Below are 142,976 nucleotides of genomic sequence, written 5' to 3'. Positions count from 1 at the left end.
TATTGGTAACTGTACACTGTGGGAGTCGATGAGTCTTGATGCTTCCATTGCAAAAGTTTGTTGGTTTTTATTCTATTCTGTCACTTAGCAAGACGGAAGTCAAAACCATCCTGCTAAAGGGAGGAAACTGTTTTGGTTTTGAAGAGATATTTCTACTTAAATTTGTATATCCTATACACAAATTAATTACCTGTATGTGGATATTGGTTGACGCCTCGTGGGTATTGGCGGATGAAAAGCTCAACAGGACCCAGCAATGTGGACTCACAGCTCAGAAAGCCAACTGTGAGCTGGGCTGCATCAAAAGAACTGTGGCCAGCAGTTTGAGGGAGGTCATTCTACTCTGCTCTTGCAGAGCACTGGAGTACTCATCCAGCTCTGGATAAGCTGAACATAGGAAGGACACAGGCCTTTTGGAGCAAGGCCAGAGAAGGGTTGTGAAGATCATCAGAGGGCTGGAACAGCTTTCCTCTGAAGACAGACTTGAGAGAATTGTGGCTGTTCAGCCTGGAGAAGAGGAGACTCATGGGAGATACTGTGAAGAGATTCTTCACTGTGAAGGTGGTGAGGCACTCGAACAGTTTTTCCAGAAAAGCTGTGGATGCCCCATCCCTGGCTGGAAGTGTTCATGGCCACACTGGGTGGGGCTCTGAGCAACCTTGTATGCAAAGTGCTCCTGCCCTTGGCAAGGGTTTTGGAACTAGATGATTTTTAAGAGTCCATTCCAACACAAACCATTCTATGATTCTATTATATGAATGCTTTAAAGCTTTTTCTTAAAAAAAAAAAGTTAAGTGAAATCAGTATCGGAAGTGGCGTAGGATTTTATTCCTTATCTCCCATGTTTACATTTCCCTCAGCACTACAGCACTTCCTAAGGTGTCTGTTTCCCTTTGCAAGTCTGTGTGACTTGTGGAGAACAAGTGGTTCTGAAATATTGGAGGAGAAAGGGGTCTGTGCTGCCATTATTTGTGCCTGTAGCTGGTATTTGCACAAAAAGGAAACAGAGACAGATGGCTGGAAGGACCGTGCTGCCTGTGAGAGCATGTTTCTCACAGGCAAGGAGATGCTCAGTTTTTTTAATCTTAAGCTTTGTAGCTTTGGCATAAAGCCACGTTTTGAGGAAATCTGTCTGGATACAGTTCACAAAATGCAGTGGTTACGATCCAAGAGCACAGTTGCCTCAATATCTGCAGAGTCAGCCATACATTGCCAGGGCTGTGCTGTGTGCTCTATGTGCCAAGAGCAGTGGAGGGATGGTGCTCCAATCGCCATTCAGGGGGAAGCCCTTGGAGTGGGGACAGCTGCAGGACAGGGAACCAGTCTGATTGTAATGGATGGGAGAGGCTCAGGCTGGAAACAAAAGCTCTCCAGTGAGGAGAGCCAAGTGAAATGCAAAAGCTTCCTCTTCCAAGCATGAGATGTCGCTCCTGATGAGGGGCAGAGGCATGTTGCCATAGTGGGCTGTTCTGATTAGCCAAGAGGCTTGCTCTCAAGGGTATTAATTGACTGCCCATGAGGTATGTTGCAATTCCCTGGGACTGGGAAATGCTGTGAGATGGGTATGGGAGTGTTCCATGGAAGGCTGCAGCATATTGAAAAAACCGAGGCGGAACAGTTCCGCTGGTTTTAGGTTTTTATTGGAATCTCTTTTTCTGCTGGACTCTCAGAACTGATGGACAGCGTATACAGGTCTAGATCCAGCTGAGTTCTGGTGGGTGTTATTTATGTGCTTATTGCAACTTGCAGTTTGCAAAGGAGTATTCTTGGCCAGCCTAGGTTTTCAGACTCCTATCAACTGCCCTACAGCCTTGACATCAGGAAACTGAGCCAGTCTGGTGGGTGAAAACTTGGGCTGTGCATTGCGAGAGCAGAACTTGCCCCAGTAAAGCAGGAGCAACAGAAGGAGAGGTACTGGCTTTCTCCATAGCATGTGAGTCTGTAGCAGAGGACTTGATCTTGGTCACCTGTCCTGTATATTTTGGTAACACTAAGCTGCTGCTTGTGACTACTACCTGCAGTTGTGATGCTGGCGGAAGCTCCTTTATTTTAACATTTTCTTTCCAGTATGCCACCTGTTTGAATGGGTAAAAAATTTCCCCATTTGGCTAGCACTCTCACTAGCCAAAACCAAGATTTTATATGAGGAGATTAAACTTTAAGTTTCTTCCAGCTTCCCTGTCCCTTGCTGAATACACCCTTGCTGCCTGCAGATCTCTCATCTCCTTCCTCTGCAGCGCTATCTGGTTGTTGGTTTTTTTTTGGTGGGGGGGGGGATGATTTTTTTTTCCTGTCTGTTTTTCTTGCCATTTCTTGCTTGTGGCTTTACTTGGTTTTCTTCCCATCAGAACAGAGGATATAACACCATCCCCCTCTCTCACCACTTCACTGCCTTTTGCTGTCTTGGATTTGTGCACCTTTACTCCTCATCTGCCCACTCAGCTCATTTCCTGAGATGGAGCCCCTGCTGTTAACATGCTCTGCTTTCACTGTGATTTCTTCCTTTCCACTCTGTATTCAGAAAACCTGCAAACACTTATTTTCTCTGCCTTTCTTCCTCTTCCTGCCCTCATCTTCTCAGATTTTGCTCAGAGATGGCTGTGCCATAGGCCTGAAAAGGGGAAAACAGCGTTTAGTATGTCTGGTTCACAGCAATACCAGCATGGATCAGGGGGTGTAAAGCAGCATGGTGAGTAGCCAGCCAGTCCTCCTCCTGAGGGCTGGCTGCTGCCATTTGTCTCTCCAGGATATCTGAGAGATTATCTCAGGTGTTTTTCTGATACCATGTACTAATGCAGACCATGTTGCCGAGACTCAGCATGAAGATTACCACATGGGGTGCTGTGGAACTATTTGGGATCTTTAATAATTGTGCGTAAGGTTTTGCATCATCCTACAATAAAGCTACTGAGGGCATGCACAAAAACACATTTTTCCTAATGTTCTGTCGCTTAATGCTGCACTGGAGGATATAAGTGGAGGAAAAAGTCTTCTGTGCCTCTGTCCATGTGTGAGTCAAGGTCTCAACCATTTTACAGGTCTGCTCTTGGCTTTCAGAGAGTTACTACTGGATATTGTTGCCATGTCACTTTTACACACAAGTGCCTCTTTCTTTCTCTATAGATTGTCTGGCAGGAGACAGGATGTGGTCGCTTTCAACATATGTGTGGCTTTGGAGCAGTAAGCCCCAAACCCTGTAGGGACTCAACAAATGTTACTACTCACCCCAACTAAATATAACCAAAGCCATGTATTATGTGGCATCTCTGGTTGCCTAGAGTATTCTTGGGGCAGAGGTTATTTCATCAGTCATCAATTATTACATTTATGTTCAGTTTGAGTACCTGTGTGGGCAGTTGGCCGCACCTGAAATCTGTGTAGTATTTCTTGAAGTGAAATTGTTTCTACTAGCATTTCCTGCACAACTTTTTCTCTGTGCGTATGTGAGGCAACAGAGGCAAGTTAGAACACTGGAAACTCTGACTAAATATAAAGGAAAAGCTTTTGCCATGAGGATGGGCAGTGACTGGACCAGAGATCTTGAGAGACTGAGTTATCTTTCTCCTTGGAGATACTAAAAACTTGACTGGACAAGGTCTGGAGCAACTACTTTAATGGGGTTTAGTTTAAACAGTCAGGCCCTCAGAGTCTAGAGGTCCTTCCCAACCTACCTCATTCTGTGGGGTTTTTCAGCTGAGCTAAGGTGTGCCAGATGTGATTAGACTCTGGATGAATTATTGTCTTTCTCCATGTTGTTTTCTTCAATGCAGGCAGAGATCCCAGATGGACAGAGGAGTAAGGCGCTTAGAGCCGTGGAAGATCGCAGTCATTGTTGTGTCAGTGATAGTAGGCTTAGCCCTCATCATTGGCTTGATTGCATTTCTTCTGTGCCATGGTAAGTGCCCCACTATTCTGTTGTTACAAGCTTTCAGGAATCTGTTGTGTTTCACTTGCTACTGTGGTCCTGCCTGATGATTTAGGCATGCAATTTTCCCCTGGTATAAAACTCGCATGAGAACTTTCAAAATGCTATTTGAGAGCTAGATTGATCTGAAAACCTGTAAGAATGCTTGAAATATGCTTTACTTGAAGCAGGGAGTTCAGTTTTAACCCTCCTTTTGTTTCTTGCCCTGGTATTTCCACTGGTAAAAGGATAAGTCTTTTGTATAAGCCAGAGGTGTGTCTAGTACTTAAGATGCATAGTAAGCTTAGTCTTGAATGGGTTTTTTGCAGAAACTCAACTTGGCCCCTCTAGTTGAGAATATTCCAGAAAAAGACAGGGCAGAGCTTTAGGCTTTTCAGAGCTCAGAACTCAGTTCTGGCTGCCAAGAGCCCAGTTTCAGTAGCAGATCATAGAATCAATAAAGTTGGAAAAGATTTTTAAGATCACCAAGTCCAACCATCTTGGCTTATGACTTGAAGACAATTAATTCCATTCCCAGTCACTTGCCTCATGAATGAAGTTGAGTCATTCCATTCCCAGTCTCTGAGATAGCTGTGTGAGTTTTTTGAAATGCTTTCCTGCTGGAATGGAATGAATCATGTGGCCATCTCAGCTCACTGAGAGTCACTGAGGCTGTGGCTTGCACTAGGTCACCAGAAGGAGCAGTGGCAGAGCTACAGCTCAGCATTGCTTTTTGCCAGCTCTGTGTTGCAGGGCCCCTCTCTGCCATACACTCCAGAAAACAGATTTTAAAATTAAGTCAACCACTGAACAGATGCAAACAGCTCTGTCCCACATGCCTCTCAGAGGGGCAGGAATGTCACAGAGTGCAGCTGGGGAGGAGTGGATGTGGCTGAGTTGGAAGGGCTCCTTTCTCTTGTGCTGTGCTCATCTCAGGCCAACAAGAAGATGGACCCCAGGGCAATGTTGTAGTGGGTGTAATTTGGAGCTCCTTGGGATGGTCCTCAAATAAGAAATGAGCCCCTAGATGGTCCATGGGGCAACAGGATGGTCCAGAACCCCCTTTTACCAAGTGCTGCTAAAGCTGTAATTTCACAGTTGACAGGATCATGGCCAGGGACCCTTGCTTGTGCCATGTTCTGTGAGATATTGTGCATCTTTGAATAGCACTAAAGATGATCAGCTACCTTTCCTTCTTTTTCTCCTCTGTAGATCAAGACAGATATTACAATGCATCTTTCCTAATCACCAATGTCGACTATAGTCCTCAGTATGAAAGGCAAACTACAGAGGAGTTCAGGAACCTAAGTGAAGATATTGAAACCATGGTAAGATAAAAGCTTTTCTGCTTACACCTGACCTATGCTGAAGAGTTCTGCAAATGTGTAATTGGAAATAGAGTCAGAGGTGATTGTGCCTCATCCCTACATGGCTGGCCTTACCTTACACACCTTGCTGTTGTGGGTTAAAGATGCATAGCTGACTTTGCACATGCAGATGGTAAGCACAGGTGCTGTCTGCTCCAGAAGCCCTGTGGTGGAACTGGCAAGCACAGAGCAGAATGGATAGTGAAATCAGCCAGCTCAGTGTTTGTTTTGGATCTGCATTCTCTGATGGAAATTTAGTGGTAGCTTTGGTGTGGAGGTGGAGATCTGCAAGCATTTTCATGTGTTTCAGAGGCTCATGAGACCATTATATTCAAAAAGCATGTACCTATTTCAGGTGTATTTTAACACACTCTTTTCTTTTAACAGATATCTGAAGTATTCAGGGGGTCCTTTCTAAGTAAAAGATATATCAAGAACCACGTGGTCAGTCTAAGGTAAGGGATGTGAAGGCCAGGAATAAGCAGGGATGTGCTAATACCTTTTTTTCCTACCTGTTGACCACATGGAGCATTCCTCGTGGCTTGGGTTACACCATCAGAGTGACTAAGCCTTTGTTTGGTTGTTGCTGTCCTCTAGTGCTCACAACACTGAGGACTCAGTTACCCTTAGAGGTCAGCAAGGAAGAGAAGTTTGACTTTATACTTCTGCAGATTGATTACCCTTTCCCTAATTGTTCCCAGAAAATTCCCTCTGATCCCTGTCATAGCAAGAAGCTTTTGCTCCCTGCTGACATGTCATCATCTTCCTTTACTTGAGCACAGACACACGATTTGTTCTGGACATCTGTGCAGACCAGACCTGTTCTCACATAAAGAAGGCAGGCAGTACAATGCAGAACCAGGAGCCTTAGTAGGCAAAGAGAACGACACCATTTGTTTTTGTTGGTTTGTAGCCCAGATCCTCTTGGAGTGCTTGCATCTGTTGTTCTGGTATTTAAATTTCCCTCTGCTGACAGTGAAGCAACGACCTGGGGTCAAGTCAACCGTGTGTTACTCAGAAGGCTGAAAGCAACCTCGACCTTCCTGAATGTTGACCAGTCTACCATTAGACTCACAGGCAAGTGCCTTGGGTTTGTGTTTTCAGCTTGGAATTTGCTCCTCACACTTTGTTCTCAGCGTAATGAGTTTCACCTTAGTATGCAAATGTGGACTATTCTTGTTTTCTTTTTTTGCCCTCTCAAAATTGTCTGTGAGGCTGACAGCATGGGAAGTTGGAAGACGGAACATGGAAAGAACTAAAACATATTGACATTGATTTATGATTGTGAGCTCTTCTCCATGCATCAGAGGTTTTCTCTGTGTGACCAGGTTGTGTTGACTGAGATAGTCCCCCTCAATTCATCAAAAAAGGTCCAACTTTGTGACCATGGGTTCACAAACAACTTTAAGACATATAGTAAATTGAATAAGAACCTTTATAACCGCGCACTGAAATGCAGAGTCCTCAAGCTATTAAAAATGCAGGGCTGAGGTGGTTCCCTTCTCTGTCCTCTGCCATTTCCTTTGTAATCTGACAGATTTCTGTAGCAAGTGTCCATAACAAGATACTGAGGATCACTGGGCAGTAATCCTTTCCCATGAATCTGTTGTGGATTGCTATCAGACTCTGACAGAGGGGCTTTGTGGGAAAGAAATTAGAAATGTTGCAGTTTACCTTCAGACAATCCCAGCACTGAGGACTTGTGAAGAGTCATCTGACCACCTTGCCACACTAAACCTGAAAAAAGGCCTGCAGGCATTTGCTGTTGCACATTGTACATGCAGATGTAACTTGGACCCACTTGCAGTCATCTGCTGTTTTTGTTAGCTCTGAGCTAAGGCAAGAAATGTGCATCCTGTGGCCTTTCAGTGAGCAACAGAGGCTTAACTAAACTTCTTCAACAGAGCAAATTACTACTTCTTGTGCTGTCACTCCAGGCAGCAATGTAAGCCATTTAATTTTTGTTTCCTGGGTACGGGGAGAGAGTCTGGGCTGGATCACATAGCATATGAGATAAACTTACTGTGGTCTTTGCTTTTCATTCCAGAGTTGAACAAGGAAAAGGGAGATAACCTTTTAAACAACTGTAAGTACAAATGCTTTATAGTAAAGGTCCAGGGACACAGTGCTGGAAGTTCTTTGCTTAGAAAATCCTTACACTTTCATGATACAAGCTGAAAATAGAATTTGTTGCAGATATTAGAACAGCAGACAGTGCATGAGCCAGGGGAGACTTCAGCTTATTTCCTTGCAGTCTTGCTGGCTCTATACATTTCTAGAAACAAGCATTCTGGCTTGGTGGTGGGAAGCACTTGCTTTAATGTTGGCTGTTGGAAGTAGGGGCATGTATTGAGCTGCTGTTAGCAAGTTTGCAGAAGGACTACAGTTTTGCTGCGGGCCATGATTCTAGCTGTGGGCCATGATTCTTGCTGGGATCCTTCAAAAAACATTTTCTCTCTGCCCTGCCCCCTTCCTCCCTGAAGAAAGGTTTGGCAGTAGATGTCTGTCAGATTTGACCTAAACTTTAAGGAAAGACCAGAGGGTGGGAGAGGGAGGAGAGCTGTCTGCACTCAGAGCAAGGCAGTGGCACTGCCCCGGAGAGTGGTGAGTTCTCTGTCCTCCTGTTGTGCTCCCCCTTGAGGTCTCACAGCTCCTCAGGAAACTGGGAGACAGCGTAAGTACCCTCCCAGGCAGTCCATCAGTCCGCTGCATGCTCTTGAAGACTTTGCATATTAGATTTCCATCTTCAAGGGGCCTCTGAGAATGAACTGGTTTGAATCTAACCTTTTTCAGCTGGGTAATACCTGATTGTTGGCACAGTGGTTGTGAGTAAATTGTTGGAAAGAGGACACTGTTTTTTTGTTGCTGCTGCCAAGGCTAATCTGTAGGTGACCTGAAAAAATCCGTTTTTTTCCAGTTTCTCAGATACACAGCCTTCAGGTCCCATGGGAATTCATATGGGCTTGTGTGTCTGAAAACTGGCTGAATGGAAAAGTACTGACTCCTCTCCCAAACTTCTTTGTTTACCCTGCATGTATCCTGAGACACTTGTGACCATGGCACTTGGTTTCCCTGCTTTAGGTGAAGGCTGTCTCTTGATGGAGACTCCTGCCCTGTTACACCTGTGCCTGCAGCCATGAGGGCCTTCAATCAGCTAAAGCAGAGCTGCCTTTTCTCTGACAGGCTGTGGAATACGAAGACAGGCATTTACATCCTTCACAGGAGTGGAAAGAATAACTGGTGGGCAGGGTGCACGGGAGGGAGAATGGCCCTGGCAGGCGAGCATTCAGCTCGATGGGACCCATCGCTGTGGGGCGTCAATCATCAGTAACACCTGGCTGGTGACTGCAGCCCACTGCTTTAAAGAGTAAGTCATCAGCACCTCTCTGATCCTACAGGCCTTATGACTCTTGGGTGCTCCAACCTTTTGTGACCCTCTAATATTTGTATCTGCTGAAAGATAATGAAGTTTTACTCTTCCCCTTCGGCAAACTTGGTCACATTGCTTTTTGATGCTTAAATGGAGACCTAAGCTCCCTTAGGTATGTTGTTTTGCGTGGCTATGACATAAACTCAAACATCTTACAGAGTAAAAGATCCTCGGAGGTGGACTGCCAGCTTTGGAATTCTGCTGAGACCTCCAAAACAGAGAAAATTTGTCCGGAGAATTATTGTTCATGAGAGATACAGTGACCTTCCCCTTGATCATGACAATGACGTGGCTGTTATGGAACTTGCCTCTCCTATTGAGTTCACAAGTGAGGTGCACAGTGTCTGCCTTCCTGAAGCATCTCATGTTTTCCCAGACAACGCTTCCTGTTTTGTCACTGGCTGGGGAGCTTTGGAGAATGATGGTGAGTGTCTCTTGCCTCCCTGTGCCCTGTCACACAGGTACGTGAGAAGACTGATGTTAGTTTTATGGGGTTTTTTGTTCATTTTGAGTTCCTTAGACTTGGTGTTTAATAGGTGCATGTCCCAGTGAGGTACCTTTGGACTTAGTTGGCTGCTTTTTTTTCTGGCTTGGTCAGTGGATCAGAAATGGGGGGAAGATCCTGAAGGTTAGTCTTCTGGGATTTAAGAGCAGATTTTCTTAGTTTCTGTACACACAGCACTGGTTGAACACATTTGGTTCTCCAGTCCCTCTGGGTTTAGCTCTGACCGTGAGTTGTTTTGCTATTCAGATTTTTTGCAGACGCACCATGACAATTTTCATCAGTTTTTCTCTCTTTGGTCATAAGTGAGGCCTCATCCAGTGATTTGAGTGAGTTTCTTTCAAATTAGTGTGTCACTGAGGTTAGAGAGCACAGGACTATAAATCTGCTTGTGAGAGCCACTGACCTGTACAGGTTGTGTTTCATGGGAGACCCCTGGGATGTGCAGTGATTGCCCAAAGCTATGGTGCAGTTACCCAAATGGGTCTTTTCAGGGATAGCAAGGGCCTACCCTGTAGCCTACAGTTGAATGCAGCACTGAAATATGTACGAAAAAATCCATTTGTCCATTAGGCTAAAAAGCATCTGGTGATGATGAAAGATGGATAGGAGTTATGTTTGGGAACAAGTGAAGGACTTTGGCAGTGGAGGGTAGTAACTTTCCTATTCCTGAGACATTTTCTGGGTAGCTCCCTTAATTGCCTGTGATGGCAGGAAAAATTGGCTACTCCTAATCACTGAGTTCTTTGTGTTGCTTACCTTGTCTGCAAATTCTAATGCCACTTCTTCTAGGCTACAGTGTTAATCAGCTTCGACAAGCAGAAGTGAGAATTATAAGTACTGAGGTTTGTAATAGGAGACAAGTGTACGGTGGAGCGATAACAGCTGGAATGTTGTGTGCTGGATACTTGGATGGGCAGGTGGATGCTTGCCAGGTAAGTCTCTTTATTGGTAGTAGTTAAAAGGAAATAGGTGGGGTGGAAGGTGATGTTTACTAGAAATAAAACGTACTTTGGGCAATGTTTTCTAGAAATAAGATGTACTTTGGTACTTAAGTTTATGAGTTTCAATATCTTGATAGATACAAATTAAGAGTTTCAAGGCTCACGCACTGGAGTCTGCACTTCAGTTTGCATGAAGTTTATATGCGAAGCAGAATTGAGAGAATGCAGATGTGAGGGTGTGAATTAGACATAGGCTGTGATCCTCTGTCTTGTCAGTAAACTGTGTGGAACTTGAATTATAGCTGAGATCTACAGAAAAATACCCACCAATTGTACCAGAAGAATTTGAGAATTTGAGTTCATGGCTGTTTACTTTTTCTCTGTCTGTTGACATTTTTCTCCTTAGGGTGACTCTGGTGGGCCGCTGGTGCATGCGAATTCCAGAGGAATCTGGTATCTTGTGGGAATAGTGAGCTGGGGAGATGATTGTGGCAAGCCAAATAAACCAGGAGTATACACACGAGTGACTTACTATCGAAACTGGATCCACTCCAAAACGGGCATCTGAAACCTGGAGCAGGTTAAGTTCTGTGGGCTGTGTACAGCTATTCCTCTGACTCATCCTGCTCTGTGGTCACCCTCTAAGCAGCTGCTGGCTTAGCTTGTGGTCGTGTATAAAGTACCTGTAAGCTTGGAGCAGTCTGGGACTTGAAATTGATTTGGCCAACAGCCAGACAGGAATGGACTTGATCCATGTGACATTTGTTTGTTCAGGAAGTAGTCTGTCAGAGGGACAACTGCCTTCACCTATATGCAATATATTGACCCTTTTTTTTCTACACGGCCACACATCTTGGCCCCAGCTTTTATACCCAAGCAAAGTGTTTGAGCCCAAACAATCATCTACCAGCATCCAAGACAAGCTATAACTGAAACCTGGCCCATCCCTTTGCTGTGTGTTTACAAGGCCCTATCTATCCATAGAAAAGCTACAATCCAGGCCCTGACTGCAAGGCTTCTGTACTTCTGAGTTCTTGAGCTTTCTCCTGCATCATTCTTGGAAGTGCACTATAATGAAGAACGGAAGATGGCTTAGAGAAGTCCTGACTCCTAATATCACGTGGGACTGTTAATTAAGTGAATAGAGAATTTTCCTTGCCTGAGAAAGAAATTAGTGGGAAACACCAGCTTGTGTCCACCTTCTTTGAACAAGGGAACACATGCCTGTTCATTGTTTTATATAAGCAGTCTCTGCCACAGCATTTGCCAGGGGAGTGATTGCTGGACTTAAGACCAAAAACCACCTTATGTTCATACCACTTTGTTGCCGTAGCACAATATTTGGCTGAATTAATTTCCAGTTTTGTCTTTCCAGACTGTATTTTTCTGAATAAAAGTCCTTTGCCTTTTGTGCAGGATGGATGATTGAAACAATCTTAGTATGGCCTTCGTCAAAAAAACTTCTCAAACTTCCTATTCTTGTGAATGCTGTTCTCAAGTCTTTATAGTTTTATATGTGCATCTTTAGCTATATCCTATTTAAAAAAAAAAAGCTTTTGCAGTACAGTGGAAATATCCCTGTCCTTCAAAGCAGGACAGAACTTCTGACAGACCCAGAAATCTTATGTACAGAGCTCTCTCTTCTCACAGGAAGTAAGAATTGCCTGAGTTGCATTGCCAGACTGTAGCTGACTCATTTGATCTTGGCCACACAAACCTCATATTCTGTCTGGCTTCATGTTTTCAGGAGCCCATGTTTCTGTCAGCCAGGTAGATCCAATGCTTTCTTACAACCCAGCAGCAGAACACACCTGTTCTTGGTGGGGATGCTCTCCTTGGTGTGTCTGAAAGCTTTCCAACTTCATGTGGATCCTGATCCTAACAACAGCAAATGCTGTGGACTTAATTGCTGGATAATGAGCCACAACTGATCTTTTCTCCTACTGTGGTCAGAAGGGAAAGAAGTCAGGAGAGGAGATACCAGCCACACTGCCAAGATTCAGAGCTGGTCCAGCATGGCAAGCAGGAAAGAACCTTCTGCCAGGCTAGAAAAGGCAAACAGCAGGCTTTCAATATGCTCTTAGTTAGAAGGGCTGGGGGAAACAGGCCCTCAGTGGTTATGGTCTTGGGATCAGAGTGTTGTTCAAGGTGAGCACCAGTCAGCTGGCAAAGTCAATGGCAGCTCAGGGATCCCCTCTGGACTGTGCAGCTCACTGCCAGTGCTGCCCAAATAGAGCAGTGATCCCTCCAGAGCAGTGATAACAGAAGTATTTTAATTGCATGTCCTGTGATCTGTTTGTCAGTCCAGAGAACAGTTTTTCTAGAGCCTCACTGGAGGTACTGGAATAGTTCTAAGCCCACAGAAGATCTGCAGCTGTTCTGTGTTCTATACTTGTGTATACCTGGCACTTCATTTTTTTTTTTTTTACCTCCAGGAACTTTTCTTGTGGAATGCAGTGAGCTTCAGAAACACACTTGGTGGTTTAATTTCTACATAGGGAATAAACACTGGTTCCATAGGCCTCAGCCCAACAAATTTCATTTCAGCCTCTTTAGCCGAACATGTCTTTGACAGACATTTCTTGTTAGAGGAAGCTTAAAACTGATATACGACAAATATATATAAAATTTTTTTTCTTGGTTGTAGCACTTGTCTTGCCAGGACGGTGAATGAAATTTTATACTTCATAACAATCATTACAAAATACTATGGATTTTCAGTTTTGAAACCACTTTAGGCTCGGGTTTTCAAAGGACATAATGGTTTTTCCATCTGCTGTATTTCATTGTAACTTGCACGCTTCACATTTTTAGGATTGCAAATACCAACTTTCTCACTGATTTCCCAAAATAGATAAGTAGATGTCCAAAAAATTCATTTCAAATCCGTGAACTTCCCAATTTGCTTCTTTTGGGTACTACATCAGAAAGCCTTAAGCATTTAGCTCAGTCTCAAGGGCTGGAGTAAATCTCATTCTCCAAAGTGGTGGAAACAAAACTTAAAAACTCGACTTGCCATTTGTTGAAGGAACTGCCATTTCTGAGGGTCTACTTGTAGAGATACAGTACCTGATCTCCCTTACTGCTGAGTGCCAGCACAGTGCAACCAGGAGGAGCAGGGATGAAGAGAATCTGGCATCTACTTGGTGTATGTTTTGGAAGGCTTTATTTTGGACTACCTTGTGGAGATTCTCCTTATAGCACCTGGAAATTTTGGTTCCAGTTTCTTCTGGGAGCAATGTAGTTCACATGCTCTGAGGCCTCTTGGTGATGCAAAGCAGTACAAATGGTGACAATCAAGAAAAGCATCTGAAAGAACAGACTTCATCCAAGGTAATATTGATGTGGTCGGACATGATGGGCCTGAATCCCTTACTTGTGGCAAAAGTACACTGATGTCAACCTTGTCTGGCTCCTCATGAGGGAAATTAAGGAAACCTGAAGCCAAAACTTTTTATTTGGTTTAGGTGGTCTAGCAGACTTGCATTTCTTTGAAGCTGCATTTTCACCAATTTGTGAAGCTACAAGCTGCAGTTTCTCTCAACTGTGTTTTTAGAGGAATTAACATCTTCACTTAAGGCAGAATGGGATATATTTAACAATACAATCATTCATGACACACAGGAATGTATTTTATATGTAAATATAATAAAAGCTGTTAAATTTACCTTCTGTTTCATTACTAATTTCCTGTATCACACCAACTGGAAGTTGGAGACTCCTCTGTTTTAGAACCTTACACTGATTCTATATCATGGATTTATGCGCTGGCTTTTATGTTCTCTTAATCATCTTGCTTTTCTGATTGTTAGAAGCTGTTAGATGAGCAAAATGTCATCCAGACTAGGACAGAATTTACTCACCTGGCCAGTGGTTACCCAAATTTATGTGCAGGTAAAGAGGTCCTGTGTCATCCACTAGAGGGTGAATCGTATTGTCCAAGAGCCTTACAACCCTGGCACCTGGTGGTGCTCTGCTTCAACTCACTAGAGAGGAGCTGGAGGACAAGGCACTGTGCCCCTGCTGCCTTGAAGATGCAGAGGTGCTACACAGTTTGCTTGCAAAATCTGGGGAGGCTCCAGCTGCTTAAAGCTGGAGGCTTTAAGCACAGGCATCTGCAGCACTGCGTGAGTTTCAGGCCTCTCCCATTGGTAAGATTGGTGTCCCTCTCTCCCCTCTAAGTGTGTTAAATACTCCCATCTAAGTGTGTTAAATAAGTTCCTCAAAGCTTTTTCTCTTTCTTAATTGAAACAATTTTTTTGCACCTGAGAAAAAGCCACAAACAATGAACGACAAAGTGTTCTTCAAGGGAAGTATGATTTAAGAAAGCGTTCCATTAGATATAAAATTGAAGATAAAGCAGATTAACTGCCATTTGCTCTCTTTGTTTCTGAAGTCTTCTAACCAGATGAGTTTTGAAAAGTTTTCTTTGCAGCAATATCAGCAAGCTGAAATACTGACAGCTTTGTTTTATAGAAGGATGCTGTACAGTAGGCTGTGGCTGTGAGAGCAAGGGCTGAGCAGGTTTTGTCTGCTTATCTGCAGCAACGAAGCCAGAGCTTTGTCCTGGGGAAGAGTAGATTGGGAAGGCACACGCTCAGGTAATTCTGGCATTGTGGGTCAGTTTTCTGAGCTTATCAGCCTTCTTGCAAACAAGATAGCAGAGCAGCAGTAATTTTGAGAGCTTGATAGGATAAAGATAGCGAGGTTTGCAGTGGCATGCTTTGGTCTCCCATATTGACAATTCCCGATGGTTCTTGTAGATTGAAGGCACTGATCAGATTTCTTCTTGTCCATTTCCTGTCATAATGGGAAACTTGGTACAAATTGTACTGTGTTCTGAGCTGGAAGGGAACTGCCTGCTGGAGTTCATCAGTCCTGGTCTATAATACCTAACAGCCAGCAGGATTAACTTGGAAATTGAGGTGATTTAAGACGATAAAAAGGAGTTTTAAAGCAACAGCTTTATTGCAGTGCTAGAGGACATACCATGTTGGCTATAGATGGGAAGGTGGCTATTTGTTTGAAAGAAGAGTAGTCCTTTTGTCACATTTTACTGGGTTTACAGTGCAAGAAAGGGACTATTAGAGACAGACTTCTTAAAGGACATAATTTTAACAAGTATTTTTTATGGCTTAGAAAACAGCTTTGTGCTGATTTTCTGACAGAGCCTGTGTTATGTATGTAATATATAAAGCATCTATGAGCATTGAGTTATGTTGGTAACCGTGACATGACCCAAAGATATGCTCAGCTGGTGTGGTTGTATTTGGCTATGTGGGGGCAGTTTCTGTCAAAGGGTTTGAAGTAAAGAAAGAACTGAAGAGAAGAATAATTCTTATGAACTTTTGTATGCATGGCTAAACAGCATCCTTCTATAAAACAAAGCTGTCAGTATTTCAGCTTGCTGAGTGTCTGATCTATTATTGCTGCAAAGAAAACTTTTCAAAACTCGTCTGGTTAGAAGACTTCAGAAACAAATAGAGCAAATGGCAGTTAATCTGCTTTATCTTTCATTTTATATCTAATGGATCCCTTTCTTAAATCACACTTCCCTTGAAGAGCACTTTGTTTGTCATTCATTGTTTGTGGTTTTTTCTCAGGTGCAAAAAAGTTGTTTCAATTAAGAAAGAGAAAAAGCTTTGAGGAACTTATCACCCAAAAAATGCAGCTTTATCTTTTATATAAGCATGCATAGGTCTGAGAAATACATGGCATATCTCCAATTCACTTGATTAGCTAATGAATTCCTTCCTCCCTGCGGTGAACCAGAGTTGTGCTTGCTGTGTGATGTTTGTCCCTTCTGTGCCTGTGCTTTCCACCTTCCAGTTGTGTCACTAGGCTGGTCCCTTACTTGAGGAAGGACTTGCCATCAACCTGGCATCCAGAGCCTTTTTCAACCACAGATTGTTATTTGCAAATCAATACAAACAAGCAGCAATTGTCACACATCTCTGACCTTCACCAGGCTCTGGGGATCACCTGCAGCCTTTGGAGCTGTGACTCAGACTGTCTGGCACTGTTCTCCAGGCCAGCAGATGACCTGCATACCAAAGGGGGCTGCTGATGGCAACATTCCTTCTCCAGTGGACAGACCAGATGGAGGGACTGTGCTAGGAAGTGATGTCCCCTATGCTAGAGCATGATGGAAATGTAAGAAAAAACTTATTTACTGTGAGAGTACTTGAACTTTGAACCAGATTGTCAGGAGAAGTTATGGAGTCTCCATCCTTGGAGATACTCAAAACACAATTGGACACAAGCCGCAGCACCCTCATCCAGCTGTGCTTGTTTTGAGCAGTGGTTTTGGGCTAGATGATCTCCAGAGTTCCCTTTCTGCCTCAGCTGCTCTGGGATTCTGTTCTCTCCAAGTGCCTTAGCAGCTTCAGGGAAAGGCCCGTGGCCGTGGCTGAGGGGCAGGTGTTCTCTCTGGTGAACTGCCTGTCCCCCTCAGCTGTGTCTGTGACAGCCAAGTGCTCTGCTAGCCAGCCTAAAGAAGCCTAAAGCACCAGGTCCTTTTCATGCTTGACCCTTAGATGCCATAACAGTGCTCTTGTCCCAGACAGTGCCTGGCACTGTTGCCTTTGAATAATCAATGGAAACTGCAGGGCATGGAAAGGAAAACAATCCATTCTGTGCCACCTAAGTAGGAAGCGAGTTACCCGAGAGAGAACTCAGACAGAAGGTCTCACAGGGAGGCAGCAAACCAAGTGAGATCTTCCTTTGGTACTCTGCATGTTTCTATCAGAGGGACTGGTCTCCTGAAATGTGGCTGAAAGTATAGCTAGAGTCAAAACAGCTGCAGCATGGAGGTCTTGGACGAGATTTTCATTATGTCAAATTTAGTCTATGAAGCCTTGAAGGCTAATGCAGTATATGATGAATCAGGAGCCCACTGACAAGAACGCCATGTAGGATCTTGCATGCTGCTGCAGAGTAAACTGAAACAGGTAATATCTGTGGCAGAAAGCATCTCAGACTCTCTTTGGCTTCTACCAGGCAACTCGGCTGCTGACGAATAATATGAGATCAAATTCAAGCAATATATTTTCTGGGGATGTAGAGATGTAGGAAAAGCCTTGTTTTGTGTGTACTGCCATCTGCAGAGGTCTAAGTGCTCCCAGTAAGTCCCTCTAGCACTTCAGATGTGTGAAACAATGCTGCTCTTCCTTTCTTCAATTGGAGCTGTGTCTATAAAAGATTTATTTGTATTTTAAAGTGCTCTGTTTCTTTATAGGCCTAGTCTAAGTCATGTGAAGACCTCCTGTCTCTTTGGAGATGCTGTGTGCCTTAACAGGGAGTGAAGGATTCATGCACTGGATGTAGAGAGGGGCTTGTTAGCCTGACAGAAGAAAATGCAGGTGCCCTGTGCAGAGGGCAGGCACACCTGTGCCACCTTTTTGCCTCAAACAGGGTGATGGGCTATGAGGGTTTTTTTTAATGACTCTGGTACTGGGGGACTTCTGTTGTTGAAGGGCGTTGCTGGTATTCTGGGCTGGCCTCCCTGGCTGCAACTCAGACGGGTGTAGCAGTTTCTGTTACAGGGGCCTGGAAAGAGGGACTGTTTGGAAAGCAGCCAGAGCAGGATCTAGCCTGCTTCAGAGCTTGAGGCCATTGCTGCAGCATCCCAGAGTCTCCATGCGTTCAGTATCTCAAAGCTGCATGGGCATGTAATAAAATCTTGCCCCAAGGGACTGTTCAAGGCTCAAGATAAAGGCCCCCAGCCCCCACATTGGCGCTGGAGAATAATGGATTTTCTGCTTTTGTTTTTCTACTTATCAGTTATTAACTGCCATCAGTTATTAAAAGCCATGGCTGCAATTTCATGAAGCACAGGAAAGCACAGGATAATAAACTGGTGACCTTTTTTGGTCAAAAGAGTAAAGTTGTGCAGCATGTCCACAGCTGAAATGAAAAAGTATAATGAAATGCAGCTCATTTAGGGCTTCTACTGATTTTTGTGGGCCAAATGCAAGATATTTTTTGTGCTTTTCAGGAGGGGGAGGCCGGAAGCCATAACTGAGCTGTCCAGGTGTGCTGATGGAAAAAGGAGTGGGCTTGTCCAAGGGAAGGATTTCCTTGCAGTGTACCAGTTTGGTCTTGTCAGAGGCTCACAGAGAATCAGAGTAATTTAGACTGGGAGGGATGTACAGAGGTCATCTTCTCTAACCCCCTGCTCAGAGCAGCTCTAAAAAATTCAGGTTGTTTAACATTCAGGCTGTTCAACAGAGCTTCTGTCAGTTCTGTTAAGCATCACTGGCAGGAGCACCCACTTCTCAGTTTAAAAGTAATGATTAATTGCTGTCTTTGGTCTGAAATTCACGGCCTGGCTTGAGGAACTGGCAGACAGTTATGCAAAACATCTTTGCTTGTAAATTCCAGGGAAGTTATTGCTCCAGGACTGGCCAGTGGTCCTCTCTAAAGGTGTTCTTTGTCTCTGGGGCCCACGAGGCTGTGTGAGTGTGCAAACACAAGCCCGGGCAGTCTGTCATTACCCTTCTTAGGCAAGCAGTCTGTCTGACCGGCTGGGCTGACTTTGCAGGGTTAAACAGAGAGAATGGTCATTACATCTTTTTACACTTTCATTCACAAAATCCTGTGCACCCACATTCTTGGATTTCCACCCCACGCCTTGACAGCTGGTTTCCGTACTGCTTCCCTGGTATTAACCAAAAAAGGTTACTAATTGCCTAGCTTACTGAATGACACCCTAATACCAGGCACTTTGCAACTTGATAATTTATTGTGAGGAAAATTATTTGTTAATGATTGTCTTTTCTTGGTCTGTCTGTGCCATTGTTCCTGGGGCACAGGTATGTGTAAATTGATTTTGCATCATCTGAAAGAAGCAAGTGTATTTCCTTATTTCACACTGTTTTGCAGGGCAGTTCATTTTGATGTGTAATTAATTTGCAAACAAAGGCAACCTACTTAAAGTTTTATTAGGCAGGTTGCAAAATATTCTTGATTGTAAGAAAATTAAATTTTTTTAGGAATATCTTTGTTATTCATACTGTGGAATAACAATAGGAATAGTCTGTCCTAGAGTGATCTGAAAGCTACCAGAAATTCATTCATCTGTTGTCCGATTCCTTTTCCCTGGCACTTCCTCCTGAGAACCTTTGCAATTCTAATGAATGTTTTTCATCCCTGTTTCAGGGCTCAAGATTTCAGATAAATGATGTCTCAAAATCTAGCTGTTTGCTAAAACCTACTTCTCCTGTAATACATTTTTTACCTGATCCAGGTGGTCAGAGTTTGCCACTGAACTTCTGCACACATCAGGGAGAATTCTCTGCATCTCACAGGGTAAGCGCTTCGAGGGCCACTTTTTCCCAGCATAAAAAAGAAAAAAGAAAAAAGAAAACCTACAAACAAACAAATGGGAAAAAAAAAGGAGGAAAAAGACCCCGAACAAGGAATTCTAAGGTATTTTCTTGACTTGTGTATTGAAGGAGGAATCAATCAATCTCCCTCACTCCATCAAGTGCTTGAGTTCCGGTGGGGATGTGTGTGTTTCTGGGTGGAGCAGGGAATGCTTTGTGCACAATCTTTTTAGAGTTTTACTAACTTTGAACAGGAAAATAACAGGGTGGGTGGTAGGGAACGGAAGGGACAGCCCAGGGAGGATATTAGTGCTTGACAGGTGCCTGTGCACTCAGTCAGTAAAGCCTCAGGTAAGCAGGCAGCTGCGACAATGCCCTTTCCACAGGGAGCTCGGAGAAGCCAAAAAACCCAACTGATGTGACCAAAGCAAATGAAGAAATCAATGTTGCAGAAACAGCAGATGCTGTTCAGCAGTGATCAGCTTTTCCCACTGTCCTCACAAGGGTCTGCCCAGATGCTCCTACAACTGCTCTGAAATGCCTGTGAATGGATAACTTTGGGGAAAGCTGGAAAACGACTTGGTATGTTTTGGTAAAATTTCCCTCAAATTTTCCTCCTGTCTTTTTTCTTTCCTCCCCTCCCCTTATGCTGAGGCTGTTTCTGGAAGAGAGCGAATGTTCCAACAAAAATAACTGAAATCTTGAGACTTCATGGGAAGACCAAATGCTTCAAGCTTTTTGGCACAAATGCAAGTGCATCAAACAGCAGAAAACAGATTTGCTTTCTTGTAATTTTACTTTTTGGTTTGTGATTTTCGATTTTCGATGTAAATGCACATTTTCTCACGAGTGAATCTCCATTTTTTCCCCTTTCCAGATGGCTCTGAAGAATCACGTTTGTGCTGGGAGAAGGGAATTCCAAGGAGATTGGTGGCCCTTTTCACGGAGTAAGCATTTTCCACAGGCGGGGTTATGCCAACCATTAAATGACTAACATGTAATTAGGAGGCTGGATACTTATAGTTGTCTTGTCCCTGATGCCAAGGGAGTCCAGGACAGCTGTGGATGAGTGAGCACCGAGGTAGATCAGGCTTGGCTGACCAAGCTATTTATGTCCATATTTGTTTTTGTGTCGGCTCTCTCAGAAGACGAGCGACTTAGCGCCGCGGACAGCGCGGTGCCTTCCCGCTGCGGGTTTGACAGTGAGCATGTGGTAGAAGGTGCAGCCACTCAGGGCAAGGCCTGCAGTAGGGATAAAGGCTGGACAGAAAGGGAGTGCTGGAAAAGGGAAATCTCACACACTTCCTGTTTGGCTGTAGCGAAGAACAAGTCTTCTTGCTTGGGCCGGTTTATCTGCTCACTCCATCTCTGCCTGGGGAGCTCTTTGATGCGGAGCTGATCGGAAGGTTGCAGTCTCCTTATCAACTCCATGCTTGCCTCTGTTTGTTTTTATTCTGAAGTTCGTTCCCTCATTTTGCAATAACCCACAGGGTGCTGGGTGTTGCGCCAACCGTGCCTCAATGAAGGATCTTCATTCAACAGCTCTCCCTTCCCGTCACACCAGTCAATGCGACTCCTGCGTCTTCCAGCACCATCCTCTGCGCAGCCCAGACTTTAGCCAAGCCTTCATTGGTGGGCAGAAAGGCTACCAGGCCTACAGGGACCTACCATGGGATCTTCAAAAGTAGGTGGCATGTTTGAACCTGGCAGCTTTAATTTGGAGGCGTAATGGTGGTAAAGGGTACTGTCTGTGGGAAGGCTTTAGGCTTCAAGGACATAGATCCAGAGGAGAAATCTGCTTTTTCTCTTACCTTTGCTGCTCAATGCTCTAGCATGCCTCTTTCATCATTTTAGACCTGGGGTACATCCTGGATCTGTTTGAAATATGCAGCCTGAAAAGGGATGATAAACAGAGGGAAAGCTGAAGAGGAAATTGCAGGATGAAAGGGTGGTTTTGGAGGTTGTGGTCTGGGTGAAAACAGTAACATGGCTGGAGTGAGAAATGCAGAAGGAAACCCTTCTCTAGCATGGTCAGGAGTACAATGATTTGCTGTCTGTTTAGAAAGATGATGTCAGGTTGACACTTATCTTTTCTTCCTTCTGATCATCTTAATCTGCCTGCAGCTGGCTTTTATTGCAGCAGTGCAGAAACCAAGAAGCTCTTTTGTGGTAATAAAGTGCTAGTAACGTGATTTTTGAAAAACATGGGGTTTGGTCAGGTGTAGTTGTAATATTATTTCCCCCAAATCCTGCAGAAAATCCTGGTTGAATAAGTGATGGCAGCACAACTACGTAAGGGGAACACTGTAGATGTTCATCATTCTGGTTTTAACCCTTGTATTTTAACGAAGAAGCCATGATTTTCAGGGAGGAATGAGTAGGTGGTTTGCATCAGAAAGTATTTCAGGCAGTCAGAGGTGCTGGATATCCTTAGTTTTGTTTTACCATAACAGTATTTCAGACAGCACTGGAAAGTTCAGAGTATTTTTACAGAAATAAGTCCTCCAGGTGCAACACTCTACTATTGTTTCTTGGGTTAGAAGAGAGATTGGGTTCTAGATGTACAGGAAACATCTTGGAATTTGTAAATTCTGTTTAACTCACTGGATTCTGGATTCCTATGGCAACTGGGGAAAGCTCAGTCTCCCATGAGTGTGTTTTTGTTGGTGTCTCAGCAGTTGATGAAGCTTAAAAGTATGACCTCAGGGACAAAATTCAAAATAAATTGACTTATTTTTTAACATCCAAATGATTTGGCAGGATGGTTGAATTTTTGTGTGTGATTGTTACAGACTACAACATTAATCTTCTCTCTGTGTTGCTTTGGGCAAATGGCCGTGGACGATTGCAAGATACTACTTATTTTTTCCATCGTCGGTATTTTTAAAATTTTTAAAATAATTTCAGGGCATGCTGAAATAGAAACATTGTTTCTGGATGGACAAAACTTATTCTTTGTGCCCACTGAAGTGTTGTTCTCATTTTGTGGAAACAATATCACTTTAGTCAATAGTCCTGACTTTGCCAGGAGAGGATGAAGTTCATCTTTGGGCTCTGTGCTGCTTAGTAGTACCCTGCTCAATACCCAGAGATTTTCTGTCCCATTTAATATCCATAACATAAAATATATGCTACTCTGTCAGGTAAAGAAGAAATCCCCATCAGTTGTGATTGTGTTTGTTACATAAGCAGGGAAAACTAAAAGAGAATTCTCTACCTAACAGAATTGAAAAACCTTTTTTTTTTTTTCTAGTTAGATGTAAATCTACTTGCCTTGTCCTTGTTATATCAGCAGTGGTGTAAATAATTTTAATGACAGTTTGCTAGAGGGCAGTTAAATAACCTCTGAGTACAGTTTGGTTGCTTCCTATTTAGGAAAGGGTTTAATTGTTTAAATGCTTGTTTAAATTATTATAAAATCTAAAGTACATTGGGGAAAATCTGAGTTGAGTATTTACATGTTTGGGAAGGGATGAAAACTGCCTAGTCTTAATCAAAGCCCCAGTGTAACCAGAGTTCTTTGCTGGGCAGGATGTGGATCTGAGTGTGGGGCTGTAAACTTCACTGTTTGAGCTTGTCCCCCTCCACCTTAGTCCCTTGTAAGAGTAGAGTTTCACTATTAGCCTTATCCAGCTCCAGGATGCCTCTTTTCAAAACATTTCAAGCTAAGCTGGAAGGTGTGCTCTGTAAAATCCCTCAGGAAGCAAACCTGCTGAAGAAAACTGGGTGGAGCAGACAGCCTGGCTGGTCTTGTCCCGCTGCTGTGCTGTGTCCTGCACTCTGGGGAGCAGGAGCAGTGTCCTCTCTGCAGCTTCCTTGGGAAGCTCTCGTGCCCTGGCAGGCCATGGGGCAGAGCAGCTGGTGTTGTATATGGCAGGCTAAAAGTGAATATGCAGGTGGAAATGCAGCGCCACTTGCACCAATTTGTCATGCAGTAGGTGGGCAAAATGAATGCAAATTACAGGCTGCTGAGGTGTAGCAGGAAATAGATGCCAGCCCTGGTGCAAGGACACTCATGTGCCACTGGCATTAGTGGGAGTTTACCTCGATTATTGCAGGAGGTAGATGGGGTTCCTGCACGGTGCCAAAGAGAAACCCATCCTGCTCAGTTTGTCCCAGAGCAGATCCTGAATTCAGGAAACCCTAAAAGAAATACTTTTGCTTCTGGTACACACCACAGCTGATTTGACTCATATGGAATTGGAACCATTGATGTTTCCTTGCTGATTTCCCTCAGTTTCTGTCCAATTTAGACAGGAAAACTAGAATGAGACAGGACCGCCTCCAGAGCCTTAAAATCTTGTCATCTTCATTCCCTGAGCAAGCCCCAGTGTAATCCCAGCAGCTTTTCTGGCCTCTGCTGTTCCTTTTAGAGGGGGTTTCAGAAGTGTTTCCCTTTATTGTTTTTTCCCCATGCAGATTTATGATTGGGCACTTTGGGTCAACATAAGCTTTGCAAATCAAGGCATTCTGCTTCCACCACATACTCCTTCCATGTTTGTGGGTTTTTTTATTAAATACAGACCCCCCTTTTGAATGAAGCCAAGCTAACACAAAGCCTGGGATGCCTAATTTGACATGCTTCTGATACTAGACAATCTGAAAGCTTCATGTAGTCTGTGGACAGATTTGGTGATAACAGGGAGACAGATTTTATACAGAATTGAACACAGAAATTATCCAATTTCTCTGCCACTGGAGAGTTGCCTGGGGTTTCAAATCAGCTGAACCACCTGTCTAGGGAGCTTTCTCTAATTTCAGCAGCATTTTTCCCATGAGGAAATTTGTCCATCTCTATTCAGTGAAAATACATTGCTAGATCACAGCATTTCACTGTTTATCTAACCAGCCTAGCAACTGTTTATTATATATTGGGGTTTAACCTCAAACACCAGCTAAGTGCCATGCAGCCACTCACACCCCACACATACCACCCTCATCCCAGTGGGATGGGGAGGATATTTAGGGAAAAAAAGGTAAAAACCAATAGGTTGAGATAAGAGCAGTCTATTTGTTGAAGCTATTATTATTAATAATAGAGAGGGAACAAAAAAAAAAAGATCCCAAGAAAGACAACTGATGTACAATACAATTGCTCACCCACTGACCAATGCCCAGCCCATGCTTCAGCAGGGAGTGGCCCCTTCCAGCCAACCTTCCCCCCATTCATATTCTGAGCATGATGCTCTGTGTGTGGTATGGAATATCCCTGTGGTATGGAATATCCCTGTGGTATGGAATATCCCTGTGGCCAGTTCAGGTCAGCTGTCCTGGCCATGCTCCATCTCAGCTCCTTTCACATCTGCTCGCTGCCAGAGTGTGGGAAACTGAAAAGTCCTCGACTGACAGTGAGCACTACTGAGCCACAACCAAATCATCACTGTGCTACCCACATTATTCCCACACTAAGCCTAAAACATGGCTCTGTACCAGCTACTAAGAAGAAAATTATCCCAGTCAAAACCAGGACATAAAGTATAAAGTGCAGAAACAGGTACTATTATCCAGAAATAAGAGCATTTAAACTCCAGAGGAAGGTGGAGGCTTTGGGTCAGATTCTGAGCCCACAGAAGCTGTCACAGATGCACACCAGCAGAAGAGCTGTATCAGACTTGCAGAGCTCCTGGGAAGCGATGGTAAGTATGTACCAAAACAGAGATTTATTTCAGTAAACAAACTGAAGCACATCACTGTGTATTTGTTATACCACATTACATTGTACTGTAATATTGCAACTACTGCTATAGTGCTTTTTATATATTTTTTTTTTCCTCAAAGCACATTAAGAGACAGGTACTATATGTGTCCTAAAGCAGTGGTGAAGTTTTGTCAATCTAAGCATGCCTCTCTTATAGGAAGGACTAAAAGCAGAGGATGTGTAATAGGCCAGAGGAGATCATCTCTAGGTGACTGTTTTGGGTTTGGCTTTTCATCAGCCTGTCCTGTCAGCACCTTTCCTGAGCAGCCACTGCCAGTGGGTGGGTGCCAGAGCACAGCCTGTGCTCTCTTTCCTGGTGCATGCTGACTTAGCTGGACACTGCCTCTGGCACAAAGCTCACTGTAGGAATAGAGTCCTCCACTGGTGTCCCAGAGTGCTTCCAGCCCTGGTGAGGAAAACCTTGGAGGCTATTCCTCTGAAGCAGGCAGTTTGACTCCTAGATAGCAGTTTTAATTCTGCTTCTTTGTAAGAAGTCAATCTGAATTTCAGTAGGTAGAAGATACTAATTTCTTCTATAAACTAAGAGTTTCAGGCTGCAGTGAGGCAAGTGCATTTATGATTTATTTAATGCAATGCTTATCATTTGTTAATTAAACACCCTTAAAAACCCAAGTTAGGATATTAAGCAATATTTTTAATTTTCCTTTGAGACTAACATTTTTCTTTTGATACTCTACTGTTACTAAAAGTCAGACATAATTAACTGTGCCTTCTTATGCCTGCTATAATGCAAACAGGAGGGATCTCTCTGGCTCTGCATTCATTGGTGTTGAGGAAAATGTTCCTGAAAGGCTTTTTTGTGTATGATGTGAAGGAACCCAAGTATGGAATGCAGGGCTCCAAACCACATACCACTGTTCAGGAAAGGTCTCAGTGGGTATTTCTGGGAAAATATCAGCTGAATTTCAGTTGAAAAAGCTGAGACAGTGTTGGGAATTACTAGGGAAACAAGAGAGGACAAAGAAGTAAAATCATTATGTCAGCGTAAACAATTCTATGGCAACTTTTGTTGTTTCTCTTTGTCAGCAAGTATTTCACTCCTCTTCCTCATTGGAAAAATCTTAATCTGAGACATAGCAGTCTTCTGCCAAGAGATGAAATCCAGTCCTTGTTTGCAGTGCATTTAAGACTACTGCACAGGCATGGTTTCCTGGGAAAGAGCAGAGTTCCTGGGGAAGAGGGACAGGCCCCTTGAGCTGCAAGTCAGAAAGCCCTCTGAGGTCAGTGGGAGCTTTCATCTTCAGGGATTTGTTCAGGCATAAAATTTCCACTTCTGCTCTGGAAGGCTTCAGTGACTTTCCCAGATGGAGTGTTTTTCACCTTAGTGTGCATATCAGTCCCTGTTGCTTTGAGCACATAGCTCCCATGGACTAAGCAAAGACTGCTTGACTCTTGGTCTGAGAAAAACAAATTCACAGTGTTGAACTTTTATCAGCTCTCTCCAGAGTGCTCAAGCCCTGACAGGTCATCACATGGATCTCACTTGTTTCAGTCCTGGCATAGTTCTTTCTCTTGTGTGTACTGAATCCCTGTAAGTGCTGTTCAAGTTTACACAGTGGGACATGTCAGATAGAATAATTAATTTTCGAGGAATGAACCTTAGAAGGTACAGCAAAGCAGTAATAAAGTTCAAAGTTAATGGGAATAAAAATTATCAGTTCAATAATCTTTGTGGGTTTGTCTCACAGATATCTTTGAGAACCTGGATTAAAAATCCCCTTAGTCTGCAGCATGTCTATTCAAAATGTTTATCCAGATGGTGCAGCCTAACCAAGGATATTTTGCTCAAAAATACCTTTTGTTTTTAAAAATTATTTTCATTTGTAAAAGAAATTAGGAGGGGGGGATAAAATTTAACAGCTGCTTCTTGTTTATATATAAAAGGAAGGAGGAAAGATTAAATAAAAATCAAGAAAAAAGGCATCCAAGTCCCAAATAGCACCTCCTCCTCCCTTTAAATGGCTTTCTAAGATGAATTTGTCAAACAGCTTCTTGTTTGAAGAAATTCAGTTTAGAAGTTGGTGCTGAAACCCCTCTGCACCTATTTGAAATGATGTTCACAAACAGGTTTAGTGAATTAGGTGAAAGTCGTGTGTGAGTAGAATTACATGTGTGAGTAACTGTTGTGGACTGGGGCTTCTGTTTGTTAAAGATAACATGGAACTTGAAATAGAAGAAATAAAGAATAAGAGTTAGAAAAGGTTTTACACTATATACCAGGGTATGCTGAAAAGGTTTCAAATTTATAGTACTCTATTTAACTGTGTCCCAGCCATGTTACTTCTGGTCTGAAACTGCTGTTTCACTGATATGATAGGCAGTAATTTCTTCAGGCTCACCTATTGTGGTGCAGAGGTGGCATTCAGCCTTTCAAATGAGCTTCTCCAACCCAGCATTTTGGTTTGAGGTTATGCCAGGATCATTATAGCTGAAAGACCTTCCAAGTGTTTTCCTTCTGTGCAGCCTAATCAAAACAACTGCTTTATAAATGAGAGTATCTACAAGAAGACAAGAATGGGTTGTCTTAAGTGAAATGCATTTTTGTGTTTGTTTTGTTGGCTTTTCTTGTAACTCAGTCTCATTTCAAACATAATAGATACATTTGCAAAGCACAGAAGCCATAAAAAAGACTTTTACCTGGAGTGAGGGAAAAAACCCCAACAAACCATAAAACAACAAATGCATGTTGAACTCACCACTGACTTTATGATTTCACCTAAGAGCTACAACTTAGAAATATTCTTGTTAGTGAGGTAGAGTCCTGACTATTTATACTTCCATATTTTTTATTTCTCCAGTTGAAGTTTTAAGGCAAGTTTCAGACAGTAGTCTCAGAAATAATTTTGAAGGTGTTCATCTCTGAACTGTTAACAGGACTATTCAATTTCAGTCTTTGTTTTTTGGGGGTCTTCTTGGTTGGTTGGTTGTTGTTTTTGTTTGTTTGGCATTTTGGGGGTGGTTTTTTTTTGGTATGGAGTCACCAATGAGTTTTGATGCAAACTTGATGAGAGGTTAATGGCTGTTGTACAGGATAGCAGGAGGGAAGGAATCACTAAATAGGACGTGCAGAACAAGTCAGAACAGATCCAAGTGACAAATTATTACTCCCATTTTCATTCAATCACGTATCATGATATTTGGCCTGAGTCAGTTGTTTTCCAAGCCAAAGTAATAAGATTGTAATTGTAAGGCATCACACTGGAATTAGAATGAAATATCAGGATCTGCTTTGCTATTTCTGAGCCATGCACAGTTGCTTGCTGTCCTTTTCCTGCCCCAGCTGCAGGGGTCACTTGCAATTATTTCAACTTATTTGAATGTATTTAAACTTCTGGCTGATGGGGTGTGTGCTCTGGGAGTGAGCTGTGTGTACTTTGTATATGGAAACTCACTGAGGTGCCTCACACCCTGCAGCCTGCTTTCCTGGGGTGGGCTAGAGTAATGGATCTTAACCTGCAGGTCTGCATGTCTGCATGAGTGAGGTGTCTGAAACAAAATGAAGGACTCTACAAAAAATAGTGACTTCTTGTTCTGTGTTTTGTAATGGCTGATAACAGAAAAAATGGCTTTAAGGTTCTTAAGGGGCCTTTGAGTTTATAGACAAAGACAGAATTTGCTGTAACTAACTTTTTTTTCAGGGAGTTTTTAAAATAATACTGACTGTCTATTGGCTTTCCATGAGTTAATTTGGATTAGTACCCACATAATTAAGAGCACAGCAGAAAGAAGCATCTGGTGAGGTTCCTACTCACCTGTCTTTGCCCATCCCTGTCATTCTATCACTGTAGCAAATACTGCTTAAAGCAGTACTTGCCTTTGTGTTTAGATTCAGTCTGAACAGGAAAGGAAACACAGGCTCTGAAATCTCTTTCTCTTTTTTGTTCAGCTCTGTTTTGAAGGCTGAAGTGGACTGAGCAGCTGGAATAATGTATAGATATGTACTATACAAAGTATGGGGTGCTTTCCCCCAATTTTAGTGCAGAAAGCAGGTTTGGGAGCAAAGGTGCCAGTGTGTCTGATAACTGATTTGCTTAACCAATTGAAAGCTGTGTACATTGTTGTGTGAAAGTTCACCTAGCTGAAAAATAAGTTTTGGTCTTGCAAATTTCTTGTTGGGAGTCACATGAGAATCTTAGTAAGATTCCTGTTTGATTTGGCCCTAATAATACCTAAAACTGTCAAACCTGTCTGTGTTCTTTGACTTTTAGCAAATCCCAACACCTATTTCAAAATAGTCTTGTGTCATGGTTTCATTTTCAAGGGTGTTGGGTGAGAAGTCAATTAGTATTGCTGGGAAGAATCAACTGATGCTGAGGGAGAAAATTTTAGCTTAATTTTTTGGGGGGGAGATAAGGGCCTTAAATAAAAAGGACCTCTTAATAATCTCCCTTTGTTCTTATTTTTCCCCAGGATTCATCAGTCACCTATCAAAATAAGACATCTTGAGCCCTGGAAAATTGCTGTGATTGTTATTGGAACAGCAGTGGCAGCAGCTATCACCATTGGTCTCCTAGTTTATTTTCTGGCCTATGGTAAGTTTTGCATAACATATCACTATTTCTGTGCTTAGTGAATTTTCTCTGTGCCTGTTGTGCCAGATGACACTGTGAGCTTTCACCAGTCTGTCTAAAGCTTATTTGAGGGAAAAAACACTGTCTTCTCTAGAGCTCTCTTTCCTTCCTCATTTAGCATCTTTGCAGATCTCCTAGGAACACTTCCTGCTCTGCAGGGTGATTTAGGGCTGTGGTTTCTGTTGGTTTTCATTTACTTTCACTCATTTCACATTTTTCTCATGATCTACTTCTGGGATGAAGTCAACACACAAGTGTCTGGTCTCCCTTACATGAGTGGCAAACAGAGCTTTCTGCATGTCTCTCTGGGGTGTTTCTCTCTCCCCTTTCTCTGATCACTAGCAGCTTCCTGACAGGGCTTGGTGTTGAGTGGACAGGCCAGGAAGGAAGGCAACTAAGCAGCAAGGTGCAGCTTGTGATTCTGTGTGAGCCCCAAGTGCTGTTGGTTAGCCAGAAATGTCACTGCTGGGAAAACTTGGATTAGATCCCCTAAATGAATCAAGTGATTGCTCCTAGCTTTTGGAAGCTGTATTTGAATGGGTTGGATACAGAAGAAGGCTCAACCACTCCCTAGATGTCAGGATATCAGTCAGTGCCAGGTGTTTCTCTAAAGTTCATTCATCTTGGTACTTTGAGTACTGCCTGTTCCTCTTCTTTCCCTTACAGATCAGAAGCTGTTCTATTACAGTGCCAATGTAAAAATCACCAACATCCGGTACAAGAACGAATTTTCCAGACAATCCTCAGGGAGGTTTAGAGACCTGAGCGAGAGGGTTGAGAGACTGGTAAGTTTGGACCATTGTGCCTTTCCATTAAGGACTGTGTGATAATACAAGAGTCATTAATGTGAACAGCACACCCAGAGACCACAGGGTCTGGTGTACCCTCAGTCCAGTGCCCTGGTGGGCAGACCTGGGCCATGGACAGCAGGAGAGGCATGATCATACCTGGCACACCAGGCACTTGCCACTCGGCATCTTGTAGCCTGTCCCTCTCTCTGTCTCTGCAGTGGTGAAGCTGATATTCAAAATAATCCCAGCTTCCTCCTGTGTCACTGATCATGGGATCACAGAATACTCTCAGCTGAAAGGGTCTCACAAGGACCGTGAACTCCAGCCCTTAAGGGAGATGTCCATACAGTGACTGAACCCACAACCCTGGTGTTTTTAGCAAGAGGCTCTAATCAGCTGAGCTAATCTCATCATTTGTGCGTATTCTATTTCCATGCCCCCAGCCTGGCTTTGTGATTTATGTCTCATTGTCTCTAAGGAAAGCATTCTTTTACACCCTCTCCTTTACAGGGTGGAGAACTCTACCTGTTGGGCTGTTACTGTGTGTTGAGAAAACAACACACGAGCCCTTTTCCTGTGCCTTTGGTATGTTTTGTTGGGAAACCCTCCTACAAATAGCAGAGGTTGCTGAGAGGCTCTCAGTCATACAGTAGCTATGGAAATAAATAGACACATTGCAATTTCCTTTCTTGTTTTCTCTTTGGGACTCTACCCCAGAGATGCTAATTACAGAGTTCATCTCTATACAGCAATAAGCACGTGACTGTGCTTGTATCTTTTTGTGTTTCGTTCATCAGAATCCGATGCATATCTCTTACCTCCTGTTTGGCAACCATGCACAGACACCCAGTTAATAGGACAATGCTTTGCCCCCCACTATCATTTAATTTAGGGCAGTGTCACTCGTCCACAACAAAATGTGAGCTGTGCTGGACATTGCTCTGGAGAAGTAGGGTGCTGTGTAGGGACTTGACATTTCTTCACAGCTCTACTGCTGAGGTGAACTTAGTTAAGTTTTCCTCTTCTCTGTACGTGTCTGTTCTCTTTCTGCACTCTTTATCTACTGGGATTTCCCAGGATGTACTTCTGGTGCATATCTGTATGCATAGAGTCTTACACGAGCTGTGTTTGCTTAGGTGGTACCACTTTACAGCTACTGCCGAATAATTGCAATAATTTTCACCTTGTGATGTAGGACCTCGGAGAGGGAATGTTCTCCCTGACCAAGAAGACACTGTGTATTGCTGAGGGGGAATGAAGGCAAGAACTGAGAAGGAGTCTGAGGAATAACACTTCACTGAGTACAGTTGTATCCCTTCCTCCCACTCCATTCCTTCTTCATTTTCTTTAAAAAACATGTGCCTCCTTTGGCAAAGAAACACTCATTTTAGCTAAGGAGTTCTTTCAGACAGTGTCCAATGCAATCAGATTTCCTCTGAACATGGCTATCAATTTAGATGCTTGAATGGAAGCCAATGCTTTAGAAACCCCATCTCCTCTCTGGGTGTTGAGCAGTTCTGACAGTAGTGACAGTAAATACCAGTGCAGGTTGAGCAGTGAGAACCATTATATCAGGGCATGTTAATTGTACCTGATAAGTAACACCATAACAAACATACACAGAACTGTGCTGTCTTTCCTTCATTCCTGTAATTTTTCTTAAGAGCTGTCCTTAATTCAGCCATTAAATTCTATGTTTCTCTCTCAAATTTTATTAATTCTTTGCTTGTATAAATGGTCCCTGCCATAAGTTTGACTTTTTGTGGTTTTAGTTCCAGGTGTTCCACTTAACAAGGATGTATGAGATGGAGAATTGTCTGTAACTTATTGAAAGCAACTCCTTACAGTAATGAAACAATGTGTTCCTTGTAAGTCTGATTTTATAACAGCAAAACTCATCTTGTGGTGATAAAAATCAAAGCAATCTTTCCAGACACACGTATCCTCTTGATATCTTGACAGCTGTCTCAAAACATTTGCATTTTTATTCTCAGCATCTTCGCAGCAACTCTATGATAGAGGAGGAGAGACTTGAGTTCTTTATCACATTTCCTAATTTGTCTGGGTTTACCAAAACCCTTTGCAGTCTTTCCCTGGCTGGTTTTGGATGTCCAAGCCTTCCCATTGTCATAGTAGTAACGATACCTTAAGCTCACATTGTGAAACAGTGAGTCAATGCAGATAAATGCAATGTCTTTCTCAATACTTGGTGCAAAGTGAACAGAAGTGAATCATCTCTGATAATCAGAAGCATTCAAATTACCTGAGCTAGTGCAACTCCCTGCCAAGTGTTCCCTTCTCTGACTCCTTCCTGATGAAGCCCTCCTTCATTTGTCTCCAGAAAGACCCAGAAAAGAGCTCATTTCAGAGCTGGTGCTTCACCAGGAAAAATGTTTTTGATCCATATGGAAGCCATATCATGACTTCCTTGGGACCTGCAGCAAATGCCCGATGTTTGCTTTGGTTTCCAGATTTGAATAGTAACACCCATTGTGTGAACAACATTCCTGACTCTTATCTCATTGAAGGTGGGAGGGAATGCAGCCAGATCATGCCAGAGAGCTGATGAAGCTGGTGCACCAGTCAACATCTCAGGGCTGACTGGAAAGTCTGGAAAATGTCTTCTGGGGTGGAGCTGGGGGGACTGAGGAACAGATGATGAAAGGTCTTTGCTCCTTGACTGGCTTCCTGTAAGTGTCTGTGAGTGTTTCCTTTGTGCTCTCTTGAAAATCAGACTTGAATGAATGCCACTAGGGAAAGAGAGATTCCAGCTCACCAGAGCCTCCTCGCTTTTCGAGTTGGACCAGTCCCTCTTCCCTTGCCAAGCTAAAATGCTCTGTGCCAGACTGTCTCCTCTTACACTGGATAAAAAGGGCACAGTCACAGCCTTATGGCTCCTTCTCCAAGGAGCTTCTATTTTATAGTGGGTTTACTTATTTTGTGGCTCATCTGCACAACTTTTACACATTGTTTTTCTCCAACTACTTCACCAGACTTGGATTTCTTTTTCTTCTCCCACAAAATGTATTAATTCTTTTGAATTTCCCAAGAATGCCTTGGAGACATAACTACCCTCTTACTAACAGTATCCTGGGGGAGATTTCCAAGGCCCTGCTTTAAGCTTTGCTTCTTCAGCCTCTCTGGCATGCCAAAGAGGGGAGGGAGCTGTGACAATCAGATAGACCTGGGTGTCTGGGATATCCCAGTTGCCTACTCTGGGCAGCTGCAATAACTGCCCTGTGTGCAGGAAAAAGGGTGGAGGGGTGTTGTGTCTTGTGTAGAAAGTCATCTTTGACCCCAAGGGAAGGGGATGTGCAGTCAGGAGAACTTGAAATGAATACATCAATCTCAGTGGAATTGTCTCAGCTGAAGGCTGGCAAGTTTCTAGCTGCAAGATATCAAGCAGCCACAAGAGGTGATCCCTTGTACATGGCTGGTTGCTCAAGAGAAACAGACATCAGCCTTTATCAGGGGTTTGTAAATGCACCTGTTGGCTCTATTTTGCCACTATGATAAATTTCTGATACTTCCTCCTAGAAGTGGTGGGCTTTCCCCTCTTTGAGGAGAGCCTATGCAACTCTTCTCCTTTCTCAGGCACCTTGTTATCTCCCTGTCTCCTTCTCTGGCCTGAGCTGTTCCCAGCTCTTTGTGGCTGCTTCTCCCTGTCTGAGTCCATGTGTCTCTGTGGAACCTTGTGCTGGACACTGTACCCTTCCCAGCTTCTGGGTCTTTGTCCTGTCATTCCCTACTCACTCCTGCTCCCCTGTGCTGGTAAGCCTGGCTGTGAGCTGGGTGGATGGATGTTCCTCTGGCATGAGTGTAGCATGGCTCCCTCCTTAGTTGGTTGGGCGGCTGAGGGAGAGTTGGGGTGTTTGTTTTCCCTCCTGGAGTATCTTGAGCCATGGAATGGACTGACATGGGTTTTCCCTTTTGTCTCATAATCCAGAAGGTACCTGGACTACCCTCTTGTCCTTCCACCATCTGAAACCAGCACAGAACTAAGCAGGTGGATCTGGGCAGAGGGGTTGGGGACTATATTAAAACAATACCTGGACACGTCACCTGGGAAACTACTGCCTATCCAAATATTTCTATTGAATTAATGGAATTTCATGAAGTAATTTTCACCCCAGAACTCAGCACTGTGTGCCAGAACATCTTTAGAAACAGATGCCTTGCTTCAGCTACTTCAAGTGACTAGAGAATCTTCTATGTCCTTAGGTACAGTTGTTGGGGGAAAGTTTTTAATTAACACAGCTCTTGAAGTTTGTCCTATCTGATAGACCTGAATTAGTGTGGGTTTAATTTAATGTCTCTACCAGGTATTGCAGAGGCATTTGAGATTCCACTGGAAACGCTGCACAGCAGTTCTGATAATGGTGCCTGTTCTCAGCAGGTTGAAGGGCTCACTGCTGAGTCCCTCTACTGGAACTGGTGAGGAAGGAGGCAGTTTTCCCCCTTGGCAGATGATGATTTTAGAGGCTATTAAGACACATCTCTCACTATGAATTGGGTGGAGAAGAAACAGAGGAGCAAGCAGGTGTCGTGCACCTCCTTCCCTCCCCCAGCCCCGACACCTGATAACCCTGTTTGGTGGAAGGGTTAGCCTTCAACAGGATGCTTGGAGCTGAAAGGCTCTCTGCTCTGTACCCAGGGATAAGCTTGCACCATCCCAATATTGGGAAGTATCTTGAATCCTGTAAGTTGTGAACAGATACCAGTCACATCTGCAGGGCCAAAGGGTCAGTCAAAGTTCTGATTACGGTTTCCATCTGAGCTGAGCTATCTGAAAACACCAAGAACACTGGTGAGTGAGCAGATGAGGCTGCTGTTTTACAGCACTTGGCCTGTTAGGGTCACACGTGACTCAAGTCTTCCTGGGGAGCAGAAGTGTGCGTATTTGGGAGAGAGAGGGTGGTGAAATACACATCCCTTCAGAGCACATAGCTGCAAAGCCAGGTGAAACTGTGCATGAGGTGTGTTTGTCACACCTTCCGTGTGGGTGTTCAGATAAAGCTCTAAAGTCTGGGGCTTGCTCCATCAGTGCCTCATGGTCCTTGGGTCGGGAGGTTGATTCAGTACGAGCAGATCCCCAAGGCAGCAGGTTTTTGAAAGACTCCTAAAGAATATTTGTTCTGTGAGACCAGACTGTGAGGATCATTTTAGAGATGATAAGTAAACATGCCCCGAGAAAAGGGAGTATGCTGAAGTTCAAGGCAGTCCAACATGACTCTCATTTTTAAAGCAAATGGAAAAGTGCAGGTATCTACAAGTATCAGGCAGCTTCATTTGCTGTGTGTGCAAAGCCCCCACTTATTTTCCCCTCTTAGCCCCTAAAACAAAAGAAAATTTAATATAAATTAGCCAAACAAGAAATTATGGTATCTGCAGCAGCCAGATCTTTCCAAGGACTTCTCAGAGTTTTTCAGCACCCAGAACAGAGTGAGTAAGAATGTTCTCTATGTAATACATTTCAAAAGAGATTTGGTAGTGTTTACGGATAAAGATCCCAAAATCTAAAACCTAAGTCTCTATTTCAACTCAAGCATTCCTAGGCCTTATATGTGTTCCCTCAAGTAACTACATAGTACCAATATGAGGTGAAAAGAGTAGAACTTTTCTTGAAATATTTTCTTGTTAATCACTAAAGGTTATGTTATTTACAAATGCATCTATAGTACAAAAGCCAGAATAATTAAACTTTTTATATTCAGCTTTTGAGAGACTTTTAAAATAATAGTCTCCTTTTTTTACTTCTGAAAAAACAATATTGTAAAATCAGGAAAGAAATATTTTATCCATGTAAAATATGTTATTTAAGGAACATTTTGAGAAGAAAAGTATAAAAATAAATTTAGGGGATTTGACAATTTCTGCTTTATAAGCTTGGTTTCAAGGGAATGACTCTCACAAATAGGAAGCATTGTCCTTGGACTAGCGTCGTACAATCGGGGTGCCCTCTATGGGTGGCTGGGGCAGGAAACAAAGCAGAAAGGATTTTCCACGGTAATTCAGCCAAGAGGGAAACAGCAGTGGATCAGTGGACAAGATGACAGCCTGGCAACATGTTTGTTTAGCTCTAGAATTAGAGGTTGACAGCACACTTGACTGTCAGTATGTATATATACAGGTGTGGCCCTAAAGAGATGGGTGAAATGCTGTACTCTGAGAGCAGAAAAAACTCACAGCAAACACCTTCATCTCACTTGTGATGCTGTTTTTAGAAGTTCCTACTGAAATTAAAAGAAGAAAAAGACCATTGGTGTAGGTATATACAGCATAGATTTAAAAACCGGCGTGCTTTCTTGCTTTTTAATTTTGTTTCCAGTTTTTCCTGTTTACATAGGTCGCATGGAAACAGGAAAAACTAGCACAGGAAACTAAATATTGAAGAAAATATAAAGCACTTTTAAATGCTGGTGTGAGTTGAAGCAGTGTAGCACATGGGCCTACAGCTTAGTGCTTTTCATCACCTCTAAGAGCTCAAACTTTCAGTGAGCTGTACCTAAATTTAATTAATTTTCAAGATTAATCATTAGTAATCAAAAATATGTCTAATATCCAACTTTTTTCCCACGTAAATTCAGTGATCCTTCACCTTCTTTCATTCTTTGACTTACTAATGCAATACAATTTTCTCAAGTAAAAGGCATGAAAGTTGATTTTTCTTTTTCATTTTTTTTTCTTGGTTCATCAAAGCAGAAGTTGAAATATGCATGTACAAATCCAGAAAAATCATAAGACACTTCACCCCCAATAAACAAGTAACTTTAGTACTGATCCAGGGTGCATGATGAAAAGCTCTAAAATGCGCACAAAGAGAATGGATGTGGAAAAAGGAATTCAAAATGAAGCAAAGCACAGCTATCGATAGTGTGTGTGATTAAGGGTAGAACCTTATCTTAATTATAGACTCACAATCCAGAATTACTGCATTGTTTGCAAGTAATTATATCAATGAAGTGATTCAAGATGCAAACCAGTGATCAAAATCTGGCTGGTCAAGAGAGTGGCTGCTTAGATCCTGGTGCTGTCCAAAGGGAGACTCTAAATTCAATACTGAAGATGTGTGGCTGGTGGTATTTGGGCACTTGTGAGCTGAATACATAACCAACGATTTTCCTTAGATTTCACAAACCTGTTATTTTCCTAAGAGGTATTTGCTCTTGTATTTCAGCTCCTTACCTCTAAGTATTGTTTAAAAAAACCCAGAATGCACATAATAATTTTCCTGGGGAAAGTGTGTTCTGTTGGGAAGAAGAAAATCCCCAACCACGAAGGCCTTCTCTGGATATTGCTACAGATGCCTTTCTTACCAAACCTGATTTTCTCTCCCAAAGTTGGAAATCGCCCCCCTAAGTGGACAAAATTTTAATAGCAGCGTGAAAGTTTTAGGAAGCTAATTATGGATAATTGAAAGCAGGGAGTAGGAATGAGAATACTTAGGTGACCTTAATTCCAGCTGTCACTAAGACACATAGCTATAATGAAACACTCATGTCATTACATGCCTTTGAAATTGGTTGCACCAAGCATAAGCATGGTACTTTAAATCCTGACGTTATCCCATGTATTAGTCCTCTTAATTTCTTTTATCCGAAAGACCAATCTTTTTAGGAACTACAATTGTACAAGGATAATTATTCCTCTTTTGCAGATGTGGCCTCTGGGAGCCATCCAGCTGAGCTCCTTATTTCAGTGCAGTCAGGCAGTGCTTACTCACCCCTCAGCTTTAGCAGCCCTGTTCACTTCAATCCCGTGAGGAGTCTGTGATGCCGTTGGCTGATGTTTGGGATCACACAGCTCTTGTCCACTGGGAGACCTGCTGTCTCTGTGTGTGTGGTTTCTGGTGGGCATGTTTCTGATCCTCTGGTTTGCTGGAGGCAAGGGGACCACTGCACTTGCTCTCCTTCAGGTCTGTTTTGTTCACCTCAGGCAAGGACTGTGGCTGTAGGGTTATGGTAGTAATTGGAATGTCTGTTTCCAAGGAGAGTATGATGTCCACATCCTGGTTTGGAACAGTGCCACCTCTTTTTTTGCTGTCCCTGTCAGTCTTTCTCCCTGTGTCCTCTCTCAACCCCTTAGCTGAAATCAGGGTACTAAAAATGTCAGGTTCTCAAAGGAGCAGCTGCTGGATTTGTATTATGGTCAGCTCTAGGGGTCTCAGCATGTTGAGCTGTAAACTGGGGAGAGTCACTGAATCAAGTGGTATGTCACAATTTCTATTTATGGTCAAAAAAGCTTTAAATATCACTAATAATAGGCTTTACATCCTAAGTAGCTGCTGAGGTAAGAGGAAGAATGTGGTATGAGGATAGCTGTTGAAGGACTAAACTGGCAGCAGGAAAAAAGCAATACTATTGAGCAACAAGAGGCTTTGTGCTCCCATGCCCACTGAATGCTTTGGAACATCCCATGCAAATAACTCACTGCATTCAGCAAATATTCCTGAGGAAAGTTCTGTGAAACTAGATTTAAGATAACTTTTAGATAAACCTTGTGACCCAGTGTGCAGTGGCAGAGCAGTGTGTGGTGGGAGAAAGCGAGGGCTTGACACGGCCAGCCTTGCTGGGTCACCTCCAGACACAGCCACACATCTGGGCAAGGCCAGCTCATGTCAGTTCCTACTACCCTAGAGCAATGGGATCCCTGTCGTGATCTATTTCCAGAGCTTGGGTATTTTTTGGGTCCCAGGGAGGAAGGACATATTGTGTGACTCTGAATAACAAAGATTTTTACAAAAAGAAACACAAAGATTTCAGTAGATTGCTCATGGGCCTTAGGAGGTTGAGCATGGTTTGACACCAGAAAAAGAGTATGATGATGAGATCTGGAGTTTTTTGAAACAGAATAGGAAAATAAGTCCTTTTCATCAAAGTATAAAATAACTTCTGGCTACAAGGAACAAAGAAGAATTTCCTTTTTGTCTGGGTTTGTACATGTGGGAATGTTTTGCCCTCTTACTGCATCTTCAGTGCTAGCCACTACTTGTTACTGTATTGGATAGACCAGCACTCAGGAACAAAGTCCAGTTTGTCTAAGAAAATTGTTCTGCACGGAGAGAAGTGTAGTAAAAAGTCTGGAGAATATGAAATTAAACTGAGGAAATTAGAAATGTCATTTTCTAAATAAAGACTGTCAGGAAAATGCTTCTCACTTGAAAGGAGCAGGACTTGGCACTTGGTTTGGAATGCTCATGGACCTTGCCTGCAGCAACAGCCGTTGCAGTTGAGCTGTTGCTAGACAAGGGCCAGGAAAAACAGTGAGATGCAGTTAAACAGTGGTGAATTTAAGGGATCTGCTCACGACAGTGTCACTTTTGAGGGGGTGTAATCAAAGCAAAACATTTAAAATTAGTTTAAATGCTTCTCGCAAACAGGACCAGGCCACACCTGTCACTGGACAAAGTCCTAGTTGCTCTTGCTCCAAAGGTTGTGACTCAAGCTGAAAAGAAAGCTGTTGGCAGGCTGGAGAGAAATGTTTTCTGTTTGGTGTGTGAAAGGCTTCACCAAAAAAAGAACTGTAAAAATATAAGGCAGAACCTTAATCTCTGAAAGTTTTTATCTGACAGCATCTTCCTACATACTTTCCTCTTATATAAACTCTGTATGAATATAAAAAGAACTTTTAATAATTCAGGTTACCAAAATCATAGTTGAAGGAAAGGAGAGATTTGGGTCATATTTGCCAGATGAATTCATCAGCAGGTGAGCAGTAGGCCACAGTGCAGAGATTTGGCTAGGGCTTCTTTCATGATAAGACACAGTAGACTGCAAAAGTAAAAAATGTTAGCTCACATTTGAAGGTGTTAAAGGCCCTGCAAATTTCACTGAAAACAAAGCCACCCTTCAGTTATTTTTTTGTCTGTGAATGATGAAGTGCTAAGGCAACTCTTAAGGGTGGGAAAGTTAGTGACAGTGTGTAATGGAAAAAGTGTCTACTTTCTCATTCAGATATGAAAGTGTGAAAGAGGATGGAAGTAACACAGATTTGGTATGATTTTAAATCATATGCTTCCTGTTCTCCCCATGAAAATAACTAACACACCTTCTGGGTTGAATGTTCCAAAAAACAGTGTCTGTTGCTGATAGTTTAGTTGTGTTTGGACTCCACAGATTCTCTTTGTTAAAAGCACTGTGTATAGTTGTGTTTTGTGAGCCACCACTGGAAGTCTTTGTCTCTGCTGCAGCACATGGGGTTCCTAATCAGACTGAATGGAACAACTAGGAAGCAGCCCAGGCTGAGGAGAAAAGGACAAAGCTGAACATGTCTGGAGTACAAAAACCACAATCACACAAGCTGCTTAGGCTGTAACACAAGAGAATGGGTGATAGAAGGAAGGATCCCTGTATCTGCTGCAGAAGTGCAGGTGGAAAGTGTAGCAAAACCATTTAACATCTGAGACAGATATCTTGAAAATCCAGCTGTCAGGAGGAGATAAAGGATTTGGGAATATCAAATGGACACAACAATTCACAATCTCTGAATTGTGAATTCCTGCCCTCTTCACTCCCAAGCTGAAAGTCACTCTGCTTTCACTGTGCTTGTTAGCAATGCAGCAGCTTGAGGTGTATCTCAGCCCAGCTCAAGGCTCTCTTTTGATTGCAAAGCACTCCTCAAAGAAGTCCCTGTCCCAAAGATCTCAAAAGCTCTCAAAGACAAGGCAGCTGAAGGTAGCACATGCCACTGCATGCCACAAAGCTGGCAGTGCTGCTCAGCCACATGCTTCTGCTTACACAATCACTGGTGCAGCAGTTAACGCTGCAACAGAAGTGATAAGCAAATGTTATCATTAAAGAAAAACAAAGCAAAAAAGCCCCTCTTGTCTAAGGGCAAATGCTTCCAATAACCAGGGGAGGATGTGGAGTTATAGGAAATAAAACTCTTTTTAACTGGATGCATCATAAAATGCCATGATAGCAGCTGGCAATCTGCAAAGTGAGAGGATTAAATGCGTTCTGCGTATCTACAGCAGCTTGTTGCAGTTGACATGTCTTTTTCCATAGAATTTTGTTTGTTTCAAATGCCAAACTAATTGCAGATAACTCCCAGTAAGAGCAAGGTAAAACACCAGCTAAATGCATGACCATTAAAAATGTTTCTTTTTTTCCTTACTAATATATGCTTAAAATAATCATTGTGCAGTTTTCATCTTATTTTTATTCTGCTTTAATATCCCTGTGTAATGCCACAAAACTTCATCTTGGGACAGCCAAGGCTGGAAAATAGGGGTTTTGTGTTCCTTGGGAGGAATCACCCCCAGATTTCATGCTTACATGCTTGTTTCTGTATCTGACATATTTTAACATATTAATAGTTTGAGAACCATTATTTTTTCCTTTCCTTTGGGAAACAGAACATCTTGAGACTTGGCTAAAATAGACTGCCTTTAAGGGCTAAAAACTAAAAAAAAAGACAGCTTACATGTTGTTGTAAAGCATTTCTGTGCAGTTTTCCCTGTAATGCATTTGATGTTTACAGGATATGTTCAATTTACTGGGTCTTGATGGTAGGAGGAGTTGCTGCATAACTCACCAGTGACTCTACTATTTCTCAATCCTCCAGTGATCCCGAGCCATTCCTGGCAGAATTTCATGCCATGTTATATCACAGTGAGCTGTGTCAGACCAATCCTGCAATCTTGAGATGACATCCTGACAGGATGTAGTTGAGCAGGAGCTGGTAAAGATGTTATTTGGGGATCGATTCCTTAGGAGTCCTGGATTTCCAGTTTCCAATGAGAATTGCTTGATGATAGTCCAAGCATGTGGGAAATCACAAGGGTGATAGGGGAACATGATAATCGAATAATCATTTGAAATTATTAGTGCCTTTGCTATAGATTTCTATAAGACCAAGGGTAAATGCTGTGTCAGAAAGGACCCCTACAAGAGAGCTGGGTGCACCGCAGAGCACAGCATGCTGCATCCGTTCTCAGGGCAGTCTTTAGGAAGCTGTGCTTTGCAAGAGTGCAGCAGTGTGTTCCAAGGATGTTTATGTGTTTCTCATTACGCCTGGGAGTGGATGAGACAGCACTGCAGTGGCACACTGATGTAGCCATAGGAAATTTAGAAAAATGAGCTAGTTTTTTTATTATATGCCTTAGTTCGAAGGGGAAATTGTTAGAAAAGAGGCTGGGCTGCATTATGTTTCTTGGCTCTGTAAGCTGTGAGTTTGTAACTGAATGCTGTTTTCTGAATGCTCCTTCCAGCTGTATGTCTGCTTCCCTCCTTTTTTGGTGTTATCTTATATTTTTCTTTTTTCAACAGATCGACAAGACATTTTACAATTCCATTTTAAGGAAAAAATACATCCGTTCACGCTTAATCAGAGTGAGGTATGTGAGATTATAATAAATGCACACAGCTGAGATAAAATTAAATGTACACCAAGCCCAGCTAGATCTGATTCAGTAAAGTGTATTGTGTGTAAAACCAGAGCAAAATCCCTAACTGAGCATAATCTGGTTCTGAACCTTGCTCTCCTTTGGATCTTAATGCAGAAGATACCCTTCAGTCAGTCAGTCCAAATTCCAACAAGTTTGTCTTCAGATCCTGAGCAAGCTTTAGTTATTAAAGCAGAGATAACTAAAGCTATCTAAAACCAAAAGGGATTTTCAAACCTATTTCTTACACTGTAATGTAAGATGTCATTTCTAGCATTGCTATTGCACTGGGCTTGTCAAGTAAAACCAGGCTGTGCTGGCTCAGAAAGTCCCACTTATCATTGTGGCTCTAAGAATGGGCATAAGTAGGTGCCCAGGAAACAGTAGCAGCACAACAGACCTGTGATAACTGCTCCCTGGTATGCTCCCTGCCTCCAGGTATTTACCACTTGGGAGTTCTTGAAGTGGTTGTGGTTTGTTTAGCAGCCCTCGGTGGCGTTATTTCCCAAGGACTTGTCTGTTTTCTCCTGGGCTCTTGAAATCCGTGCACCTCGGTCCTTTAGGAAGGAGATACCCGTGAAGAACCACCTTCTTCAGATCATTCAATGACCCCTAGCTCTTGTGCTGAAAGAGACGATAAAGAGTTGATCACTGCCCCTCCTCTCCATGCAATTACTGATACTGGATGCTCCCATCATACCCCTTTTCTCTCTTGTATTCAATAAGATCCACTCTTTTTTAATTTTTCTTTTTTCAGTTGGAAATCCCAGTCTACTCAGCATCCTTTGCATTTCAAACTGTTTCTTATCATCCCGTTTTATACATCTCTCAGGTCTGCTGCTCCTGCTTTTTTGAGATGAAGGGGTCAGACCCATAGTTGAGATTATCATTGAGCAATGTGGAGCTTTTTTCCCTCTTTTACTCTCTGTTCAACTGCCAATAATACATAATGTTTAATTTGATTTTTTAAACCGCTGTTAAGTGCTGAAAATGATCTTTTTATGTAACAGTCTATTGTAGTACTAAGATCCTGTTCCTGAGCGACAGTGTTCAACATTTTGCAAATAAATCTTGAATGCCTTCATAATCATAGACTAAAGCTGCAAGACCAAGATCTAAAGTGCTGAATGTGCTCCTCTTTGTTCTTACATGGTTTGTGACATCCTGCCTCTTCCTCTACCTTAGCTTAATCCCCAGTTACACACAAGCTTTAAGGATATTTTTCATACTGACTAGAGTGCTGCAAGCATAGGCAGGGTGATTTAAGGATCTGAGAGGCCAATATGTAGGGCTAAGTGGTATTTTTCATTATTTCTTTTTCCCAAGGACAGACTGAGGTACTTGTGATGTTTGCTGCGTTGGATGCAAGATTTGCATGCGCCAAAGCTTGTTTGCTTTTTCAGATATACACTCTTTATGCCTCTTCAGGGGCTCAGACTGCATGTTCTTTTGAGCAGGGTCATGGTTGGGAATTTACTTGGGAAGGACTGCGCATATCTTTTGGCTCAGCATAAGCAATGCATTAATAATAATGCCCACTGCTCCCTGAGAAAGACAATACTAATCTTGACGAGGTGTCCTTGGCTCTGTATCTCTGCTATATAATAAGTGAATCAGGGTGGGCAGTACTTACCTGAGGGTTTCGAGAGGTGTGGTTTGCTTGCAAGAGTTGATATGGTAATTCCAGTGTGGCATAGCACAGGAAGAGGAGTGGGGGGGAGAAGTGAGGGAACACCTCAGAAATGCGGAGCAACACCCACAGTTGGATCAGATAATATCTGGAAAATAAACCAAGTGGCAATCACACTGAAGTCAGAACAAATGGAAAAAACAGTCTGTTGAAAAGTTCACATATGACTTCTCTGTCTCAATTATGAGATCCTTGAGGCAAGGAGTGTGTCTTTCTGCTCACCTACAAACCACTTGGCATGCCTTGGTGTGCATAAAGCATATGGCCTTTTCTTTCCCTTCACTGGCGATATCAGGAATGTCTATTTCAATTTGGCACATGTTCCTTTCAAAGATTAAAGCCTGATTGCATGAGTTCTGTATAAGCTGTCTGTCTTCTGTTTTTCCTTTATGTAATTACAAATTTCCAAGTCAGTGAGATATAACTAGGAGATCTTCTCTTTTCCTTTCCTATCCAAAGAAAGAGCAACCTGCTTTTAGTTCTTCCCCTGTATGAAGTAACTGTGATTTCATCTGTTGTGGCTTGTGTCTCATTGCTTCTTGGTTCAGGTGGGAGGAGGCACAGGAGAGAAGGTTCCTGGTGCAAGCTCTTACCTTCCCTTTGTGATGACCAGGGATAAGATATCTGCAAGTACAGAGCAAGATTCACTATGCCAGATTAGTCAGTTTGATGTTTGTAGTCTATCATTCCATCTCTTGCAGTATCTGATGCTTTAAGGAAAATGAAATACAACTACCAGGTGAATTCAAGCTGTTACAAGACTTTTGTCCCTTTTCTTTCCTCTGATCTTACATGAAAACTGTGGAATTGTGTCTCAATGTGTGTGCTGCTTGCACTTTTCAATGAGGTGCTAAAGGCCCCTTTTGTGATGCATCTCTTTGACTTCCATAAATATACTGTGGGTATGCTGCCAAGTTTCGTTTATTGTTGCACAACATGAGGTTATTAGGAACATTCTCCAAGAGGTTGCTGCTGTGGAATTAGGTTGTGTGGTCTCTCCCCATCTCCCAAAAAGGTCCAAGTAACTTTTTGATGATGATTATAAATTTTTATTCCGCGTATGTACAGGGCCTTTGAAAGGTCTGTGTAGATACTGTTAATCACCTGAATCATGTTTCTAAGTGCTGCTTATCCAGCTTTTCATTGCAATCAAATTAATTCCTTCCTCTCTTCTGTCTCAGGCGCGTAGTCAGCGACTGCTTTTCAGACTCTATTATAAAATTGGTCTGGCCATTTGTTCACAGAAAGAACCATGCCACCTTCTAGCCTATGATGCATTTGACCATGCAGTGTTCTTGGATTTCTTTTGGTAATTCCTTGTCACAAATGTTTGAAAATGTATCGAATCTTTTATGTTACATTGCCATTGCTAGAGGAGCTAAGATAAAAGCTAAGAAATGCAGAAGTGGGCTGGAGGTAATGAGACTCTTTCATTGGTTTGCAGCCCAGATACTGAAGGTGTGATGGCAGAGGCTTTGCTCACATTCTGGTTCTCCGCTACGGACTCTAGAGAAGCACTGCGGGAAAGAGTTGGGAAGATCTTACGGAGGGGCCTGAAAAAATACACAGGGCCTCTGCGGATAAATGTCCGATCTTCTTCCATCTCAAGTAAGTATATTATATTTCTTTTAAAAGTAATTCTTTCCATTTTCTGATGGATGGAACTTGGTTTTTTCTGTTTTGAAGGTAGCTTTTGATGTTACTGTGTCTGAATGACAGTCTTGCATGCTCCTTAAGTTAGACCAAAATCAGCATAATCTTTCAAAAATATCTTAATTATGGATATCTGGGAGCAGTTCCTTGGTTGTTTTGCCACCAAGTACAGCCTCAGCCTTCCTCCAAACTGCAGTACCAACTTTATGTTACTGTCATGGAGCCTGAAAGTGCAGGAGGTATGCTTGGATGACAAGGGGAAAGAACCAATGCACTGAAAAAATAATATTTGGTGTGAAGATCAAAATCCTTGCAAATTGCCCAGAGGAAAGGGAAAGAAAGGCATAATGTTCTTATCCTCAAGACTTCTCAGCTAGGGATTCTATCCCCTTCTTCACAAAGCAGACACAAATTTGCAGGATATGACCATTAACTGCACTACCTTCCACACTTTGGTTCTGCTACAGAATTTTTGCGCCGGCTTAGAATTTTGTCTCTGTCTTGGCTTCAGTTATATATAGTCAGCAATTTTTCTGTGTGTCAAACTTTTCAAGGATGAGTTGCTGGTTGACAGCTAGGGACAGACACTTGCTCCATTTGTTTTGGCAGAATGACTTGCTCCATGTGCAAGGGTGACAGTACAGTAAGAGAGTGGGTGCTTGCTGCTTGCTGTTCCACACTAGACCACTTGAACCAGCAGAAAGCTGCAGAGGTTGGACAGCTGTATTTAGAGAACAAGATACCTGGGCCAGATTCCATACTGGATGGATCCAGACTTCCTCCCACTCAGAAATGAGCAGAAGCAACTTGTTCCTCCTCTTGGTGCTTGACCTGGGCACATATTTGCATTGTGGTAATGCAATGAAACTCAAATATGAGCTGTCACACTCCCATTGTTTCTTGATGGGCCAACCTGCCTTCCCCTTTGGAATGGCTCAGGATGATAGGTGACATCCCTCTGGGCAAGTAATCACCATTTCTCTGCCATGTTGTTTATATGCCAGTAGTTCCTGTTCAACAAAGTGCACATGTAAATTCTCCCAGATAAAAATACTGTGTGGGTATCAGAGAGATTTGAAGAGATTTGTTTTTGTTTACACAGTTGGATGATGAGTTAGTGAATTTTGAATCTTCAGCTTAATTTGATGCTTTACATAAAGGATAAAACTGGAAAGAGTGCAAAAATTATTGTTAAAAAACGTCTGTGATCTTATCAAGTCAAGCTGCTTTTATTCAGTCTGGTAATTGTGGGAAGAGAATCAAAACTGTTTTAGTTGACCTTGAACTGCACCAGGAATGTTACAGTAATGCAATAATAGCTAATTAAAAAATTGGCTAATGCAATTGAATTGCAATGTTTTCATTAAATAGTCTCACTAAGAGATGGCATCTGTATTACTTTATCAAAGTTGTGTGACAAACTTTGCATTGCTTTTCTTGGCTCTCCCAGCCTAACCATAAAACACTGCACAGGTCAGCTACTCATTAGAGGACTAGCATTGTGCAAGTGCTAGGAGTGACACAAAAGAACATAAACAATACCTTGGCATTTCTAAGAGACAACAATAAAAGGCTGTCCAAAAAATTTTTTTGAACTTTCTTTGCTAATAGGATTTCAGCAATGGTATGAAGCTTAGGCCAGATCCTAAATGGTGTTGCCATTTCAAGTGGACTCAGGAGAAGAGTATAGAATGGAGAGCTCCTGTGCTGTTAGTGGAGGTGCTGGTCTCAATTTATAAAACCCATTCCTCACACTTGGGAGAAATGACAATTTTCAACAGATCCTGGAGGTCCAGAGAAGAATCTAGGTTTTGCATTTTCTACTTTTCTCTCCCCTCCTGAAATATCTTGTCAACTATTAGTATTTAAGCCATGGAATCTAAGAAGCCCTAGATTTTTTCCATGCTCTGAAGGCACCTTTCTGAATATTGCTTCATTGTACCTTTTTGCCAACTGAAATCCTTATTTATCCTAAGGCATTTTCAGAATGACATTATCATAATGGCTTGTAAAAAATCATTAACCTGTTCTTTGTAACCACCTTATCAAAATATTCTAATTTAGGGGCCATGATATAGCTCACTTTAGCTAAGCATGGCTCACTAGTTGAACAAATCCAGGTCAGGCACTTATTTATATCACATGCTAGGGGGAGTCTGATAAAGGGAACCTCCTTAAGTCTTCCTCCCCTGAAATAATCACCTTGTTGTTCAACACCATGTCTCAACCTGCACTTCACTCACAAGAATTTGCATTGAGAATCAGCTCCAACAAACTCCTCCAAACTGGGTGCTACACTTGGGACCTTCAAGCTGCAGTTAAGGGCAGCACTACAACATTAAGCAGTCTGCCAGTCCAGGGGTAGAACTTGCTTTGCCTCTGCATTCCTGAGGATTGGAAATAAAGAGGGGACAATATTTTCTTAGTTTTTTGGGTTTTTTACTAAGAGAGAAGCTTGATCATACACATATGAGAAAATAGAAAATGTGCAGAACTTCAAGGAAAACAACATAATACTGTCTCTGGTTATTCTGTCACAAAACAGTAGATGTTCTTTACACAGGACTGCAAAAATACATTTTTGTCAGTATACCTTCAAATGTATTATTACTGAAGTTCCTGCTTTCTTATTTAGCTGGACATCAGAGTCCCCTGATCAAGGATTTTACCTCGACACATTCCCTCTGATTTGGATAGAAAATAAGAACTGATAGAATTCTTTGCACTTGTGTACAAACCCTACTAGAAGCCAAATTTTCAGTGAGGAACTAAGCAAACCTTCCCTGAAGAGCAGTGCAAGGGCAATCAAAGTGAGATATCAAAGTGTCAGATGGCTTGGAAACACCCATGTTAGGACTTGCTCTTCCACTGGCACTAAAAGAAGATGTTGCAGTTTGACTTCTGTATAGTTCTGGCAACAAAGAGTTCTTCTACAAGGCTGATTTATTTTCCTGAGGGTTTCTTGGTTAGAAGTAAAGTCACCTGACAGTCTGGATCCGTATTAAGTAAAGTGTAGAGCAGCTTGCCAGACTATTTCCCTTTGTCAGGTAGGTTGGAAGTATCCCAAAATGTATTTTTGGGAATGTACTTCTGATGTCAGAAAGAAGCTGGTTGCAAGATCACTGGCACTGCTCGAAGTGAGTAGGAAGGATTCCCATCTGTTGCACAGCCAGAGGTTTTGACCATGAATAATGAGTCATGAATTGGTTTTGATCAACAAGCCAACTGTTATTGTTTCTGTTCACCTGGAATCTGGGGCTTGCTAAAGCTCCTAACAACTACAAAGTACAGAACCTGGCAGACAGATTCTTACTTCTTTATCGAGTCTTCTGTGGGAGTCATGCAGATGAGTGGCTGACAGGGTTGATGAGGAATGTTCCATGTCAAATAACGTGTGGAGCAGTCTGGATATTTGCCCTTTATCAGCCACAACAGCATCTCTGGGGAGTGGAACTGAACGTGCATCTGTACATTGGGAAACAGTGGAGATCTGATATTTCTCCACTTTGAGGTCACTAGTTTGGCACAAGGTGGTACATTTCAGTAAGAGTCTAGAGAGAATGATTGAAATGGGAGGGACTGAAATGTATTTTAAAATTAGTATTTTGCAAGGATATGCTTGTGATAAAGGCATTAAGCAGAAAGTCATCTTGACCTCTCTTCTCATGACCCAGATACATTAATTTAATTGATTTTCTCACTCAAACCTTGGTTTTTCCCAAGAGGTTGAGAGCAATTTGGGCTGCCTTTATTGTAGCAAGACATTGATTGCAGCTCAGGCACGAGTGTAGGTCAGGAAGAAAAGTAATGCTAAAAATTGTATCTGTTTTGATGCCTGCTACAGAACTGGTACATAGTAGATTCCTCCTCAGGCTGCAGGACAACCAGACGGAGCTGTGAGGTACGGACCTATGTCTGCCTCATGGACAGAAATAAGATGCTGATGAAGCAGTGGAGGGAATCACAGATGTGAGGACAGGTGCAGTGAGCATCAGCAGGGAGGGACCGGCTGGCTGACAGGGACAATTAGAGGCACAAAGCAGTTGTCGTGTCTCTATCAGGTTACTCTACTCCCTTGAAGGAATGAGAATTGCATCACCTGTATCTAAGCCATGTTTTGCTACTTCTACAAAGGTGCAAATCTGGAGAGGTAATTCCTGTTGCAAGCAGTGAGAATATCGGAAGGTTAGTGGAGAGATATTTTAGGATGTATATGAACTATGTAACCACAGAAGAATGCACATTTCCTGCTAAACCCAAAGCTCATGTTTTGCCATCTTTCAGGAAACTCCTGCAGTTCCTTTAAGGTACAGTTTTTGGAGCACAACTGAATCTGTTGCTCAGTGCTCTTATTCCCATTTCCCTCAGTACTTCAGACCTTTGTGATCTTCACCATCATTGAAGAGCATAGGGCACAGCTATTATCCCCACCTCTGTCTGCACTGCAGGACAGGCACTCTGTGACATTCCTCTCAGCTGCCCAGTTTGGTGACCTACTAAAACTCACCAGTGATCCAGTTTTTGTCTGCATGTGCAGTTGTTACCCTGCATAACTCTGGGTGAGGCCCCTGTTTCTGATGTAGCTGAGAATTTTTTAATTTTCACTCCTTTCAAGAAAGTTGTTATTAAAATGTGGTGAGGGACAGTGGGGAAAATGCTTTCCCTGCTCCCTGCTGCATTTCCCAAACTTTTGCTTCAAATGGATTTCCAGGAATGTGTTATAAGTACGAAAGCACATACTCTTTAATTTCCTGCATTTATATCTCTTTTAAGGTAATCACTACCTTACCTTCTCTGTTTGAAAAAACATCTAAGATGCAGGAACTTGATACAGTAGAGGATGGAACATGCAGTTTGCTTTTGAGACTAGAAGTTACGCTTTCACATCTAGAAAATCTGTAAGTGTAGAAACCTATAAAGAAAATCAAGTTTCTTTTAAGAATCAGCACCTGTGAAAACTTATGTAATTTGGTCAAACTTCATCAGATTTTTAAAGCATGTGTTATCTTTAATTTTGCAGCCATCTCTGGCCCTTTCTATGCTGAAAATGCATAATATCCCCTAATAATTCATTTGGTTGCCTTGCTTGCACTATGTCAGTATAATGTCTGATACTCTTACATCATAGAGTTCTGTCTGATCTTTCCCCTTTAACATAAACACTGAGCTCTGTGGATAAAATGAAATGAGGCAGTGGGCACATGACTGATTCCTCTGATGCAGTGACACTGACAGTATTTAGAGATGGAGCACATTTTTCCATAGAAACCTCTGAACCCCTCACAGATAAGATGGCCCATTCACTCTGCAGTTAACTATGAGCATTTCCTTCCAAGTGTGCTCAAACACATATGTTGAGGAGTAAAAAAGTTCTTTACTGATAATTTATTAGCCTTAAACAGTAAGTGCAAGTTAATCAGAAATTAAGAATTTAGGTGTGTTTTAGAGTTATTTTGTTTAATAAATATATAAAATAACTATATTAACAAAATTGCTTGTCCAGTTGGAGAACAGAGCCCTCTTCTGAGAGATGGAATCCCTAAGCTGCATTTCAATAGCTTGCTGCCATTTTAATTTAAACATTTGTTTTATCATTAAAGTTAAGCAAGCTAGAATTCATTAGCAAGCTCCATTTTACAGGTAATTAATGCAGGTTCAAGTCAAACTTGTTTACAGTAGAATCTTGAACACTATTTTCCTAAATGTGGCACAAACAACTACTTTTGCAGCCATGTGTGGTTGGGACAAGATATGACACTTCAATTGTTACTAATTGATGCTTTTTCTTGGTGGTGCAAACAACTAGGGCAACTAGTAAATAAACAGGGCAGCGAAATTTTCTCTCGTGCCTCACAAGTGACTGCTTCAAGGCAGGGCTTGCAACACGTTGGCTGGCACAATCTGAACAGGTAACAAATGAAGGCAAGCCCCTAGCAAGGTAAACCAGTAAGCAACTTTATTTTCAGTGGTATCATGTAACCCAAAGTGCTCCCTGCTTTTGATCTTCTGTGAGCTCAGCTTATCTGAAAATAGCGTCAGTCACTTCAGTTTTCCAAACATGTGCATGTGCTCTGCTCTGTTTGGGACCCTACCCTAGTGAATACAGCACTGAATTTGCTAACAGTAATTAAAACAGGGTATCCACTGGCCTTTTTCCTTCAGCAGTGGATGGGTAGGAGAGTACAGCAGTTGTAAAGTCGTGATATATTATAAAACATGCCGACATCCAGAGCCGTAGGGTGTGTGTGGAAGGCTTGTTTCTCCAATTACACAGAAGTTGATCCAACTGGAAGCAATGGGTAAAATTTTGCCCATGTGAGGTTTGCACTTTTTTCTAGGTGCCTCATAAAAAGGCAAACAGAGATTCATACAGGTGCCTTGCAGAGCACCTGTGACTCACAGCAAAATTCGATGCAGTGGGAACATGCCAGCTGAATTGCTTCCGGCACTGCACTTGAACAAGCTGGTTGCTCCTTTTGTCTTCTCAATGAGCTTTGCAACATAATGTAAGTGATAATAATTGGCTGCAGGCTTTATAATTATGAATTATGAGGTAAATGTCTCTCCACCCAGAGAAAAGCTAAAAAACATCATTGTCAGTATTGCACTTAAAGGCAAAAGGTTCTCTTTCATTGTGAATTACATTTGTTGGTTTCTTACCAGTTTCCAGATATAAAGTATTGGTGTGACTCAAATGATGAACTAGTTCTGAAGGTTGTATGAATTTCTAGGAAAACACTGGATGTTCATCATAGTTGAAAGAAACAAGTAGGGCCAGATTTTTCAAAGCACTTCTAGCCAATATAAATGTACAGGGGAAGTGGCCAAAGCCTTAGTACAGTTTAGCAAACAGTAATGTTTACACCACTGCTGAATCCCTCTGCTGACCAAGCTTTTGCTCTGTGGTGTAATTCCATTTTGATATAAGGGTTCTAGGAGACAACCAACCATATTATCCAGGGAAATTCACAGAATACAACTAGTGCTACTGAAATGCAAAAGTACATGTATTTTCAGTGTTTTCTTCCTTTTTTCATATGAATTGAGAAAATACAAATGAGCATTTTTATTTGATAGAGGACCTTGGAAGTTGTGTCTTGCCCACCAGTGAAATGTAATTATCTTCATCATGTGAACAGTTCCTGTTCATAATGAATAAGACTTCAGTTCCTTCTATAGTGATTAGACTGTATTGCTATATAAATGTTCAATTTTAACTCATATCCCATCCTTATAAAAGAAAGAAGTGGTTGCACACACACATGGCACCCCTAGCACTGCCTTTGGTCTGTAACATTCCCTGCAGACAAGCTGTACATGTGCTGGAGTTCTGCTTGTTTCCTTTTTTCTATCACAATCTGCATACTGTCATATTAAGAAATGAGTGAGCACCTGTCTGGTACTGGTGGATTGCAAACAGACAATTCACCCAGCATACCTGAGGGAGTGTCAAGCCTGCATGCAAAACACAGGTGATACAAACCCAACAGGTGACAAGTGTGAGCCAGAGCCCTTTGCATTCAAAAGAGAGTCCTCCTGACTTGGTGTGGGTTTGGTAAAAACTAGGATATTATTCTGTGTAGCAGCAAGGAGAAATGAAGGAATTGGATAAGGATAGGGATTTGCTGAGAAAGCCTATCCAGACTCAAAATATGAAGTTGCTGACACCAGTATAGAATCACTATATAATTAAAAAACTATCTTGAAATTATTATTTTTTTAGAATTAGTATTATTTTTTAAATTGTTTTGAATGCTGGAAACTACAGTGGTAGCTCTAGTGAAAAACAGCATTCTGGAAGAAAATTGATAGATTTAAACCTTGAGCCAGTGCTTGCTATTGTCAGCATGGGCATGCCATATTTTCAGTGAACATACAACATGCATGTTAAAGGAGGGAATGTATTGCTAGAACCTGCTGTGCCATGCAATAAATTGCTATGAACTATCTATGAACTATCTATTTTAGTATTATTAGTGTACCAATAAGATAGGAGAAAGGAGAGTGAGCCACTGCTATTGTAAGCTCCCATTGCTGCAGTGAAGCTGTGCCTTCTGATCTTGAAGAGGGCACAGAGTACCAGCTCTTCTCCAACCCTCTGACCCTCTCTTGGATGTAATATGTAAACTGTTGATTTTTTTCTTTTTTTGTAAAAAGAAGAGCTTCAAAAATTTCCACCATAAAAACTTCTTCCCAGCAAAATTGTAGATTTTGAGTAATACAAGACTTGTTTTGTCCGTACTCCCCTCCAGAAACACCGGGGGCCAGCAGGATGGGCAGGATGAGTGCCTGGTTCTCAGACAACACCGACTGCAGAGGAGGCCAACAGCCAGCACATGAACATGGACACATATGAGCTACACTGCTTTCTCTAGCAGCCCCCTCAGCCATGCCTCCTGTGTGCCCTGTGCTCAAATAGCTGTTGGGGGGATGACCATGAGGATGGGGAACCTTGTCTGTGCTGGCCTGGCCTTACCCTGATTGTTTCTCTGTTTCAGATGTGGAGCCAGTAAGAGCAGAAGCCATCTTCAATGACAGTAAGTAAGGCTTTTTTTAAACATCAGAAATCTCATCTCCAACTGTTTAAATTAACGTTAAGAGTCCCTGAGCACTTTTACTGGCCCTTAAGAGCCTTTTCTCATCCTTCCGTCTAATGAATGTGACCTTGTACTCTCAGAAATTGGGAGTTGGTAATTTTCTTTAGCACCCATTGAAAGGAGAGAGGCACCACAAGGAAATGTATAGAAGTTACATCAGCCTATGATTATAATCAAAATGTTCTGGAATTTGGAATGGCTGACAGCACAAAATTGTTCCTCATGGAAATATATGGAAATGTGACTGGTCTTCTCATTGCATTGCTGTAGGGGTTAGATAGAGATATCTTGTTTTAGAGATGTTTTTTAAGTTTTCAGAGAAAGAAGTCAGCTTACTTGGAGATAAAACAGTCATAAAAGCTATCTTTGCTTACAAGTTGTGTTTCTTTTAACTCTGAGAAGGTTTGCTCAGTTCCTTAGCAATAAGCTGTCAAACAATGGAAGATTAAATTACATCACTTTTTGGGGTTGATGTAGGTGCTGGTGTTCTGGGGCACTGATAGAACTGAGTTTATTCCCTGTGTTTTGAACATTGACTGCTCAGGTGGTTGTTGATAGGATTGTGCAGTTTTAGGACCAGTTACTGAGGATTACAAAGAGCTTTCAGGAGGGAAAAACGTTTGTTCAGACAGTCTTATGAACTATGGTATATTCGGAAGTTTGTCTTTTACACAAAACTTTTGGGCAGGTAGATTAAGGTTTCACAGATCTCCTTCATTTTGGTTTTAAATATCAGAAGAGGGCAGATTCTACACTGAGCTCATGAACTCCTCAATGTGGTGTAACTTTTTTTCTTCTAAATTTATGAACAGCTTTCAGTCTGCTGTGGTATTCCTGCCGCTTTTGATCATGAAGTACTGTTAACATAATGTTGTGCAGATCCTAGCAGGAAAGGGATGAGATAACACTCTCTGTGGCTCCAGCTTTTCACTTCTAAGGACTTCAAGGGCCCTGGGGCTGGCAGCTCCTCAGTGATGAATTACCAAGTTCTGTTTTGGCCCCCTCCCAGGTCACTGTCTGGGAGAGGAGCTGTGCAGCAATGGTTTGGACTGTGTGGTCACTATGCAAATAATTCTCATCTCTGTCTCTTTTTCAATTAATTGGGATAGTCCTATGTGTCAACTTTCCTAATGTCTAGCTGAAATTGGGACCTGGATGAAAACTAGTGGGTCTTGGTCCAGGTAGGACAGATTTGATGCTGTTTGGATGGGAGAAGACATCTGAAGTAGGTCTGTTCATCAAGGAATTTTCTAAAGCTATGCAGGAGCTTCAGCTGCTCCTGAATATCCTGAGTTTAATAGCTGAAACTATGGATATTTCAATTTCTCTCTGGGTTTGTGTCATGGATGCACACCATGCTGGAGGTATCCATGCCTTTTGTCATCTCTGGTTGGAGTAGTGTGATGCTCTTTGCTTGAAGTGCCTTTCCAGGTCTACTTGCAGACTGCAGTGATCAGTTGCTTGTCTCCAGGTGACATCTTGCTGATGTAATCTGCATGCATGCATGGTAAAATCCCACAACCTGGATCATTCCCATTCTAGATTTTGCCTTTTTCGTATTTTATCCTAATGAAAAATTATCTGAGACACTAAAGTTGGCAATGTCTTTATTTGGGAATTGTCTTGGGTGTGTGGTGAATATTTTGATTCCTGAGTCAGGCTGCTCACACAGCTAAGCCTGAATGCTTGACCATCATGGCTTTCCATGATAGTCAGCTGTGCATGGGTTGTGCATGAGGAGCTCGGATTTGGGGGCGCTGGTGGAAGATATGTTTTCTTGCTGATGTCAATACATTTTTACAGAACACAGGTGGTGTGGAATTTTACATATGTTCTCCACAGCCATTCGCAGGATTTACTAAACAGAAGAATAGCTAATACTGACTTTGTCCTTTCTGACAGTCTGTGGGTTACGGCAGAATAGATCAGTCAAGTCCATGGCAAAATCCTCATCGCTGCGAATCGTTGGCGGATTGTCCTCTGCAGAGACCGGGGACTGGCCGTGGCAGGCCAGTCTGCAGTACAATAACATCCATCGCTGTGGTGCAACCCTCATCAGCAACACATGGCTGGTGTCTGCAGCTCACTGCTTCAGAGAGTAAGTGCCCACCTTAGAATCTGCAGCAGAATGTGCCCCTTCTGTATCAAGTTGTGTGGCTTTCCATGTTTGCACCACACCTCTGACTCTTTCCCAGACAAACAATTTTGGAAGAGAAAAGTCAGAGAAGCAATTTTGGAAGAGAAAAGTCAGAGTTAAGTAGGCCCATCATCTGGATGTTTCAATTAGAAACTAAAGACTGGCCCTCAGGAGCAGAACTGGCAATTTGATGAGTGAAAATCAATAGTCACTTGACGTACTGACCAAAAAAGTGCAGAAAAGCTAAGGTGAGCAAAATGGTGGAGTATTTGTTTCCTGTTATATTTTACATTTCTTAAACGTATGCCTTCGTGTTACAATGGGGTTGCTGCCACTGCAGACTGCAATCAGCAGATACCATCCCATGTTCCTGCCCCTCTGCTCAGCCATGCACTCCCAGCATTTTTTGTTTAAAGCATGGCAATTGCGAAGCTGCAAGGTACTTTAAGATGGAACAGTTGATTGAACAGACTACCAATGTGCCAAAAGAGTGAGGGAAATGAAGAGCTGACAGCAGAAGAGCTTTTGGATTTGATGACACCCTATGGCCACACAGTGGTTAGATCAGGGACAAGGAGCAGGGAAGGGGTACAAGACCATGGCTGAGGAGGGAATGCAAGAATGCCCCCTTCTAGCAGCAGCCCACAGTTCTGTTATGGAAAGTGATGGATACCACAGCTGTCTAGTAGGGAGCTAGCTTGAAGGAGTTTTACAGTAAAGATACTCTGCAAATTTAAAGTCCAGCAAAATACTTACAGCACTCTTATCTTTTTCAGCATGACTCACCCTCAGAAGTGGACTGCTACTTTTGGAGCTCTTTTGAAGCCCCCAAGCTTGAAGCGATCAGTCAAGACAATTATTATCCATGAGAAGTACCTCTACCCAGAACACGACTATGACATTGCGCTTGTGCAGCTCTCCAAACGAGTGGAGTTCACGAGCAGCATACACCGGGTCTGTCTGCCAGAGCCATCTCAGACCTTTCCCTACAATATTTACGCTGTCATCACAGGCTGGGGAGCTCTCACCAATGATGGTGAGTCCTGAGTCTGCCAGGTAACCTGCATGGTCCATAAACAGCAGCTCTGAGTGAACTGATATGACTTATATAGCTACACGTGATATGACAGCAAGCCTAATGTTTGCAATAGGTTTGTTTAGTTGTAGGCATCAGTTTCTTTTTCTAAAACTTGAATGGATAAAGACAGAACTACAGTCCACTGGAGCAAAAAAAAAAAGAAGACTCTTCTGTTTTCCCAGCCTTTCCATTTCATAATGTAAATTCTTAAGAGAGGTAGTCCAGCCATGCAGGTGTTTAGAACCTAAAAATCTACTTTGCCAGCACTAGTCAGGAGCTACTGATAACTGTGAGCTATCAGGTAAAATGTGCAGAGTGAGCTGTGAATTACCCAAGCTCACACTCTTGCCAGGCCACACTAAGAGTACATTAGCAATGGAATCAAGATGCCTTCATTTTGTATCATTTCCTCAAACTGCTAGGGAATTTGTGTTCCATGGACCATGGAATTTGTGCTATGGAACATGTGTAAAATATACGGCTTTACACTTAAGGTACTGTGTACCATGTGATCATTACTTCAGTCTTAATGGTACAGTTCCTAAGTGATCTGTGATTCTATGTACATTCTCCTTAAGCGCCTGGCCTAGGCAGACCAACAAGAAAAACCTCCATATTAAACCAAGTCTAGCTGGTCCTCCAGAAGAGAACATTAAACACTCCTCCTGTATATTAACTACTGCAAAGTAATTATGTTGATAAATACCCAAATTGTATTTTCTCTCAGGTCCAGCCCCAAATGCTCTTCAGGAGGCAACGGTGAAACTTATTGACTCAGACACTTGCAACAGAGAAGAAGTGTATGATGGGGACATAACACCCAGGATGTTGTGTGCGGGATACTTGGAAGGAGGAGTAGATGCTTGTCAGGTAATTGTAGCTGAAAATTAGAAAGGAAAACTATTTTAATGCTGACTGCAGTATCTGGTTGACCACATCTTAATGGACAGTGTATTAGTCCTTTAAATAGGCTCCATTCAAACAGGAATTTAGATGTAAAGTGAAATAGCATTTAGTACACATCATTTAGCACTAAATACTGTTATACTAATTATGAGCTAAAAATTAAATGTCTTAAGTAGCTAACACTAGACATCGGTAGAGATGAGAAGGAAGAAGGTTAAGAATGTTAAGTGACCAGAGAAAAAATGCACTGTCACTCATTGAAATTAAATTCTGGACTGGATAATATCACAACAGATCTGTTACAATGTGATCTTTGGTAACAGACTTGGCTCAGTGAAATGAAAACTGTCTGAAACAAAGATAACTATAATGAAGGTAGGTGAAAAAGAATGGGAAGGAAACATGCATGCTGCAGGTTTGCAAATATTGCAAGGAAATGCTTATGTTCAAACAAAAATATTTCCACAGTGATAACTTTTAAAAACATAATTTCTATTTATGTTATTTTTAAAGATTTTACTCTTAAAGTGTTGATTTAATACAGACTCTTCCCTCAATCCCAGTCCTACAGATTTTTGTCCAAAGACAAACTCCCTGCAGAATAAGCCTGGGAAGCTCATTCCTCTGTTCCTGGCTCAGCACAGAAAAGACCTAAGCAGAAGGGTGCAACTGCTGTTTAGTTCAGTAAATAACTTTGGTGAAAGTTGGGGAATTTGGTCTGTTGTGTGAGGATTGCCTCTCAGTCTGTAAGATGTCCAGTATAATTATTATTACCATGTCATGCTATTAACAGTATCAAATTGAGCCTCGGAAAGTGGATAATACCTTAAGGAGATATCTAACTAGATGACCAAGTTCTTGATGAAAGCTCCCAGCAAAAAGGAGCTCTAAGCTAATTTTTAAATATTATTGCTGAAAGTGACTTGCTGCCTATACCAGTATTTCCATAGTCTGTACAAGGAAGAAGACAAGGCAGGTGGGAAGCAGTGCATCACAAAACAGAACAGAAGCTTTTTGTTAGGTTTTTTACCAAAAAAGAGGTCAGAAGGTCCCCTGGGAAACAGGAAAATGCCACAAACTTCTGACTCAATTTTCAGAAACAGCCTGCATTCTGCACAAATGGCTGCTCTTGAAATACTGCTTGTTAACTTCTCTTATAGGATAGACCCTCCTGTGTACGGAGAGAATTGTATTTTCTCTTCTGATCAATTAAATATTTTTTCCCCCTCCTCTTTTTCTAGGGGGACTCTGGGGGACCCCTGGTTACTCCAGACTCTAGACTGATGTGGTACCTCGTGGGAATAGTGAGCTGGGGAGATGAATGTGCCAAGCCAAATAAACCTGGAGTTTACACACGAGTGACTTATTTCCGTGACTGGATTACCACAAAAACAGGCATCTAATGCCAAAGTAAAAAATGGATTTAACTACATAGACTACATGTAACTCATATTTGTCTGTAATTCTGAAAGGTTATTTTTTTAGTAGATATATTCCTATGTAATTCTGGTTGAAGCAACCTTAGTCCACAGCAAGCGCTATCTTTGCTGTCAGAGACACTAGCTCCTTCTGAATTCATGCTAAATGTATGAAATTCTCTGCCTCATCTTTGAGCTGTGAAACTTTCTCCCTTACCAGAAATTATGAACTGACATTATTAAAATTATGTTTAAAAGCTACCAATTTACCTGCTTTATAAATGCAAACATTTTCCAGTGGGAAAAAAAAAGAAAAAAGGAAATTTTTCTTCAGCCATGGGCAAGGCCTGCAGCTGAATCTTCCTCCTCCAATGAAGCAAATGCTGTCACAGCTGTGTTTCTAGCAAGGTGGATCCTTGATGATTATTCTTGTTAGAGACTGTTATCTGCACTGACTCCAGCAGAGAACCTGGATGCTCACCTTGCTCCGTGACCTTGGTAACTAAAAGTGGATCAGCAGGACTGAGGTTAGCTCCCAGCTAAGGAAAAGTAGGATTTTTGTGCTTGCAGTAGGTTAGAAGGGGAAAGAGAAAAGCTTGATGTTCTTATTGCAAAGCACATTTTAAACAGGAATGTTTTTGTGGATTCTGTGAAGTTCAAGTTGCTTGAAGTTGCTATTGTGGAAGTGCTTCATCACAACATTGGGCTGCTACCTCTGTACCTGTTGTCTTCTAGATCTACTCTGTTCAACACACAGTATGCTTAAGATGCAGAAACACAAGCTCTACCCAAACTGGTTTTTTTTAAGTGTGCCCCCATGAACAATCTCACTACAAATAAATATGGCATTTAAATTTGTTCTAAAGGAAAAAAAAAGCCCCAAATGAACTGGGAACTACCTTTTTTGATCAAGAAACAGCACACTTTTCCAAGGGCATGCCAGCCAGCAGAAACCATCTCACTGCAAAGCAAGTGATTACTAATACTTCACTGATGGATTCATCTCTGCCATGAATGAATAGGATCCTGAATATGACTGTCTTATGAGGATGAAGAGTATTTTCATATTAAAGAACAGTCCCAATAAGAACTTCAGAGTAAATGTAATCCTTACACATTGGTCAAGCACTTTTCCTACTTCTGTGCACAACCTCTCATGGAGTGTTGGTGGAAGGGGGTCCTTTAGAGCCAAGGCCTTCAATGTGGGGATCTGAAATGTCACCTGTAGTCTTCAAATGGCCACTGGACTGCTTAGGCTCTGAATGCAGGACTCACAGGAGTCTGTACGAGACATGAATGAAACTGCAAGTCCCACAGCTGCACCTGCTACAGCTGAAAATTCTGCTGAAGAATCCTCCCCCACTGCTCAGGACTGGATCTCTCCTCAGCCTTCCTACTGTACAAGCTCTCCAATAATTAGCATCCCTGGGAATGAGATGTTTGTCCTTTACTTGAAAACTCACACCCTGAATTACAAGTCTACATATGAATGGAAAAACCTATGTTTAAGGCTTGGTGGTGTAGGAGGGGTTGTCTTGTTATTGGGCTACTTCCAGTCATTCTATATATCTTTTGAATTTTGGTAAAAGATAAGTTGCCCTATCTCAGAAAGAAATCTACTGAAGATTTTAGATTAGTTTTAGTTTCAACATAGTAGTACCTTTATTCTGATTTTCCATGTCATTGTAAAAAGAAAAGGATCTTGGGACAGTTTGGAGGATAGTTAGATGCAGCAAATCCATGTCCTTAATTTATTGATGAAGTTTGTAATTTATGCACTTTTGAGTTGCTGCTATTTTTCAATTAAGAATTTACTCCAGGCAGGGTTCAGTTACAAAACAGAAACTTCATGGAGCTTTGAATTAGATAACCTGAACACACGGTTTTCTTCTAGTGCTTAAGTCCCCTTTTTTCAAAGGCATCCTTTGGGGGGGAGAAAAAAAGTTCCATCTAGTTTTTTGTGCCTCTTATTGGTTTGAGGGTGAAAATCATGAGAAGTGTCCTTTACAATCAGGTGATGAATTATGATTGAAAATAAACAGTAGTTCAGTTTCATAGACAGCTAAAGCTTAGTTTTGCACTTAAAACTCTTTTTGCATAGCAAATGGAGGGGCAACAATAAGGAGGTGAGGCCCAGATACAGTCCCTAGGAACTGGTTCCTACCTCACACAGCAAGTGACATGTAAATGCAATACCTTTAAAATGAGAAAGGCAGCCTTTATTTCAGATTTTCTCGTGAGTGGCTAAATAGCCAAGAGGTGTGTGGGAGAATGTCTACCTTACTCAGGGAGTCCTGAGCCAGCCAGGTGCACTTTTCATAAACTTTTTAGCAAACTGTCTGGCCTGGGTTTGTCTTATATTCCATGTCAGTGTTTTATTTATGATGACTCTGTTTGTTTTCTGCCTTAGAGTAAAACAATGAGGCTACTGTGTGATTAAAGAAAAGGTTTTTAAAAGCCTTTTATTATTGTTGATGTTAAGATTTAGCACGGATTTAAACAAAATAAAGGCAATATGTTTCATAACATTAAATGTATTTAAAAACAATTGATCTTTTTCTGTCCTTTTTCTTTGCATAATAATAAGCTAAAGTTTGAACATGATGCAAAAATAGACTAATCTTCCTTATTTTATATAAAACTATTCTAAAACTACAGTTTGCTGCCCATTCCTTGTACTAGGAATCATTTTGTTATTAACAGTGGTTGAACTTTACAGGTGTTTCAGCGAAGACAAGGTAAGACATTTGCTTTTCTAAAATACTCAGAGGTGAATTTCAGTTAAGATAGTACTATGCAAATTTGAGAATGGATCTGAAGCTTCATTCAAGGATTCACCACCTTGCTTCTGCCCTTGGGAAAAACAGGTGTGCAATGTTCCATCCCTGCAAACTGGCTATAGGGAGCTCTGTGTAGCTGGTACCAGTTTTCCTCTGGCTTCCCAGGTAGATTTATAGCATCAAGAAATGTGCTCCAAACCTTTGGTTATTCCAATTGAATTGTCTGGGGCTTTCTCAATGCTAATTTTCAGCTTGGAGCTAAAGTAGGAAAGAAAGAAGAGGCTGATTGCACAAGGCCCAGTCACGTGAGGAGGTCTGGTTGAATGACATCAATCTGTCATCAGGATTTCTTATGTAAGTAAAGCCTGTAGAAAATCCCATTCTGTATTTGCTACTCCTGTTAACAAATTAGATGAACTGAGAGCCAAAAGTCATTATTAAACCCAATGAATGTTTATCTGGCAACTTGCAGCCTGTGCTGCAGATTCACAGGCATGGAAAAGCTGGCTCTTCCGTTGGAAATGCATTCATACACATCTCAGTGTGAAATCAGCTTAGGTAATTGGTGCCCTTTTTTATCTGGAATTATCAACATTATTAACATGGTTTCTAGGAAGGTGTCACTTGCTAGAGCAGCTCTAAGTGGCAAGATCCTTCAGCCCATCCTGCTGGGAAGCTGGAGTCCTTTTAAATATGCCATCAAAACACTCCTACACAGCATGGGTTGCCAAAAAGAGGAGACAAAGCTTTTCCAGTCAGCACCTTGCTCCTGCAAGAGCTGAGGACAAGCCATAGACTATGAAAGGACATTTGGAAACCCACTGAAAGATGTTGATGTAAATCTATGGTAACTTCTGGACTGGCCTGTGTGCTAAACTGAACTGTGTTTGCCTTAGTATTTTCAAATAACATATTTTTAGGGAAAAAACTGCACGAGTTTTGACTGCTAATTTGCTTATTAACTAAATCAATCAGGGAAACAAATGTATGTCCCCAAATCTCCACTACGAAGTCCTCACTAAGAATGTGAAATTGCACCTGTAAACCAGGAAATGGACTAAAAATACCCAAGTGGCTTGGATTTTCCTAGCAGACAGAAAGGAGATTTACAGCTACTTCAGCTTCAGCTCCATTTGAAAATACTGGCTCTAAAGAGATGTATTTAGTACCTGGATTCAGAATGAATCTACAGTGGTGCACATAAACTGAAGTTGGAGAGATCTGGGACAGGAATAGGCTCAAATATGGAGGTGGTGATGTTCTCCTGGCCACAGTCTCATCCCACTTACTGCTTCAGCAAGTCTGTAAACTGACAGCTCTGTTTCCTACCTCAAAGCTATAGCTGACTTTAACATGATGCAAATAAGGAGCTGGGATTTCCTTTAAAATTAATTTATTTAACCAAATTTACTAAGGTTTTAATGTCATATGTAGTTTTTAAGAAGAATACTATGGGGAAAAAAGTAAAATTACTCCAGGTGTTTCAAATTTTGCAGTCTTAGAAAGGTAAGGGAAAACCTATATGTTTTTTGATTTGGTACCATCAGCCTAGACAGTTCCTGAGTACACCTGCTAATTGATGCATTTGGGAAATTGTTTCTTTGGCTTCTGAGGTAAAGAGAATCTGTATATTTATTTGTGGCATTTTATCTTAGAAGGCCCACATTCATGGTTTCACCAATTGTTAGTGTTTGCCTCCTTACTGTTAAAGGGTTTTGTGAGAATTAACTGGATGTTGCTGTTCCTCCACTTAGGCAAAAGGCTTGTCAGTATTTGCTGTGACTATGCAAAGTCTATCTCATGTGAGATGACTGCATCAAAGTGGACTGGTCTTGAAAAATGACCTGGACACAAAGACGGTAGGTAGCAGATTCTTTTAATTATTATTATTTTTCATAACAGTTTTGATGGGTAAGCGCTTGAAACTAAAAATGGTTAGGTTAACCTTGGAAAAAAAAAGGTAAATTTTTAAGGAAAGAAATCATAAATAAGCCACAAATATAATGGTAAAAATCACCAACAAGACAAAAATGTATGCAAGTGACAAAATTGAAGCAGACTTTTTTTGGTGTCTTTAAACTCTTCTTCATTCCCCCGTCCCCCCTCCCTTTTTGTCACTGGGACCGCAGTTAATTCCATTCATTAGATACATGCACTGTTCATTGAAATTACTGTGTTGAAATAATGAAAGTAATTCTTCCATGTTCTGATTTTTATGTATCATGTGAAAAAGCTACAAAACAAATACCAGCCTTAGCATCAATTCCTTTACAGGTAAGGATCGCAGTCGACATCCAGAGCGGCTTTCTCCGATTAGTCCGTCTCTGAGTTCGGCATTCCAGACTTCCAGTGGCCTCTAGTGGCTCTCCGAAGTTTGCCCACATCTTCTCCAATTATTTCTGCGCGTGTAAACAGCGGTGTAGCAGGCAAGATCCTTCACCCTGATCCTGCCGAAGCACAGCCCACGTTTGAACGAGCGCAGTGTTGTCCAGCTGCTCTAAATCTTTGTTAATTAAGTACAAAGGCTGTGTGCTCTCTTGGATTGAGGTGTAACTCTTGAGGGTTGCGGGTTGCTAGAATTCAATTAAAAGAAATGCCGAAATAAAGCACTGGATGCTCACAAAGAGTACAAAACTTGGGTCTTCTTGCCCTTAGAAGTTCCCCTTAGTTGGTTGGTCTATTTGTTGGGTTTTTTTTTTAATTATAAATATTTTAAAATACAAGGGGACTATTCTATATTCACTGTATGCAAAGACACTTTTGAGTGCTTGAATCCCTCCTATTCTAGATAAGGTGTGCTAACGGTATCAAGAATGATTTAACCTCGTCTTGCCTACTCCAGTGATCGGGGTAACAAAACAGAAGGCAGGGTTCAAGGCGAAGGGAGATTAAGCTGGATTGATGGGAAGGTGGGCTGTGCTAGGACCTTAATCAAGAGTCTGGGAAATGGGAGAGAAAATATTGATAGACGGAGATGTTGTGTCTACGGGGGTGGTGTGGAGTTGGTGCAGGCAGCGCAGTGGCTGCCTCGCTCCTGTTTGGCTTGCTCTCTCCTGCTTGGCTTGCTCTCTCCTGCTTAATCACCAGCAAAACAAGAGGAGAGGTTTCCACAAGCCTATATACCACCCCGGCATGGGCCGTGCTTTGGTTTTGGTAACTTTCCGCCAAATCTCCTCTGCGGCCTTGGCTACCATCTCGTATTTCGCAGTTGGCTCCCTAGATCCTTTCCGTGAAGTTCCGCCTGTTTGCGCGGTGGGTGGCATCTGCTGGTGCTCTCCTGCGAGATACACAGGCAGGTATCGCAGGAGCAGGGCCCGGGAGCGCCCTTCATCGTCTAAACTGGTCATTGCTTGAACCTGAGGAGGATTTATTGATTTTATTATTTTCAACAGCACGGTATGTTCCCTTCCGGACAGAAAATGGCGAAGATTTCAATGGCATAAGCGGCTCCGGCCGGTCAGTGGGTGCGCAGCCCCTTCCGCTGCCGAGTAGCGGCGGTCCCGCCTCCTCAGGGCGGCACCGGCCCGGCCCGGCCCGGCCCCTCATGTCGGCGCAGGCGGGGAAGCGCCGCGGCACCGGCGCTGCCGCTTCCCACCCCTTTCCTGCCTCTTCCCCCGCTGCCGCCGGCTGCGCTCGGGCCTGGATCAACACGCCAAGGCCGCCGCGGGGTGAGGAGAGCGGGTGGCGGCGGGGCCGGGGCCGCGGAGGCGGGCGGGGCACGGCGAGCCGGGGTGGCCGGGGCAGGCGGGCGGCGGTGCCCAGCGCCCCGGGAGCGGCGAGTGCGAGCTGCCGCCGTCAGGCTCTGCTGCGGTCGGGGTGGTTGTGAGGCAGCCCATGGGCTCTGTCGGGGCTCCCCGCTGCAGATCCGAGGTGTCGGTGTTCCCGCATTAGTCCGGCTGGGCAGGAACGGGGTTTGAGCCTCCTCTCTCTCTCCCGCCGACTGAACAGGGAGCCTGCATCGGCTGGGATCAGCCGCTGGAAGCTCCGGGTAGGTGGGATGAGTCCAGGCCTCCGTGCCATCCCGGCGTGCTGAACAGCGAGTAGTTAACACTGCTTCAGCCTGCGCTGACTCGGAGGTGAGAACACTGTGAAACCAGCACACCGCTGCAGCTCCCGTGCCTTTGCTGCTCTTCAGAGCATCTCAGTCCGTCCTGGTAACATTAGTTTCTCGGTTTGTCCCTGGGTTATGTCGTGCAAGCAGCTGAGGCTTTAAAAAATGAAGAACATTACTTAAACAGTCAAATACAAGGCTGACATTAAAACCGATAGTGTTGGCTTTTAAAAGGAAACAGACAAGTGTGTAAATGTTGCGCCTCTGGTAAGAACTAGGACATAATGTTAGAATGACTTTTTGACGTGCATTTCTTTGAAACAGATTCAATACCGGTGGAACAGAAGGGAGAAATAACTGGAATGCAGAAATACATTAACCAAGTTTGTGCTATGGTTGCTTGATCATAGTGTCATTAAATCCTCTTTGTGGAAGGAGTTATTTTGCTCTACCTGATGGGTGCACTGGCAGCATCTCAGTGCTGTAACTATGACTGCAGGAGGAGAATGGGGAAATGAAAAGTATGTTGAAAGAGCCACTGTCAAATGAGTCTGTGTGAAACAGGTGGCTGAGTTTCTCTTGCCAGTTGATCACACATCCTCATTGTTTACAAAAGGCTGTTTGGGAGGGCATAGAGATTGAGGTGGCTGTCACCGACCACAGCAGTGGAAGCTGAGCATTTTTATCCAGGAGCGGATCACCTTCCCCATCTCAGTACCGCAGTCCTTTTATGTTGTGTAGTCCCAGAGCACCAGTGCTGTTTGTGAAGGGTGATTGTGGAGGAGCAGAACAGCTCTGGTCTGAGATGGCTTGCTTTGAAGGGGACCTCCAGTCTTGTGTCTCAGGCAGTGGCTGAAATAAAGGCCCTTATTTAAGCAGGGACTGAAGCCTTTGACTGTAACAGGTGGTGTGTTGCACTCTGGCCTAGGATCTGGCTTTAGTAAAATGGTCATTGCTTGTCTTCAGCCCATATGGTGTCAGGGGCATGGGAGCTGCTTTGAAGTGGCTGGTGGTGTGGACTGTGGTGGAGCTGCCTCATGCTGACTGCCTTGAGTGCTCACTGAAGTGCAGGAGTTAATATCCACATGGTGGGCAGAGCTTTGTGGGTGAGATTTGTGGCCTGTGTCCAATGTAACTCTGTCCATTGCTGTGCTATTTCAGTGCTTTCTAAAAACCAAAGGGATGAATTTTGGGTCAGAATGTTGCAGTCTCCACATTGTGATAGACTGCAGGTACCATACTCAGAAATGTTAAAATGTTTGCCAAAGTCACCTGAACAGTGAATAGGAATTATATTTTGGGCAGGTTTGGAAGCTGTTTTAGGGTATATCTGTGCTCTTCAAAAAAAAACGTTCTTAGTAAGTCTGGGCCCTTACTTTTCAATCTCAGGAGAGAGGGTTGTCAGCTATTGTGTAGTTTCCAAAGCAGTTTGTGGAAAGCTGAAATAAGATATGTGACCCAGAACATCAGTTCCTATCTACTACAAAAGTATGCACAGGGTCTATTTTGGTCATCCTGTGTTTGGTGGCAGTCACCTGCCAGGTTCAGGAAGCACCCGTTCCCAGTGTGCATAAGTAAGAAACAAGGTGCCTGGGGTCAGCTTGCTCCTGATCCTGGTGCTTAGTTATCACCAACTTCACAATGAAAGCATCCTTGTTAATGGCCAAACGCCTTAATAGCAAAGATTACGTTTTTTCTTGCAGTCCTGTCAAACTGTCTAACTGCAATGTCTTAATTAAATGTTGCAGTAATTCAGATCTTTGGGTGTTGGTTTCTTCAGTTAGCTGAAACACTTGTTTCTTAACTGTTTTCAATTACCATAGAAATAATGCAGCATAAATGCCTATTTCTAGCCATTCAGTGATCTTCTATCTTCGTTGCAAAAAAACCCACTGCTCAGATGGATGCAAGTAGATCAGCTTGGAGCTTTTAATGTAAAAAGAAGTTGCTCTTTGAGTAAATCTGACTGTGGCAAATATAATGAGTAAGACTTGCATTTCCTCAGTGGGAAATTAATGTCTGTCTGTATTTTGAAAGTATTTATTGAAGATTTTTGGGGTTTTGTCTTCTGGCTGGAGTGTGTTTTCCTTTTTCATGTGCTGTGATGTTCCACAGGCTTCTTAATGTTCAAAGTGATTCCTGTGTAGCGTCACTTTTTTATTTTTCAGTTCGTTTAATGAAGAACTGAGTGGGGCAGGGAGGGGGTGTCAGCTGTGAAATTGCATCTGACATAACCAGCTCATTTCTTTTTGTAACCCTTCTAGTGTAAACAAATCACATTGAATCATGGCAGCAGACTCTATGGAAATTGATGATGCTTTGTATAGGTAAGATTGTCTGATTTTTAAGCATTGCTCCTGACTTTTCAGGAACACTTACAATTACATGGAGTAACGTTACAATTTCCTTCATCCCTCAGCCTTTGCTGTGCTTCTTGGTCCTCATCATCAATATCTCTGTTACCCTCCAGACCTCTGGGTGTTGTATTTGAGGGTGTTTTGTAGATTTAAAGAAACCTATTTATTTTGGTTTAGTTTTGTTTTAATTTGTTCGCTGTGAATGTCTTGAGATCACTCGGCATGATAATTGTTCAAAAAGTCTCTTCTGGGACAAATGGTATCCCTGTAAAAGCATGGTGGGATTAAAAGCTTCTTTGTAAATCAAAAAGTAAAAAATAATTTTAAAAATGCTTGTATGCAGAACAAATAAGGCTTCTTTTTAATTCAGTGCAGTACTTCTGGTGTTTTGTCACTTTACTTTTTGGCATTAGCCTCACCAAAGTTGTTCTTTTCCTTATCCTGAAAAAGTTTCGCAGTGATTTAATAACTTTATTTATCATCTCTAAAACCTGGCACTGACAAGGTCTGACTAAATGCATTTCACTGTATGCATTGTGAGTGCGAATCTTATGTTTGATTGACATTTCAATTTTGAAAAATTTTTTTAATGACTGGGAATTTTTGACTTGCTTTAATAGGCTCTTGACTTTTTATCTTGTTTTGATCTGAATTTGTCTTTGCTGTAGTCGCCAGAGGTATGTTCTTGGAGACACAGCAATGCAGAAGATGGCTCAGTCCCACGTGTTCCTGAGTGGTATAGGTGGCCTTGGGGTGGAGATTGGTAAGTTAGGTAACATTTATTTAAAAAGACACAAGTGTATGTAAACACACTGTCCCAGAATTCTTGGAAACCTTAAATTTAAATATAATAAGCATGTCTGAACTGTCTGAGTGACTTTATGTGTGCATTATGCATATTGCTAACATTGCAGATGCAGGAAAGATCCTGGACTTAAGTTCTCATTTTACTAGAACAACGTTTCAAATTTTTCTTTAAAATGTGCTTCCATGAGCCAGATTGCTTTACCCAAATCTTGTGTCCTGGGTAAAGGTTTAGGGTAATCCAAGTTACTCTTTTAGGCATCAGTATCAAGGAATGTATTACAGGATTAGCTATAGCCCAGATTTTTCCCAGGTATGAAATGGGAGGGTGTGTGGGAGAACAGAACTATTTGGTGAAAATGCATAATTGCCGTGATACAAGAGACTCCTTGCCAATTTCCCTTACTGCTCATGAGCAAGACTTGTTTTGGCTGGTTTGTGCCTGGGGTGTTACTCCTTCAGTTGCCTCTAGTGGTTCTCTGCACCAGATGCCAGAACAAAGTCATGGGGTTTTGCAGTTTGTTGTCATTACTATCTCTGTAATCACAATTGTGGGATGAACAGCTGACAAATGACAAATGTAGAGAGTCTTTTAAACCTTGCTTATGTTATTTTGCTTTCTGGGGTGCAGTAGAATGCTTGAGCCAAATGTAAAAGAGAAAAAAACCCTTTAGCTTAAGCTATGAAGTTCTTAACATTGAAATACTGTTATTGTCCACCTGAAAAACTATCCAGTTACAGATCTGCAAGTAACCTGCACTAATCTCTCTCTCTGTTTTTGCTTTGTTCTTGTTTTTTCAGCCAAAAACATCATTCTGGCTGGGGTAAAGGTATGTAGAGCAGTTCTATTGTTGGGTATTCTTGGGTAAGCATGAGAAAAAGGCAAAACACTACTACCTAATAAATGTAAAGTTTCTGAATCTGTTTTTCAGTAAAAGGGTTGCAAAACATATGAGAACCTAGGAGTGAAAACTCAATAATCTGGATGTTCTATTGGTACTGTTAGAATCTCACATTAATGTCCCCTGTGCTCTGAAATATCTCATAAAATATTTAGCCAGCTGCTGATTAGATACTGAATCCTTTTTGTACAAAGGGGCTTCTCCTAAATGGAGTGGTCCAAACTCCAAACCCAAACTATTCAAAATATGTTATCTTATTTTGTCATCCATGAGAATCATTTTGTGTAGACATAAAATGGTTGGGTGTTTAATCCAACAACTGCTTTTGTGCTGCTTGGATTAATTTTATTAGCAAGAAGCCTTTTCAAACTCTTCTTTCCAATAGAAAAAAATCAAGCGAGTTCGTTAATTTTCAGATCACAATTGCCTCTGTATCACAGTCTGGCAAAAATCAGCCTTGATATTTAAATGTTGTTATCACTGCAAACTGGGAGGAAAATGCTGAATGAAGTGTATGTTGCAGATGTGTTTTGCTCTTTCAAACAGTAAGAGTTTTCTTGGGAAAGTGGTTGGAAGAGCTTGTTCTCATATGCGCTACAACTAAATCTTCTGCAGTGTTAGTCCTCCAACATTTTATGGGGATTTATTCCATCCTTTTGGGTGCTGTGACCTTGTATATTTCTTCCAGCAAATGCTTTTTGACAAACTTTCTTAGGCTCTTACAGTTCATGACACCAAGCACTGCACAAAACGGGATTTGGGGATCAACTTCTTCATCCATGAAGATGATGTTACCAGTCAAAGGAACAGGTTAGTGAAGTCTTTGGAGTGAGAGAGGACTGAGCCTGATGGTCTCATCAGCATAAAAAATAGCAATTTTTGGTCCAAGAGCTGATAGTACATATCAAACACCTGTTAAACCCTTTCTCTGGAGTTGCTGGCTGTGAGTACATACCCAGGTAGATATGAGAGGAAGTCTAGACTTGGGACTCAGGTTCTGAGTCACAAGTGTCACTGCTTGGTATGCAGATTTGATAGTGGGGGCCAGCATGCATTTCTTCCTTGGGCTTTCTCAGCCACCTGTACAACTCTAGACAACAGCCATGACAGCAGAAAATCTGGGAGTCCTGTGGGATATTGGACACAGCAGTTTTCCTTAGACCTGCTAGGAATTGAAGTGTAAGCAAATGGGTTGTTATTGCCAGGAGACATTGTGAGGGTCTCTTGTAGCGCATGTGTTATATGAAATTCTATATTGAAGATACAGTTTTGTAGATATGTAAGAAATTGAAAATTGCTTTTCTTTCAGGGCTGAGGCCACACTTCCTCGTATTGCAGAACTCAATCCATATGTCCATGTAGCAGCATCAACTATGCCACTAGATGAAACCACAGATCTGTCTTTCCTAAAGCACTACCAGGTATGTCACTCTTAAAGCGGTTGTATGTGTATTTGTGTATTTTGTTCAGAGCATACGACTTGGATTTTTTATGTAAGTAAATAGAATGAAGAACTTTGAAGTGTATGTTGAGATGGTGTAAATAAAACAGTAGGTCTTGTATTTAGACTGATGAAGTGTTGTGCTTTTCTTTTGCAAGTGGGTTTGTGTTCCCACCACTTTCTTAGTACACTTACTATGGAATTTGCTATGACAATAAATAGCTAAGTGGGGTGCTGTACAATTTTTTTTCTTTGAAGGTGAAGCTATGACCTTTCTTTGCAGCTACATAGCACAGATGTTCTACATATATTCTGTGTGCTGTATTTCAGGCAGCAGAAGCTCAGGCTGTATATTTAGATGATTCATGTATGTATGTATGTATGTATGTATGTATGTATGTATGTATGTATGTATGTAATGAAATGTAAGTGCCTCTGTGGTGGAGTGAGGGCACTTGCAGTTGTTCAGTCAGCTGTCTCCTTCCTGTGTGCATGGCTCAGTCTGAGTGGGGAACCTTTACCATGTGGCTGACATACAAGCCCACCAAGTTTGTTAATGTCCCAGCTACAGCAGGCCAGTGTAACTGAATGGGTTGCAGTGCCTTGGAATCCAGTACTGTCCTAGACATTAAAGGAATGTGTGTAGAAATTCTGTGTCTGCAATTTGATGACCACAAATACTGGAAGCCTGTGCAGACTTCTTGGTGTGCACTGCTGAGTATAGTTCGCTAGCTTTAATCCTAAAATTCAAAATCTACATTTTTGCTGAGATTATCCATAACTGTTATGGTAAATGTTCTAATTGGGTATTGAATTCCACAGCTGCAGTCAAGAAAAAAACCAAAAACCCCAAACAAACAAAAACCTGAGAATTTGCTGTTCCTGTTCTTAGTCATTCTGTTTCCAGAACTTGTGGGGTGGTAACCAATCTATTTTAATGAAAAAACTTCCTGAAGACTGCTTTCTCTTAAGGATAGGAGTCAGGACACTTAAATAACTTAGTCTAGGTACTAAGTTTTCCCAAAGCCTGAAGATACTGATTGCTTTTAGTGTCTTAGAAGTATTTCTGTTCTTGTTCACAGTGTGTCATATTGACTGAAGTAAGTCTGTTGCTGCAGAAGAAGATTAATGACTTCTGTCATGCTCAGCAGCCACCTATTAAGGTAATAGAAAAAATGCAACACATGAATAATCGGTACAGTGGGCATTCTGCACCTCCAGGGTGTTCTTTCCAAAAATGGAGAAAGCTGGTTATGAGGTATATAATTCAATGCAGATGGCATGTTGATGCAGCAGCAGGAGTTCTGGGAATACAGTGCTGCTACTGGTATGATCTGGATACCAGCACAGGTAACCACAGCTTGGTCCTTAATTAAAAAGCAATTGTGTTAAAGAAATAGTTTTCACTGTTAACTCAAAATGATTCTGAAAAAATGTGCTGAGACTGAAGGATGTGTTGAGGCTGAATGTAAGAGAAGCAGAAATGGCAGCATTTCACTGTGTAGTGATGTTACTCCTGTGTTGTGAATGGGCTGAGAAATGCTCCTGCAGGTTCCAGGTCTGTCGTTGGAGCTGGGCTGTGTAGTGTGACCTGAGTACACAACAGGTTTCCACTGTAGAATCAAACCTGCTGGCCTTCAACAGCGCCAGTGTGAGGCATCGTATCTTTGGCTTGTGCTGTTCTAGGGATACTCATGATGTTTACCTTCTCTTGTAGTTCATCAGTGCAGATGTGTATGGAGTATGTTCACGTTTGTTTTGTGACTTTGGTGATGAATTTGAAGTGCTGGATACAACAGGAGAGGAACCAAAGGAGATCTTCATTTCAAATATAACACAAGTAAGGGATAAAAGTCATTGTGTTGCTTTAACTGTGTTTAAAAGGACTCGTTGGCTCTTTGAAGAGGGGCAGAGTGCTTCACTTGAGGAGCCTGAGAAGCAATTTAAAATTGGTGCTATAGGAGAAGCAAAGTTATTTTGGTTACTTTGTTCTTATCCTTGCCTTCTGGTTGTTACTTACTATGTAATGCACAGTACTGATTTTTTGATTGGAAAGAGAGCAGGAGAAAGAATTGAGGGGATGTAGAAAGAAAAGGATGTAATTTTGGTGTGGGAATAGGGTAAGTCTTGCAAGGAAGCATGAAAATAGGCATGAAAAGAGCCCTTTTTATAAGAAACTGCAGCACTTAGAGGCAGGCTACTGGAATAATCAAGGGAATTGAGAGCATATTTTGAAAAGAAATTTAAAGGTTTATTTTAACCTACCAAAGCAGAGGCAATGAGAAGGGGATATTATTGCTAGTACTTCCAGTGCAGAGCGTAAGGATGTCCATTTAATCTTGTATTATTTTTTTATAAAGGGAAATTACTTTAGGTCCTTTTTTCAGTTCTGGAAGTCCAGACAGTAAGCTCACTCATCCAGCATCAAGTCTTTTGTCCTATCTTCAGTCTAGATATAAAATAACCAATCTAGGAGGCGTTGTACAGCAGGTTGGGTTTGGTCTGGATTAAAGTTTCTGATAGGATGATTTGGGTAGCCTGTTCCTTGGTGCCTTTAAAAGGGAATGGATGATTTGATTGTTCTTATTAATTACATAAGGAGTACATAGCTGAGTTTCATGGCTTGTGCTGATTACCTGCCAAGTTAAGGAATGAACATATATTTGTATATATGCCTTGTGTTTAATAATCTAATACTTGACTTTAGTTGTATCTTCTTCAACTCCGAAGTGTAAAACTGATGAGAATTAAAACTCAATGCCATCAAGTGCCTGTTCTTGACCCATAGACAGGGTCAAGGTGGCACTGGTGTCCCTAAATCAGAGCAGAATTTTCTCCAGTTAACTCCGTTGCCGTTGTTCATGGTCCACAGAGAATGCGGTAATTAAGTTCTATGCTACTTAGCTGGACTCTTTCTTATACTGGAGACTCAGGAAGGGATGAGAGCAGACTTTACGGGCCAGGCTTGCTTGCAAATCCACCAGGTTACAGCCTGAGGTGCAGCACAAGGTCTTGATGAGCTGTGTTCAGACTGCAGTGAGGTCTCTGTGTGCGTGGCAGGTTGGCATCACATCCCATAACAGGATGAGATGTTGTCTGAGATTCTGCAACTGTAAGCTTGTCTGTGACCTGCTGAAGCTGTGTCTCTCCTGTATGCTGTCCAGCTTTTTAAGCTTCCAAACTTTCAAGACTGAGTTTGGATGTCCTTTCTAAGGATATCAGTCAGAAAGGAAGCATGGAGTAATAAGGACCATTTACAAGACTATTTTTTTAATGCCTCTGAAAATTTCTTTGAACGTGGGGACTATTTTTAGTTTGGAAAAAGGGGATAAATCTGCTACTGTTTTAGAACATAACAATGGATCTGACTGCTGAGAACTAGCAAATGCAGTTTGCTAACATACTGAGAGGTGAAAACAGTGAAAATGAGAAAGTTTGTGTTGTAAAAACGCTGTTAAATTGAAAATCGTAGGACTGAAAAAGTTGCCATAGGTAACTCTCTTGCTGTGACAGAAATGAGGTGTTAAAAGTATTAGAGACTGCAGTTTCAGTAGACAAAAAGCTATGTGCCTGCAATACAATGTGACTCCTATGCATGAGAGACTTTCCTCCTTGCTGACTGCCATTTTTTATTTCAGTCAAATCCTGGTATTGTCACTTGCCTTGAAAATCATCCACACAGGCTTGAAACAGGACAGTTCTTAACTTTTCGGGAAGTTAATGGAATGGCCTGCTTGAATGGATCTACGCACCAAATAACAGGTAAACTGCTGCTGACTCATTTGCAAGGTAATTATTTTCTGGCCTGATTTAGCCACTGCAGTGTTAGTTACCATAGTCAGAGGAGTGCTGGGTTGTGCAGACCTCCAGTGAGCTTGCACAAAAAAGTTGCTTTTTGGTGCAAAGGTCTTCCTGGTGTTGTTTTGATGGCATTTAGTTAAGTCTACCTGAACTCATCTTGCTGCTTAAGGAGCCGATGCAATTGCTCAGCTCCAAGTGTGGAATCTAGTTAGCAGCCTCTGAGCTGATCATCCTTCGGCTGCTGGTGAAACTGGTTTGTTATTTGGAGGGTCCTATAATGCCTGTGCTTCTGTCATGGTTTTGGATGCCACTTGGTGTGTCACTGTTTGCCTTGTAGCTTATTTGGGTGACAGTTTAAGTGTACAGGGATGCATTGACAATGTTCTAAGAATGCTTTTGAAATTATTTTCATGATTTACATCTACCCTGCTTTGTTCTACTTCATTCATGTCTCAAGGCATTCTACTTGGTTTCTGTGGATGCTGGGGAATTTTTCAGTTCCCAGATCTGGGTGTCTGTTTGTTTGGAGCAGAAGGGAGAGCAAGTGGGTGGGGGTTGGTTGTTTATTTTCAACTGTTTTGCGATCTGAGACAAAAACCAGTACCCTTGAAACTTCTGCTTGAATCTGTTTCCTCTGGGATCTTGCATTTTGCTAGAACTGATGCTGCAGTCAGTTCATTCCTCCTATTCATTGCTTAGCTTTTGGTTTTAGTTTTCCATGAATTAACAATTTTTCTGTCTTTTTGTCTTGCGTGAATGATGCTTCCTGTGGATGAGGGAAAAGATGTGAAAAAATGCTCCAGCTGCTTTTTTTGATTACGTGTAGTTCTCATCACAGGGCTAAAGTGCTACTCAGAGCAGTTAATACTGGACACTGCTGTGCATGTTCTAAAGAAAATTATTTCATTTTTGTTAAAGAGCTGTGGTCATCAGAATTCTTGTTAAATCTGCTGCCACTTAAAAAAGCTCATTTCATAACAGTTCATGTGAAACTAATGCTTTGTCCCTCTGCCAGTTTCTGGGTTAATCCTGTTAGAAGGATCAGCTGTGCTTATGCTTTCAAAATAAGGTTGCTTGCTGCAAATTGCAGCACTAAAAGGAAGGACAGGCAACCCCCCTCCTTTTATTGTATACAGAACCGTAGCATCCAATGACAGAATTATTGTCACTGTTTATTGTCTTCTCTTTTCAGTGGTGTCACCTTACTCCTTCAGCATTGGTGATACATCAGAGATGGAGCCTTACCTGCATGGAGGCATAGCTGTGCAAGTGAAGACACCCAAGATGTGTTACTTTGTAAGTGGGTGCTTGACAGAGCTGGGTTCTCAGGCATTAATGCTCTGAGCACTGGAAGCAGAGTTCAGCACATACATGTTTCCTAGAATTATAGAATGTCCTTTGTTTGGAAGAGACCCACAAGGATCATGGATTCCAGCTCCTGGCTCTGCACAGGACAGCCCCAAAAATCACACATTTCAAGATGAGTCTTGCCACTAGGATGTGAAACATCTCTCTGACCATTTTTGATAGAACTTGCAGTAGATAATTGTTTTTAGCATCTAGTATGGTATGAATAATGAAAAGAGCAACAGCAGTGCTAGTCAGAAAGGATATGTATTTCTTAATCTCTGTAGGAAGAGTATTGTTTTGTCAGGTAGCAGTAGCTGTTGTGTTCTTAAGTAGTTGTTGTCATGAATTCTGTTTTTCCAGGAACGGCTGGAGAAGCAGATAACAAATCCATTATGCCTTGTTCCGGATTTTAGCAAGCCTGAGGTAATTAGCATGTGGGGATTTGGGCAAAAGTGCCCTAATAGTAAAAATACATGAAATGTTATCTGTAACTCTATGTTCAACATAATATAATTTCTACTTTTTGCCCTTAATGCTGGGTTTTGTTATTGATGTTTGGCAAAATGCAATGCATTATAATGTCTGGTTAAAAGAAGCTTACTGCACTTTCCAATTTCAGCTCTAAATTCTTTTGGGGACTTTCCAGTTGGACTTAGTTGAAGTGGGTGCTGAATGTGTGTACAGGGTGTTGCATTACTGAGCAACACTTTTTAAAAAACATTAATTAAATGTACTTCAAATTCACTTTTTAAGGCCATTTTAAAACTTTTTTTGAGTGTTGTACTTAAGAGACAAGAAATGAAATGGTAACAGAAGAGTTCAGATAATTGTTTTTGTTTACTTCATTTCTTTCTAGTTTGTAACTGATCAACAGCTGGTTTTGTCTTAACAGGCACCTTTGCAGATCCATGTTGCCATGCTTGCCTTGAACCACTTCCAGGAGAACTTTGGTCGTGGACCGAACATTGGGTAAAGCAGCAGTTCTGTGTTTGCCAAGCCTTGAACCAGACAGATCTCTCCTTTTTCTGTAGTTCCTGGGTGGCTGTGCAGCATGGCACCTTCCCTGTCTGGTACCTGATACACCATGTAGAAATGGAAAGATGAAAAATGTTACCTGATGTGTGTCTGGGTGTGTAACAAGGCTTTCCCAATATAGCAATGACACACTCTGAGCCCAGGTAGACAGCAGATACTTCTGGAGGGAGCCCTTCTCTGTTCCAGTTTTTTCACATTGTGGGACTGATATGGAAAAGTTGTTTTCAGTGATCCTGACTTGTAGTTCATCGATTTTAGAAAAAATATCTGAATTATTTGGGTTTAATTTTCAGTGGTTTTCATTCAGCTGTAGTTCTTGATGTGTGTAATTTTGAGTTAAATGTGACAAAATTACTTAAAAAGTATAAATCTTAAGACTGTACTTGCATATGGGCTTTTCTACTGAGACTCCTGTTCTTGAGCCTAACCCAAATATTTTAGAAGTACATCTTAAATGCTCAGTGTTATGTGAGATTCCAAACTTCCTACTGTATCCATTGCTTTTTTCTTCCATTGATTGTGTTTCTAGAAGAACTCTGGAATGTTAAAGTCATCATTATTGTTTCTACCCTGATGTATAGATGCCTTCAAGATGCTGAGGAAATGCTGAAAATGGCCATTTCTATAAGTGAAACACTGGAAAACAAAGTGAGTAAGGAACCATTATCATTATGACTCACTTTTTAATGTGCTTATTTACTTGCCTAAAAGTCATGCTTAAATTTTTGGTTCTTGTTCTGGCCTTTCAGGCCATATTTAGATAGATCAGCTGGCTGTCTGAAGGCCATGTGAGGAAACAGAATGGGGTTTTAGCATGGATTCAACTGAATGTTGGCCTGACATGAAGGCTGGTCCTGTCATGATGTGAATTCAGTTTTTAGACAAATGTGTGTGACAAATACAGGGTATATGGTGGATCTATCTTGGCTGGAAACATTTTGCTAGTCAAAGTTCTATAATCTACCTTTTACTGAAGAAGAAGGGTCTTTGAAACTGTCAAACACTAACTTGTTCACTGAGGGGGTAAGCCTGTTCCTGTGTCTTACTTTTCAGCCTCAGGTGAATGGAGATGTGGTGAAATGGCTATCTAGAACTGCTCAGGGATTTCTACCTCCTTTGGCTGCAGCAGTGGGTGGTGTTGCTAGCCAGGAAGTCCTGAAAGCAGTAACAGGAAAATTTTCTCCATTGCAGCAGTGGGTAAGGCTGTCTTGGTTTTTGGATGGTTATTTTGACATCTTATGAATGGATGGTTCTGTATAAATGCTGTATGATCAGAGTAACCTGAAAAACTTCCATGACATGGAACTAAAAAAAAAAAAAAGGATTTGAGACTGTATTTAGAAGAAGTAGTGGTTTTATGCATACAATACAATTACAGCCAGTTTTAGTTAAAATTTATGTATTTGGGGTTCAGATAGCACATTGTTTTTCCACACTACCAAAAAGAGCCTTGCCTTGTCACTGCATGGATGCAAAGGTGTGATATAGTGCAAATACCAGCTTAAGGTACTGTACGTAAGATCAGGGCTTTCAGACTCTTGGAATAAATGTCAGAGTACAGTTGGATTAAAAAATGTCACAATCTTCAGAGTTACCTATGGAGGAGTAACATGCCTATCAGAAGTCAAAAACTTGCAGCTCACCTGTTTGAGTGAATTTTTTTCCCCCTCTGTGTCTAAGTGCTTTTTCCTGTCCACTAAAATTGTGAACTGTAGGGACCAGATGCTGTGTAGTCTTCTGGTGACAGCAAAAGCTTAGTGCTCCTACATTTCCAGACTCTGTTGTTCATACAAAATAGTTTTTAAATTAAAATAACATTAATGTTTTTCACAGGTTTTTAATGGATTTTTTTCATTTTTTTCATTTTTTTACAGCTATATATAGATGTTTTAGACATTGTAACACCTCTAGAGAAGGTGGGCTCTGAGGAGTTTCTCCCACGGTAAATATAATTGCAAGCTGCTGCCTTATGTGCTGTTCACATCTGAGTCTTAAGCAGGCACAGATGTCTTTTAAAGTTAATTCAGTGCTGTTTGTTGGAGGGACAGCTTGGGGGTTAAGAACGTGTGTCCTATTTCAGCATGAACAGGAATTATAGACTCTGTCTGACTTTTGTAGTTCATGTCAAAATGTAGTTTGGCATCAATGGTACTACCATGATAAATAGCAGCTTGAAGTCTCCTGTTTTGTCTCCTGTGCCTGCATAGGGGAGATAGATATGATGCATTGAGGGCTTGTATTGGAGACTCTCTGTGCCAGAAGCTCCATGATTTGAACGTTTTCTTGGTGAGTATGACTGACACTGTTACACTGTTTGCAAATGATTTGTTGGAACAGCTAATGCCCATTGTCCTCGCTCTGTGATGTGCCACTGCAGAATAAGTGGTCCAGAATTGGAATGGGACTTGTCCTTCTGGTTTCCACTTGTATTTCTCCTTCTACAAATGTAATGTTCTTTAGGTTGGCTGTGGAGCCATAGGCTGTGAAATGCTAAAAAACTTCGCACTTCTTGGTGTTGGTACTGGGCAAGACAAAGGATTGGTAAGTCACCTGTTAATGTTATTTCTCACTAGAAGTAGGTGACAGGGAAGAATTAAATAATTAGACTACTAAAATCGCTAAAAGCCTAAATCTTATTTCAGGTTGAACTCTGTGCAGAGGATACGGTGGCCTTGGCATAGAAGTGTGTGCAATTAGAAAGAGAAAACACTTGAGCAGTCTTACTGTATTTTGATTTTAAAACAAAGTTTAGTCAGTCAGTGTAAGCAGAGCTTTGGCCACAGTGGACTCCAATAGCAGTGATTTGTTTTGACAAGTGTTTATAGAAGTTTCATCAAGATTCTTGCTCAGTGTTACACTTAAATTGTAACTTCAGCTGTTGCTTTTGCCCCTTCTGACTTAGGTTACAATTACAGATCCAGATTTGATAGAGAAATCCAACCTGAACAGGCAGTTTCTTTTTCGACCTCACCACATACAGGTAAGTTTTCTTATTCAGTAAATTTTCTGGACTATTGTGTTGTTCTGTCCTTTGTCCCTACAGAGAGCTGAACTTTTGAGTGTCTGTACTTCTGTCCAGAAAAGACTTAAAGGCTGTATGGAAATCTAGGGTTTTTTTTAAACAGTGCCTAGAACTCCAATGGCATCCAACTCATCACTACTATCAGTTAAGTAAAATTGACTTGTCTGGTCTTAATTTGTAGTGGTGTTTTTGACTAATGAAATCTCTCAAATTTGACAGTTGGATGACTACTGACTTGCTTAAGAGCCTGCCATGTGTTACTATGTCAGAAATGCTCTACTATCCCATTGGAATTTGGGGAAAATAAAACAACAAAAAACAGAGAGTGCTAGCAGAAGTGTTCTTGATAGAGCTCAGTAGCGCTGCTGCAACTTGACCAAAGTTGGTGTCTTCAGACGTAATTCAGTTTTCACTAAGTAAATAGTTTTGAAAAAGCCCACCATGTATATTCAGTAAATGCTTAACACAGAAGCTGTTAATTCCTTAGAAGCAGAGAGAACATCCCCGTACCTGCAAACACAGCACAAAATAACAAAGGTGGCTTAGATCATGACAGCAATGTGGAAAAAGGCTTCCCCTGCCCAAAACCCAACAGTTGAATTTTCTGCTTCCTGTTTATGTGTAGCAAATCTGGGAACAGAGATTGGATGGATAAATAAATGGAAGGTGAACCCTGAAAGCTTTTAGAAGCCACAGGCCTGAGTGCTGATCTCTAGATAATTGTGGTATGGCTAGAAGTGTTGGGTAGGTCAAGAACTCCATTTCAGTTTAGCTTCTGAAATTGGTTTTGTGTGGAATGCCTTACAGTAATGTGATTATTCCCAGGTGCTTGATGTCTGTGCTGCATAGACACAGAGTTACTAATGGGCTTATCCTCAGATAGTCATGAGCTCCTCCCCTCTTTTGAAGAAATTCTTATGAGTGGCAGCGCGTGGCATCAGTTTGTTATTTGATAAACCATTTAAGTGCTTCCACCATGTCGTCTCTGAAACACTAAATAAAACAAAAAATAAAACTAGATCAATAAGGTATATATCAGTAAGGGAAGTATATGAATAAAAAAATATTGTTCATTGTATGTTTTGCATACGAGCATTTCTATCAGTGAATTTTGTCTGATCAGTAAATGAAACTGCTATTTCTGTGTCCCTGATGTTCTTTATCTGCATATTGCTGATATCTGTATTTATGCTTTCAGAAACCTAAGAGCTACACTGCAGCAGAAGCAACTCTGAACATCAATCCTCACATAAAGATTGATTCAGATATTAATAAAGTTTGTCCAGCCACTGAGAACACTTACAGTGATGAATTCTACACCAAGCAAGACGTGATTGTGACTGCTTTGGACAATGTTGAAGCCAGGAGATACATTGATAGGTAGGGGGTGGAAGAGAAGCAAGGGCAACTGTTAACTTCTGATGAGGGTGAGGATACTCTGTCAGTTTTAAGATTATTAAAGCATAAAAATATGCATTTAAATTTAAAAGTTGAGATATTGACATTTACAAATAATTTCTAATGCCCATAATCAGCACATGCTGAGGTGTATGGTATCCTGATCTAACCTGAATAGTTCTTATTTAATCTCTTTTCCCTGAGTTTGGTGTAAGCTTTCCACACTTTTGAAAGTGCCTAGAGACAACTCTAGTTGCACTCCAGTAATGTTTGCAAGGCGAGAATGTAGAGATTGTTCTGTACTCTGACAGTCTGTGTCTTTCCATGTCAGTCGTTGTGTAGCAAACCTGCGTCCTCTTATAGACTCTGGAACTATGGGAACAAAAGGACACACAGAAGTTATTATGCCCCATCTGACAGAGTCCTACAATAGTCATGTAAGTCTTTCAAGACCATTGCTCACCTTCTGTAGCTTGTGCTGTGATGCCCTCGGATTCTCTGATCATTTTTGTGTCTTTCTAAAATAAATGGCCTATTTGAGCTGCTGAAGAACAGTACTGTTAGGAAATAACTGCTTCCTTTGTTTCTGAATTAAAACTCACAGGAAATAAAATTTGAGCAGTTCTTTACAAGCATACATAATAGTTCTGTTTGAATGGGAAAGGGGAAAATGAACCTTCAGGCTCTATTGCTGATAGACACTACCTGCAGTATTCCCTCTATTTTAAGTTCTTGTGGATAAATTAATTGGTTGAGAATATAATGAAATAGGGCCATGTGGACACAGAGACAGGATTTTGAGCATCTTAGTTGTCTTGTTAGGGTCCATAAAAAGTCTTTCTGGCCTGGAGTGACAGGGCATGTTTCATTTTGAAAGTGTACATAAATGCCAGCTCCACATGTTGGAAAACCTAGATGTCAATTTCACCTGTTTTTTATGTTTCAAAGTTCAGTTTTGCTTTCCAGTGTTGAGTTTAGACTATTCCTGATAAAGAAGAATTGACAGTACTGGTGTTCATAAAACAGATTTCTAAGCATAAAAAGGCACTTTGTATCTTATAACAGCAGAGTTTTTACCTTATGTAGTGTACAAGTTCTTGATGCAATTATTAACAATTAACCTGGATAAGCCTGCAGTGACATGCAAGCCTCTTTAATTTTAGCGGGATCCACCAGAGGAAGAAATACCTTTTTGCACCTTGAAGTCTTTCCCAGCTGCTATTGAGCATACTATACAATGGGCAAGAGATAAGGTAATGAATAATGAATTAGCCTTTTTGGCATTCTGGACAACTCCATGTGTTTTTGGAAGGGTGGGCATCTGATATTCTTCTTGCATAATGCCATATTTGTTCTTTTTATTTTACAGTTTGAAAGTTCATTTTCTCACAAGCCTTCATTGTTTAACAAGTTCTGGCAAACCTATCCGTCGGCAGAAGAAGTTTTACAGGTAAGGGAATGTTGCCAGGGTAAAGTAGAGGGTTTAAACTACTGCTTTATGGATTTTGTTTCTATTTAAGGCCAGTGAGATTAGGGTTAGTTCCTGACTTTTTTAGAAAACCTGAAGCTTTACTTGGCCAAGTCATTAGTTGATCATATGAACAGTAGTTCTGGTGTGTCTCATAATTAAAAGCATCTCCAGCTCATGAGCTCTGTACATGATGTATAAATACCAGAAAGACTGAGACACGGCTACTGTGTGATTAGTGTGTGTCACACTGATGTGTAACTAGCTGGGAAAAATGAAAGTAAGACTGAGTTTGAAGTGAGTTCAAGTAGTAATAAATTAGATTGGAATTGTTCACTGTCTTTTTTTTTTGAGTCTGTAATGGCCTGTAGTCCAAAGGGCTGGGAAGTAAATGGGGAAAAACCCCAGTGGAGAGGGGCACATAAAGGATAATATTTTTGAAGTGAACCTCTGTTTCCTTGTGCCTGTGGACTACTACAAACATATTTATTGTTTGGCTGGATTAGAAGGAATCTTGTTTGTTTTAACATTTTCATGTTTCTTTATCTAGAGAATAAAATCAGGAGAGAGCTTGGAAGGCTGTTTTCATGTTATTAAAACTCTCAGTAGAAGACCCCGAAGTTGGACTCAGTGTGTAGAACTAGCAAGAGTAAAATTTGAAAAGTATTTTAGCCATAAGGTAGGTAAGACCTATAAATGAGGTAGTATCATGAGGATGATGATTACAGAAAACCTGGTGGCTCTAATAATGAGGCGTCCAAGTCTTCGCATTCACTTCCGTCTCTTCATAAATAACAAACTATATTTGAAACTTAAAAATGCTGCATCCCTTTCTGCTGTAGCACTTCTAGATCTGGTTTATTAACTCACTCTTAGTACTCTGTTCAGTAGTCTCCATGCAGTTTTCTTGGCATTTTTCCATCGTTTTCCAAAGTATCAGGATTATCGGATGTCTTTTATTAGGCAGTGGGTTTTTGTTTCCCACACTAAACTCCCATTCCTGAACTCACCTATGTAACCCTGATTTTCTCAAAGATTATTCTGAAATAAGAGCCAGTCGTTCTCACAGTCTGGTTGAAAGTGTTGCTTAAAGTATGTGTGTAATTTTGCAGGAAAGACAGGTTTGGGATGTTGTGGGTTAATAAATATTCCTGTGCATACAGAATCCCTGGTGGTAGTTGTCACATTGAGAAAATACTGCATTCCAAGTTGTGAATCCATATGCAAGAATTCTAAAGTGACAGTAAGGCAGGGGAGAATGCTTTGCTTCTTGGATTAAATGCCTTCCTTGAGCTTTGTACCGATGAGGTGACATTGTCATCTCTGTTCTGTGAATGAAATGGGCAAGCACTCTGTATAGTAGTACTTGTCTTTAAGCTGTCCATCTTGAAAAAGGTGTTTGATGATTTTCTTAACTCTTTAAATTACTTTAGCTAGTCAGGCTTGATTTAGTATGGTCATGTCAGTCTATGTGACAAATTACAAAAGCCTCTCTGGTTTTTCCTCTAGGCTCTTCAGCTCCTTCATTCATTTCCCCTTGATACACGATTAAAAGATGGAAGTAAGTACAAATGCCCCTTTATGTCTCTTGGTATATGCCAACATGTGTTGTCATATTCATGGCATATGTCATGTTGTTGCTGCTCCTGGTTCCTTAGGATTTCATCTTAAATCTGTTTTTCTACCAGGTTTGTTTTGGCAATCACCAAAGAGGCCTCCTTTCCCAGTGAAGTTTGAATTTAACGATCCTTTGTAAGTATGGTACTGTGCCAGATGAACTGTATAGCATCCCATAAAGCCCACCTTGTAGCAGGAAGTGTAAGGCAGTGGCTTTATAGCCCTGGAAGTTGGACTGGAATCAATAGCTGTTAGTGCACAATTCTATCCAGTGGCAGATTTGGTGAGCTGCCAAATACTTTCACTGTAGATAATTTAACTTTCCCTGATACGGGATTGGAGGGTGCTGTTCTGACAACATCTAATGTGAAATGGATTAGAACAACCCATTCATGTCTTATATGGCTGCAGAATTACTGAGTTGTTGCTGTCACACCTCCCTGCCCCACTGTCCACATCATAAAATGCAGGATGTGCCGAATGACCTAGTGAAGGGACTACTTTTCTTGTTCATTACAATTTGTGTCTGATCTAGATGGCTTGGGTATTACAGATAATTTTAAAAATGGATGTGGTTGATGGATTAAAAAGCTTTTATATACTGTATATCTACAATTGCTTTGAGAAACTGGATCACCGTTTTTAGTTTGAGTGAAAACTGACATCATGGTAAATATCAAAGTAATTCTGAGATTAAGCTTTTTATCTTATTGATGTCATATGAGCATTTTTAATTGTTTGCTTGACTGCAAAGGATAAGGAGACAAGGTTTTTATTAAATAACTCTCCACTCATCAAAATTAGCTTAGTTTTGGGGACAACTTCTGAGTCACTCAAAATGTGCTATTTTGTACTGTGTACACTGAAGGATGGAAATTCTGTTTCTCAGTATGTTTGCTCAAGATCTTGAACATGATTGCAAACCTTTGGGCAACTGAAGTAGAAAAAACAACCAACCAAAAGGAATTCTTTTTCCTTTAGGCACTATGGTTTCATCGTGAGCACAGCAAAGCTCTTCGCAACAGTGTACTGTGTTCCTTTCACAGAAAAGGTAATCCAGACTGTAACTGTTCCGTTAACTTGGTGTTCAGTTTGGGCCTATGTCCAGCTGCCAGATCTTTTCAAGGGCTGATTAAAGTGATTCTTAGAGTAATCTATCCTTCAGTACTGTCTGTTTGGCAGCTGCTTACACTTTCTTTATATTAATCCCTAACCTGGAGAAGAAATGAGTACTGTATTGGATATTTTCAGTAAGCACTGAACTTAGTAATTATTATTCTGATGCAATATTACTACTGAACTACTGAACTGAATGAGAATCTCTTTAAAGCTTTTTTAAAAATTTATTGTCTTAGGTATGCTGTGGTGGTTTTATTTTTTACTGCTTACAGGCTCTGCATTGCTTATCCTTTTTTTTCCTGTTTGTTTTTTAATTGGACCTTCCTGTAAGTCAGGTTTGCACTTCCGTTCAGTTTTCAAGTGCTAGGCACTTCACACTGCTCTGGTTTGCTGTGGCAAATGAATTGTCACTTGGTGTTTTAATGATGATGTTTAGCTGAAACTGAATATCTGTGAGACTTCTTGGGTCTAGTATTCTTTGAAATCCTATTGGATTTACAGTCTTTTTGTGGAGGCCTTTTTGAATTGATACGTATTTAAATTGTTTTTCTTCAAAACCATAACAGGACTTGTCAGAGGAAACCATTTTGGGGATTATTTCATCTGTGAAAGTACCAGAATTTAGACCTTCAAATAAAGTAAGTGTAATATTTAATTTAAAGAAAAAGATAAAATATTCCACAAGCAGTGTCCCACATCTCCAACTACTGCATTGATGCTAATGAGAAATAAACACAAATTAGAATGTGTTTTGGGGAAATAAGTGTGTTAAGGTTAGAGGGAACCCCTGAAGAATACCTTGCAATCCTCTTGCTTAAACAGGGGCAGCTAGAGCAAGTCATCAAGGACTGTGTCCCACTGGGTTATGAATATCTCTGAGAATAGAGACTCCACAGCCTCTCTCTGTGGCAGTGTTCAACCATCCTCACAATTTTTCTGGGATGCTTTTGTTTGTTTCCTTTTTTTTTTTTGAATGAAAACATTCTTTGAATGTTTTCTTTGTATGTTTGTATGTTTCTTAGGGAATTTTATGTACTTCAGTTTGTGCCATTGTGCTGTCGCTGGGCACGCTGTGCTGTCTGTACTTCCCCCCATGAGATACTTGGATGCATTGATAAGATCCCACTGACCCTTGTTTTCTCCACTCTGAACAGTCACAGCGCTCTCAGCGTCTCCTCGAATGAGAGATGCTCCTGTCCTTTAATGTTCTTAGAAGCTCTTGGCTGGACTTGATCCAGTAAATCCATTTCTTGAGCTGGGGGGGAAAGCCTGCAAGGAAGACAGGAAATTTAGTACACTTGACAGCTGCACTGTATGAAGTTCATGAATTTTATTACTCAAGCACTGTGCACACTTCCAGGTTGTACAGACTGATGAAACTGCAAGAAAACCAGATCATATACCTGTCAGCAGTGAGGATGAAAGAAATGCTATTTTCCAGCTGGAGAAGTCTATACTATCCAATGAAGCTCTGGAAAGTGAGTAGTGCAAACCAGTGTCGTAGTTTAGTAATATCTTGCTTTTGCATTTACTACTAGTGACATTCAGGTCTTTGGATAAAGCAGTTCTGAAATTCTGCAAGAAGTAGAGCTGATACCTAAAGCTTTCTGAAGTGCTATGCAGATACCTGTCCTGTTGCTTGACATTACCCTATGCTTCTGTATTTCTGAGATTCCTGGAAGTTTTAGGGCTTTCTGTTACGCTTGCTTGCAATTACAACACTGATGACAGAGAGCCGGCAGCAGTGGGGAATTGAACTTTTTAAGGAGGGGGGAAGGATGCTGGCTGGATCGCAGATGGACTGCAAATTATTTGGGCATGAGAAGGCTGAGTGTCACTACTTAGAGCTCTCAATCTGAAATGATCCTAAATTGTAAAGACTGTTAAGAGTCTTCCTCAGTATCTTCTGGATTTAAAATGAGGATGCTCTTATTCCATTTTGTGCCTGGCCACATGAAGAGGCCACTAGGCAACAACTGCATGCAAGCTTTTTTAGCCCATGAATCCAGGAGAAATATTAGCTTATCCCTAACTCAAAACAACCCAAAACACTGATTCCAATGCTACTGAGTCCATATTTTGAAATTTTTGCAGATAAACTAAGCTTTAAAAGGGAGTTCTCTCAGGATGGACCTTTAGAGAGGTGGGGTGTATGAGAAACATCCATAGGGATGTTCAAAATCTATTCTTGGTGGTGCAAGGAAAGTAAAATTATAGAGCTCTGTTGATGTTTATTTCATTATTCACTTTTAGCAAGTGGTATTGAGAGGGGCATTTCCTAGCACAGGAAAACAAGGAAGGCACCGAGCTCCAGGATGTGAAATGTTTAATTTGTTAAAGTTCTAGTTCCTTTAAATTATGTTTAGGACATCTTCAGTTTTCTAATAATAATTTTTTGCTCTTTTATATTTTCTTTTTTATGAGCAGCTGACCTGCAAATGAAGCCCATCTCCTTTGAGAAAGATGATGATAGTAATGGGCACATAGATTTTGTAACAGCAGCATCAAACCTGCGAGCTAAGATGTACAACATCGAACCAGCAGATCGGTTCAAAACAAAGCGCATTGCTGGAAAGATTATTCCTGCCATTGCAACAGCTACTGCTGCAGTATCAGGGCTGGTGAGATTGATTTTTTAAATGCATATTTCTTTCTCTTACTGTTTCTTGCCTTTAACTGCTGTTGTCTGGGTATTGATTACTGCTACCCTGACAGAGGCTCATTTAAAGAAATGGATTTATTTCTTATGTACCAATAGCAAAGGTCATGCTTGATTCTAGGTGAGGTTGTTGAGGAATGTATGTCGTGCAGGTAGCTCAGCGTAGTGGAGCTACAGTGCCAGCTCTGTGTGGGAGCCTCAGGCAAGAGGTCATGAACAGATGCTGACCCTTTGCACAACAAAGGGCACGGGGACCTGGGCCTAGCCAGGTGTCCAGATACTCAGGGACACAGCAGGAGCTGAAGACTCAGCTGGAAGACCCTGGACTGTGGAGCACAGAGACTGTAAGGGTACAAAAGCCCAGGTAGTCCTTTGTTCAGGGCCCTTTCTCCAAGGCACCAGCTGGAGTTGTTATTCTGTTGCTACATCATGATAAAATTGCTCAAAGAACCCGGAAATCTGAGACTCTGGTAAGGAAAACCCAGAGTCCAGCCAGCAAGGAGACCTTGTCTGGCTGTGAGAGTGGGATGAGTAGTGAGGTAATAATTGAGAAGCTGCCCACTGTGAAGGGGATTCAGTCCCAGCAGTGAAAGTCTTTGGTGCTGTGAGTGTGGCTGCTGGAGTGGCTCCTGAATGGTCAAAAAGGGAAGTTTCCTTAACATGGTGAGCCTTTGGTGTTTTTGTTTTTGATTTGCAGCACAGAAAGATGGGTTGGAATTCTGAATTTTGGGTTGTTTTTGGCCATTAGTACTAACTTCCATTAGAATGCCGCTGCCAAGAGTGGAAAGGATCTGTTCTGTAGTAGTTCATGCTCATGCATCTCAACAGAACATCATGCTTTGTGGAGACTGCATGAACCAAACAGTTTTGGAAGAGTAGTACATTAAGAACAGTTTTGAATATTTTAAGTATTTCCCTTGGCTGCAACAGAATTTATGTGGTATAGTGGGTTGCATTTCCATGTTATTTACTCTGCTTATTGGATAAAGGCTGATCTCATTAACAACTTCCTTGGTAGTTGCTGGCCTCTTAACTACACTAGAGTTGATAACACTAAAACCTAATAAGTAAATTCTAATTTACTGCAGGTTGCACTGGAACTCATCAAAGTTGTGGGTGGCTACCCAGCTGATGCATACAAGAATTGTTTTCTCAACCTAGCCATTCCCATAATGGTCTTTACAGAAACTGCTGAAGTAAGAAGAACGGAAATCAGGTAGGAAGGACAATGGCAGAAGGGCAAGGACAATATCTGGAAACCTACTAATTGATGCTTAGAACTTGCTGAACCATTCCAACAAGTGTGAAGTTTGAATAGTTAGTAAATCCAGATATCCACATTAAGGCCTTATGTGCTCACATAGCAGAGCTATGATGGAACCACAGCTTGTGGCCGTACTCCAGTTAAGCATTCTAGATATTCATGGGAATTTTTTTTTTTTGTTTAAACTTGGAAGAGGATGAATTGCTTCATGCTTGCTATCAAACTGCTATTCACTGACTGTGTACTGCTGGACGTGTAAGTGATCCTTGTAACACTGCCAAGGGTATCCCATAATGCGTTGCCCAAGAATTTCCTGTTTGGAAAATGCTGTCCATATTCATCTGTCCTAATTTAAAAACATAGTGGGTTTAAAGGCTAAGTGTGGTTTTCAGTGGAAGCTGTTAATTGTGAGACTTGAAAAATCTAGAAAAGGTAGATGTGTGGCATTGTTCTTAGGAAACATCTTGGACACGCTTTTGCATCTTGTTCAATGCAAGAGCTATTTTTTAGTAGGTCTGAAAACTCAGTAACTTCATTGTCAGATATCACATTTACTTAGAGGTCGTACCGTGTCTAGTGCTTAGCAAAGTCAGAGGGCTGGAGAAATGGCAGCAGAGAGGGAAGAGGCTTTTGCTCAAGATTAAACAGCACATCAACAAGAAGACACTGCAGTTCTCCAATACACTTTTAAAGGGAATGACTGAGTTGACATTCTAAAGTAACAACCTTTCACTTTTTAAAACAGAAATGGGATATCATTTACCATCTGGGACAGGTGGACAATTTATGGGAAAGAGGATTTTACTCTGTTGGACTTCATAAATGCTGTCAGAGTAAGTTATCTACTGTCCTGGGTTAATACAAGACAAGAGGAAAGGTGTTTCTGTTTTTGGGTTGTTGAATTGTGTTTTGTTTACTTTTTTATTTCCATCAAGTTACTGTTCAAACCAGAATAATTTTAGTAATAATTAATGTCATTGGGAATGTCTCCAAGTAAAGGCATCCAAGCCTGTTTTCAAATTCCTTGTTAATTCAGTTGGCTCAAATGTATCTTAATAAAACTTTCTGTCAGCGTCCATGCATTAGCAGGTTTTCTGGTTTGGATCCTATGGATTTGAATAATTAGCTGTAGTATTTGCAGCCATAGTATCTGCTGGTTTGGGCAACTGTTCTAGTCTTGTAACAATTTTTAATTTGTGAATTCCAGGAGAAATATGGAATTGAACCAACTATGGTTGTACAAGGAGTCAAGATGCTTTATGTTCCTGTGATGCCAGGCCATATTAAAAGATTAAAGTTGACGTAAGTGGATGGATTTAGGGATGCAAGTACACATACAAATTATGTTCATTGCTTGTATCAAAGGATGAGTGTCTGACAGCAGTATTTTCTCTTAAAGTGGTTTCTAGCCATTAATACTTTGGGAAGAAAAAAGATAATTTCTTACTTTTTGTAAAAAGAAAAAAAAAAAGAGAGAGTGAATTATATTCTGTGATGAGAAAAGGAGACTTGCAAAAATGCTGCTTTTACTGTTGAATACCAGAATGAGAAAGCTAAAGAAGCGTGACAGTGTGACAATACTTTCTTGCGGGGAAAGAATGTACCATGGTTCACTCAGAACAAGACTACTAGAACCTTTTGAAACTGGCTTAAAACTAATGCTGATATTTAGCAACTAAGCTCTGAAGGAATAATGTATTGCTTGCAGTTTAAGATTTCTGTTAGTCTGTTCAATTGTAGTAATTGCTTGAGATTCTACATCACTTCAGCCCTTTTAAGAATGATGACATTTTTTGACTTTGCTATGCTGCTTACAGACAGGAAATTGAGATATTTCACCCTGGCAGTTTGGCAGGATGTGAAGGCAGGGCATTGGGTTTTGGCTGAAGGCCTTTGCAAAATAACAGCCAGATCTCACTTAAGTTTAGTTCTGCCTTACACCTGTGGATCAAAATCTATTCCTTACAGCTCCTGTGAAGTGTGTGGTAGTCAGTCCTCACAGGCTTTGCTGAAACAAGTGGATGCACTGATCAGTACTGTTTTTAAGGCCTGACAGTAGGTATCAGGCAGAGAGGTACAAGCAAGCTACTTCAAACTTCTGGGGAGAGAAGAGGTGCCTGGCAGCCGTAGAGTGCCTGGCATACTAAGATGAGAATTTACAGCCTCCAAAAACGTTGCTTATGTGCTTTCTCTTACAGCTGTATAAATAATTTTGAATGAGTGGGGTATGTAATGAAGTCAAAGTCATGTTATGAAGCTGCCTTCTTGTGAATATCAGGATTTTTTACTACTCTGAGACTTTAATGGGCTGTGTCTGTCAGGAAAACAGAATACTATTTGCTGAAGCTCAGGTGGAGGATCTGCTTTTGTGTGCAATTTAGAGGTGGTGTATTCTCTATTTTAATTTGGTCTGTATTATGCTGGGCTAGTACATATTGCTGGCAGTGAAATTCCTCCTAGTATGGTCCTGAATTCCCACTGGTGCATTTATGAACTGCTCTTCATTTCCTTATAGGATGCAAAAGCTTGTGAAACCATCAGCTGATAAGAAATATGTGGATTTGACAGTATCATTTGCTCCAGAGACTGATGGAGAGGAAGACTTGCCTGGGCCACCAGTGAGATACTACTTTGTTCAGGAAGACAATTGATGGCAGAGACACAAAAGTCACTCATGGACCATTTGTTCTGAAAGGAGTGTGCTAATTTTCAGCTATTAAAGATGGTACTATATATTTCTTTTTGGTGAAGCCTTAATTAAATGGTGAAAATCAGTGGCTTTGCACTGAAGACAAACTGGATTTGTTTCTTCTGCTCCTGTATTCTTCAAGCATGTTTGCTCAAAGGAGGATTGGTCACTCCATGAGATGGAATGTCCAGTACAGTCCTTACCTTAAAGGCAAGATTTGTATTGAGGAAAGCAAGAAGAATGGTGATCCTAAGGAATGGTCCCCATGTGCAAATTAGGCAATTTGCATTTGCTTAGGGAAGAGTGCAAAAAATAGGAAAAGCACCATTTTATGATACTCCTGGTGTTCTAAGAACATCTCAAACTCATTTCATATGTTATTCCATTCTCAAGAATTTCATTCTTGCCATCTACACGTGAGATTAGATCCATCTAAAAGGCCTAAACTCCCATTTAAAAGCAGAGGAACTGCTTTTGTGTGTGGCTGCTTAGTGGTGCCGTGGTCAGCGCAGCTATCGTGTGTCAGTCTCAACATGGAAACACGGGGAGGGGGTGTAAATTGTCAAAACTCCCCTCAAGTCCAGAGAGCTGGAATTGTTGATTATCTGCACTAAGACTGTTCTTTGTGGAATACTGCAGTATGGGGAAAGTGAAAACCTATCGGAGAGCCAAATTAGCACTTTCAACAATAAAACTTGGTCTTCAACAAAGAGAAAATGTGGTCGAGCCTTTCTGCCCTCACCAAATTAAAATCACTATAGCACTTGATGATGTTAAAGGGAGGAAAAGACAAATACCTCTGGATGTTTGTCAAAGTAAACTGTTACCTCAGCTGCTCCTTTTGGTACCATTTCCCTAGAGCAAGTTGTTGTGCTGTACACCTCTCCTCAGAACAAGTCTGAGCTGCACTGAACTGTGAGGTTTTACCCTCATTGGTCATTTATTGGGATATCTAATTATAAAATTTCTGCTTAATTGGAAACCATTATGGACTAGTTTTGCTGCTGTGGTGAGGCAGAGGTGTGTTAACAAAAACCTCATCATTTAACTGATTTAAGCACTGGATACTTGAGGTAGTACTTTTTTTCCCCCCATCACGGTAGAGCAAGGCATGATTAGAATAAAAACTTATAAACTGAAATACCCTCTTATATGTTTCAGCGTTAGAGATTGTTATTGAACATTGTCCTTCAGCTGTTGCAAAAGCTATTAACAACTTAGCTGTTTATCCTCAATCATGGTTTATTAAGCTTTAGGGATGTCTTCACATTTAATTTAATGATGTCACTAATTAGTGCTAAGGATCACTTAAAGGTTTAGGTCAACAAGAAAACACTGTCACCTCTCACAGTTGGAGGCTGGGAAACGAAACTTTGCATAAGTATAATCTGTTATGTTGGTGTGGTGTTAACATCATGCTTTTGCTTTTGAAATAAGCAGCATTTAAAAATAGTAAAGTCGCAGTACTGTTCTAGAATGCCATATGACTGTCCTCAGGGTTTAAAGTAAACTGTCAGATATAAGTCATGCAATGGCTTTTACTAATGACAACATGTACACCTTTGAGAGCCTTGTAAAAAGTCCATGTCAAGGCTGGCAGGGATCACAGCCAGAATTTACAGATATTGCTTCATCTTTACGCTGCTCTTATTGTGTGTGTCTGTTGGACGGATGGATGCTCTGTGGATGGGTTCTGCTCTGTTAAAAAGTGTTCATGGAAAAACTAAAAATGCACAATAGCTCTAGATTTTAATAGCACACCTTTAAAATTTTTGGATATAAATTAATCTAGGTAAAACCTCAGAACTAGGAACTTAAAGAGGACTTTCTTTGGAAGAACTTGGCATGTCAAGTGGCTCATTAAAAGTCTTCTTCATGCTTTAAACATTTCTTAATTTCTGATATGGAGAGTGAAGGTTTATATGGAAGATTGTGGAGTACACTGATTCAATATTTGTGTTTGATAGATCCTGTTTCTCAATCTTTTCCTGCTTTTTATCAAAAGTCTCTGCAGGTGCTCATACCAAAAAGGCTCTGGGCAAGTGAATTTTGGGGTGCCAAATCTCCACTGTTGTCTAAGTGCTACCAAGCTAGAGGCTTGTAGCATTACCTGGAACCAGAGAACTGCTTTATCTCTTTTCCTTTTATTTTTGTTCATGGCAGTGAAAGCTTGTATTTGTCTAGGAATGTTTGATGCACAATTCCTGTGGAGCAGCTAAAGCTTGCTGTCTTCCTGCCACAGTGAAGAACTGTCTTTCCACTAGAGCACTTCAAATAGTGTTGTTCTTTGAGAGAGCAGTTGATTTGCAGGAATAACGTTTTTATCAGTAATGAAAATCCTTCTCAATCAAATGCTTTCTTGAAGAGATTGCTCATATTTATACCAGCTTCCTCTGAGTTTCTATCGCTCTTGATAGATGCAGTAATTAATTTTTCATGCCAAGTATTAAGCAGCCAGATCAACTTTTCTCTGATTAATCAGCATGTATTTTTACTGTTAGGAGTAGTAAGGATTCTGTGTGAGGGTCTCAATACTGTTAAAAAAGACTGCTTTGATGGATCAGATGGATTTAAGCTTTTATTACCTAAACCACAAGTAAAAAGTAGATGTTCCCATATTATTTTCCCACCTTTTTCCTATGTACAGTGAAATATGTGACTGCTTATTAAGAAGATAAAGCTATTCAAGAATAGTGGTGTATAGGGAGAACAACTCTGGCACCAGATAGGCTGTCACCTCTTCATGGCTTTTCACATCCTGAGATAATGAGCTAGGCAGAAAGTTCATACACCTGTCAGACTTGCCATCAAATACAAGTAAAGATTGTAGATAAGTTAGTGATCTTCATGTTGGTAATTTTTCTTGTGTCTTTGAAACAATGTGGATGGAGGCCAGTAGTTTTAAGAAAGGAACTGAATTTCAGCCAAAAGCTGAAATTAACTTGAAAGTTTATCAATCCCTGTGCAATTACAGAAAACAAATGTGCAGCACAGTGCAGCAATCTAAACCTTTGTCCAAAGGTCGATAAAATTGACCAGAGACCTTTTGCATATTAATTTTAGTAAAGGTATATTGTGTGCAGTTGATTAGGTAGCTGGTGCAGATGCTTATCCATGGTGTACAAAGCTTAAAGGTGCTGTAAGTTCCATAAGCATAAGCATTCCATAAGCATTGCTAGCAGCAGACCTGTGTTGATGCCGTCATCCTTTTGTATGGCACAGGTGTGAGACAGGGAAGGAGTGTTAAGTTGCCACTTGTCCCAGCAGCATACAAGTTTAAATTTCATAGGGAAAAAGCTGCAGCTCTGACCTGATGCATACTGAGCAGCGCCCTCTTCACAGTGATCTAAACTATTTTTATGAAAAGAAAGTGCTAACCGCCCACATTATGATGTACTGTTAAAATAGAATGGGCCTTTCCTTTAGTGGTCAGCAAGGATAGGGATAAGACCTGGTGTTCCGGTCACAAGTATGTGACAAAAAGCATCACTCAAAACTCTGTTTTTCATCAGTGTTTTGCCGGCACTGTAAGGTACTGCGACCTTACGTTCTCAAGCAGTTGTTTTTTGCTCGTTGTTGAGTTCTTCAGTAGAATTTTAAAGAAAAAATTGCAACGCCCCGTAGTGACAAGGGATGCTTTGTAGCGTTTGGAAGCTCGAGGACTTGAACTGGCGCAATAAAAGAACGGGAAGGCCCCCCCGCCCGTCCCCTCTCAGAAAGGCGGGCAGGAGAAGGGCCGGTGGGATACGGGCGCAGCGGCTGCTTCGGCGCAGGCGCAACAGCCGCGCGCGCCTAAATGAGCTGCCCTGCCGGGCGCGCGGCGGCCGCCGACCAATGGGACGGGGCCGAGGGGGCGTGGCCAGGGCGCTGCCGCCCGCCCGCCGTGCGCGCGCGCCCGCTGGGAAAGGCGCGCGAGGTTCGAAGGCGGTGCTGGGGGCGCGCGCGCGCCGGCCCCGGACCGGGATGGCGCAGGCCTTGGTAAGAGAGCGCGGGAGCGGCCGCTCCGTGTGTCTCTGTATGTCTGCGTCTGTCCGCGCGTGTGTCTCTGTCTGTTTCTCTGTCTGCTTCTCTGTCTGTCTGTCTGGTTTATTGTGGGCGGTGGCCGGGCCCGTCCGTAGCGCTGAGGCGCGGCCCTCGGCGCGCTCCTGAGGGGAGGGACGGGGCCGGTCTTCCACTTCCCCCTGAGGAGAGCGAGACTGGCGTTGGGGTCCCGCGCTCACTCCCGGTCCGGGCGGTTGGCGCAGGCATTTGTGCTCGGACGGCTGGTCTGCCGGGAGCCCCGTTCTCCTCTGGCATCAATGTCTATGCCAGATCCCGTTCCCCTCAGGCTGCCTCGGGAGAGCCTACTTTCACGGGAGAGTGAGCACATCAAGAGCAGGACACTTGTGCAGGCACGCTAGAATCGTGCTTAAGTTTTTAAATTCTTTATGTGTAGCGCGACACGAACACAATAATAAATGAACTGTTAAAGGCTCTTTTAGGTTCTTGACAGGAATTTTTAATTTCTTTAGTGCGCAAGGCCACTTGCCAGTGCATTGTGCTGCACTCTGCTGAGAAGGGAAGGGGGTTTAAGTTTATGTTCGAGTGCCGGATTGACTGCGGAGTGTTCTTCTGTATAGTTTCTGAAGTGGTAGCTTTTGGTCAGTTGTTTTGTCACCTGTATCTTCCTTCTGCCACTTTAAACCGATGTTGAAAATTTGCAGGGGAATCTATCCGTATAGAGTTTGTTTATTTTTGATACCGGAAGTAACATCCAAAGGGGAATCACAATGAAATGCAAAGTACTGTCACTATGGCAAACTTCACAAAAACGTACAGAATTCTCTTATGCTGGGATTCAATAGTGTCCACATGGCTAAATATTCTAAATTCTGTGAAATACAAGTTTCATGTCAGGTACAGACAGGCAATGTGTGTATTTGTGATTGCGATATGTGTGGACACCGACCATGGGACGGCTGCGAATTCCAATGATAACTGAGGAAAGTAAAGCATGGAAGAAGGCCTTTGAACCTATCTTTTGCTTGTAATTAACCTTGATTGATTTAGGAGCATTTGAATTAAAGCATTAAGGATGTTTTTTTCTGCTTGTAGTCAGGCCTTAAAGAGTGCTGCAGTAATAACCTTTTGAAGTATAATTTTAGAATATCACTTGTATCCTTGAAACTGTAGCTTTGGCATATATGTAAAGGATATATGCTTATCTCACGTCTTAACAAAGCTGAGAAAAACAGCTTGAGAAAGGAAATTAAACATCATCTCAAGGATTTATAATTTCGACCAAGGGAAGCTGGACATCACTGTTATGAGATTTACAGTCATTGTAATTAAAAAAGTGGACCCATATCTGGGGAGCTGGACTTCACCAGATGGGATTCGTCTTTATTCTTGCGGAAACTGGACCAACATCTCAAAACTGCCAGCACCATCTGGGGATCCTCCTTTTGGGACGCATCCTGAGAAAAACTAAATCACAATAGTGTATAGAATTGTGATGTAAAAATTTGGAATGGAAACTGCTGATGAGTAAAAATTGGGAATAGAAACTGCTGAGAAAGCTTATGAGTACCCCTATAAATACCTGTAAGCCCCACCTATCAGTGTGCAGTCGGAGGGAAAACTTCCCCCGCTGTACCCAGCGCTGTTTTGCTCATACTTTACCATATTAATTAATAAATTGATTGTTGCTTGAATATTGGCCTAATCAAGCTTCTTATTTATAACAATTCCATACTTTCCACATTGCTAAATATTCTAAATTTATTTGAATCAGGAAGAGGTTATAGTTGTTTTTCAGCTAAACATTTACATTTTTTTGAGATATTTTCCTGTCACATTTGTGAAGAACTGTTTGGTGTTGAATTTTTCTTGCCCTTCATTCCCATTTTATCCTCTATAGCCATTGCCAGTTCCCAGGTCAGCAGTTTTATTTGATCATACAGAGAGTGTCCTGCTGCTTGAATTATTACTGCTTTAGTTATGGTAAATGGCTGGAGTCCTGTCTGCTGTTTGAATAATTGGTTATACTTGGGTTTCAAGTGTATGAAGAGGCACTGTGGCATTCTAAGAAAAACAGTGCTGCAATAACTCCCACTCTCCCACTACTTCAAGATGTCTCAAGAATCCTCGAGATCTGCTTACCTGTTTTTCTGTAAAGTGTCATCATGCTTAGTAAAAATTGATTCTTATTTCTTCACAGAATCGTTTAAAAAAGGACTACAGAACAAGATTCTGCCATGGAGGAGGGTAATTTGCATTTGAACACCTATTCTTAGATTCTGGAAAATTTACCTTGATTTTTATCTTAGAGCTAAATGTCAGAAGTACTTGATGTACCTTATTAAACTGATCATATGATGTTTCCCAATTTCTTGTATTTTTTAGTGGTAAGAGGAGCAAGCACTGTGGGGGGACAAGGCTCTGAGGTTTTCCTTTGCTGAGGCAACAGGGTGTGGGGTAGCTGTACCGAAGGTACCCCTTACTGGGCTGCCTGAGTAGGGAAGCAGTAATCTGTGCAAACATGTTGCCTTTCAAGGAGTAGAGAAATTAAACCCATGCAGAGTTCCAGCATATCTGGACCTTGCTGGTAAATGTTAGAGATGAGTTTGAGCCTTTGCAGTGCTGTGATGTTCTGTACATGCGTGTTATGAGTCTGTGAGGTTTTTGTTGCTGAAATCCATTTCTGGAAATGCATTTCATGAGCTTACCAAATGTACACATTCAGCTGTTTTTAAAGGTATATCATGATCGTTATGGGAGTAAAACTCCATGGCTTTTCTGTTATTTTGGTTTTGATCAATGCTGTCTGGCTGGTGAATCACTCACTTCTGCCCATTCCATTTGTGCTGGTTTGAAATAATAATCCAACCAGCTGAGCTGCTCACTTGCTTATGGATAGGATACCTCAGGCCTGGTTCTGACTGCATCGCTGCAGGCAACATAGCTCCAGGTCTGATTTATAAAAAAATTACTTATTCAAGTGAGACTCCAGTCAGCCTACATCTCACCTCAGGGCTGTTGCAGTAGTTGCATGTTTTCTTTTAATGTAGAGAGAATTCTTCATTTGTGGCAGTGAGACTTTTTTTCCTGGAATTCATTCTTAGACAAATTTCTCTGCAGATATCTATGCATGGAAATGGTATGTAAGAAATAATAACCAAAAATATTTAGAAATAAAACTTTGCTGCTTTAATATTTGGGATATTTGGCATTTTTGATTGAAAATATTTTTCCCTCTTCTTTCTAGAAATAAGATTGATCTACAGCCAGGTCAAAACGTACTGAAACTCATACAGGATTGTTTTGAAAGTAAGCTCTTATTTGGTGTTTTTCTTGATTTGCTGACAAAAGAAAAGAATTATTTTCTTCCTTGTGTTATATTTAGTGGTAAGTACATAGAAATAAAAAATGGGGATAAAATAGATATAAATAGTATTTCTCAGGGTTTTTAAGAACAGCCCCTTCTCAGCTTTTTAAAACTGTGTCTTACCTGTCTTATAATCTCTTTCTCAAGCATCTGATTCCTTTCTCATTTGGATTTACATGACCTTAGTGAGCCTTAGAACTTGTTAAAATAAATAAAACCTGGACAATTCCGAGATTCCCATAGTTACTGGTTTTTTTCTTCACAGGTTGCAGCAATGATCTTACAATAAACTCTCCAAATTGCTCAACCTTTGTTTTGAAAAATGAGAAGAGGACTTCAATCCAGAAACAAAGGGTAAGTTCTGTCAGTGTCATAGCGTAGCACTGGATACAGGTTCATGTGAGTACAAGTTCAGTTCTGTAGCATTTAGTTGTGTATGAGCACTGTAAAAGTATGTAGGCTACAATTTAACGATCTATGAAGATTGTTGAAAATGTGTGTTTTTTCTTAGTTTGTTGTGCTCTAATAATAAATATTCTATAAGTAGAATTATTTAATAGATTTTTTTTTCTTGGGTTTTTACTAATGAAAACTTCTTCAGCTTTTTGTCCAGGATAGTTAAATTTCTCATGGTCTGAGGCTGAAGCACACTGCTTTATTACTGGGGGTGGGTATGGCTGTCTTTGACTCCACTGGAGTTGGTTGTGGTTACTTTGCCAACTATATGGGCACAGTTCTTAGCTATCAGATGGACAGTAAAAATTTAAAGGGGATTAATGTAGAAAAGCAGCTGGATAACTCCTGATAGTTATCTGTACAATAACTTCATAGGTCTGTAACTTAGTTGATGAGTGGAAACAAGGTGAAGGCCTTGTTAATGTGCTGCCTGAGAGGATGATGCCAATAATCTAGATTGTATATTTAGTTTTAATATTCTGATTTTACTTTTTAAAGTAGGATATTCTATTAATGGCAGGGTTTAGAAGAGGCAACCTTATAATGCTGTTTGTTTAATTTAGTCTGATGTTACAATACAATCTCATATCAATTCTTGCTAAATCTCAGCCTGTCTTAGTAAAGGGTAATTAGATAGTTTAAATGAATTCATTCTAAATGACAATAATAAGTAGTTTACCTTGAGATTAGCCAGATGTCTGGTTAAAGCTGCATATAGATTTTTACTGTACACACAGTTTTACCTGTTGTTTGAAATTTACAGTTACTTTTAGAGAGTTTTACACTATAATAGAAAGTTGAAGTGTTTAGGTGAAACAGAACTGTGATTTGAATGAGTATGAGTTAAGAGAAGAACATGAGTTATATTCATGTTCTATAGAAATGTATATTCTGTTAAAATACTGTTGCTTTCTCAAATATTTTACTTCGTCTCATTATTTGTTACTAACTGTGACAGCCCAAGACAGGGTCAGCCAGGTCTGTGAAAAGAGCCCGTGAGTCTGCAGAACCCTCACCTGCATCACTGCTAAAACCAGTCAGCAGCAGAGGTTGGTCACACTATTACTGAATTAAGGTTTTTAAAGTAACTATTTCTTGGGATTTTGTAAGGTTTTTACTTAAAGAATTAAACCTGTTCTATATATGTGGCAGGACTGTTATGTGAATCACACCCAAAGCCTGCAACACCTGATCACGTAGCTACTTCTAAAAAGGCAGAGTCTCCTGTGCCTAAAAGTGAAAAAAAAAATACTTTAAAAGATGTTGAAGCACCGTGCCAGCATCCGGCTGTGCCTTTGGACCCTGAGGATAATCGTGGGGCTGTTGGATCACCTCTTCCTGTGGAGGAAGCGAAAACTTCTCCTGTAGTTAAGTAAGTAGAGCTGAACATGGTTGTGGTGTCATATTCCAGGTGTGCCCTCCACCTCAGGGTAAATTGAGTTTGGATTCTGAACTCATAAAAAATAATTGAAAGTTTTTTAGGAAATTGTATATCTGGGTTTAGAAAGGGCAGAGTTATGTTTTATTTAATATTCTGGCGATAAGTGCGGTACCCAAGTGAAGGAAGCCTGTCAAAATAAACTCTTTTTTCCAGGAAAGTGCTCCAAAGTATCAGCTTCTCAGATCGTCTAGACTTCTTCAGTGAATTCTACTCACAGCGTTGACTTTAAAAGTTAACAAAAATTAGTTAAAGCAGAAATGAGCAGTCATGGATCCTCTCACTCTGAATATACAAATGATTTATTCAAAGTAAAATAGCTTCAGTTGTGATTATTATCTCCTTGTTGGAAGACTTGAAGCTGATCTGCAGCACTGGCCAGTGTCCTGGCCACAGTTCTGCTTTCCTGGAGGACTGAATCTCTGGGGTAGATCATAAAGATGGACTGACACTGATCCCATTGACTCCCATTGATGGAATGGGAGATTGGAAAGACAGTGCAGTCTAGGAAACCTGGCAGTTTCTCAAACACATCCTCCTAAAATTAGGAATTTGTCTTGCTGAGCAGCTTTTACTTATATCAAGAGTCGCATGCTGACTCCATGTTGCCTGTGGGCACTTGCTACTATGCTGGAAAGCGCTACTGCTAACCTGTGTTGCAGCAAGTTTCCAAAGGGAAGCTCATTCATAGGAAGTGAGATGCTGTCAGCAGGAGCTGTTCATCCTCACAATACTTTATTGTGCATTCAGGATTTATAGCAGCATATTTGAATGCTGTGTCTCATTCCTAGATTGCATTTTGATAACTGGAGTACACCAGCTGCAGCAAAGAACCATGGAGAAGTGGAAAATTTGGAAGGACCTCAGCCTGGGAGAGATGAGCAGGTTGTTCCTGTGCAAGGAACAGATCGTGTTACTGCATCATCTGCCCGGACAGAGAAGACTTTCTCTTCAGCTGTCTTAGCAGCTGTAGCAACAAGAACACTTGGACAGAGGTTTGTATGGAGGCTTAATATGAAACATATGATGGATGAACTTTATAGTAATTCTTCTGAGGAACATTCTCTACTGTGTCTAGGTGTGGGGAGTTACCACTAGATTTGGAAGACTTTTGAAAGTCAATTTTCCCCCCACCCTGATCGATATGAATGTTTTTTTCCTCCATTCTTTAGATATTCAACCTCCACATCACCACCATCACCTCGTCCTGTGAAATATCAAGAAATAGAAATAGAAAATGAGTGTGAATTTTTAATTGATGAATCAGGTGGTGCATCTTTTACTACTTGGTTTTCGATTCCCACTAAAAAGAAAAAATCAAAAAATGATGGCTCTGCAGCTCCCATTTCTAAACCTCAGCCCTCTGAAAAGGAGAAGACACAGAATAAGAAAGTCAAGAACAGAAGAGTACAGGGTAAAGCACTTACTAAACAGAAACTGGATCATCTGGATGCTGGAGCTTTTGACTTCAAAGAAACGTCAGGGTCAGATCCAATCCCTAATAGTGAAGAAAATGTCCTTACGTCTCAAAGCCAAAAGAGTACTTGTGTGGGTAAGTTATTTAACAGTTCTTCAGACTTTTCCTTACAGGTCATATTAATGGATTATTTTCTGGTAGTTTATAAGAAAATTATAATAAAGTAGATGAAAGACATCAATAGATTTCTTTTTTGGTGTTTCAGTTGCACAGTTAGATTTGGGTGAGACAGTGAGACAGTGTCTTCACTTTTTTCACCACATCCTTTGCCTTTCCTGTTAGAACATTAACAATTAAATTAGCAGTGTTGTCTTTTTGTATAAAGAGTCAGAGAAAGTAGGTACCCAACAAGCTTTTGTTCCTCTCACCACAGGAAGGCAGTTGTATTTGGACAGAAAGGGGATTGAGTTTTAGGAATTATTTGTGAAGAGTTTTGTAGCACAAACTACTGAAAACTGGAAAACAGACTGAATGTAACATTTCTGCCCCCCTTTTTTATTAGGAAATACTGGAAGTACACCGAAAAGTTTTTTGTAGACTATAGTTTAGTGAAAGCCTTTTAGCCAGTGGTGATAAAACTGGTTTTGTGATACCTCTTTTTTTTTTTTTTTCTTTCCTTCCCCATTTTGATTCTTTGGGGTTTTTTTGTGCATTCAGATGTTAACAAATATCTTCAGGTTTAATGGGAAAAGGTATTAATGTCCAAATATTTTGTGTATTGACAGGAAAGACTAAAAAGGATGCACTTAGACAAGACTCTCCAAACCAGAAAAAGAACACATCCTGGAAACCAGAAGCTGAAGAACTGATGTTGTCATGGTCTAGATTGGAAGCAGAAACATCTGATGAAGAGCAGTGTGAAACAAGTATGCCAGGTGAGGATTTGCCTATGCCCTCATCTGAGCATCAGAAAGAGCAGACTATGTCACTCAAAAAGTCTCTCAAGTCTTCCAAGAATCTGCAGTCGGCTTCTAAAGCTTCTCAGCATTTAGTTAAGAAGAAACAAACCGCTAAGCAGAAACTTCCAAAAGTCAAATTAGCTAAAAGAGAGACAGTAACTCCAAGGAAAAAGCTTAAAATACCTGTCCAGAAAAGTACTAATAAAAAGCCTCAGTTACAAAGAGAGGAGAGTTTTGACAATGGGCCTGGTGAAGAAGAGCTTGAAAGAGAGCCTGTAGAACTGAATGAAGTGTGTGCCACATCTTTGCATCAGAAATTAGGGACTCCTGTGATTCAGAAGTTAACTACGCCTGGAAAGCCTAGAAATGTATTACACACATCAGAGTCACCTGGTGATGCCAATAACAGAGCTCCTCTAAAAGCACTCCAGCATCCCGTGGAGAGTGTGAAGAATCCTGGAAAGAAATGGTCTGACAAGTCTTCAGGGAAGATACCCAAAAAGATTCCACGTAGAACCAATAAAGCTCTTCACTTGAGCCCTGAAGGCCCTGAGTCTCAGACAGATTCTGGCAGCTCTTCTGTACAGGCAAGGAAAAAACAGAAGTTACCAGATGTGAAAATTAAAAGTAACAAAAGAAAACGTAACAGACAGCATGGACCACAGTAAGCTTTTTTGTGATTCTTTACAAATGCGGTATATAACTTGGTAGATAATGAAATACATCTTGTCAGCTTCTAAGCAGTGATGGCCCAGTTCAAGTACATGGTAGTTTGAGGCTGGTTGAATAATTAATAGAGAAACCAAGCAGTTTAATCAACATTCTTTTCTCAAAGCTGGGTGCCATACTTGGTGTCTCCTACATGAGGAAGCTTGTTCTAGTTAAAGTCTTCTTGTGAGACTTGCAGAGCAGATCTAGTTTAACACAACCTCATCACCCACAAAATAACTTCACCATCAAGTTTGTTCCTTTTTAAAAATAGATTTAGAAAATACAGCATTTAATTATTTCAGCTGTATTTATTTTTGTTATTATTATTTTTGTTTAATGCAGCTATATTTGTATTTATAAATTCAGCTATATTTATTTTTGTCAATCCAAAGACTAAGTTCAAGTGGTCTAAAATCTGGTTGATAATCATTGATCTTTGCATTGCTTTTTAATTTTTTTTTAATGTCTTTTTTATAGTTTGTTCGGGACATAAAATTATTGACCTACAGGTTCCTTTCCTTAAGTTTACTTAACGTCAAATATAAGAAGAATATTGTTTTCTTTTCTAGGGATTCCTTTGTAGCTGGGAAGGTTGTAAGTTGCGAAAGGTAATTTCCTGAGTTGTCTGAAAAACGTTACTTTGCTCCTACTTCTGCCCCAAGGAGACGCCCTGAGACTGGGCAGCTGGTACAGCTGCTGCGTTCTGTGCCCGACTGGTGAAACACCAAGTAGAACAGCATTGTGATTCCTGCTTGAGGGCTTTAAATACTGTGCTAATACAGTTAATAAAGTAATACAATTTTTCTTCCTGTCATGGATAGGGGGTCATAGTAAGCTTATTGCCTTTGGGGATTTCTTTCCTTTGAGGCTTGCTTCCACGTTAGTGTGTAATTTTTGAACAGAAAGATCAGTGCTCCTAGAACTAATGACAGCTGCACTAAAAAAGTTTATGTCAAGTAGGGTATAGAACTCAATCTACAATCCAAACTCTTTGTGAATGTACATAGGCATTTATCGTCCCCTGTCATGAGATGGAAACTTAATAATGAAGCAAACAGGAGTGGCAGTCTGTGAATTTATTAAATACTTACGCAGTCATAGTACTGAAAATGTTGGGGGCTTTATTTCTGAGGGGAACCTACTGCAGACTGACTTGGACAAATCTGCAGTGTTGATTTGTTAACCTAGGTAATTGAAATGCACGTTTTGGAGTTGAGCTGGATAACAGCTGAACTTCATTGGCACAGTAAAAGCAGTGAAGCACAGCTTCAGATGGGGGATGAAGGAAAATCAAGGGTACTGATTCTAAGGCTGTAGGAGAAGTTCTGTTACAAGTGGCTTGATTGCTAGAGAATCTCCGTTGGAGTTATATGTGTAAATTGTTGCCATTTTATGGGGAGGATTTCGTGACAGGCTACATACTATTTTGCTGTCCTTTCCTTAGAGTATGCAAAACAACTCTTTAAAGCACTTTTATAATTATGGTATATGGAAAATTGTAAGGTAATGCTACAGAGATGGGGAGAAGGTCTGTTCTGGAACGGAGAAAAAAGAAAAAGTTTGGGAAACCTCTTAAGAGAGGAGGTGTGAACACTAGTTGTCTGATGACTGAGTAGGGGAGTAGTTCATGAACTTCTGACCTGTGAATTTTAATGAGTTTTCATTTGCTTCAGTGTGTAATTGGTATAGACTTGTTTAAAAGCAAAATAGAACCCAGCCCACATCATCTGAAAAAAACTTTAATTTGCTATTCTTGGTAGTCCTGTAATGTTCCTTTGAAGTGTTCAAGCAGGTGTATTTTTTTTCCTTTGCAGTGGGCCTGTTCTAGAAGATGGACTTACTTCCAGCACTAGGCCTCCTGAGCAGGATGATATATCCTCAGGTAATGTTTGGACTTCGTAATTCCTTGCATTTTATGTATAAGCTTCTTTTAAACTGTGACTGACAGTTCAGTAATTTCTGTTGTATTCAGCTTATCCAGAAGAAGAAATGCAGATTTTATTGGCTGTGGTTACATTTCTATCCAAGTGTGTGGTACAGCATGCCAGCTTTATGTGGTTTGGCATCATGCATACCGGGATAAAGTTACTCTTTCTAAAATACTTTGAACAAAATTTTCAGGCTCAGTTTGTACCAGTTCGGTGTGGTCCTGTATGCAGTCACTTCAGGTAAACCTGAGCCAAATTACAGCATTGATGGAGTCATGGCCTGTTTCCCAAAGAATACTTCGGTTTGGTGGTTTTTGGGGGGAGGGATTGTTTGTTTTGTTTGGTTTTTTGTTTCTGGGGGTTTTTTTGTTTGCTTTGTTATTTGTTTGGCTTGGTTTTGTGTTTGGGGGTTTTTGTGTGGGGAGGGTTATTATTGTTTGTTTGGTTTCAGTTTTAAATTTCACTGCAGAAATTCCACATGTTGTCGTAATGAACATGAGCCAGGGAGATACAAAGTCTTTTCCTTAGTGCTTCAGAGCCAGATGTGAATGTTATTAGTCCATGCAATGCTTTTTTCTGATACCTAGTTTTGTGTGTGTTCTGGTAAAAAAAATTGTTCTGAAGTTAGGTTTCAGTGATATAAATCTGAATGACTTTGCACTTTGATCAATAAAATTATGTGTATAGTTTATAATTTGTCAATGTTCACTTTAACAAGAGGGATAGGTCTGAGGAGTATTTACTTGAATATATAATATACTTGAATAAGTAATTTTTAAGTTTACTCTGTGTAAAACTAATTACAGATACTGTTTATCTACACGGGACTTCATATATGTTTATAGCAAAAGGTGTTGGTGGAAGCACTATCCTTCAGACTTCTGTTTGTGTTACTTTTGGTTTGTTCTAGTTAGCATATTGAATAAAAGTCAGGAATAATAAATGCCTTTGGTGATGGGGTTTTTGAATGTCTTTTCAGATAATTCTGAAGACTTGAATTACAAATTAAGACATCTGTTATCAGATGAAATAGCAAAGCATAAAATAGGTAAGAGTATTTTAAAATATCATCATATAAGTGTGTAAATGCAAGTGTATTTTCAACTTGATGTAAATGTTGCTGAAGGAGACACAGACATACACCTAGACATGGGTTCATCTGTTCATAAGTATTTACAGATAGGGTTTGTTATTTCTTCAGGCCTTCAGCCCTTCTCTTAATTTGAAAGTTATTTTTTAAAACTTCCAGTGTTTCTCTTTTTATAGCTCCATTCAACAGTTATCTTTTTAACTGCCACACTTCTGTTTTTTGTGGTATTGTGTTAAAGAAACTTTCAGATCTGACCATCCAGGAGCCACTCTGGCAGTCACACTCCCACCACCACAGACTAAGCTCTGCAGGAGAGCCACAGGCAAGAGGTCATGAGCTGATGCTGACCCACACCCAGCTGTGTGCACTGAATATATTCCTAAAGAAGCTGAGTCAGGACAAACTCTTACTGTACAGTGAGAACAGTAAGAGTTTGAATTGGTTTTATGCAGTAAAACTGAGGGTGCAAATAACCTGCCTTCTGTGGTGGTCTGAGTCTGGATAGGATGGAACAAGGGTCATGCAGTCAGTTGTAGTCCCACGCTTGTCTGTTTGACATTGTGGGTGTTTTTTATTGGCTTCATTATTATTTTATGCACAACACTTCAGTTGTCTACCTTCAGAAACTGCTTCAGCAACTGTTTTGTATTTACCATTTTTAACATTTAAATATTCTTGATTAATTTGCTTTGAGATCTTAAGGGGCTTTTACTCTTCTTACAAACACTAAAATATCATACTGTATTCATATATGGCAGCTTATGCAACTTCCAAGTTGAGACTGTGGGATTAGTACATCTGAAGATAAATATCTGAGAAATCCTGGAAATGTGTGGTTTCTTTTTGCAAGAGTGCTGCTCTTCTGGACCCTGGAAACAGAACTTCTGAATCTTGAAAAGAAGGATGTACTTAGGCAGTCTCTGTTACCCTCCCCTTCCCATAACTGAGGCAGTGCCTTTTCATGGTTGCTAATGAAATCCCCCAGATTCAGGCAGGATTCTTAGTCTTGTTGAGAACTTTGTCTTCACAGATGTAGCATGTTTGCTGTCCTTAAGCTTGAGGTCCTAATGTCTTTGTTATCAGTGGTTCACTAAGATATATAGAATGAAATGAAATCTAATGTCAAGTCAGGGTGGTGATTGTTTAAGAAAAAGGAGGGTGAAATACTGGTTTATGCAAAAGAAGGCATTTGGTAATACTTGAATCCCATTTTCTTGTCATGATAGCAATGTGATAAAAATATCAGCTGGGAAGGGATGACCTGCTTGTAGTACAGAACAAGAGGAAAGAATACTTAATATTTTCTGTCTCTGAATTTTCCTTTCATACTTAATGACTTCATCCTTCAAATCAGTAATGCCTTCCAACACACCTAATGTTCGTCGGACAAAAAGGATACGGCTGAGACCTCTGGAATACTGGAGAGGCGAGCGCATAAACTATACTATGAAGCCTTCAGGTATTAGTTCCAAAATACCAATATTTGCTTCCTTCTGACAAAGCGGAAAAGAAAAATCTGAGTTGATCTTGTGCTCTACAAGCCTTGAGATGCTTACAGTTGGGTAGCTTTTTTAAAAAGATTATTTGTGGTCTCCAGTTACTTAGTCATCTCTCCATGCAGGTTTTGTCTCTTCTGACACTCCTGTGTCAGCTGAAAATAATATCAGCAGAGCATGTTAAGTACTTTTGCCTTCACTGTTGAGGGAGGAACAGAATAATTTCTCTGTACTAGTGGGTTTTTTATGTCAGAGATTGTGTATGATACTGGAAAAAGAGACAATCTACTGATCATTCATTGGAGCATTTCTTTTTGTGTGAGAATTGGTTTTGAGAACAGATACTGTAACATTTTATAGTCTCGGTGTTAAATACCCTAAGTGAGAAAATAGATCTTGTTCGCAGGAATTTTTTTTACTGACAATTTAGCCTAGTTTAGTCCTTTCCTAATTAATTAGTTCACTCAAAATAGTATTTTTTTTGTGTTTGTAAAAGTGATATTTTGTCTTCAAAAATTATTTGCATGTCATGGCTTTCTGAAATGTTCTTTGACTGAAATTTGATCAAATAATTTTTAAAATGTCTCAAGTTGCATTGCACTCTAAAGTACTTAATGTTAAAAAGTTTTTTGTTTGTTCTGGCTTTCTAAAGCTATCTGAAAAGTTCAGCATCAAAGAAGTCTATTCTCATTTGAAATGCTGATTGGTTGTGCAAGTTTGCATTCTTTTAGAGTTACTATGAGTTAGTGGACTTTAACTTGCTTTTGTTTCAGGGCTTGTGGTTAGTGGACTCGTGCATCCAGAACCAGAATCTCCCAGGAAGAGTAAAAGGAGGAAGTATTGTCCCAAGCAGAAAACAGATAAAACAGGTAGGAACAAAGACTTTTTCTTCAGATACTTTAAAAAGTCTCTTTAATCAAATGCTCTACTGCTCTAAGATTTTCCAGTAAACACTCAGTTCTCTCTCTGGGTAAAAATAATTTTATACCATAATTTATTAATGTGATCTGATGAGGAAAAACCTGCTCCTACTGGATCTATAGAAATGCTGTACATCGTTGTCATAAAATTGTTCACTTTTCAGCATACGAAAGGAAGAAAGGCTAGACATACCCAGAAGTGCTCCTGTGCCTTTAAAGCAGGGGCTGTAGAATCTAAACTGTACTCATTTTGTGTTCAGATGATGATGCTAGTGTGCATGGTTAAGGTACAAAAACTTGTAGCCATTTTACTGATGCTTGTAATACATCTAAAAATGCAGCAGAGTGTTAGTAGGGCTTCAAGCTGTTGTAGTTTAAATACAAAACCACAACACAGTAAAGAGAGAGCTTTAAGAACAGCCCATAAAATGGGTAAAAGTGCACAACAAATCGATGTTTAAGCAAACTGAGACTCTCTGGCCAGTATATAATAAACACGTAAGTAGTGCTCAGAAAAGAGAGTCAAAGTCCAAAAGCCAAATTAATTTTGCTGTGCTCTCTGGAAGATGTTGTAATGCTGTAGAGCCTTTCTTTATGGGGACTGTCTAGAGCTTTTTTGAAGCTGAAACATTTCTCTGCGAAGTTATATGTTATGAATATGAACGAGGCCAAACTTTCTCTGGAGAAGGAGGTTCTCGTTTATTAAAATAGCTGCATGGAACGGAGTACCTAGGATAAGCCTGAGCACCCATACAGCAAGCCAAAAACAGAACAGTGCGCTACCCCCAGTGCACTGGATTCTCCCTAGAAAACAAGTTTCCAAAAGGAAGAGCTCCGACTCAACTGAACTTCCCCCGTTTATACTGCCTTCGAGTCCAGGTTTGGCCTGTTTTGGATCTGCGTGGTCCATTTCCAGACTTCCCATTGCTCTTTAATGCCGTTCATTCCGGACCAATCGTTTCTGTAGAGCTTTGAATGATTGGTCAGATCTTCCATCCAATCCCTCTTCGACCTCGCCTTGCCCTGCTGAACCGCCCTTCCACCAAACCCTGGACCGTCTCCTAGACCATTCTAATACCGCCCCCCCCCACTGTTAACATAATACAATGATTAAAGCATAATTAATACAATATAATTGAACTATACCCTAATTTAACATTACTTTTACCCATAACGTTATAGAACTATGAAAACAAGTGCTAACAGATAACAGACACGGAAAATGCCATACAGTTCTAGTTGTAAACTAATCAGGACTGACATAATCATCTGAGAAATAAGGAAGAAAACAATCACTGTTGGTACCATTTTCTGATTTTACATGTGTTTCATTCAAGTTTTATTCCTTGCCTCAGAAAGCTAGTGGTAGGACTAGAGAAGGTTTAGGGAAAGCTCATCAAAAACCTAGAAGGACTTCCTGTAGTGAATTCTCCTCAGCCCTGAAGAGAGTACTATGGAGGCCCCTAAGGAAGACATCTAAAATCACCTCTGAAATCATGAGTGAGACAGAGAAGGGAAATACAAGTAAATGGTCTTGTTGGGGTTTTCTGCTTGTTTTTTTAAACACAAGAAATAGAAGGTAAAGAAGGAAGACAGTGAGAGCTGGGTTATTCAGCAAAATAAGGTGGCTATTCTCACTGTGTGCTTCCTGCCCAGAATATTATGCATAAAAGTATGTAGTTTCAAGGCAAGAACCAGATATGTTAACATGAGAGCTAATAGCTCTAAATAAAGTGTGGAAGCTCCTGGTTATAGATGGAAAGTATTCAATTGACTATATTATATTGAGTATATTATTATGGCATTTTGAGGAATGGAAGGAGTACCTGCTTTGGGCCACTGATGGGAGACAGGACCCTAGTATAGATCAATATTTGATCTAAGTACAGTTTATATTGTAATATAAATCACTTGCGGCCCATGAGAACCTGAGCTGGTAGTGACTGTTCATATTGTATCTTACAAGAACTATTGGTTGCTTCAAGTGCCTTTGAACTGTCTTCCAGAAGTGATTGATTTCCTCTGTGGCAGACATTCATCCTCAGAGATAGTCTTTCACTCACATCCTTGAGTCTTAGTGATGCATGTAAGGCCTGTCAGCCAAGTAAAATTTCTAGTACAAATTCTTAAATGTTATTGATACAATAAAAATTCTGTTTTTATAGCTATTGAGTTGTGCCTGTTGCTGCTTGTTTTTATAGAGAGATGGTTATGTTGGAACAAAGCTGTTGAAACAGAGTAACTTTCTTCCTCCCCCTGACTGTCTTACTGTAAAAGTATTTAAGCTGCCATGAGTGCCAAGAAAGTGCTATAGCTTGCCTTTAGCATGCTTCTTCTGTCTGTGTTTGAAGAAATTTCCTGTGCACTGTACAGCTAAAATTGTCTGCTTAAGAGAATTCTGCAAGAAAGCTCTGGGATATTTATTCTGCCGTGAACATTCTAAAGCATCTCTTTTCTGTTTGAAAAGCATAGTGTTGTCATCAATTCTTAGGATATTTCTTTCTCTGGAAAAGTCCTTTTTATTATAGCAATAGTTCTCAGATTTACAGCTTAGAGTGAGATTCCTGTAATGTTATTTCTTGAGAAAAGGAAAATTGGACATGTGCTTATCTTTGCATGCTTTCTCTCTTAAGTCCCCTGATGCCTATCAACAATAGGTTGAGCAAAACCACCTGTTCTTCACTCTTCATCACGTATTTCATAGTCTCTCAGCATCTGTTGCTAGAAAAACATTTCTCTCAAAACATAGAGTTTAGTTTTGAGTAAATACTGTTGTTAATAGCATAGGATAAATAGTTGGCATTTCCCCAGGAAATTCCTTAGGATTTAGAGAGTGTTCATCTATAACACACTGAAATTATTTCAATGAAGAAGACATTTTTCAAAGAATTGTTATGGATGGTTTTCTTTATTTGAAGGAAGAGTGTTCAGTCTATTTAGTCACTTCTTAAAGGAAATTTAAGTACTTAATGTGTGACATTAGAATTGTGGACAAGTTGTGGTTAAATTATTAACTTTTTGAAATCTATATTGATTACTTTTTTGGTCTTGGTTTGGTTTCTTTATATCCTCAGACAGAGGAGAGATACCTGCAAGTTTGGACCACAGCATAGCTGATGCATCTAAGCCAGCCATTGTATTGGACCCAGTAACAAATAATGAAGTGCATCTAGGTGAGTTGATGGATGGGAACAAGGAACTTCCTGAATTATGTAGACTTATGAGAAAAAAAAAAATGTTCATGCCACATTGTGCATAGAAAGGTAAGGATCTGAAATGTTCATTTCTCTTCTGGAGAAAGTTCTGAGGGAGACATAAGAAGTGTCCTAATTTTTCAGCTAAATTTTGAGTCTAGCTTTTGGAGGTGTTGCACTGAAACAATATGTATTGCACTGAGCATGTAACAAGACTAATTATGTGGTAGCATTAATGTTAATCTCCTGGGCATTTTTTGTAGATTGTATAAACACTGCAGACAGTCACACTTACTTCTTCAAAGATGAAGCAGTAGAAATACACAAAAATTTGAACACATCTCTTTTTGCAACTGGTAGATTGATTCTGAAACCGTACAAAGAAAAGGGGCACCAGTTTGTCGACATGGATACAATAGTAAGTGTGCTTTTAAATATTTTTATGAAATTGACTTTGTAAACAGAAGATCTGTTGGGGTGGTTAGAAATAACATATGAAGTTGAGAGGTCTGCCCCACCCCCCAAAACAAATGAACATTAATGAATTGTTTGCTGAAGGTTCTTTGCATGCCCATTGCCCTGCTTTGCTTTGTATTAAATCTGTATGTCCATCTGCTCCTACTTTGTGAATCTTGCAGGCAAGATAGAAATATCAGAAAAATAAAACTGGACCCCATCCCCCTTTTGAGTTGTGCATCTTATTTTTCATCAGTATGGGGAAAAGAGATTGCAGCTCTGCTGGCTAATTTGGGTTTTTATCTTTGTTATGTGTGTGTGTTTTCTTGGATATCTTCCTTAAATGGTGCTAACCTTAGAACCCTTTGGCTTCCGTTAAGGCTTTCCATATTATCCATGGCAAAGTTATTGTGACGTTACATAACACATCGTATTACCTGACTGCAGGGGACTGCTTCTATGTTCCAGCAGGTGAGTGTGTGTGTCTGAAACCCATTTGTTGGGGGGTTCAGGAGGCTAAATCAGCATGCTAGGAATCAAGACCAAACAGAATGATTGAATAGAGAATGGGACAGTACGGGGTGAGGAAGAATGGAATATGACACAACACTGGACATGGGTTGATGATCTAATGGTTGAATGCAGGGATACACATACCTCTTGATTATGTGAGTTGGCCTCAAAGTTTTGATGACACTACCAACTTCTAAGAGTAAATTTCTCTCGGTTTTCTGGTTCTGCCACTAGCTGTAATGTTGAGGAAACATCACAGATGTTACTAGTAATTAATAGAATTGTTTCTGTCACCATGTGCTTGCTACTTTTTTCCTATGTAAAATTATGAAAATCCATTTGGATCAGTTCACTATATTTTGTGCTTTGTGCTTGTAAATAGAAGGTTCAAACTATCTTTTTGAATAGGTTGTAACTTCATATGTTTTCTTGAGAATTTAAAGACCTGATTTTGTACTTTTGATACAAAAGTGGCATGAATTCCATATGGGAGGCTGTTCATCAGTGGGTTAAGATGCTAGTCTGGAGATTTCATAGTAGTGTTAAAGCAGGGTATACGTGAAGGTGTAGAGAGCTTTTATACGGCTTTCTTGTGAAGAGGCTTATCTTTAGAAAAAGAAGAATTAGCCTATTTTTCCCCTGTTAACTTTTCAGCACAGTGTCCTGACTGAACAGTCATTGCTCACTTAATGCTTGGTGCTTTGCAGCTGTTTTTTGGTGTTACAATCTTAAAAGTCTAGTGGGTCTGCAGAGACAATTTTGTTATTTGGTTTCTGGGAAGTCAGATGATATGCTGAAAGTTTTGTATGACCATAAGGATCTACACTTCATTCTTCCCTGCTTCCTGATGACCAGTCTCAGTATGGCTGGATGGGCAATGCAGTGTTTGTGGCCAGTGATCCCTGTAATTCACCACGTGGCTGTATATGAATGTGAGGATATTGTTCGTTTCCAGTGTTCAGGGCCTATTAGATAATTCTATTTTGTGGTCATGTTAGTGTGCAAATCTCAAGTGAAGATCTGCAGATAAGTTTCCATGTGCAGTTTTTATTGATAGTTTCTTAAGAAACTAAAGTAAATTCAGTCACCTTAAAGGTTTATTGTGGGTTTTGAGACCTGAGAGCTCATGCCTGTTACGTTCTTCTCAGTAAAAATCTTTTAAGCACAGATGAAAGTAAATGTCATTAGGTGTATTCCTTGTCATTTTTTTGGAATGCACTGACCTGCCTGTAAGAGTGGCATCCTAGATTAAGAGCTAATATTCCTTCTGTTAAAATATATAAAATAGAACTATACTTGGCTGAAGACTGGAGAGGTATTAAAATATTGCCAGTGGATACTAAGGAAAACTTAATCTGTTTTTCTTTGTAGGAAATGGATATAACATACGTAATCTTCTGAATGAAGAAAGTGTTCTTCTCTTCACACAGCTCAAAGACAGGTGAAGAACTTTCTGCAAAGAAGTTTGCTTAAACACTTGGCAAATTTTTGTATGTTCTGAAGTCCTTTTTACGTACAAAAATGTTTGAGTGGGCCCACCCTAACATTACAAACGAATCCAGAGCAGCTGAAATCAAGATAAGAAGAGTTGAGGGAAAAAACCCAGAAGAATGTTGGTAGTTTGCTGTCAAACTGAAATGACGTACTGAAGGGCCTTGCTCTGCATCAGCTACTGTTCTTGTGCCATCCAGTGACAGAAAGATATAAGTATGAAATGTGTGGGTGTATTTGTTGTTCCAAATTGTATCAATATGCTTAATCTCCCTAAAGATGCTTAGCACTTGAAAAAAACGTTGGCATCCTCAGCTAACATCTGATAGATAGTCTTAACGACTGCCTGGTACAACCTGCTTAGAATAATCTCTGTTTAAATGACAAACCTGCTGTTTGCATTCCAGTAATTGTTGTCTAGGAGATGGGCTGCTGCAAGGCTGCTGTGCTGGGGTCCAGCTGCCTTCTCATATGTTAACGACAGGCAACTCTTCCTTGTCTGGCAGCTGGATGATTAGTGCCTCTAATCTGAATAGGAAAATAGGAGCTCTTAAGTAGGAGCTTATCAGTTGTGTCTTTTATGTGGAAGCTATGGCCTGATTAGCTCTGAACATTGTTGATAGCTTTATTTTGTGTAACAGTGATAGGTCATTGCCAAATGTATTACTTTAATATCTCCTTTTGATTTGCTTGCTGTGTTCCTGGATAATAATGAGGACCTTTGGGAAAGCTGTAATTATACTGTATACTCCAGAAGCCAAGTCTAGACAGCAGATGGTATACATAGCATTTGTCTCCCAAGCTCTTCGAGGTTCCTTCTGGCTGAAGATAAGGGTAAACTACAGCTATTCTTATATGCTGCTTTCTCTCTCTGGTCATTGCTATCCTTGAAGAGAAGGAGATAAGGAAAATTGAATCGGAATCGTGAACTCTTAAGGACTTGAGGATTGAGCACTAACCTTCTAACCAGTCTTGGCCATGATCTTTATGCTAAATCTAGAGTATACATTAAAGTAGGAAAGAGGAATTGGCCTTGAGCTGTCGGCTAATTTCCTGTGTCTGTGAAAGGTCTTGGACACCAAGATTACCATGCCTCTGTGAAAGATCCTTTGGATTGAGGAATTTGAGCTAATACTTTCTGTCATTCTCTTTGAAGCAGTAGTTCCTATGGTTAGTGCGTATATAGACTGACAGTGGAAATACTTGGTAGAAGCTGTGTACTGTATTTTCATCCATGGCTAAGTCACATGTAACTCTGAGAAGATTAAACAGGAACATGCCTATTGCTATTTAGTTCTGTCTTGAAACAAACTATTTACTCTCAGAGTTCAGACTACAGAGTTCAGACTTAAAGAAAGTCCTTTTTTTTCCAGCCTCAACTTTTGTAAAAAAAAAAAAATTCATTTAGTCACTAGATATAAATTAGATGTTATCAGCTTTTCTAACTTTTGGGCTTGGGTTGGTTTCTTCAAGGTCAGCAACATTCAAATAATGTCCTTCCTGTGCTGGAGCCATACCAGCTACCAGATGGGCACACATGCTGTCTCACTGCTTGAGGGGATCCCACCCACTAAAACGTTTAGTTTTTAAGTCTTTCAGCTCCTCAGGCCTACAGAGATCTGGAACTTTGCCACTTGGAAAAAGTACAGAGCTAGGATTAGACCTAAGACTCTGCTTCTAACCCAAGCAGGTCTCCCAGCGGTCAGGCCATGGATGTGATGGTCTCTGATCCCAGCAGCAGATTTGTTCCAGTTAAAAATGAGAGCAAGAAAACTTTTCAGTTGTGTTAATCGCCAGGGAGTTCTGAACAAAAATGCCCTGCAGATTCTTTTTTCTGTTACCTGTCTGCAGATTGGGTAGCAGAAGAATGGATACTTACGGGTTTAGTGTAGGTAATATATGTGTATGGACTAAAGGGCTCTTGGTCCTAAAGGAGAGTGTGGGTGGATGCTGTGGCAGAGCTCAGCAGGCTGTTGCTTGCCAGGGATGTGTTTTCATTTGGTGGGCTGGGATGAGAAGTGATGACAATGTCATATCAGGCACAGATGTGTCTTTGACCCCTGCAACGTGGCAGTAAGATCGTGAGGGGGTTTTCTTTTGAGTCAAGAGAAATAGTTCTTCAGGATGCTTTCTAAAGCGGATTTAATATGTGCAGACCTTTTCCTGACACAGGCTGGAAAGTGCAGATGTTCAAATGCAGGTTTCAGGTCAGCATGCCTGTTTGTGTTTTCCTAATTCTATGGCTGGGAGTGTCAAGGAGAACAGGGCAGATTTGGTAAAGTATGTCACTTTTTAGGCTGTATAGCTTTGTTGCTCTCTGGCTGGTTGGCTTTTTGAGAGAAATGTCCTGTGTACTTTGCAGAGAACATTTTGTAGCTGGACTACATCTGAATATGTTTGTGGTTTGCTTTTTTTCAGAAGCAATATCAGGTTTGTCAAGGGATGTTCTCTGGAATATTGCTCTGGTTTAGCAACAGTTCTATTATTTGTCAGTAGATGGGGCTTCAAGCACAGCTCTTAGTCCTTTGCTGGCCTCTGTGCTCATTAGGGTCTGGTTTTTGAAAGGCAGGAAGAACAGTGTGTTAGAGGTAGAGATAAATTTAGGTGAATTCTCTTGCAAGGAGATGTAAATCAGTTGCCATTCACAGTAGGACTTAACTACTGAAGGTTGCTAAGTTCATTCAGTTACATGGATGATGTACTTGTTGCAGCCACTTGCACAAAATTGTTCTTTAAAACATTAGTACACAGCAGGACCGGGATTCTTCACTGTTGGTCTGGATTGCATTTCAATTTTTTTTCTTCAACTTGGCACTTGTTAGAAATTTGCTGCTGTGTCATTAGCCTAAATATAGTGTGAGGAGGTGCAGGAGAATCTTCTGAGTGCCAGGACTCCTGTGGCTGCTTAGTTCTGCAGTGTGTCAATCAATAATCAGTGGCTTGTCAGAAGCGGCAGCTGATGTTTCACCTCTGCCTGATCTTGGTTTGGTTCCTGCTTCCTACATTTTTGTGTACAGCAGGCCAAATAGGATATTGCAAAGAAATAAGCCTTTTCTGAACTGTGACAAGTTACTGTTCTTCCTGCAAACGTGTGATTCTTTTTGCCAGCCTGTTTTTTGCTCTCCTGTGGTTTAGCCAGGTATTTGTAGAGCTAGGCTGAAGTTGGTTAACCAGTGTTACCTGTTGCGGAGTGAAGTTGGGATTTTTGTCTTGAAGGAGACAAAATGTGAGGTACACATACTGTTCCTGGAGGATGCATACTGATATCCTAGTGGGTATCCCTGTTTTTCAGTATTTTAATTCATTGCTTTCTATTAGTAGTAATTTAGAGAGCTGGAAACAAGCCAAGTCACATATTTCAGCTTTATGTTAATAGGTTCATGTATTCTATAGCATATACTATGGTAACATCCAGGGGCTTCTTTTAAGAGGCTTAACTTAAAAGTCATGCCACAATAAAAAGCCACAGCTTTGAAGGCTGCGGCTCTCTTCAAAAAAATTACAGGTTAGTAGGTTCTTTTGCAAATCTATCTTTTTGTAGTTTTGTTTGATTGGAAAGCTGTTCCTGTTTTTTAAACAAAGCTTTTTGAAGCTTAAATTAGTAGAAGAGTGATTGCAGAACAGTCAGATGTGTATGCATATCCATATTTGTACAGCTCTGTAAATCTAAAATAGGAGATTGTGAGCTGAGTAATTACAGACAAAATAAACAGGACCAATAAAACAAACTGTTGAGGCACATGTGCAGCTTCTTTTATTTTGCAAGTGCACAACTAAATTGGTTATCTGCAGATGATTTTAAATTAACATTTGGGGAATGCAATAAACCTAAGGAGCTATTTCCTCATTTCATAACAGTTGAAAAGGCATTTCAGCATGAAGGAATATTTCTTGTATTTCTACTGCTGTATAGACTCTGCATGATGTCTTTTGTAATACAGGATTTACTTTAAGTGGTGATTGATTGCAGGTGATAGATCTAACTGAAGAGCATGGGCCATGCTTCTTTAATGGTATTGACAGCCGTTGTAACTGAATATCTTAGTTCTTCCAAGCTGGTACATTTCCTTGGCAGAATCCTGTCACTTCACAGATGTTCACAAATATAGTCAGAAGAGATCTCAAAGGCAAACTTTTTGGGTTGCATGGATGAGCTTCAGTTAGGATTTGACAACCAAAGTGAGTCCTATGGTCCAGTTCTAAGATGAAAACATGGTTGATTATCAGTCAGAACAGTGGGCTGCAGATTATTAGGAAACAAATATGTTAAAAGGTTTGTCTGCAGAGCTGCTCTGTGTGTTTGAGCCTACTGATAAAGCTCCTGTTCTGATCTGCTTCATTTGAGCTTCTGTGCCCAACTAAATGTACAACACAAAGGGTTGTAAAACCACTAGTCCTGTTTGGAGCACAAGAGCAACAGTGATTGAAACCAGGAGCTGGAAGAAACAAAGTGTTTACTTTGTCAGCTTGACTGTTGAGATGCAAGTCTGAAAGTGTTTACAGAAATAAATATCAATATCAAGAATAAGTTTTTTTCTTTTTCTTTGCAGCTTGGTAGGTAAGGACTTTTAAATTTGAAAACTGAAGAATTACAGTACTCTTGACAAATATTTAGGAAATTTATTAAATGGTATAATAGCTGTTAACACACATTATTTCATTCAGCTTATTAAATTTTTTCACAGTGATGCTGTTTAAAGATGCCTTTTCCTGTGTTTTCAGTAACAGTATCTGAAATGAGAATTGACCAAGATGGCAGATGCATGGTAACACTGTGAGGGTGTCTTCTGGAGTCAGTGTGCTCTGAAGAGGGAGGGGAAAGGAGTGATGTGAGAGGTGTGAACATAATGAAGAGCTCTGTGTTACTGCTCAAAGGTGTTACAGACTTAGTGGTCTAGGTTATGCAAAGCGTTTTCAGTGAAGCTCAGTAACTTTGAAAAGATTGATATGGGAAAGGTTTCTGGTGTTGGTGCCTCAAGGACACAGCTGTCTCTGCTGGTAACCCAGACTCCTGGTTTGGGATTCTAGTAGTGATCTGATCACCTGCATTTAAGAGCATTATGTCATCTTATCTAAAACTACAGGGTTCAGCTAATGAGCATGATGTATAATCCACCTAAGAGGCCTGAATTTAATGGATTTTACCCTTTCTTTATGTTAGCAACACTTTTGTGTTGTAGTACAGTGGGGGTAATTACAAGAATTGAATGTTAATTACAAAAAAGTTGTTTTCAAATACTATCTGGACTTGAAATTTTATTGCTGACAAAGAGGGGGCTCCCCTAGGATGCAGTTGCCTTTTCACTGAAGAAACTGAGCACTTCTCCTATATTTCAGTTAGTGCCAAGTGAGATCTGAGGCTAATTAATCAAAACAAATTCACAATTAAGCCCAGGAAGGAAGACTAATTAAGTAGACAGTTAAGAAAAGTGCTGAAGAAGGGAGCAACCTTAAGGGGAAAGTATGTGACTCCCAGTACTGGCCCATGAAGGACAATTAAGTGATAATTGCAGAGGCCTTTTTGCATCTAGCAAATGCTGTCTGCCTTTTATTATGGCTGATTTTCTTAGTAGAAGTAGACATTTGCCTGATGAGCAGCTAAGCTCTACTATGCACTTTTAAGGTAATTCACAGGTAAAGCAGAGAGGTTGCTACAGTTATAAATTAGAACTCAGTTCCCAGATTTGAACAGTATTTTAGATAGTGAAAAAGCCCCACTGTGTTTTAAAGACAAGCTAAATGTTTGCTTTATTTCCCTCTTCATTTTGTGGCATACCAAGTCCATGTTAGCATCCTGTTTAACCTTTCAGAAAAATTACACTGAGTGAACTATCAGAATTTAGAATAACTTCATTTGTTCAGCTGCTCACCCCACTGAAGCTTGCAGAATCATTATCTTGTCATGAAATGGCAAGGTATGACCTTGTATTGGGTTTGTATGGCCAGGTTTTGATAGTGGTGGGGGGTGGTTACTGGGATGGCTTCTGTGGGAAGCCAGTAGCAGCTTCCCTGTGTCTGACAGAGCCAATGCCAGACTGCTCCAGTGCCAACCTGACGCTGGCCAAGGTTGAGCCCACCAGAGTTGGTGGTAACTACTCCCTGGTAACATTTAAGAATGAAAAAATGTTACTGTGCAGAAGTAATTATTGCCAGAGAAGAGAGGAGTGAGGATTATGTGAGAGAAACAGCCCTGCCCACACCCAGGTCAGTGCAGAAGGAGCTGGGATGAGATCCAGGCACTGGAGCTGAGATTCCCCTGCAGCCTGTGACGGTAATGGGTGAGTGATCTCTCCCTGTCCTCATCTCAACCCAGGAGCCTTTCCTTGTATTTCCTCTCGCCTGTCCAGCTGAGTGAGGAGAGTGATAGAGCAGCTTTGGTGGGCACCGGGCATCCAGCCAGGGTCAGCCCACAGTCCTGCACTCATGCTACATTATACATTTGTGGGTTTTGCTGGAAAAAAAAGAGGAGGAACCTACAACACTAGTATTGTTTTAACTGAAAATATTTTAAATTTTCTTCTGAAGAACTTCTTAAGTTATTAAAACTAATCTCTGGTGAGATGCTGAGGCTTTTAGATGAGGTGCAAGCCCCAGATTTCCTTCATCCCTCCGTGCTCATTTCCATTGAACTGTGATGCTAATGAAGTACAAAACCTCTCTTAATTTATTTGATTTAGCATGGACTATAGATTTGCGAAAGTGTTCCCTTTTCTTTTCCCCCTCATATCTGGAATTTGAATTATTACAGAAATGACAGTGTAGAGGTCTCCTCGAGTATTTACTGAAATGTTGATAATAATTTTCTTTTTTTCATGAAATTCCATGTGAACACTATGCCACTGTGATGATCTGTGTCTTTATATGCAAGTTGGCAGTTGTCTTCTTGAAATATCTGCCCAAAGTTCACTTTTGTCTCTTTTTTTTTCTTCCTTCTCTTGGAACAGGCTGCAGGATGAGGCATTCACCTGCTGCTGTTTCAGCTCAGCTGCTCCCTCAAGTTTCAGTCTGCTCCTTCATTTTTTGTCTTGCTGCCTAAACTCATTTCCTACCCTATTTGAATGCGTTTTTCTTACCAAAGGTTTCTTTTCTGTCTTTTTGCCACTTGCAAGGATTGAATTATTTTTTAGCTCAGTTCCAGGTGTTTGAATTATTTCAGAGGTGTTCTTGTGCCTGAAGGTTCCTTTGCTACCTCTCCTGCAAGTTTGGTATAGAGCCTGGCATAGCTTCCAATTTTCACCCTCAGAGAAGTGATGCGAAGCTTTCTTTGGCCTCTGTTCTTTGAAGGACTTTCTTGTAGATTTAGTCACTGGCAAGGTGTTTGTTATTGTCAACATCTGCCATTGTCCTGGCTGCAGAAGCAGAACAGACTGCTTCAGGCCCACTTGGTTGTCCTTGAACCTTGTCCATCTGCTGAGGCTGGCTCTGCAATGCTGGAAGAATCCATCCTAGCATCATTCCCCATGGCCAGACTTACCCTGGAGCACCATAGCTTTTTGCTCCTCTTACAGCACTAATTCAGCATGCTGGTGACTTCCTTTGCCTTGGCACAGTCTTGATGTGTGTCTGCCATCACTTAGGCACCACGCCATACCCTGATTTTCTATTGGCAGGCTAGCCCAGGCATTCACCTGCTCTTACATCTTCATTCCTCTTGCCAGTGGGAATGCCACCTGGCACCAGCTGGTTTTGGCACAGAAGTGTGTCCACTGCTGCATGTGTGGGTATGGATCTCTCACGTGCCCTCTCACACCGTCTTGCTGCTTGACTTTTCTGGTAGATTCCAGGAGAAAGTAAACTTCCTGGTTTTTAGTATTTCTGCAGTGTCTAAGGAGCCTAGACTAAAAGAGCTGTGTTGGGTGGCCCCTCAGGATCAGCTTCATACATTTCTCTTGGAGATGGAGCTGAGACCTGGCCAAGCACATGTGACATACCCTTCCATGTGGAACAGTTCTGTCCACAAAGTTCAGATCCCATCATCTCTGTTTTGCCATTCTTAGTGCCATGGGTGGGAGTGTGTATTTGCAAAGCACATCAGAGTGCACACTTGGCATCCTTATTTTTCTTGCTGTGGTTACTGCAAAGAGGTCAAGAGGTACAGAAGAGATCAGGAAGCACAAGCTTGTGTGAATCCAGGGCAGCCAGCTCTTGGTGGTCGTGATTGAGCAGAAGTGTTGGACCAAATGACTTCCAGAAGTCCCTTCTGACCTCAGACATCCTGTGAAGTTGCAACCTGTGCTATAGAAGCTGCTCTTCTATAAGTTTAGTTCATGCTTTTGTTGGGAAGACCCTTATTTCTGTACCCCTTAAGTGGAGAGCAGTCTTTTCCGTGTCACACTAGTATTGCCACCAGAGTGTGGGGTGTGCCTGAGCCCCAGCCACTGCCGAACAGCGAACCACTTCCATCCCTTTCTCCACACTAAAGGATAAAACGTGCGCATTAAGTAGAGTCACAGGGGTCAGCTTTAACCTTGCCTTTCTGGTCTTGGCTCTGAGGACTCCCTCTAGGGCAGACGCATACCTGGGTTTGATGAGAAGCCCACTGCTCAGTTTGGGTGAATTAGCTAACACTTTTCTGCACATACACCCTAAAACATTTTACTGTATTTGGATAGTGGCTTATTATTTTCACCTGCAGGTCTTAACAGCAGTCTTTGTTCTGTGCATGGGCTTTAAACCAGTTGAAAATTCGGCATCTTGCATAGTCCAGGCTATCAAGTGTCTGCTTTTGCCATATAAATCTACATGTGGAGTATCAGTACTCAGGTGTCATTTGATGTGGGGAATTGCATCAGTTATTATTCTCTCAGCAAGCATTGTAGTTCCTGGTTATTTTCCCTACTGTCAGCAGTAGGTTATTTTCCCTACTTTGGAACTGCTGACCAGAGATTGAGAATCACTTGTGTAAACCCAAGTTAAAGGGAATTCAAATACATGCAAGATCTTTATAAAAATAACAAGAAACTCACGTGCACATTAACTACTGAGGCCTCTTGGTCCTTCACAAGATATATTTTTTATTTGAAATAGATTAGGAAAATACCTGGAGAGCAAGTGTCAGTGCCACAACCAGGTGTAGCTTTGACAGCTCCAGGTTTTGCACAGATGAACACATTTGTCAGAGACCACTATTAGTGAAATGAAATTAGGCTAATGTGCTCTTTTGAGCATAATTGAAATGATACTAATGTTTTTATTGATTTGCCACTGGAGTAGGTGAATGTTGTGATGTCCTTGCTGATGTGAGGACAATTTGCAGTTGTTTCACTTTACTGTCTCGTAACTCCCCAATATTATGGCACAGGTAGGCCTATTTTTAACTGTGTTAATTTGAACTAATTGCTGGGTTTTTTATAATTTAGAGCAAGAGCAAGAAATGTGTTGTTGGACACCTCTTCCCCATAACTTTACCTGCAAATTGAAGATCATCTAATGCAGAGGAATTCTAAAGAACATTGAACATTTTCATCGGACACCCCAGTTTTAGGGGCATGTTGTTTCATTGATCTTAAAGATCTTTCTTCAGTGTAAATGGTAAATACATAGTTTGTTATGATTTATCTTTTCTTTTGTATCAATAAATATTGTCATGCAAATCAGTTTTGATTTCTTTGATTTTAAATAATTTTAGAATCAGTTTCCTAGCATTCCATGTGGTTTTGAAAATGCAGATAATTGCATGAGTTTGACTTGTAAATATTTGTGAATAAATATGTGAGTTGTCTTGAGCAGCTTCAGGGATGTCCTGAACTGAAATGTTTCACTGTTTCTTTGGAGTTGTTGAAACATTCAAAGGGAGTTTGAAAGCAAAATAGTTTTCAAAGGATAGAGTCATAGAATCGTTAAGGTTGGAAAAGACCTTTAGGACCGTCCAGTTCAACCACTAACCCAGCCCTGCCAAGTCCATCACTAGACCACATCCCTGAGTACCATGTCTTTTAAATACTTCCAGGGACAGTGATACCACGTCCCTGGGCAGCCTGTTTCAGTGCCTGACCACCCTTTCGGTGGAGAAACCTTTCCTAATATCCAGTGTAAACTCTCATCCTGTTGGGAGAAGAGACCAACCCTCACCTGGCTACAGCCTTGTGCCTGGTGGTTGTCGAGAGAGATCACCTCTGAGCACTTGCCCTTGTTAAACCTCAGATGGCAATGGAGGTGAGATTTGAAAAATAGTTGACAGTGGCTCTGGTTGCAGTTCGAATCCCTGATGTTCCCGCCAAACTTACACAGAAAGATCTGGTTGGAAAACCAGATTTATTCTGGTTTTCAAGTAAATAATAATCAGAGCTACATTCTGCTGCAGCATGTGATCGTTCAGGACTCTTCATATTTGGTATGTACTTATGCTCTCCTTCACATTTTCTTCAAAATTTTCAAGGTGTTTCCATTTAGCTGGAGATGGTGCTCCCTGAGAACAAATCTTGCCTAGTCATCAGAGTGAAAGAAAATAAAAACACCTCCCATCCCTTCAAGGAAAATATGGTCCATTAGTTTTTCATTTGCCAGGAGCATCAGTTTTTAATGTTTTTCCCTTTCCCTTTATCTCCTGGGAATATCAGTCTGCATAGATCTATTATTAATTCTACAGCAATGAGCTCATTTTCTCAAAAATCTTTACAGTGGGTAGTGAAAGTAGGTCTCCCCAGGAATTATTTAATATCCAAATTGAACTCAAGTGTCCTATGCATAATGCTGGGTGGCTGTTGTGGCTGTGGGTGGTGGTTGGTTGTTTTTTCCCAAAACATCTTTGTCTCATCTGAAGTCACTGTTTTCTATGATAAGGTGAGTATTGTAGGGTTATCCAGCATTTAAAACTCAGGAGTCTGGATGAGTATTAAAAATAATTCTGGAACCAAAACAATTTTTGGAGGTGGAAGGGTGAGGAAAACCACTTGAATAGCAGCATACTATGCTATGAATGACAGTGTATTGTTGTATAAGCACTGCAGAGAAGGGAGCAAGAGAGGTTTTCCACTCTTGGAAGGTTCTGGAAGCTCTGTAGCATTCATTCCTGTCAGCCATGCCCCAGGAGCAATGGTGAGTATTTTGCTGGCAAGAGCCTTCCTGGAAAGCAGTATTTCCCCCTGCAGTTCTTGTGGTTCTTGAAGCCCTGTCTCATTTCCAGTAAGTATTTGCCATTCACTGAACCTGGCTCTACAGCTCAGCCTCCTGTGGCTTCTTCTGTGCACCTGGGTAAGCCCACACTTGGTGGTGTCCCTGAGCTGTGCAGGTCGGGAAGGGAAGGGTAGTGCTAATGTTTTCCAGAGAGCCCAGACCTGGTGCACCCTGAGGGCAGTGTAGGTCACTATAGGATCCTTCCAGGGCAGGACTGGATCTGGAGTCTCTCTTTCCTCACCCTGACTCGCTCAGACTGAGCTCTTTTGCTTGTGGTCTGTAATGAGGAACGGTTGCTGCTTATGTTCTTTGCAGTGTTTAGGAGATGCTTTCATTCAGAACAGCCTCACAGTTTCTTGTTGATTGGCTCAAACCAATGCATCGAACAGAAACAGCAATAACCGCATAGATCATGTGCTGTATTTTGAAGATTGTCTTTTTCTTTTACCTGCCCTAACCTGGAAGAATCAGAACATTTGCCCTTCCTATGCCAGTTAGACTCAGTCATAACTTCATAGAAGGAGGGCAATTCCAGTAAAACCTGCACAGTGACCCAATAGAAACTTTTTGAAAGCAAGGAGCTTCTTTGTCTGTTACATGGATGTATCATTTGGAGTTTGTGGTATCCCTGGAAGGTCACAGTTTGAGGAGCTATAAGAAGTGATAAACAGGTGAGGTTTACTGTTCATGGGGGCACATTAGAAGATAAGGCTGAATTTTCTTTCCATGTGAAAGAATTCAACTTAAATCTTTTTATCTTAGGGGATAAAAAGCAAAGTGTGGGTCTTAAAAATTACCCCATTGCACAGCAGGAGGAGGTAGGGTATCCTGTGGCTCATACCAAGCAAAGGTGCTGGTGTTCATTCAGTAGCCCAGTTTTGGGCATGACAAGTGACACAAGCCACAGAGTCACTGCTTGGGGATTGCCAAGGCAGTTCTGAGCTCGTGTGTTTACTTGTGCTGTGACATGTGGTGAGCATAAAGGCACATGCTTGTACTTGGGGCTTAGGGGCAGCATGGAAGCTTCACGTTGTTCGGTGGTAGTGGAAGAGATTATTAAGTCACATTTATTGCACATCTTTGGCAGCTCAATGTTGGTTTTACCATTTGAGTCTCTTGTGTATTTTCAGTATCTTGAGTTAAACAGTTTCTCTCCTGTAGAAGCCACTTGGTCACGCTGGTATGTGATCTGCTGGTGCACATCTGTGACTGCTTTCTCATGGGATTCAGCTGTTACTAAAAATAGATTTTCATTCCTCTGTAGATAAGCATGTTTAACTTGTCTGTTAAGGATAATATGATTTTTTTATTTTTATTTTTTTCTTCTTTTCTGTTTTCAGCTGAGTGTTATCCATATGCATGCTTAACTGAAAGACTATATTTCAAACCAGTACCAAATGTTTTGCGGCCTAAGGAATTAAGATGAGAGCGAGGTGCAGACAGCTCTTCTGGCTGCCTCTCTTCCCACTGAGGAGAGCTTTCCTGTGCTACAGTAGCCTTGCTGTGCTTCAGGCGCTGCCCCAGCCTGGTGAAGCTCTGCCACACACCAGTCCTGCTGCCATTGTGTATGCTTGGTACTGCTCTGAGATCCCAGTCTGTGCAGGAGACACAGAGAAGCCTATTTCTAGCTCAGGCTGATTGTATTTAATCTTTCTTTCTTTTTTTTTTCTTTTCCTCATGAAGGAAGTAAATAGAACTAATCTGTGGGATTTAGAAATGGGAGTTCAGCCAGCCCTGATGAGGATTCATGGTCTTGAAGTCCTGTGCTTGATTATTTTACATTTATGTCATTAAAATCAGGCTGCTTTAGGTTACTCTGCTAAATGTTGCAGAAAAAAAGGCACTTGAACCAGCACTGAGCCAAGGATGCTTAAACAGAAGGTAGCCTGGTAGCTTTCCTACTGCTGGTTGCATTTCTTCTGCACAGGCACGCAAGGTAGTGGGTGCGAACACTTCTGAACTCACAAAAAGTATTGAAATGGTGGCTTTTGGATGCTGGTCTTTTGCCTTCTCTCCCTGAGAGGAATGCAGCCAATTAGACCAAAACAAATGAGTCAGAAGATTGCATCTGGCTTTCAAAAAAAACTTTTTCAGATTTTTTATGTAGCTCACATCACCTTGCTGTGAATGAATGAATGCTGTGTTGGCATGGGGTTTGTTTGCACTTTTTTTGGCAGTTCAGCCTCCAAACAAACTTCTAATAGCAACTCCCTGTAACCTTGGCAAGCACAGAAACTGCTAATATGAATGCAGGAGCAAGTGGACACAAAACCCAGTCAAAATACACTCAAAGTAAGTTTTGAAGAATTTTTTTCTCATGTTTGAGAATGCCTGTTGCTCTTTTCCTTGTTCCTGTGTGTCGCGGTTCCCAAGGGCCAAGCGTCCGCAGAGGATCGAAGGCACATCCTGGGAGCTGGCGGCAGGACCGTGCCTCTGCTGAAGGCCAGCCAGGCAGCCCATTCCACATGGAGGGTGGAGGTTCTATCTGCCTTCCACCATCTCCAGACTGCTGTGACAGATGCTGTTTCCCAAGGAGCAAATCCTGCTGTGCTGCCCTGGGCTCCAGAAGGCAGGTGTTGGAGGAGGCAGGAAGCCAAGCCAAGCTTACCGTGTGGTTGGAAGGATGCAGAGAGATCATACTCAGCCAGAGGAGGATGGCACCAGCACCCCTGCTCAGGAGGATCTGCTCATTGCTGTGGGCACTGTTTGCTTTTTCAGCTGGCCCTGATTTTGAGGGTTCTGCTCTGCCCAATAAGATGTCTTGCTGCTGTCTTTTATCCAGTAGCTCTGCACTGAGCCTTCTGCCCTCCATTCACTCACCTTCTCAGAGGTTCATTCCTGTGATCCTGCATAGTGCTTTTTTTGATTATTGTTTGTATTTTTAATGAGTTGAGGAGAGGTGTCATCTTGTTTATATCCATGGAAACTGGAGCCATGGGTTTTGAGTCATTAAATTTATACCTAGGCAGGACTGCTGTTGCACTCACTGCCTGCTGCATACAGACATATGTTGTCATTTTGAGAGCTTGTGTTTAAAGAAGACAACAACTGAAATCCTGGTTTAGATTGTTTTTTACAGCCAAGCTGCTGTGGTCTGACTGCTGCGAGAGTTAACTTTCAGTGGGGCACATACAGTGGTGTCAAATTTCTAGCCCAAATGTAACAGACTTAGTGCCTCTGCAGGTGAGATTTTATTTCTTTTGTGGCAGACAAGATAGGAGCTCACTAGAATGGGAACATGTGTAGGAAAAACACAGTATTTAACTCAATCTCTTCCCTGGATGATAGCAAAACCGAGACTCTGTACATACCTGATAGAGAATAGTCGTCCTTTTTCATCACACGCCTTGCATTCCTTCACCAGGTATGTATTCAAGCTCTGTTCGGGCAGTGGTGTATTTCTCTGTGTTCTGTAAATGAAGTTTTGTGATCACAAGACATAGCTTCCGTTTTCCACTAGAGGCCAATGAAGCTCAGGACAAGGCTGCTGCAAGGCTTTCATGGAAAACCCCATCTTTTTTTCCCTTCCAGACCTGTTGCTGTACAGTGGTATCTCCATCTTGATGATTATTTCTTCTTTTAGAAATGGTTCTCCCTCTAATGAAGTGGAATTCAGTTGCTGTCTTCCTCACAGCATTTTGTTCCCAAAACCTTCAGGAAGTACAAGAATTGGCATCTTGATTCGCTGATAGGTGCTCCTTCCACGTTTTCAATTCCTAGCTGTTAACTATGTAGCAGCCTCCATGGAATAAAGGGCACATTGAAAAGGCAATGGAAACAGTGAGTAATGCCAGTGCTTGGGACTTTTAAGGGTTTCAGGAAATGGTACATCTTGAGCTACTACATTTTACTGGGGAGCTTCCTCAATTTTTTGCTTACAAGTGGCCGGGGCAATGACATCCCATTCCAGCTGAGGCAGAGGGTCTTGTCCTTCTCTGATCTGACATCATTCTGCCTGAGTGCCTTTGCCTCCTGACTCCTCAGCTCTTATCTCAGTGGTAAGTAATATCACTGGTGTTTTACAAAGTTTTTAAGAGGTCCAGAACGGCAAAAGTCCTCAAATGTGATGCTGGTGGTGCCAGCTCTGTGTCAGAAACAGAAGAAGCCATCTGGGATAATGTTTCTTTGCCTAGGAAGTACCCCGCATTTTCTGTCTCAAGTAAATGAAGAATAATGCTGCCTGTTGTGTTGGTTAAAGCCCAAAATGTTTACAGTAAGACAAAGGCACTGCTTGGGGCATTAGCTTGGAGGATGGTTTAGGATTTTTTTGCTGCCTGGCAGGGATGCCTTGTGGCTGGCACAAATGTGTGACCCCCTCTGGATGCCACACTGCTGGGCCTAGTTAGAGCACTGTGCTTTGGCTGCTGATCCTAAACCTGTGAGATTGTTCTGGGAGCTGTGGGGAACCTGATTTTAGAGGCAATTGGGCTTCTCCTTTGGAAGGATATACTGCTATGAATAGGCTGCTATGGATTGCTATAGGAAGCAAACCTAAGGTGGGATTGCAGCTCAGAGGGTTGCCTGAGCTAGCTCTAATCACCTGGTGGCATGGCTTAATATAGCCCTTTGAGCTAGGGCACACCCATGGCTCCCCCAAGATTTATCAGCATCTGCAAGCCCCTGACCAAACCTATGAGCCAGAAAGGCTCTGCTGCAGCCTTTCTGTGGTTAGAGAGGGGAGGTCAAGCCCAGGCAAATGCTGCATGAAACAGGCTGTAACCCATGAGGTGTCTCCTCCACTTCATTAATCTGTTGTCTGCAAAGGATTTTCTGATGTGGCAGGATGGGCTGCCTTGAAGTTTATACCACAGAACATGGTAGCTGGCTCTTCCAGAATAAATGGTGTTTGCAGTATTGCACTGTTTGCTAGGCAGGGGCCTCTGGAAACCGCCTCTGAGTTGCCAGTGGCTTCAGTGAATATTGAATACCTTACTGTCAACTGCAGAAAGCTGATTTATTACTATTATTTACTCCTCATTAGCACTGATGTAACACAGCAGGGAATCGAGAGCAGCAGCAGCTTCCTGGCCGTTATCTGATGCTGCTGATGGCCATGTGTGTGCCGTGCTCTGGTGTTATGTTTGTGCAGGACCTGAGATCAGGGCGGGTAGCAGCTGGCAAAAATGGGAAAAAAAGGAAGAAAAGGGAATCTAGCTGAGCTTTATTTATCCCCTGGTGCAAGTAGTGTCAGAAACACTCATACAGTGTATCACATAAATTGAAAAATAAGTAGGAAGTGAGACTGACATATCAGCTTTCAGTCTAAAAGAGTCTACAGCTATATTTGCAAAATGAGCAGTTTTGTGCATTACCGGTCACGCATGCTGTTTAATTTTCCTTGTTTTCCTGCTGTGCATCTTCCCTTTCTCTCATAGGTGGATTCAAATAAAGTGTCACTGGGAATCAATGTTAAATGCTCAGTACCTGTTTTAGAATAGAATCACAGAATCATTAAGTTTGGAAAAGACCTCCAAGACCATTGATGATCGTAGACCTGACAAACGGTGCACCTGTCCAAGCCATGACCAGCCAGGAGAATGCTGTGGGAAGCACTGTCCAAGGTTTTACTTGAAGTCCAGGTAGCCAACATCCACAGCTTTTCCCTCATTTACTAGTCAGGTCGCCTGGTCACAAAAGGAGGTCATGCTGGTCAAGCAGGACCTGCGTCTTGTAACCCTGTGCTGGCTGGGCCAGCTCCCCGGTTGTCCTGTCTGTACTGCATGATGGTGCTCAAGACGATGTCTGTAAACTTCCCCAGCACTGAGGTCAGGCCAACAGACCTGTGGGTGTCTTATTTGTTCACCTCCTGTCAGCTGGGGCCTCCCTGATTAACCAGGACAGCAGGTAAATGATGGGAAGTGAGTATATTGGTATATTGGTGAGCCACTTGGTGTTCAGATGTACCTGAAAGATAAGGACCTTATGATACAAGGTGCTGTGCAAACAAAAACCCCAGAATCTCTATTCTACAGTGTTCATATTTCAACTGACAAGGGGAAAATAATTGTGTCATTTTCCTGGTGTTTGTACACTCCTTGAAACAGTGGGGCCTCCCTTATAAACCAGGTTAATATTAATAATTCTTCATTTTCTGAAGAATGGTGTTGCAGGGTGACTGCAAGCAGGGTGACAGAAGCACTGTAAAGCAGGTGTGTGGACAAAAATGTGAGCCCCCAGTTTCTTGGTGGAGTTTCAAGACAAGCACATCTCTCTACTGAGGTTGGCCACATCAGAAATGTTCAAATGAGAAAAGGGGTTTAGGGAGTTTTCCTAGATTTAACTGCAAGGTGCTATTTCCCTTGGCAGGTGACAGTACCTTCCTGCCCTGCGGTTTCACCCTCATGTAAAATGGGTGATTTGGAAACTTGCACTTTAGCAGCAGTGGAAGAAGAGCCTTGGGTTTGACAGATGCTGAGCAGAGGCACTGACTCTTGCATCATTTGGGATGCACAAATGGGAGATACTTTTAATGCTTCTTAATCTGTTAAATTAGAGGAATGTTCAGCCCTGTTTTCTTGATGCAGGTCTTAATTCTAGAGGTTGATTTTGTCCAGAAAATAAGTTCCTGCTCCTTACAGCACAGGCTGACTTTGGGTGGAGCTGGCAGCCCTGTAGCTGTGCTCAGGCTATGGCACACGGAGGTGGCAGTTCTGTGTTTGGCCAAGGCAGAGATGCTGACATCGATCCTCAGCTGCCGTTCAACTCAAGCCAACAACCGCATCAGGGTGCACTTCAAGCTGCTCTGACTGGGAAAAGAACTATTGGATCAGTGCATGTTGTATTTTATACTAAGCCTTTTATGCCATCCCCAATATCTCAAGTCAGCGGGATGCTTGCGAATGAGCAGGAATGTTTGATCTGGGCCTGTAATTTTGTTAACTGTTTCCCCTTATTTTAATTTACATTTGGGTGATTCTGTGAGAAACTATAGCGGAATTTAATAACACTAATATTAAAAAACCAATATCAGGTCTGCATATTTCAATCTGATTAGTAGTTTTTCTCTTGATTAAATTATGCATTTTTAATGCAAGCCCTTCATTTGTCTGCAATAACATGGCACTGTAACCCTCTGTGTAAAGCGAGCACAATTCAGTGCCCTTTTTGCTCCTGCTGGTACTGGATGCAAATTTCCTTGTTTCTCAGTAATCTTTTCTCTGTATCCATCATAGCGCTTGCCATTGCTTGCCTAGAATAAAAGGTCATTGTAAATCCTGATTACTCTTGAAAGTTGCTCACACATTTATTTCCTTGGCTTGATATATTTCATCCTCTTGCACATCGGAAATAGATTTAATCAAACATGAGAATTTGTCTGGGAGAAACAGTTTGTGATTCTTTTTTTTGTGTGGCTTTTTTTTTTCCACCCCATATAAAATGGTTTCCCCAACCACTTGAATTTAAACTGTTTTTCTTTTTCGTTTGGAGAGCTGACGCAGTATAATTATTCTTTGTCAAAATCTTTCCTTTTTCTTTTTATTTTCTGCAGGGGATACAGACAAGAATTCACTCTGCTCCTCACTGTAACATTTCAGTGATTCTCCAAAGTCAACCCCGCCAAAGTGTGGTTAAAATGGTAACAAGAGAGCTCAGGATCGCATCGCAGTCAATAGCAAAAGGAGTGTTGGGTTCAGTGACACCAGGACATTGTGCTGCTGGTAAGTACATCTTGTTCCTGATGCCCTCAAGGTTTATTTGCTGTATATTTTTTAATATGTTTTTTTTGTGTGAGGTTGAGTGCAAGTTTTGCCTTTTCCACATAAAGAAACAAAGGTGGTACCCAGTTCACCTCTTTGTGGGTATCTCATCAAAACCTTATATTGATCTGGAGAGCTGTGAAAAAGGGATGGCTGGGGCCTCAGAACCAACCTGACCTGCTTTTATCCTAATTTTTAAACAGTCTTAAAATTTTCTTTTTTAATTTTGTTGCCTGCTCAGAGGCAACAGTCCTGTTTGCTACTACTCTCATGTATTTTTCACTACCCTGTGTCTGCACAGGAGTAAGCCAGCATGATGAGCATCAGCTACCATTTTTGTTTTAAAAAACTTATAAGATAATGCTATTCTCACAATGTAGTCTGACTATAATTTTCCAAACACCAGGCAAAGTGCTGGGCTGTGAACTTAAACCCACAGAGAGAAAAAAAAGAGAAAAGAAAAATATGTTCCACCAGAAGATTCACAGCTGGCTTTAGTGTTATAATAATTTGATATCCTTTTTACCACGGATCCGTGATTTGTTTACTTTCCCATGCAGGACTGTTTCCCCGCCTCTTTTCCCTTATATTCTCTCATATTCATGTTTATCAGTTACACACAGAAATAAAACTGCTTTATGGTGAATACCCTCATTAATGTGCTTTAAACACTGTTGACTTTAAAATGATCCACTCCAGAGCTCCAAAGGCATTTTCGAGATTAAAAGTATCATTCCCCTTTTAGCACAAACAATGTGAAGGCACCAGGTAGAAGGCAGAGATAGGGGAAAACCATTTCCAAAGCTGAAAGGGATTCAGGAGATTTAGCTACAGCCTATCCGGCTTAAAATAAAGTTACAGCCCTGTCCTTTCCTGTGGCTCACGTCTGACAGCAAACTTCATTAAAGCCGTAGGGAGAGGCATTGCTACTTGTTCTGAATTGCTGAAACTCAGCGACCAAGAAAATAATGCCAACTAATGCATCCCCTCCGGGGCCCAGTCCTTTAGTGGATTTTTTTTTCTTTTTTGCCTCCATTTGGGCAGGGAGTACTGTGAAGGGGAGGCTGTGCATCAGGAGGAGATGGCTCTGGGTACTGGATATACATCTTGTCAAAATTTAGACCTTGCCCTGGCTCTGAGGATTCAGGTAGTTTTCTGAAGGCACTAGGTGCCATTTAAGCTTTCAGATGTTTTTAATCAACTTCCCAACGTGTACCAGCATGATCTCCTACCCCATTCACCTGCAATGAGCCTTGAACCTAATTCTGCACATGGATATGCCTGAACTGCCTTTGCTTTCATGTTCAGTTTCTCTCTTACTAAAAAAACAAAAAAGCAAATTATTCCCTTCATTGTCAGACCACATTTAGGGACCTCCATACCCAGCCCAGCTTTACTGCGTAGAATTCTCCCTTCTTTTTGTGTTTGCGGAAGAACTTGGCTCATCATCCTTTCTGCAAGCCAGAGCTCCAGGCTCCCAAAAACTCACCTCTGCTTCTCTACAGTTGAAATTCAGGTGCCTACCAAAGCCATTCTATCAGGCCCCTCCTCAGCTGGACAGGGAAGAAGAAATATATCAAAAGCCTGATGAGTTGAGAAGAGGACAGTGAGAGATCCACTCAAAAATTACCATCACAAGCAAAACAGATGTAACTTGGAGAAAAATTTAACATTACCAGTCAAATCAGAGTAGGGTAATGAAAATAAAAACTAAATCTTGAAAAAGTTTCCCCCATCTTTCATCCTTCCTGGGCTTTACTTTCCTCCCAGATTTTCTCCCAGCCATGTGGAGGGATGGGATTGTGGTCAGTTTATCCCGTTCTCTCTGCTGCTCCTTCCTCTTCAGGGGGAGGAATCCTCTCACTCTTCCCCTGCTCCAGAATAAGGTCTCTCCTACAGGAGACAGTCTTTCATGATCTTTTGGCAGCATGAATATTTCCCATGGGCTGGAGCTCTTCACAAACTGCTCCAGTGTAGGTCCCTTCCATGGGGTGCAGTCCCTCAGGCACAGACTGCTCCAGTGTGGGTTCCCTGTGGGGTGACAAGTCCTGCTAGAAAACCTGCTCCAACACAGACTTCTCTCTCCAGAGGGTGACAGGTCCTTCCAGGAGCCTGCTCCAGAGTAAGCTTCCACAGGGTCACAGACTCCTTTGTGCATCCACCTGCTTAGGCATGGAGTCCTTCATGGGATCACCTCTCATCCTTGTGCCTCCCATGGGATTCAGGGACACAGCTGCCTCACCATGAGCTGCAGGGCAATCTCAGCTCTGGTGCCTGGGACACTTCCTGCCCTTCTTTCTGCACTGACCTGGATATCTGCTGGGCTGTTCTCACATATTTTTGCTCCACTCTCTGGTTCCAGTTGCTCTTGAGGTAACTTTCTCCCCTTAAATCTGTTATCCCTGAGGCACTACTGTCACCACTGATGGGCTCAGCCTGGTTCAGCAGTGGCTCTGTCTTGGAGCCGGCTGGAACAGACTCTATCAGACATGGGGGAAGCCTCTGGCAGCTCCTCACAGAAGCCACCCTGGTAGTACACCCTCCTACACCACCCTGCCCAACCTGGCCGTGCAAACCCAACACACGCAATAATATTGCACTTTTACGGGTTCCCTGCACAGCTGCTTTTGATTTTACCCCTGAGGCCTTGTAGGTGAGCTGCAGAACCATTCCTGTGAATCAAAGCTGCCCATTCCCATGGCTGCTCCCTGCTCCTGGTGCCTGCCATGCATGCTCAGAGCAATAAGGCAGGTGTCAGTGGCAGCCAGCCTTTGCGGATTACCCACACACATTTTGTTCCTGTAAAGCCTCTATTAAGGATGCCGTTCCGCGATACATATTTCAGTCAGTATCTCGGCACCACGGTTCCCTGCGTGGAAGAAGCCGAGAAACTATTACTGTGAAATTGCCTGCAGCTCTTGAGCACAGGAGGTAGCAACTGGTTAATGGTTTCTTAGACAGCCCTGGCAGATGTGTCAGGTTGCTTCGCAACTGCGCACCTCGTGGGAGAGCAGCGCGCGCGAAGCTCCCTCCTCCGAGTGTCCCCTCCTGTAATTACTCCACAGCACCGTTTCTACTGTGTCAGCAGCAACATATGGACCAAGCACTATTTTGCAGGACTAACCACAAAGGAGGAAGACTGCAATTATGTGTCTGATGATTCCCCAGGGTAGGCACGGGTCGTTTTGTGGAAGGCAAGAGAGCCTGAAAGAGGTGGGATTATGATGAGTGTGGCCATGGAAGATGAAACAGGGGATAAAATTACCTTTCACCTTGTGTAGGGCTACTGTCTTACATGACACTGCTTCCAGTCTTACCTACGATGGGAATTCAAAAAGGGCAGCTGCAAAATGAAGCATCCATTTGGCATTCAACTCACCAAGTTGTTCACTGAGTGGTACATGTTGAGTGAGCAGATAAAGAAGGGTGCAAGGCCACATTACTTTGATACCAAGAGAACAGCCTCCTCTTCCTTAAGCTTGTAAAAAGCTCCAGGGAGTTCCAGTCAGAGCTGAGTGCCTGGACTTTTACAGACTTAGGTTTAGGGGGAAAACTCCTGTAATTGTCTTTAAAATCCTATCCTAGAAAGAGAGAAATATTTTTTAAGACAGCCTAGCCTCTCTAACCCTGTATTAAAATAATTTTGCTGCCAAAGCCCTATTTACCAATTATCTATTTAATTTCTATGTTTATATTAAATGTATAATCAGATTATACATAAGCTGATTTATTCAAGGAGACAACTGAAAAAGATTAAACACTTCTGTGCTGGTCATATCCCCATTGCAACAGAAAACTCATGCCAGAACCCTATAGGAGAGGTAAGAGGTCCCTGTGCTGCCATCAATAATGCCAAACCTCATTTGTCAGGGAGACAGTGTGATGGCTGTGCACTGAGCAAGTCATGGCAGCTGCCTCCAAGGCTCCAAGAAAACCTTACCAAAAAGACCCAAATGAGAGTAACTTCCTTCCTTCCTTCCTTCCTTCCTTCCTTCCTTCCTTCCTTCCTTCCTTCCTTCCTTCCTTCCTTCCTTCCTTCCTTCCTTCCTTCCTTCCTTCCTTCCTTCCTTCCTTCCTTCCTTCCTTCCTTCCTTCCTTCCTTCCTTCCTTCCTTCCTTCCTTCCTTCCTTCCTTCCTTCCTTCCTTCCTTCCTTCCTTCCTTCCTTCCTTCCTTCCTTCCTTCCTTCCTTCCTTCCTTCCTTCCTTCCTTCCTTCCTTCCTTCCTTCCTTCCTTCCTTCCTTCCTTCCTTCCTTCCTTCCTTCCTTCCTTCCTTCCTTCCTTCCTTCCTTCCTTCCTTCCTTCCTTCCTTCCTTCCTTCCTTCCTTCCTTCCTTCCTTCCTTCCTTCCTTCCTTCCTTCCTTCCTTCCTTCCTTCCTTCCTTCCTTCCTTCCTTCCTTCCTTCCTTCCTTCCTTCCTTCCTTCCTTCCTTCCTTCCTTCCTTCCTTCCTTCCTTCCTTCCTTCCTTCCTTCCTTCCTTCCTTCCTTCCTTCCTTCCTTCCTTCCTTCCTTCCTTCCTTCCTTCCTTCCTTCCTCCCTCCCTCCCTCCCTCCCTCCCTCCCTCCCTCCCTCCCTCCCTCCCTCCCTCCCTCCCTCCCTCCCTCCCTCCCTCCCTCCCTCCCTCCCTCCCTCCCTCCCTCCCCTTCACCTCTTCCCCACTTCATTCCTCCCACCAAATTTGATGTTTACCAGGAATGATTTTGTCACCACTTCAAAGCAAGGGAAAAGATTTTATACTTAAAAAATAATATCAACTGCTTATATTTGATTTTGTCTCACAGTAATGGTGGAAATAAAGCTGTTATGATCTCTGTGACAGTCACTACTGCTAATGCCTGTCATAAAAGCCAGTAAAGAGGCAGATATGTTGATTTATCATGCATTGCTGCTCCCATAGATCTACTTTCTAATAAAAATCTGTGGAATTATTGCTTACACTGAGCTTCATGTGCCCAAATTTGTATAGCTAACTTCTCCTGGAAGATTTCAAAGCTTTATTTATGGGAGGCTTTTATCTAGCTGTAAGAAAAGCACTTGCAATGGGAGCATGCCTACCCTCGAGACTCAAACCCGTTAAGTGTACAGATTTATGCCACCCAAATTCCCCAGTGGAAAACATGCTCTTTATCTGAGCTCTCGATTAAAACCTGGCTCCAACACATGTTTGCTGGCACTGAGGATGCTGGCAACCAGGGATTTTTGAATGAGCCCCAGCTAAGTCATCCAGCACCATCTCTTCAGGCAGGACCACATGTATCACCTAAGATCAAGCCTGCCCTCTATAGCCCCTAAGGGTTATTTCACAGCTGTGGTTTTTTTTCTTCCAGAAGAATTGCTTTCTTGCCTGCTTCTTAATCTTATCACAGAAGGATTTTTTTTTTTATTTTAGAAATTAATTTTTTTTGTTTTAGAGTACCTGCACACAGCATGTGCTGAGAAGAGCAATGTGTTATTTTGAGCCAAACTATCTTAAATATGATCTTTGGGACAAGATGTCTCCCTGTTTTTTCTCTACAGTACTTGCAAATTATGATGAATTTTGACAGATTTAAGAACCAAAGAAATATACCAAGTGCCAAGCTTTATCTCCACAAGGTTGTGAGATGAAAAAGGTTGATGCCTTGGAGAAAAACACCTGTTTAAGGATGGAAGTGAATGCAATGAGGAGCCAATTCCTGTTTCCAGCAGCAGTTTGGAGCTGTGTCCATCCTACCTTGCCCCTCTGAGCCCTTGGATTCATGCTGAGAGTATATATTCCCTTATGAGCCAGTGGCATACTGTCAGAGCTCTGACTTGGACCATGGGGAGGGATCAGCACACAGTGCTGAGATAAAACGACTTGTTTTTGGGCAAACATCCCAAACCAGACCTGACTCTGGAAATTTCTCTGCACTTGTGTTTTTCCAGGTTTGGGACACCATATCCTGTCCATGTTTTTGCAAAATCTCAGCAATCAATCATACAACGTGCAATCCCATGGATGCAGCGCTGAAAGGGACGGGCAAAGGACAACGTTCTCCGTACGTGGCATTCCTTAAGGGACAGGTTTGTGTAGCATCCAGCAATAGTGATCTTCAAAAGCTAACTGCTAGTCTGTTTCTTACCCTGAAACCAAATTGCATCCTCTTAAACCTCTCCTGTTTTTTTGTGGACCTGTTAGTGAAGTGGGAGGTGGCCCACTTCACAGCTTCAAAAAACATATGAAGAAAAATTGATTGGGAACTCTTAAAAAACCCCAGGAACTTCCCCATCTCCCATCCTGCTTTAGACTGAAGATTTCAAACTAATTTTCTTCTCAACATTGAAGCCTCGTTCCTCTTTCTCCCTAGTAAATATTTCTTCATTTTCAAGGTTATTCCAACTTTCTTTTTAAAGACGTGGAGATGATCTCCAGCACTAATAAGAAGTTAGCAGAGTAATCAATGCGAAGAGAAGGCTTGATCCTTTAGGCAAATTGGGTCTGAGCCAGTTTAATATTTATATGGGAAGAAAGCAAAACTCTCCTCACATGTGTCACCTGTGCTGGAGAGAGGGCTGTGTTTGCTATAAGAATGCA

The 142,976-nt window shown here is 41.4% G+C and overlaps 4 protein-coding genes across 5 annotated transcripts in view; all 4 read left to right on the top strand.

Annotated features, from left to right (window-relative positions):
- LOC311153055 (transmembrane protease serine 11E-like) overlaps positions 1-10,715 on the top strand; it is a gene marked incomplete at both ends in the record, with an annotated part of 14,891 nt that extends 4,176 nt beyond the window's left edge. Inside the window, 9 exons of the mRNA XM_084204606.1 lie at positions 3,775-3,895; positions 5,117-5,232; positions 5,659-5,726; positions 6,185-6,348; positions 7,319-7,357; positions 8,455-8,638; positions 8,860-9,125; positions 9,996-10,138; positions 10,554-10,715. Coding sequence (XP_084060732.1) covers positions 3,775-3,895; positions 5,117-5,232; positions 5,659-5,726; positions 6,185-6,348; positions 7,319-7,357; positions 8,455-8,638; positions 8,860-9,125; positions 9,996-10,138; positions 10,554-10,715 — 1,263 coding nt within the window. The remainder of the gene's footprint in view (positions 1-3,774; positions 3,896-5,116; positions 5,233-5,658; positions 5,727-6,184; positions 6,349-7,318; positions 7,358-8,454; positions 8,639-8,859; positions 9,126-9,995; positions 10,139-10,553) is intronic.
- A 10,278-nt stretch (positions 10,716-20,993) lies between these two features.
- On the top strand, positions 20,994-60,403 carry LOC311153054 (transmembrane protease serine 11E-like; the record flags this gene model as incomplete). The annotated part of the gene is made up of 10 exons (XM_084204605.1): positions 20,994-21,157; positions 29,603-29,724; positions 30,430-30,548; positions 42,824-42,891; positions 46,074-46,237; positions 54,781-54,819; positions 56,782-56,977; positions 57,793-58,052; positions 58,822-58,964; positions 60,242-60,403. The coding sequence occupies 10 exons, from the start codon at positions 20,994-20,996 to the stop codon at positions 60,401-60,403; spliced, it is 1,437 nt and encodes a 478-aa protein (XP_084060731.1).
- A 6,336-nt stretch (positions 60,404-66,739) lies between these two features.
- Positions 66,740-94,876, top strand: UBA6 (ubiquitin like modifier activating enzyme 6). 2 transcript variants are annotated; one of them, XM_084204038.1, is made up of 33 exons: positions 66,740-66,866; positions 69,514-69,576; positions 70,275-70,369; positions 71,212-71,240; positions 72,028-72,122; positions 72,622-72,733; positions 73,836-73,916; positions 74,471-74,593; positions 76,392-76,515; positions 77,747-77,850; positions 78,265-78,327; positions 78,797-78,873; positions 79,521-79,587; positions 79,993-80,136; positions 80,814-80,881; positions 81,147-81,225; positions 81,400-81,480; positions 81,842-81,919; positions 83,160-83,341; positions 83,691-83,796; positions 84,523-84,612; positions 84,729-84,809; positions 85,378-85,506; positions 86,337-86,388; positions 86,516-86,579; positions 87,426-87,495; positions 88,130-88,201; positions 88,924-89,041; positions 89,991-90,184; positions 91,311-91,438; positions 92,232-92,319; positions 92,694-92,788; positions 94,002-94,876. In XM_084204038.1, the coding sequence occupies exons 2-33, from the start codon at positions 69,536-69,538 to the stop codon at positions 94,135-94,137; spliced, it is 3,066 nt and encodes a 1,021-aa protein (XP_084060164.1). In that variant the 5' UTR covers positions 66,740-66,866; positions 69,514-69,535; the 3' UTR covers positions 94,138-94,876. The 2 variants fall into 2 exon arrangements, with proteins under 2 accessions (XP_084060164.1, XP_084060165.1); XM_084204039.1 differs by lacking the exon at positions 66,740-66,866 and adding an exon at positions 67,181-67,274.
- A 4,248-nt stretch (positions 94,877-99,124) lies between these two features.
- On the top strand, positions 99,125-127,081 carry CENPC (centromere protein C; the record flags this gene model as incomplete). The annotated part of the gene is made up of 20 exons (XM_084204011.1): positions 99,125-99,161; positions 100,075-100,091; positions 100,375-100,421; positions 101,422-101,483; positions 101,807-101,895; positions 102,956-103,046; positions 103,150-103,369; positions 104,227-104,430; positions 104,608-104,987; positions 105,638-106,475; positions 107,092-107,130; positions 108,337-108,404; positions 109,430-109,498; positions 110,895-110,999; positions 111,810-111,905; positions 115,031-115,129; positions 115,414-115,568; positions 115,987-116,077; positions 117,491-117,560; positions 126,970-127,081. The coding sequence occupies 20 exons, from the start codon at positions 99,125-99,127 to the stop codon at positions 127,010-127,012; spliced, it is 2,820 nt and encodes a 939-aa protein (XP_084060137.1). The 3' UTR covers positions 127,013-127,081.
- Positions 127,082-142,976: the final 15,895 nt, after the last annotated feature.

Source organism: Fringilla coelebs (assembly GCF_963513975.1).
Source record: "Fringilla coelebs genome assembly, chromosome: 4".
NCBI lineage: Eukaryota > Metazoa > Chordata > Aves > Passeriformes > Fringillidae > Fringilla > Fringilla coelebs.
This window is presented reverse-complemented; position numbering and strand designations above follow the sequence as displayed.

Coding starts and splice junctions, on each gene's coding strand:
- UBA6 (XM_084204038.1), top strand. CDS start 69,536: ATGGCAGCAGACTCTATGGAAATTGATGATGCTTTGTATAG. Junction 77,851..78,264: donor CACCCAAGATGTGTTACTTT/GTAAGTGGGTGC, acceptor CTGTTTTTCCAG/GAACGGCTGGAGAAGCAGAT. Junction 86,389..86,515: donor TACACGATTAAAAGATGGAA/GTAAGTACAAAT, acceptor TTTTTCTACCAG/GTTTGTTTTGGCAATCACCA.